This window comes from Macaca fascicularis, chromosome 2, assembly GCF_037993035.2.
Source record: "Macaca fascicularis isolate 582-1 chromosome 2, T2T-MFA8v1.1".
Taxonomy (NCBI): Eukaryota; Metazoa; Chordata; class Mammalia; order Primates; family Cercopithecidae; genus Macaca; species Macaca fascicularis.
In genome coordinates this window covers 33,187,628-33,331,806 of record NC_088376.1, presented here as the reverse complement: position 1 = coordinate 33,331,806, position 144,179 = coordinate 33,187,628, and the positions used below count along the sequence as shown (strand labels likewise).

At 38.9% G+C, this 144,179-nt stretch overlaps 1 protein-coding gene and 1 pseudogene across 2 annotated transcripts; both read right to left on the bottom strand.

Moving 5' to 3' along the window:
• Positions 1-17,398: 17,398 nt before the first annotated feature.
• Positions 17,399-17,822, bottom strand: LOC107128793 (ATP synthase F(0) complex subunit C2, mitochondrial pseudogene; annotated as a pseudogene).
• Positions 17,823-37,345: 19,523 nt separating this feature from the next.
• LOC102137568 (collagen alpha-4(VI) chain-like) lies at positions 37,346-143,575 on the bottom strand. Of its 2 annotated transcripts, XM_005545728.4 has the most exons (38): positions 143,478-143,575; positions 137,901-137,989; positions 133,916-134,518; positions 131,133-131,720; positions 129,834-130,439; positions 126,343-126,972; positions 121,366-121,911; positions 120,252-120,806; positions 115,878-116,212; positions 114,552-114,630; positions 112,392-112,537; positions 112,148-112,240; positions 110,513-110,566; positions 103,225-103,296; positions 101,891-101,917; positions 100,442-100,486; positions 98,128-98,181; positions 95,116-95,178; positions 94,695-94,760; positions 88,304-88,357; positions 88,151-88,186; positions 84,852-84,914; positions 82,848-82,910; positions 81,693-81,755; positions 81,121-81,183; positions 78,617-78,667; positions 74,274-74,309; positions 74,107-74,169; positions 72,764-72,826; positions 71,559-71,594; positions 70,205-70,241; positions 67,908-67,919; positions 67,325-67,818; positions 50,402-50,492; positions 46,938-47,621; positions 44,762-44,858; positions 43,879-44,108; positions 37,346-38,021 (listed from the first exon to the last, which is right to left on the bottom strand). In XM_005545728.4, the coding sequence occupies exons 2-38, from the start codon at positions 137,974-137,976 to the stop codon at positions 37,849-37,851; spliced, it is 7,047 nt and encodes a 2,348-aa protein (XP_005545785.3). In that variant the 5' UTR covers positions 137,977-137,989; positions 143,478-143,575; the 3' UTR covers positions 37,346-37,848. The 2 variants fall into 2 exon arrangements, with proteins under 2 accessions (XP_005545785.3, XP_073887120.1); XM_074031019.1 differs by lacking the exons at positions 37,346-38,021; positions 43,879-44,108; positions 44,762-44,858; ... (4 more) ...; positions 70,205-70,241; positions 143,478-143,575 and adding an exon at positions 143,376-143,432 and having other exon boundaries at positions 70,995-71,594.
• Positions 143,576-144,179: the final 604 nt, after the last annotated feature.

Sequence of the window (144,179 nt, the reverse complement as noted above, 5' to 3'; positions counted from 1 at the left end):
TGAGTACAAATACCAATCCTTGAGGAATATATAGTCTAGTTTGGAAAAGGACGTCAGTCTAGGTCTGCAACTTTCAGTTGGGTGATATGCTCTGGTGACCATACAGCCAATACCCAATAAGACTGAACTCTTGATCCTGCATTTTTGCACCTGCATCTAGGATCTTTTTGTCTCTTCTTGCCTTCCAGTCCACTTCCTGGCTGATTTCTGACTCTGCCTCATCATAGTATTTCTCTCTGGCTATGCACTTATCGCTTGAGGCTGAAACTGAAATCAATCCTCTAGGACTCTGGGAATGACCTCCACTACCTCCTCCACCAGTCCTACTGTGTGTATTTCCCACTGCTCTGAATAGCAACTCTAACTGAGGGAATCTTCTTTCTGCTGATAATGCTTTCTGTTCCACGGAGGGAAATCAAGTACATAGCATACTTATAAATATGCATAAACCAGGCCAGGCTCAGTGGCTCACACCTCTAATCCCAGTTTTTTGGGAGGCCAAGGTGGAAGGATTGCTTGAGACCAGGAGGTTGAGATTACAATAAGCTATGATTACACCACTTCACTCCAGCCTGAGAGTAAGAGACAGAGAGGCACTATTTCAGAAAAAAAAAAAAGGGGGGGCGATAAACCATAATATAAAGTAATGAACTAAGACCTTCATGAAGTTCTTAAAAACAATAAATGCAATAGAAAGGAGGGAGTGGCCCCTGAGAGTCAGAGAAAGCTTTCTAGAAGAAGAAAGACTTGAACTGTTATTTGTTGGAAAATAGGCACTTGGAATAATCTCTAACCCTTCTTTGTTGGAAGGGCCAAGACTAGATAAGCAGAAGGATGGGGTGAGGCATCTCTACCCTCATTCCCAGAGCCATTATTACCACAAATGCTGCCACCACCACTACTGCAACAAACACATACACCCATACCCAGGAACATCCACATACTCAAATTCTGGTTTGTCTTTCCCCTTTTAATTCTTACTTTGAAATAGAACCAAAGCCATTTTTAAACATTTGTGATGTTTTGTTTCCTTTTAGGGAGCTTCAATGATGAGAACAACTTAGCCTGATCCCTGTTGTCACCTTTTACTGCCCAAATATTTTGAAAACCCCTTAACTTCAGCAGATTCTGCAAAAACATCTTCCAAATTTAAAATTTCTCAGTCTCTAAGGAAAATACTGGTCATTATATAATGTCAAGATAATTTTTCTAGCAGCTTCTTAGCATAGGGTTCTTCTGGTCATTTCTATTGCACAGGACATGCCATCTCTCTCTTTTTTTAACTTTTATTTTAGGTTCAGGATTTCATGTACAGGTTTGTTATTTAGTGAATTGCAAGTCACAGGGGTTTGGTGTACAGATTATTTAATCACCCAGATGATAAGCATAGTACCTGATAAGTGGTTTTTCTATCCTCGCCCTCCTCCCACCCTCCACCTTCCAGTAGGCCCTGGTGTCTGTTACTCCCTTCTTTGTGTCCATGTATGATCAATGTTTAGCTCCCACTTGTAAATGAGAAAATGAGGTATTTGGTTTTCTGTTCCTATGTTAGCTTGCTTAGGATAATACCCTCCAGCTGCATCCATGTTGCTGCAAAGGACAAAATCTTATTTTTTATGGCTGCATAGTATTCCATGGTGTATATTTATCACATTTTTTTAATCCAGTTTACTGTTGATGGGCATCTAGTTTGATTCCATGTCTTTGCTATTGTGAATAGTGCTGCAATGAACATACACATGCATGTGTCTTTATGATAGAATGATTTCTATTCCTTTGGGTACATACCTAAAAATGGGAAGCTGGGTTGAATGGTGATCAATCCTCACCCTCCTCCTACCCTCCTTCTCCCCTCCACCTTCCAGTAGGCCCTGGTGTCTGGTGTTCCCTTCTTTGTGTCCATGTATGATCAATGTTTAGCTCCCACTTGTAAATGAGAACATGAAGTATTTCGTTTTCTGTTCTTCGAGAAATCGCCAAACTGCCTCCCACAATGGTTGAACTAATTTACAATCCCACCAGCAGTGTTTAAGTGTTTCTTTTCCTCTGCAACCTTGCCAGCATCTGTAATCTTTTAACTTTTTAATAATAACCATTCTGACTGATGTGAAATTGTTTCTCATTATGGTTTTAATTTGCATTTGTCTAACGATCAGTGAAGTTGAGTTTTCTTGATATGTTTGTTGGCCGCATGTATGTCTTCTTTTGAGAAGTGTCTGTTCATGTTCTTTGCCCACTTTTTAATGGAGTTATTTGTTTTTTGCTTATTAATTTAAGTTCCTTTAGACTCTGGATATTAGACCTTTGTCAGATGCGTAGTTTGCAGACATTTTCTCCCATTCTGTAGACTGTCTCTTTACTCTGTTGATAGTTTTTGTTTTTGCTTTTGCTGTCCAGAAGCTCTTTAGTTTAATGAGCTTGTCGATTTTTGTTTTTGTCACAATTGTTTTTGGCATTTTTGTCATGAAATCTTTGCTAGAGACTAAGGATATACAATCTTTACATTCATTGCTTTATTTGTTGATTCAACAAATATTTCTTAAGTCTCTACTATTCGCCAGGCACAGGGCATGCAAGAGTAAGCAAAAACAGACACAGTCTCTGCTTCATGAAGTATTCAGTGTAGGGGAAGACATGGACATTATATTAGTTATCTATTATTATCTTTTGCTGTAGAGCAAATTATCCCAAAACCTGGTAGCTTAAAACAAGTTATCATTTATTATCTCACAAAGTCTGTAAGTCAGGAATTTAGGAGTGGTTTCATTGGGTGGTTCTAGCTCAAAGATTTTCATAAGCTAACAGTCACAATGTTGGCCAGATGAAGGTTTGACTGCAGAGGAAAGATGTGCCTCTAAAATGGCTCACTCACATGCCTGCTGGCAGGAGGCTTCAGTTATTTACCATGTGAACTCTTCATATGGCTGCTTCAGTGCCTCATGGCATGGCAGCTGACTTTCTCCAGAGTGAGTGACCCGAGAGAGCAAGGCAGAAGTGAGATATCTTTTACGATCTTACTGCAGAAGTCACACATTATCTTTTCCACAATATCCTAAGTTTCATATATGTCAGCCTCATTCAATATGGGAGAGAGCTACACTGAGCACAAATACCAGAAGGTAAGAATCTTGGGCTGGGTGGGGGACAGTTATCTTGGAGGCTACCAGACATTTAAAAAATGATAACACAAATAAATGTAAAATTATAGTTACATTAAATAAGTCTTCACAGACTTTGTGAAGATACATTTTAGTCTTTATTCTAAGAACATTGAGAATTCATTAAAATATTCTAATTAGGGGTAAAAAGTTTATCTTTTAAAAGATCACACTAGGAGTTTTGCCTTGGGCAGTGTATGTGTGTGTATGTTTTATATATAACACCTATTTTATATATAAAAATAATATATATACACAAAACATATATAAATATGTATATATTAGTATATTAGTTTGTTTTCACACTGCTATAAAGAACTGCCCGAGAGTGGGCAACTTATAAAGAAAAGACATTTAATTGACTCACAGTTCTGCATGGCTGGGGAGGCCTCAGGAAACTTACAATCTTGATGATCATGATAGAAGGGGAAGCAGGCACATCTTATATGGTGGCAGGTGAGATTGTGAGAGAGATAATAGGAGGAACTGTCAAACATGCAATAAAACCATCAGATCTCATGAGAACTCACTATTGTGAGAACAGCATGGGAGAAACCACTCCCATGATCCAATCACCTCCCACCAGGTCCCCTCTTCAATATGTGGAGATTATGGGGATTACAATTCGAGATGAGATTTGTGTGGGGATACAGAGCCAAACAATGTTAATTGCATTGCTGGGCACACAAAGAAGTACAAAAAATCCATAAGGGCTACCAAAAATGAAGAGTAAGCAAAAATTACAGAGATAAACAAAGATGGACAGAATGTAGTGCTTCTGGGAGCAAAAATCCATTTTTGGGATCCAGAGTTGAGTGATTAATAGTTGGCTGATTCAGAGAATGGGAGGGTAGCTCTTAGACTACTCAGGAATCTCTTGAAGAGGTTGTTGAGGAAAACACCCATCTGCTTGCAAAGAGAGCCAACATTGGAAGCTATCTGCTCCTTTTCTGGGTTATATCTATATATAAAACAATAGACTTCCTGAGAAATGATATTATAGGCTTGCTGTGATACAAATCTGAGATTCAAATTTATACTACCTCTGCCTAGGTAATCCCCAGAGCTACAAGTTAAACCAAAATGGTTTTGATTTGATAGTACTATCGGATACCCTGCAGAAGCAAATGCAAATTCTTTCTAGAGATAAATATTCTCAGTCCAGAACCATCAAGTAGTCACAGACTCAAGTCATTTAAATGTGAATTAATGAACAAAATATACCAAATAAATGAGTTAAAAGGTGCCATAAGGAGTGGTCAGCATAAATAATTTTTTAAAAAATCCAGACTTTGGATATTAGGATTACCAGTTAGAGAATATGAAATAACTTGTATAAAATATTTAAAGAAATTATAGTTTATTAGGCAGATTTTAAAAAGAACCAAATAGAACTTCTGGGAAGAAAAATGATAATCACCTCAATCAAGGAATTAAAAAGCAGTTTGGACACAATAGAACAAACAGTGAATTGGAAAAGAGAAATTAAGGAATTACCCAGAAGGTAGTGCAGAGAACTAAAGAGTGGTGAAATATACATACATACATATACATATATATATATAAATGTTAAGAGAAATGGAGGATAAAATGTAAAAACATCTAGTATATATTTTCAAAGGATGAAGTAGAAGAAGAAGGGATAATGGCTGAGAGTTTTCCAGAAATGATGAAAGATATACATCCATAGATATGGGAATCATGACATAAACCAAGCAGGAAAAAAGAAAACAAATTCACACCTGGACATGTTGTAATGTAACTGCAGGGTACCAAAGACAAAGAAACTCTTAAAGGCAGTGAGAAAGAAAGAGCCACTAAACAGAACAATAATTTGCTGAAAACAGCTTTCTCATCAACCAAAAAATGGAATCCAAAGACAATGAAATAATATTTTCAAAATGCTGAGAAAAACTATGCACCTAGGATTCTCTATCCAGCAAAATTGTCATTCAAGACAAAGGGTGACATAAAGATTTTTATCATCTAACAAAAACTAAGAGCATTTATCACCAGCAGACCAGAGGAACTTCTCTGAAGGATGTACTTTGGGAAAAAGATAAATTGTTTTGAGATGCAAGAAAAAAGAGTATATAGATATGTTATAGTTAGTGTTTGTGGGTTCAGCAATACATTTATAGTTGTTCCTTAAGCAAAACAGAGAATTTTAAAATGAAGATCATGATAGGTTAATGATGACAGCATATCATGAGTCCAAATTATGATTAATCCAATTTTGTGCACATGAGATTTGAAGTTGGGGTGGAAAAGTCAACAAAAATAATGATAAATACATAGGCAAATCTAAACAACTATAGACTGCATACAGCAATAATAATGTCTTAACTTGTGAATTTAAAAAATAGTATAATAAATCCCAAATTGGATGTAATAGAAAACGATAGCATATAAACCAGGGAGAATGTGATTAGGCTGTTATGTTGTGTTTCTGAAGAAAATAGAAATAATTAATTATAGACTTTACATTAAGTATACATATTCTATTTTAAAGAATAACAATAAAAAATAGAGTGCATAATTTCCAAACAAGTAGAGGGAATAAATGAAATTTTTAAAACTACATTATTATATCATAGAAATAGTAAAATACTGTTTCATAACATATATAGAATAAAATACATTTATTATGTTAACAGTGTTATCTCTGAAGCCACACAACAAGGTGGTTAAGAAGACAGGAACTGGAATCAGACAGCCTGGGTTCAAATCTTACCCTCAGTACTCATTAGCTGTGTGTTCTTGGGCACATTTATGTTTTCTGTTTCTCAGCCTTCTCATTTATAAACTAGAGATTATAACAGTATATATCTTATGGGGTGTTTCACAGTTAATGAGTTAAATGCAAATTCTTAGAACAGAAACTGGTATAGAGTAAGTGCTCACAATATTGCCAAGATTTTTGTAAAAAATGGAAAAAGGTATAACAATTTTTATATGTTTGCTTATATATGATATATCTCTAGAAGATTAACAATTAACTAATGAGTGGTTGTGAGTAGGGGGAGAGAGACCTAACACTGAAATTCCTTTATTCCTTTGGATCCATGTAAATTTATCTATTTAAAAGTTAAGTTAGAAATTTACTAAATATATTTAAATAGATTCTAATTTTTAAAGAGCTCTCTTGTATATTAAAGTAGGCTCAGTGTTGTAACAACTGGACCCAAACTCAATAGAAATGTATAACTGGCTCAGGCATTTCCAGGTACTAGAGCATTCCCTCTTGCTTTTCCTCAACCCTACTTAAACTTTTAAAGATCTTTCCTTTTATTTTATCTCAATAGTTTTTGGAGAACAAGTGGTTTTTGGTTAAACGGATAAGTTTTTTAGTAGTGATTTCTAAGATTTTAATGCACCTGTCACTTAATCAGTGTACACTGTACCCCATATGTAGTCTTTTATTCCTTACCCTCCTCCCATTATTCTCCCTGGTCCCCAAAGTCCATTACATCATTCTTATGGCTTTGCATCCTCATAGCTTAGCTCCCACTTATAAGTGAGAATGTACAATATTTGGTTTTCCATTCCTGAGTTACTTCACTTAGAATAATGGTCTCCAACTCCATTCAAGTTGCTGCAAAAGCCATTATTTCATTCTGTTTTATGGCTGAGTAGATCCCATTGTGTATATATACTACATTTTCTTTATCCACTCATTGATGGATGGGCATTTAGGTTTGCTCCACATTTTTGCAATCGTGAATTGTGTTGCTATAAGCATGCACATGCATGTGTCTTTTTCATATAATAATTTCTTTTCCTTTGGGTAGATACCCAGTAGTGGGATTACTAGATGGAATCATAGTTCTACTTGTAGTTCTTTAAGGAATCTCCATAATGTTTTCCATAGTGGTTGTACTAGTTTACATTCCCACCAACCGTGTAAAAGATTTCCCTATTCACCACATCCATACCAACATCTATTATTTTTTGATTTTTTAATTATGGCCATTCTTGCAAGAGTAAGGTGGTATCTCATTGTGGTTTTAATATGCATTTCTCTGATAATTAGTGATGTTAAACATTTCTATATGTTTTTGGGGTGTTTGTATATCTTTTGAGAATTGTCTATTCCTCTCCTTTGTCCACTTTTTGATGGGATCGTTTGGGTATTTTTTCTTGTTGATTTGTTTGAGTTCCTTGTAGAGACTTTGTATTAAATTATCTTCAAATTATCTGATTTGAATCTGTCATCAAAGACTAAGCAAAGTAAAAATTATCAACTTGGGGGTTATTGATGTGCCCAACAAGATGTGACTTTTTACCATGTCTTTCACACAAGTCTCACCCTGACCATCCATCCTCTGGTGTCTCTGGTGGTTAAAAGGACACACATCACATTTTTTGGCTTAGCTATGATTGATGGCTTTTCCCAGCCCATTTACCCCTAAAAACATAACATTGGGCAATGACTCAGAAATTTTTAAGATTAAAATTGAAGGAGATTAAACTTTTAAAAAAATTTTTGGATACTCTTCCATGGTAATCAAAACAGAAATAAGACTTTTTATTATGTACTTACATATGACATATGCTTTGTCTGTGTGATACATTTTATACTGTTATAATACAAAAGTTTGAAATAAATACATGCATGACTCTTTGAAAAAATTAAGACTGTTGGCACCTTGAAAGAGGTAGGAAACAGTCTCAAGTTTAGTTAGGGAAGACATATCTCTGCAGCAGCTAAGCTCATGGTGCATGTTTATCTATGATTAAATGTTTTAGTGAGGAAAATTAGAAATGCCAATAGTGTAGAGCTAAGTATGAGTTGCCAGAATGAGTTGCCAGAACTCATACTTACCTCTCCAAAATGTGCTTGGAGAGGTAAGCCAGGGCCAATATCATGTAGGCATACTACAGACTATGTTTCAGAGTTTGGGTTTTATGGAACACATTGAGAAATTATTGAAGGGCTGGATTTGGGCGGGAAACTGACATGATTCTATTTGCATTTTAAGAAGAATGCTATGGCTGCTTTGTGATAATTAAATGGAAGCAGAGAAACCAGACTGGAGGTTATTGTAGCAGTCACCATAAGAGGTGATGGTGACTTGGACTGGGGTACTGATTGTGAAAACAGAGGAGAGTAGCCAGAGCCTTACTGTAATTTGAAAATAAAATTACTTTGATTTTGTGATAGCTCTGATGTAGGATAGAAGGGAAGAAAGGTATTAGAGCTGACCCTTAGGTTTCCAACTTGAGTGCCTGGGGGGACAATTTTAGCAAGGACAAAGGACAGACGCTCTTAACAAAATGGGTGGAATGAGAAAAAAGATTGTTTATTCGTCCCAATCCTAGTAGTTTTTAAAGAAAGTGGATGTTTATAATTTGAGGATGTTTCTGTTTTCTCAAACCAAACAAAGTCATCATTGTCAGTATAAAAGTTTTCACATACTTGGAAAATAATATGAATTGACAGATGTGAACATGCAAGATCAAGGTAGCTGAGTCCAAGCTGAATGGCTCTACATATAAATGTGAAAAACGTGAGACTCGGAGGGAGATGAGGACTGCACTGGGAGGAGATTGAGAGACCCTTGGCCTTTGTATAAGCAGTAGCCTCAAACTACCTCATAACCCCTCTGGCTAGTGGAGTGTGAGCTACTCTAACTGGATCCTGCCAAGCTGGGGTGAAGAGAGGAGAGCAAAACGCAGTCCTTATACTGTATGAAGTAGTCCAGGACTGGGGTAAGGAGTCCTAATTCCTATCCTCTTGGTCAAATAGAAATAGATCTTTTAAAAGATTCTTAATTAAGAGAAGGAAATGAGAAAACCTTCCCTGGAAGTGTTGCTTTAAGGGTTCCATGGTGCATTTAAAAATCATCCAATTGCAGCTCCATTCCCATTTGATGCTTGAATACTTTTTTGAAATCATATCACTATTCAGCAGCCCTACTATTGGGAAATTATTCAACTTAATCTCTGAATTACTTTACTTAAACATTGTCTCTATTCTCCTCTTAAGAAAGCTAGAAAATGTCCAGGAGGCATCGCCTTTGAGGAGATAATTTTGAATGAACACTCAAGGACTAATGGAACACAGAGGTCAGATGTCCCCATACAGAATCTCTGTTTTTGCTCTTTACTGTACTTGAACCACCCAAAATTCAATACTAGTTGCATTCCCCAAAGGGAATTCACTCACACTCGAAGCATTAATGAGCAACATAGATTTTGTTGAAAATTTTGCAACAGAATAGACTTTACATCACACACCACAAAGCAAAATGCTCAAAAATTCTCATTTGACAAGTTATCCTAAGTCTCCTCTTCTCTTGCTGTTCTCTCTGGGAATTTGGCCTCTCTCTGGCAGGATGCCCCTCCAAAACCTCAATTCTTCACCATGTTATTGGGCTTTTCTCTTGGAAGTGTAAATCACAACCTACCAGAGTTGTCAACAAATAAAGAGCCCTCAAAAAGTGGAAGATTTTATCCTATTATTTCCTCACAATTTGGTTCACTATTGAAGTTTCTAAGTTTTTCATGGCTTAGCTATAATTAAGTACATATGGCATCACTTCAACTTGGCAACCACAGCTACTATTTTCTTGCTACGTATACTCCTATAATCAGCACCAAGAAGACAGTCAGGTTCCATAAAATGTATGGGTTTTACACACCTGTGCTTCTCAAGGAGGTAGTTCCTAAGGGAGTAATTTGAGGCCAAGCCACAGAGGACCCCATCAGTCTCAAGGAACAAGAGCCAAAGTAATTGGTGATACTTGTGAATTGATGACCAAAGCCAGAGACGGGCTGAATAGAAAGATTGGAAGCAAGAGGCTGGCCAAGAAAAACAAATAAACTGAAAGGACTCAGTTGTATGCAGGGGACACATCAGGTGCCACAGCACAAATACACATGACACAGTTTCTACTATGATCGAGTAGGAAAAAGAGATGAGGAGTATACAAATACCCCTGTCAATGAAATAACATTTTAATGACACAGACCAAAGAGGCTATGTGAGTTCGCAAGGCAAATACAAATTAAGAGTAAAGGGGGGAAAAATCTCCTTAGTACAAAAAGGAGAGAGAATTTCCCCATCCCTTTTCTTATTTACTTAGAAAATTTATAAATTCTTTCTCTGACTCTTTGAGATGGATGTGAATATTTTTAAAAGATAAATAAGCCTCTTGCCAGTTTTACAACCCAGGAATCTTTTTCTCAGGGATGTGGCACCCATATCTTTGAAACATAATCATCAAGGAAGACAGTACCCCCATCTCCCAGTTCCCATGGAAGGATAGGACTCTCTCTTTGGCAGGACACCCGGCTGTAAAGATATCAGAAGTTATAAAAAAAAAAAAAAAAAGAGAGATACGAAAAGTTTATTTTTACTTTGGATAAAGTCTGTTAGCAAACATGAATAACCACCTCAATTACTAGGTGAATTTAGGATAAATTATGTGTGACAAAGGGCACGTCAAAGTCCCCTTACTTGAGATCTAGTTATTCTTATCTTGAGAACATGTGTGTAATGGATTGTATCTGTTTGGTTTTATAAAGGGTGAGCTTTCTTTCTGTCTTTGTGATCTCCTTAGCAGATTGCCTGTGATCCATATCAGAGTCTGGTTTAAACTTTATTCAATAATGAAACTACTTTTTTTCTTTCCTATATTTAGTGGGGAGGATTTTTTATTGTATTTCTCCTGAAGTTCAGGGTAGGAAAATAACCTTTTTAATGAGGTAAATATCAGATAAGAGAAGGTCTCCTGAAGGGAAGGCCTTGAAGATGGAGTAGAATGTTGACTGAAGGAAGAAAGAAGTAGGCATTTCAGGCTTAGCAGATGACCCAGTAAAAGACTTGCCTGTCCCTATTGTTGTAAACTTAAAGGCCACATTTAAGAGTTGTCTCAGAGGGGTTTGAAGTCCCATTGCTGATTTTTGTTGTTTCCTTATAATGTCAGGGGCAGATGGAGCAAAAAATATATACCCAGGAGAGCTTGCCCGTATGGGGAGTCTGGGTCTCTATTAGTATATTTCCTGAGTGCCCCAACCAAACAGCCCTGAAACAGAGTAGGATTTTCATCCTTTCCCTGAATTATTTCTCTAATCTTGTCATAATTGACTGGCTTAACAACACATTCTTTCCTCTGCTTTTTCTGTACAGCACAGCAAGTGGACAATACTCGAAGTCATGACAAGTTAAATTAAAGAATGTGGCCAACTTAACAAACTCCTCTATAAACTTTTCTGGATGTTCTGAAAACTGGTCAAATTTGTACTTGTATAAAGTCAAATCAGATCTAGAAAATGCACACGTACTCTAAGTGTTCCCCCATTTCCATCAGCTACCTCCCACAATGGACACAGGTTTGACTTCAGGGGCTGATAGGGGACCCCACTCCTGGTGGTACTGGTTGGGCAGCAGGGTGTATGTGCTGGGGCAAGTTGGGTAAGGGGGAGGGTTGCCTGATGACCTTGGGGTAGAATCTTTCATTAGAGAACTGGTGGGACCTGAACCCCGCCTCAGAACTAGGGGACTGAAGAGACTCTGGAGAGGGTGTAGGCCTTTTAGGAAGAACAGCTCAGATGGAATCCCTTAAGTGTAGCTACCTGGTATCTGGAAGTAACATGAGCCAGTAAAGGGCCATACAAGCCTATACATAAGAGACCTCCTCCCATTTTCCTTCTTTTTTTATAGGATAAGTCCAATTGTAAAACAGCAGTATAATGTATAGAACCATGTTTAGGCCAAATATCTTGGTTTTCCAATTTATATTAAACCCAAATGGTGTTGCAATAGAAAATGAATTTATTTTTCTTTCAGCTGAATTTGAATTTGCTCCAATAGCCTAAAAGACATCCTAGCAGTGAGTTCTCTGGGATGCTTATCATTGTCTCCATGTCAAACAAGGATTTCTATTGGACACAAAAGTTTTTCTAAGTCTAGCAAGAGGGAAAACAAATGGGTCCTCACTATTTTCCTTTCAGATTTCCACTGCCTGCAGAGAAGATGTAACTGTAGGTAGCAAGGCATTACAAAAGTAGATTATAAGCATTTGCCAGTGAATTAAATATGAAAAGAAGTATTTTTATTAAGCAAAATGTAGAAGGAAAAGTGTAAATAAAGTGACAAAGAAAAGAAAATGCTATTACAGAAAATGATAACTTTAGATTAGAAAACAAGAAAAAGGAAGACCAAGAATTCCCTAGGATGGACCTGTAACTCATAATCCTAGAGCTAATGGCAATGCCAAAAACCCTAGAGCATCTGGGAGGCAGCCAACAATACTGAACGCTGAAAACCCAGAGTACCTAAGTGTTGGCCAATGGGGGGACCCACACCAAATGCTGAAAACCCCAGAGCACCTGAGGGGCAGCCACAGTGAACCCCAAAGGGCTGGTCAGGGCCACAGAACAATGTGACTCTGGCATCCCAGAGTCAGCAAAACGGGGACCTCTCACAACCAAGTGTCTTGCCTTAAACAATTGCCCAAATACAGTTAACAGAAAATCAAAGTTTAAAAAACCTCAAACAAAACATACAATTGAGAATTGAAAATAAAATGACTGGCAGAGCAATAAAATGGAGTCAGAGGAACAGCACCAGGGGAAAGGATGACAAGGACGTGCTTTGGGGTACCCAGATGATGCAGGACTTTAAACTGACCCTCTGGCTAGAGGCTTTACTCCCTGGCTCACTTGATTCAAGAGGAGTGGGGGCTGGGAGGGCAGAGGGACACTCATCCATCCACAGGAGGCAAAATGGCACTGACTGGTCTTCAATGTGGGACTCGGGTGAAAGTCTCTCCAGGTTCCCTCAGCCTGGGTGAGCTTGGCTGCCATGTGGCAGGGGAGGTGGTGGCATGGGGACCAGTGACCTGCCGGCCTGCCAGTCAGAGTAGTGGGTCCCACACAAGGCAGCGGCACTATGGCTACTTGCCTGTCCATTGAGCTCCACTGGCAGGAAAGATGATCTTAAAAGAGCCTTTGACTAGTGTTACAGCTCTGTAATGCTAATTGCCATCTCATCTCGTCATCTCTCGCTGATTGCCGTCTCTCATCTCTCCAATCACCATTTTTGCTGTCTTGCCATCCCACAGATTGCTGATCACTGATTGCCACCTTTTGCCACCTCGCCAGTCTCTATCTTGCCATTTCTCATTGTCTCTTGTCTGAACTCTTTGCTGACTTCCAATTTCCATCGTCTCTATTGTCTCACCACCTCTCCCGTGATTGCCACTGGCTCACCATCTTGCCACTGATCACCACTGTCTCACTGCCATGTCAGTCCCTGCCTCTCATTCACCATCTTTGTCCCTTCATGGTTGCCAGATGATGCAGGACAAGCAAGCCCCTAAACTGGGGATTAGCCCAGGAGGCTTCTTGGCATTGCCCAGGAAAGAATTCCAGGGTGAGCTCATAGCATTAGACAACAATCTTTTATTGAATGACTACTCCTTGCAGAGCAGGGCTAACTCATAGGCAGTGCACCCAGAATCAGTAACATATGGGCTCTTGGCAACTATATTTATACTCACATAAATCTACTTTTAATTATATGCAAATTAAGGGATGGGTCAGTACAAATTAATGAGTGGGTCAATGCAAATTGAGGGGTGAGTTATTTAGAACTTTCTAGGAAAGGGGTGATAACTTCTGAGGTGTTGCCATTGAAAGAAGTGGTAGCTTCTGGATCATTGCCACGGCATTTATAAACTGTCCTGGCACTGATGGGAATGTCTTATGCCAGTGAACAATGAGGGCAGCTAGGGATTGCTTTTGTCACCATCTGCTGGTTCTTGCTGGTTTTTCCACTTTATCCTGTCTGGACCAGATTCTGTTTTGGTGAGCAGGGTTGTGACCAGGAAACAAGTCCTGCTGGTCTCCTACTTCAGAACTGGAATTCTTTCTTAATTTTTTCCACTGGATTGGAAAAACCAAATGAGAATTTTCTTTAAGAAAAGAAGGGCCGGGCGTAGTGACTCAAACCTGTAATCCCAGCACTTTGAGAGGCTGAGGTGGGTGGATAACATGAGGTCAGAAGTTCAAGACCAGCCTGGCTAATATGGTGAAACCCCATCTCTACTAAATATACAAAAATTAGCAGGGTGTGGTGGCAGGTACCTATAATCTCAGCTACTCAGGAGGCTGAGGCAGGAGAATTGCTTGAACCCAGGAGGCAGAGATTGCAGTGAGCCGAGATTGCACCATTGCAGTCCAACCTGGGCAACAAGAGTGAAACTTCATCTCAAAAAAAAGAAAGGAAGAATAATTATTACTGTTCTGAGTTCTTGCATATCTCAGGATGTCTCTTTTTTACTTTTGAACACCTATAACATTTAGGGAAGTATAGAATTGTTGGGTCAATTTGGTCAATGAGTACAAAAACAATACAATTGGATGTTGTCTTGATCTGAGAATTGGAGATTTCCAAATTAAGTTAGATTTTTATAGCTTTTGTTCTGGTGAACTATATTGCATGGAACATTAAACCCCAAGTGATTGCTGCTGCCAGAACTCTTCCTGGCTCTGCAACTAGTTAGTTTCTTCAATGACAAAGAATTCTGGAACACAATGAATCTCTGCTCATCTTCTACCTTTGCCATGTTTGGTGCTAGGAGTATTAATCTCTGAGTGAATATCAAAAAAAAAAAAAGGTGTTAGTAGGCAGGCGTAAGACCGGAGTCTGATTGTTGGTGTGAGGTTCGATGTTTTTCTATCCATGAAGCCCTGTATCCCAGATTTAGGAGAGAGGTCACTTAAAGCCTTTCTCAACTCTTTGAGGGGCTCCAAACTGTGTATTTCAGAGGGTGACAAGGAGATGAAAGATCTAGGATGATGCTCCTTGATCTACTCTAAAATGATATGCTCAGGAAAAATTCCACTCCAACTCTGACATCTCTTACTTTTATTTTACAGTATGCTTTCCAGTTTTTATCTTTTTCTGTTTTTTAAAGCTATTTTAATGAGAAGTCAGGAGGAGAAATATCAGGTCTGGCGGGCTGTTCTGTCACCATAGCAACCCAGAGCCCTCTCTAATTGTCTTTTGAACACACTGCTTATGGGGTATGATTATGTTGATGACTGTCTATGTCATTGGTAAAAATAAAGCTGTCAGTGTGACAATTTTTCTAACTCAAAGAATCTTCTGCCCTGAGGCTGGATAAAAGCTCTGATTCTCTGGAGGAACTGATACCCTGGGGTAGAAGTGTTTCCTGTGAACTATTTGTCATTTGTGAAGAGCTCCTGTCTCCAGGATTTCTACTTTCTTCTCCCCTGATAGATCTGTTGACTCCCTGGAAAGACAGGCAGACAAATTTATTAGTTCTTTGGATGGGGGTCGTTTTTCAGAGAGAACATTGAAAAATTACACCCTAAAGATGGGCCTGAGCTTACATTTTAACACACTATTTTCATTTAGTTAGCCCCTCACCAACACTGCTTCAGTTGATATCTTAATCTAGAACTCTTGTTTGCAGACTATTAAACAAACTTACTAACTCATTTTACTGTCTCCACTCCTTTTTTTCCAATATTTATTATAAAAATGCTGAACTTTATAGTAGGGTTGAAAGAATTTTACAGAGTACTCTCCACCTAGATTCTGCCAGTAACATTTTACTCTACTTGTTATATCACATATTTGTCCATCTGTTTATTCATCCATCCATCCATACATCTTATCTTCTGATGCATTGCAGAGTTGCATATATGAGTACACTTCCCCCTAAACACTTTAGCCAGCATACCATGAACTAAGGTCATTTCTTATTCTTATTTATTTCTTTGAATAATTATGAAGTTGATTTTCTAATGTTTTATTAGTGTCGTACTTTCCCTTTTTGAAAAGTTTATTGCATCCTTCATCCATTTTTCTATTAATATGTTGGTTATTTGAATATTAATTTCTTAGAGGACTTTTACTGAAATTTAATTTTCAATTGTTTCTTTCTGAATAATTTCTTTATTATAAGACATTTATAAAACCTTACAGGAGCACAAAAATATAATATGAGACATCCATCTTTTCCTAACAACTTAACATTTGGTTGAATTTGCCTTGCAATGTTCTTTGTGCTGTTTTCTGAAATGTATGTTTTTTATGTTGTTAAATGTATCAATATTTTTCTGTTTAATTTTCTCTTTGGTGTAATGCTTTTAATTATTCATCTATATTTAAATATATTTATTTTGTTTTATATTTTTATTTTGTTAATGTTGTAAGAACATTTAAATACTAATTCATCTGGAATACTGTGGTGCATGCAAAGTGTTTAGACTGTGGCTTAAAGTTTTCCATATATTTGAACAGTTCACTCAGCATTATTTATTAAAGAATTTAATCTTCCCCATTGACTTGAAACCACAAATTTAACTCCTATAAACTCTTTGGTCTTTCTTGAAAATGTTTTACAATGACTGAATAATCTATTATTTTATTTAACACATATTTGTGGTATATTTTAATACCTAGCATTTCTGTGCTCCACTGGTGGTTCTTCCTTTCAGTATTTTGTTTTCCTTCATGAATTACTTATTCTTCCAGACAAAAGATAAAATTACTTTGCCAAACTCAAAATTTAAAAAAACTCATTGATATTTTATTTGCTATTTTTTTGAATTTATAAATTAGTGTAGTGATAATTGGCATCTTTGCCACTTAGTTCCTCTCATCGAAGAATATAATTTATTTCTCTATTTAGTAGGTACTGCCAAAAAGTTTTCTTAGGTGATTGTACCAATTTATACTTTCATATAGTATGTGAATGTTTCAATCTTTACACATCTTTGCCAACTCTTAGTACTGTTGCCTTTTTCATTTTAACTATTCTAGTGACTGTGACATTGCTTATGGCTTTATCTGCATTTATTTGATGATTAACAAAATTATATGCGTTTTCATGTCCTCATTTGCCATTTGGATGCCCTGATTTTGATCAAGTATTTATTAAAATCTTTCCTCCGCTTTTTTCTATTGTGTTGCTTGCCTTTTTCTTTTTATTTTTTATAAGTTATTTGTACACTCAGGATTTGAGTCCTTTATCAGATGTATGTATTTCAACTGTCATCTCTTACAATGTGGCTTACCTTTTACTTTCTTAAAATTCATAATTGTTTTCACCTTATTAATACAGTATTTATTTGTCTTCCCTCTGTCAAACCCTGAGCCAACCACGTTCCCTGGGCTACCTGGGAATGTATAGGAAAAAAGAACATACAGGGCCAATGAGACATGGGAGAAAGAACTATGGGAGGTGGAGATGGCTCCTTTACATGGCAAAAAGAATGAGAGAGGCTACCATCAGGCAAAACAGCCCCATTACCTCCCAGAGGGCAAAACCCAGAATGGGATAGAATAGTTGTTGCTTCAGAGAAGGGTTCCTGGCATAACCAATGATGAGGCTCCCAAACACAATCCCAACCAATCCCAGCCCCAGAGCCAGCCCCCCGACTGTAGCAGCCCCAACCCCAATAAACTTGGCTGCTGTGTCAATGTCTCTTGAAATTGCACTGGTTTGGAGCTGCAGCCAGGGACAAGTGAGATAAGGGGATGTGAGACTGCCAAGCTGCTGAGGCTCTCATCTATCAGTGTCTCTGTTCATTTCAGCACCACTGCAGATAGTAGACAGCTCAGCAACTGGGAGGTGCTCTTGACCAAGAGTGGGTGGAGACATACTTGGAGCAGGCATACATTTTTAGGGGTAAGGGGCTATGGGAATACAGTTGCTTTCAGTGCAGAGAAGGCCGAGAGCAAAATTCATAATTTTAATGTAGCTAATTTATTAGTTTTTTTCTTTACGGCTAATGCATTTTGTATCTTGTTTTAGAGTTTTTTACCTACCCCAAGGTCATGAGGATATTTTTCATTTTATTATAAAATCTCATTGTTTACTTTTTATAATTGTAACTCTGATCTTGATTTTTGTTTATGAGGTGAGGTAGTGGAAAAAGGTAACTTTTCTATGTGCATTTACAAATGACCCAGTAAATAAATTTTTTAAAGGACAAAATTATAAGAATAAAAAGGAATGTTAAAGCTGCCTGAAGAGCTCTGCGGAGTCACGTCACTCTCTAGCAAAATGACCATAATGAGTGAAAATTACATTTAAAAAGAACAACTATATAGTAATTACATTAAACAAATATATTAATCTTCCAATTAAGAGGCAGAGATTGGTAACATGGACTTTTAAAAATCATTATTTAACTTTATCCTGTCTACAGGAGATTAATTTTAGATTCCAACATACAAATATATGGAAAGTAAAACAATAAGAGAGGATACATCATGCAAAAGCAACCATTAGAAAGTTGAAGTGTCAATCCTAACATAAGATCAACTTTAAAACAAAAACTGTTACTAAAGAGATACATTTGATAATGATGAGTCATTATTTATAGAGTATAATAATTATAAACATATATGCACCTAATAACAGAACCTCCAAATTCATGAAGCAAAAACTGACAGATTCAATAAATAGATAATTCAACAATAATAGTTGGAGATTTCAATACTCCACTTTCTATAATGAATAGAATAACCACACAGAAGGTGAATGAGAAAATAGAAGACTTGAACAACAATGTAAACCAACTATACCTGACATGCAGTTGTACAATAATCCACGAAATAACTGTAGAGTACACATTCTTCTCAAGTCCATAAGGAACTTTCTCCAGAATAGACCATGTTGTTAGGCCATAAAGCAAGCCTCAATAAATTAAAGAGGGTTAAAATCATACAAAGTGCATTCTCTAGCCAAAAAAGAATCAAATTAAAAATCAAAAACATAAAGAAAAAAAATTTTATTCACAAATATATGAAAATTAAACATCAGACGTCTAAATATTCAATGGGTGAAATACAAAATTTAAAATACTTAGAGATGTATTAAAATAAAAACACATTTCAAAACTATGGAATGAAGCTAACATCATGCTTAGAAGGAAATTTATAGCGGTAAAAACCTATCTTTAGAAAGAAGAAATATCTCAAATTTATAACCTAAGCTTATACAAATCACTGGAAAAAAGAATAAACTAAACTCAAACTGATAAAATGAAGGAAATAGTAAAGATTATAATGAAAATTAATGAAGTAGAATACAGAAAAAATATAGAAAACTAATGAAGTTGAACATTGTTCTTTAAAGAGATTAACAAACTTTAAGCTAGACCGACCAAAAAAAAAGAGGCATGACAGATTCCTAAAATAAGATATAAAAGACAGAGGATAATACTGAACTTGCAGAAATAAAAAGGGTTATAAGGGATATGATAAGCAGTAACTATATGCTAACAAATTTGATAACTTAGATGAAATGGGCAAATTCCTAGAAGACACAAACTGCAAACTGACTCAAGAGGAAGTAAAAATCCTGAATAGATTTAACAATAGATTGAATTAGACATTTAAAACTTCCCACAAATAAAAACAGGCCCATATGGCTTCATTTAAATTATACCAAATGCCTAAAGCTAAATTAACACCAATTTTCCACAAATTCTTCCAAAGGAGGGAACACTTTCTGACTCATTCTATGAGCCCAGTATTACCCTAATACCAAAACCAGGCAAACATATTACAAGAAAATAAAAATTTACATCAATAACCCCTAATAGTGCAATGGCAAAAATCCTCAGCAAAGTACTATCATACCAATTCAGCAACATATGAAAAAGATTATACACCATTACTGAGCAAGATCTATACCAGCAATTTAAGGTTGGTTTAACATCCAAGAATCAATGTAATACAGCATATCAATAGAATAAAGGACAAAAACGACATGAGCATCTCAATAAATACAGAAAAAAAAATTGACAAAATTTGACAGTACCTCATGAAGAAAATATGCAATAAATAATAAGTAGAAGATGGGATTTCCTTAACTTGATAAAGGGCATCTTCAAAAGTCTCATAACTAACATACTTCATGGTGAAAGACTGAGAACTTTTCTCCTAAGTTCAGGAATGAGACATGAATGTCCGCTCTCTCTTCAACTTCTATTCAACTTTGTACTGGAGGTTCAAGTCAGGGCAATTAAGAAAGTTTTTTTTTTAAAGTATTCATTTGGAAAAGAAGAAGGAAAACCATATATATTTGCAGATGATATTATGTATAGAAAATCCTAAGGAATCCACTAAAAGATAATCAGATAATAAATTAGTTCAGCAACATTGCAGGATAAAAGATAGATTCATTGTTTCAACAGATTAACATAAAAAATCAGGCCAGGAGTGGTGGCTCATGCCTGTAATCCCAGCACTTTGGGAGGCCGAGGTAGGAGGATCACTTGAGCTCAGGGGTTCGAGACCAGCCTGGGCAATATGGCGAGACCCCATATCTACCAAAAATACACACACACAAATTAGCTAGGCATGGTGGTATGCATCTGTAGTACCAGCTACTTAGGAGGCTGAGCGGGGAAGACGGTTTGAGCCTGGGAGGCAGAGGTGGCAATGAGCCGAGATCACACCATTGTACTCTAGTCTGGGTGACAGAGCCAGACACTGTCTCAAAAAAACAAAAAAGATAAATTGTATGTCTGAGTATTACCAATACATAATAGGAAGAGGTCACATGTTCATCAACTGGATGATCTAATTTTATTAAAATGGAAATACTCCCCAAATTAATCTATAATTTCAGCACAATCCTCATCAAAACTCTAGCTGGCCCCTCTGTAATAATTGATGAGCTGATCCTAAAATATGTATGACAATTCAAGAGACCTAGAATAGCAAAAAACAATTTTGAAAAAGAACAAAGTTGGAGGGCTTATACATCCTGATTTCTAACCTTGTAGTAATCAAGACTGTATGGTACCGGCATCAGCACAGACATATATTAATGGAATAGAATTGAGAGTCCATAAATAAACCCTCTCATTTATGGTAAATTTATTTTTAACAAAAGTGCCAGGACAATTCAGTGGCTAAAGGATAGTCTTTTCAGAAAATAGTGCTAAAACAACTGGATGTCCACATGCAAAATAGTAAAATTGGACCCCTACCTCATACTACTAAATACATGCAAAAATATACTCAAATTGATCAAAGCCATAGACATAAGAGCAAAAGTTATAAAATTCTTAGAAGTTAATATAGGTCTATATTTTTATTAACTTAGAATAGGCTGATTTCTTAGGCATAACACTAAAAGTACAAGCAGCAAAAGAAAAAACTAGACAAATTGGACTTTATAAAAATTTCAGACTTTTGTGCCACAAAAGACATCATCAGAAGAGTGAAAAGACACCCACAGAAGAGGGGGAAATATTTGCAAATCGTATTTATGATAAGGAACTTGTATCTAAAATACACAACACCTCTTACTCTTACAAGTCAACCATGAAAAGAAAGCCCAATTAAAAATGGGCAAAGGATTTGAATAAATATTTCTCCAAAGAAGATATATAAATGGTCAGTAAGTACATGAAAAAATGATCAATGTCATTAGCCATCAACTAAATGCACATTAAAACCACAATGAGATACTACTTTACACTCACTAGGATGCCAAAACGTTAATGACAAGCTATTGAACCCTTGTAAACTACTGGTGGGATTGCCTGGGACAGAGCTGCTTTGGAAAATAGTCTGGCAGTTCCTCAAAAGGCTAAACCTCGATGGAGAGTATTAATTTCTAGGTCTTCCATAACCAAGCACCACACATTGAGTGGTATAAACAACACTCAAATTCTGGAGGCTAGAAGTCTGAGATCAAGGTGTCAGCAGGGTTGGTTTCTTCTGAGACCTCTCTCTTGGGCTTGCAGATGGCTGTCTTCTCCCTATGTCTACACATAACCTTCTCTCTGTATCTATCTGTGTTCTAATCTTCTTTCTTATAAGGGCACCAGTTACATTGGATTAGAACCTATCCTAATTGCTTCATTTATTTTAATTACCTCTTTAAAGATCCAATCTCCAAATACAGTCACATTCTAAGGTGCAAGGCAGTAGGACTCCAATATATAAATTTGGAGAGGACACAACTTAGTACATGACAGAGTTTCTGTATGACCCAGCAATTTCATTCCTAAGCGTCTCAATTTGTTTGATCTGCTATTTAAAAAAATACCATAAACTTGGTGGCTTATAAACAACAGAAATTTATTTCCCACAGTTTGGAAGGCTGGGAAGTCCAAGGTCAAAGTGCCAGCAGATTTTATGTCTGGTGAGGAACCACTTTCTAGTTCATAGGTGAAGCCTTCTTACTACATTCTCAAATGGTGGAGGAGGCAAGGCAGCTGTCTGGTGCCTCTTTTATTAGGGCACTAATCCCATTCATGGGACAATTACCTCCCAAAGGCCACACCTCCTCATACCATCACATTGGTGATTAGGTTTCAACATATGAATTTGGGAGGGACACAAGAAAAATAAACATGTGTTCCATACAAAAACCTTTTCATGAATGTTCATAGCAACATTATTCATAATATCCAAGAAATGGAAATAATCCATATATCCATCAACCGGGAAACTGATAAACAAAATATAATACTCATTCAATGGAATATTCTTCAGCAGTAAAAAGTAATAAAATACTGATACATATTTTAATCAGATGAATCTTGAAAACATTAAGCGAAGAAACCATTCACAAAGCACCATATATACTATCGAGTCAAAGAGTAGATTTATGGTTACCCAAGGTAGGAGGGTGGGGAAGTTGGGATGAAATGGTGAGTGGGCGCTAATGGGTACAGATATTTTTGGTTGGGTGATTGTGATTTAAATATTCAAAAATCGAGTGTGGCGATGGTTGCACAATTCTGTGAAGGTACTGAAAACTGTTGAGTTGTATACTTTAAACAGCTGAATTATATGGCATGTTAGTTATGTCTCAGTAAAGCCATTACTAATAAGATAACACCACTTCCTGGAAATAGAAATGCTATTTTAATAGCTAACACATAAATAAAGCCATTAGATGTTAATATAGTCCCCAAAAATCTGCTGAAGCATGTATTCCATTAAAACACATGAAGAAACTAACAAATAGAAAGCCATGGAATCCAGAAAACAGATCATCAACATAAGACAGAGCCAAAGTATTCCCAGTACGATGGTGAAGGGAGAGAGCTATACAGCAAGAGCAGCTCCAAGTAGAGCAGAAAGTCTTCAGGAGAGATGGAGGAGAGACAAACCTGATAAAATAACTCATGTACCTAATAAAGTGAGAGGAGAGTTACACTTAATACAAAATTTGGCAATGAAATGGCGATGCATGTATAAATGACAGTCAAACAAAACAAAAAATAGAAGTGACTATTACTCCCAAGAAAACAATAAATTGCACACAATATATAAAACATGGCTCTGTTAGGAACAATATTTGCATAGTCATAGTAATATAGACACTAAACATTGATCTTATTTAAATAGACAAAATTATTTGGAGGATGATAAGGGAAATGCAGATGTGGTTAAGACAGCCTGTAAAGAAATTCTATAGAGAATATCTAAAACTAGAAAACAAGAAAGAGATGCATGAGAATATTATACAAAAATGAAAGAGTTGAGCATGGTTGTCTTTAGAGCGCATGAACTGGAGAGGCAAGAGGCAAGACAATTTTATCTTCTGTAGTAACCTTAGTAGAATCAATTGACTTTTTAATCTACATACATGGAAAGCCTTATTAAAAATTAAAGTTAAATTTTAAACAGAGAAAAGAAATACTATGTGGCAGATTTCCATTTCTATCAATATTATGTGCTAGATACACTGAAGGGAAAAATCTGTCACTAAAAAGCATCTAGTAATATTGGGTGAAACTCACTAACAGTCTTTTAATTCTATACCTGAGTTTAAAGGAAGTGAGGGGAATCCACAAAACAAAACCAAAAAGAAACTAAAAACCAGAAGAAACCAGCATAATTTATTAGTGTTTTGTAGTTTTCACTGTAGAGGTCTTTCACCTTTTTGGGGGGTGGCGGGGGAACGAGTCTCGCTCTGTTGCTCAGGCTTGAGTTCAGTGGCACGATCTTGGCTCACCGCAACCTCCGCCTCCCGGGGTCAAGCAATTCTCCTGCCTCAGCCTCCTGAGTAGTGCCGCCACCATGCCCAGCTAATTTTGTAGTTTTAGTAGAGATAGGATTTCATGATGTTGGCCAGGCTGGTCTCGAACTCCTGACCTCAGTGATGCACCACACTTGGCCTCTCAAAGTGCTGGGATTACAGACATGAGCCTGTAAAATTGATTTATTTTAATCAATAAATTGATTAAATTTATTCTTGGGTACTTTGGGTTCTTTGTAGGTATGTAAATGGGATTGCTTTCTTGACTTCTTTTTCAGCTAGTTCATTATTGGTGTATAGAAATGCTAGTGATTTTGTATCCTGCAACTTTACTGAATTCACTTATCAGTCCTAAGGGCTCTTTGTGGCATCTTTAAGTTTTCTGTGTATAAGATTATGTCATCTGCAAAGAAGGATAATTTGACTTTCTCTGTTCTTTACTCTTATTCAAGGATACTAATCAGGTATAAATAAAATCCTTTTTATTTTTCTATTATTTTCTCTGTAATCCTTTTAAATCCTCTTTTGCCTTTCCATTTTATTTTGCTCAGTTTTCTGAAACCTATCAATATTTCTAACTGTATTTTTGGTACTACCGTTTCTCCTTTTATTGCTATTTCTAACATGGCTGTCTTTTATATAATGGCTTCAGTCTCTCCTCTAATTTTTTTCTCCTGGCTCTTCCAACTCATTTTTAAAATCTCTTTCTAGCATTTTTTTGTTATTATCTTATTTGTACACTTGTCTCTATTCTTTGAGCTCTTGATGCAAAGAGATTTATTTTAATGTATCTTATTTTAATTCAAGGAAAGTGTTCAATTTTTTTATGCTTTGTAAAATAATTATTTTGATATTCTTGTTTTAGTGAGTTTCTTCATTTTTATCTTTTAATATTTTTCTCATAGTTTCCCGCTGGTTTTTTAAGTTATTGTTTATCTTTTAATGGGAGCTAGTTTTTCTTGGTCAGCTGCTTGCTGAAGAACAGTGTATGGTAACAGACATCAGTCTAGGTGAGCCAGCCGATCTAGTAAATAAGGTCTAGATCTATTGCCTCAAAATATTCTCCCACCAACTTTCTACTCTGAAGCTCTATCTTTTGGATTTAGACATGGGTCTCCATGAGGCCAGTATCCCAGATTCTTCATGTAGTGATTTTGTGCTTACTCCTCTTCAAATGACCTTGCCCCGTAGCATCTCCTCTACCCTACCACAGCTTGACTCTCATGAGATGGCATGTCTGCTACTCTTTACCTCTGAACTTTCTTACTGCTTTTTAATATTAAATGGGGCTTGGGGATATTCCAGTAAACCATCCGTTCCAAGATCAGAGGTTGACAGTTTGTACCCTCATGGAGAATTCTGTGTACTGGTTGGGTCTGAAGAAGCAACTTCATTTATTCAAAAAAATATTTATTGAGTGGACACCACATTGCAGGTACTGTTCTAAGTCCTTGCTGAATTTACCTTGTTGGGAGCAGGGAGAGGGGGAGAGACAATGAAAAGTAATGTCATAAATTATAAAAATTGATAAATATATTGGGGAGAAGTGCAGAAAGGAGGAATCAGGAGTGGTAGAAGATAAACAATTGCAATGTAGAAGATAATGGTCTAAATTTCACTGCATTTGGCAGCTATTCTTCATTGATTGTGGGTTGAGATTTTCTTTTCATATGGTCTCTGCTCTTTTTGTTGTTTCAGAAGGGAGAATGAAGTTGGCTTATCTTGATTCTGCAATACTTAACTGGAAGGTCTCTACCACCTCCTTTTGGATAAATGTATTTATTTCATAAGTTATGGTGATTTGTAGTGTAACAGTTCTTTCTGTTTTCCTTCTTTGCCATCATTCTCTATGTAGGAAAGATGAAGAAATCTGAGAAATTCTTGAAATTCAACCATTCTTTTTTTTTTTTTATTGTACTTTAAGTTCTAGGGTACTTGTGCACAACGTGTAGGTTTGTTATATATGTACACATGCACCGTGTTGGTGTGCTGCACCCATTCTTTCCCTAACCTGAATCTGATCACATTATGACTTATATAACTCTTGCGAGTCCTCTTGAACTTTAATTCATTTATGACAATTGGTTTGAGTTTTGTGGTTTTCCTTTTAAAGGTACATTCTCACATAATTTGGAACAGGGGCGGTGGGGGTGACACCATGAGAAAATAACCTCCTCTTCTCTTTTCCTCATACCTAAATATATAGTTACATTTGTAGGAATGCTTATATATTTTTAAGATGTGCTCATAATATTTCAAGATTAAAGCTACCCTCTTATAGGTGTAACTGAAGAGCAGAAGTCTTTCTAACAGAAAATCGGGATTGAGGGGGGATTACCAAGGTAGAATCCAGGAGAGAGACTAATTTTGATTGTTCAAAGTGTTAAAGAAGAGATTTCTTAGTGGCAGATTTTGGACGTCATCCACCAGGTGCGGGGACCTGAGAGTGAGAAAGTCCCCAGCCCTCAGACCCTTATTTTCTGGTGGCTTAGCTGGGTAGAAGTGGCCAAGGAACTGTCACAATGGTGGTTCAAGACTCCTAGAGACACCTGGGCTGAAAAACTGAAACTAACCCACAGAGAGAAAAAGAATTAAACATAGAAATATAGAGTTTCGTCAGTATTTGTGTTTCTCGTTCCAGAAGCACAACTGTATACATTTCGTAAGAAGGATGCATGAGCCAACAAATTTTTATTGACCTAACTATTTTGAGTTTCACTTCTGTCACTTCCAAAAGAATCTTGACTAAAGCACAGGGGAGGAAGGGCCTTTCTACACTTGAGCTAGGGATTTAAAGGAGGAGCCTGGAATGCTTATGTATCAGTTAGGGTACTGTTGGGTTGCTGTTTCCAGAAAACTTGATAAACAATGGCCCAAACAAGTAATTTGTTTTACATGACAAGAAGTCTGGGACAGGCAGACCAAGGCAGGTAGACTGAAAGTCTATGCCCTCAAGACTCTAGACTCTTTCCATCTTTCTGCCATCCTAAGTGAAGCTTCCTGGATCTCCAAGCTCATGTCTATATTGTAGGTTAAAAAACAGACAAGAAAGTGGAAATACAGCTCCAGCAGTCTCCCACCTGCTTTTTATTAGTTGTAACTCATTCACAAGGCCCCCTTAGGTACAAGAGAGTCTGGAAAATTCAGCTTTCAGCTTTCTAAAGTTCATAGTGGAGTAGGGTTGGAATGGTTAAAACCCAAGGAGACAAGCTGGTGCCAGTGAGTAAAGGAGGCAGTAAGAAAGGAAGACAAAGCCCAAGAAACAGAGTTTGTTCTTTTGTCAGCCATCCTATAAACTGAAAAATCCTCCTCCCACAACCAATTTTGAAGATTCCTGGGACAGAATGTGGATCAGGGGGAGCTCTTGCTGTTAAGGCAAGTGATAGTTACAAATATAATTCATGAAATGTTATTACTTTAAAGATATATATATGTGTATATATGTGTATATATATAGAGAGAGAGTACTATATGTATATAGAGAGTGCTACAGTATATATTTTATATAATATACACATATGTTAAACCATGTCTAAATACTAATGACAAACTGTACAAAATATCAGTAGCACATATGACAGATAATTTTCTTTATTTGCAAAGAAATCCTGAAATCAGTAAGAAAAAGATAACCAACTCAGTAGAAAATTTGACTTAAAAGATATAAATAGAAAGTTTATAGAAAAAGAACCCAAAATAACACTCCCCAAAGCTTAAAAGATGACGACAGTACTCATAATAAAAGAACTATAATAAAAACGGGCTTGCCAAGGCTTCTTCCTCTTCAGTGCACTTTCTTCTCTTGGCGCTTCCAGGAAGGACATCACAATATCTTGATTTTCCTCCTAGTTCTCTGGTCCCTTTGTTTGGTCTCTTTCCCTGGTTTCTCCTCTTTTCCCTGGCTTCTGCTCTAAATGCTGGAGTGCTCCAGGAATCAGTCCTCTGTCCTCTTCTCTTTTCTCTCTGCACTCATTCACTTGGGAATCTTATCCAGTCTCAGAACTTTAAATAGTATCTATAGTTTAACAACTTTAAAACACATATTTCTAGCCCCAGCCTTTTTCTAAATTCCAGACTCACATATCCAGCTGCTTACTCAACATCCCCAGCTGCGTGTCCAATTGCTGTCTGAAGCTCAACTTTTCCAAAGCTGAACTCTTGGTCTTTAATAACTCATCAAACCTGCTCTACTCACGACTGTCCCGCATTTCAGTTGACTACATCTTCATCCTTTAAGCTGACTATGCTAAAAACCTTTCTGGCATCTTTGACTCTTGTTTTCCTTTCATATCCCACATTCAATCTGTCAATATTGGCTGTAAGTTCAAAATATATCTAAAATATCACCATTTCTTACCCATCATATCCAAGCTATCATTATCCTTTGAATCTTAATTCATCTCCCCACTGCTACCTTTGCAGGCCTATATTCTATTGACAACACTACAGCAGAGTAATACTTTTAAATCATAAATCAAATCATCTCACTCCTCTATCAAAACCCTGCAATAGACTTTACTCAAAATAAAATCTGGAGAACTTTTTAAAAGGTAGTTTTAAAACATATCTGCAAACTTTGGGATACACCTCACACTTCAGGGTGGAGCTGAATCTCCCTCACCTTGGTTAGGGAAAAGCATCAGTGACCAGTGACTCATTTCTAATGACTAGAATGGGATGGAGGTGATGGGGCATGACTTCAGAAGCTGGCTCTGTCTCTCTCTAGAGGCTCATGGAACTCAATTACCATATTGTAAGGAAACCCAGACCACATGGAGGGTTTACATATAGGTGGTCTGGCAGCAGCCCCAGCTGAAGTCCCAACCAACATCAACCACCAGACATGTGAGGAAGCCTTAGGGATGATACTAGCCCCAGCCTTCAAGCCATACTCACGGATGCCGAGTAAAGTAGAGATGTACTTTCCCACTGAGCCCTGCCCAAATCACAGATTAGTGAACAAAGTAAGTGTTTTCATTAAGTTAAGCCATAAAGTTTGGAATAATTTGTTACATAGCAAAGATAACTTAAACATAATCCTTTATAAGGCCATATGCAATGTGATTCTCCTCCTCAATTCCTCTTTAACTTCATTTCTTTGACTTACTTTTTCATACCACTTCATGCATACTGGCATCATCATTGCTGTTCCTCAAACAAACCAGGTACATTTCCACCTTGCAGCCTTTCTTTTTTTTTTTTCTTTTTTTTTGAGATGGAGTCTCACTCTTGCTGCCCAGGCTGGAGTGCAGTGGCTCACTGCAACGTCTGCCTCCCAGGTTCAAGCAATTCTCCTGCCTCAGCCTCCTGAGTAGCTGGGATTACAGGCATCCGCCACCATGCCCGGCTAATTTTTGTACTTTTAGTAAAGGCATGGTTTCACCATGTTGGCCAGGCTGGTCTCAAACTCCTGACCTTGTGATCTGCCCACCTAGGCCTACTAAAGTGCTGGGTTTACAGGCATGAGCCACCGTGCCCGGCCACAGCCTTTCTTTGTGTTAGCTGTTGTCTCTCCCTGGAATGACCTTGTCTCTGATATCTACATAGAATTTCAAGGACAAGCTTTTCCTTTGCCTCCTTCAAATCTTTGCTCAAGTGTCAGCCCCTCATTGACAAACCCTGGCCATCTTTTTAATACTTGCCCAAACCTTCCCGCTGGCACTTCAGGTACCCTTACCTTGTTATACTTTCATTTTTATTTCATAGCGCTTTCACCTTATAACACACTGGATAATTTACTTATTTACTGTGGTACTATCTCTAAGATCCCCAGCCATGCTTTTAATATGTAAACTCCATGAGGGCAGGGTTTTTTATTTATTGCTATTATTCTTCACTGCCATTTCCTGAGCTACTAGAAGAGTTCTTAGCACACAGTAGGTGCTTAGTAAATACGTGTTGACAAAATAGCTATATATCAGCTCTTACATCTACACTTGTAAGTTTCTCTCTAAGCCCCTGTACAGTTCTGAGTCAAAACAAAATTATGTCCAAAGGACCACGGGATTAAAATGAGACCAACATTCTGAGATCACTTTTCAGTTTTCCCTGAGGAAAGTGATTAAGAAGACAAGACCGGGAACCAGTCTGGAATTTTCTTTTCCTGACAGAAGGAATTCTGACACAGGTTCTACATTCTGATTAATGAAAAAAATATGCTTTTAAAATGTGTCCACTCATAGATGCATAATGAAGAGTCCCCTGCCCCTTCCAAAAAAAGCAGATTCACTCAGGCTGACACATATCTTAAAAGAATATGTTTTATTTTCCTGAATCAGGAGTCATATGAGGATGACATCAGCTCACTTGTCCTGGATTTGTGTTTCTGAGGAATTTCTGGATTACTATGATGCATGAAACATAAATCAACAGCATAAAATATAAGTATACACGTTAATGAATACATACAGAGTGAACCCCTGTGAAAATACAACTTCGAGAGAAGAACAGAACATTCTTAGCATTCGTGTTTTCCTTCCTGGTCCTAGCCACCTCCCTCCACAAGAGGATTACAGACTGGAGTCCCCAGAAAACAATCTCTGAAACAGAGATTAGTACATAAGACATTTATATGGGAGTGTCTTTAAAATCAACACTGGTGGAATGAAGAAGAGAGCAAAATTAGGCAACGAGAAAAGTTGGGCTGTGGTGCAGTCCAGTGGAAGGCCTGTGAACCCCATAAGAAGCTCTGGGATGGCCTGCAGAGTTATCCCAAGTTGCTGGGCTGGGATTTTATAACTCAGTGTTGACCAGTCACTGGATGCATCTGCCCATGAAAGGTGAATTTCTCTTCCTCTGAGGAAATCCCCAGTGAGGGCTGACCTCTGAGAGTCACCTTCCAGCAGCACTCACAGCAGCTGAAGAACGAATTTCTTCATTCCTGAAGGGGGATGTAGGCAACACATCACAGCATCTACCGTGTTGCTGTCCTGACTTCAATGGTCACCATATATTTTTTTCTAGTTTTACCACATAAAGGATAACAATATAATTTTAATTTTGCCTTATTTTGGAGCTTAGATAAATGAAATCCTAATGTATGCATACTTCTGTGTTTTTCTCAAATATATGCTTTTAAGATTTAGTCAATGTGGCTTAATCTTAATTCTATTTCATTCATTCATTTTCATTGTTGTACACCTTATTTTAATGTACTACAGCATATTCACACATTTGACTCTCTTTTTTTTCTGTTTTTTGAGACAAGGTCTCACTCTGTCACCAAGGCTGGAATGCAGTGCACAGTCTTGGCTCACTGCAACCTCCACCTCCCAGGTTCAAGTGATTCTCCTGCCTCAGTCTCTCAAGTAGCTGGGATTACATGCACCAGCCTATATGCCCAGCTAATTTTTGTATTTTTAGTAGAGATGGGGTTTCACCATAGTGGCCAGGCTGGTCCAAACTCCTGACCACAAGTGATCCGCCCACTTTGGCCTCCCAAAGTGCTGGGATTACAGGCATGAACCACCACACCTGGCCTACACATTTCACTCTTAATGAACATACGAGTTGTTTACAACTTGGGGGTTTAAAAAAAATACTGCTGTGAACATCATTCATGAATGTGGTTGTATCTTGGTCATCAAGCAAATGAGTTTTCAGGGAATATACTTACAAGTAAAATGGCTGGTTCATAGCATTTAAATTTTTAATTTTACTAGAAAATGCCAAAACATTTTCTAATATTTGCTTCCAAAAGCCATGTTTGAGAGTCCCCATTTCTCTATATCTGTATCTCTGGGGAAAGGCCTGGAAGTGCTTCAGTAACAACCCCCTAATTTTGGTGGATTACAAAAACAAAGGTTTCTTTCTCAATCATGTTTTATGTCCATCATAGTCAGCTGTTGAATGATCATCACAGGCTCCAGGCTGATGGAGAAGACTCTTTCTGTAACATTGCTGTTCTCTTAGGATGTTTTACTTTTCTAGATATATATTCATATTGTGTATGAATAGAAACTATATTACGTCTTCCTTTCCAATTATTCTGCTTCTAAATGCTTTCTCTATTCTAATTGCATTGGTGTTTTAAGTATTTTGAGGCTATATTGTTACATGAATACAAATATACAATTTTTTTAATCATTAGGAATTGACCCTAGGCCAGCCAACTGACCAACAGACTGGTGGCTGACTAGACACATGAGCAAACTCAGCCACAACTTTTTCAAGTAATAATTACCCCAAAACTTAGTGTTTTAAAACAACAGCCATCTATTTAGTTCATTATTCTGTGGGCCATAAATTTGGGTTGGGTTCAGCTGGGTGGTTCTCCTGTCCTTGGCTGGGCTTGCATCTTTTAGCTTCCTAAGAGATTAGCTAAAGAAGGAATGGTTTTGTTTGCAGAATTTAGAGAAAGCATAAAGGAGCAAGTAATGTTTCTCTCCTCTCCAGTCTCCTCAGACAGAAAAGGCCAAAGCCCCCCCAAAAAATAGAGTATCTTCTATGAAGTCACCAGAAAGCCGGGGAGGGAACCAGATGCTGAATTCACATGTCCCAGTCTTGGTATTTCCCTTAACACCATAATCTGGGGATTATGGACCCTTCAGCTGTATTAGAAATATACCTTTGAGATTATTCAAAAGTTAAAGGAAGAATCTACCATAAGATCACAAGAGGAAAGAAATTAAAGGAAGAACCATAAATAGTACACAGTCAGCATGATCTCCACTCAGGAGAGCTCAGGGAAAATCCCCATATGTATTTATACATTCTGATACATGGCTGGGAACCAAGTTCTGAGCCTAGCAATCACAAACCCTCCACTTTTCTAGAGTCAGTGAAATCCACTACATGTTTAAAAGTGCAAAGCAGTCAATTCATATGATTAAAACCCTTAAACTTTGCAAAGCGAACCAAGCAGATGCCAAATCAGTTCAAAACACATTTTAATTCTAATTTTAGGCTACCAGTTGAATCATTGTGTAAGATTTGATGCCACTTGACCTTTCTGGGTCTCAATTCTTTCATCAGATAAATTAATATCCCCAAAGCAGCGCAAGGTTATAATTAATGAAATAACAGATCCAAGGAGGAATTTAAAAACACGTGAACCTTTTTACAATTGACTGATGGAGGCAGATGCCTGGTGTCTGAAACAAATGCAGAACAAAAATAAATGCAGAATTACAAAGCAAAGAGTTGTTCTAGAGCAAGAGATATAGAAGGAAACCAACTGTTAGGATGGCTGTGGGACATTTCTAACAGTCTGAAAACTGGCAGGGAGTTTAAATATCAGAACTAAAGGGAGATGTGTCAGGCCCTGTCCTGGGCCGGGGATTCCAAGGTGAAGAGGCTCATGGCCTAATAAGGAGACTAATTGGCAAATGGTGTGAAATGGAGGGAAAAGGGCAAAAAGATAAGGGTATACAAGGCAGCCTATAGGAGCTACTGATTAATTCTTTCTTGAAAGGGGGCAATGGGAGATGTTTTCCTGAGAGGCAATGAGAGCTGAGCTGGGTTTTGACACAGATAATGGATATGGTACGTAATAGATGCCTATTAAATATTTTTAAATAAATAAAGGCATTTCCCACAGAAGTATCACAGGACAACAGCATAGGTGGATGGAATATGGCAGTTCCAGGAAATGGTATTGCTCAAATGAAAAGTTGGAGGGTCAGAACAACCACCACCATAGGTAAGGCTAGAGATGAATGCAAAGGCTAGATCTCTGAGAACTTGGATGGCACAAAAATGATTTTCACTGTGTCCTGTTGGATTTTGGAAGCTAGGGAAATTTGAAAACAATGCAAAAGGACATTCCAGGTAAAGGGACTATGATGAGTGTGCTTTGTGCTCTGCAGTTCCTGCTTCAAGGAAGAACTTGTTGTCCCACCTGCTAGGAGTGCTGTGAGCAGAAAGCCTTCAGCTGGTCCCGTTTAGAGCCTGCCGCAGTTTCAGAGCTGCCTTGTCCACAGGTATGCCCTTCTGGGTGATGGAAGCAGGGGATACAGACCTAGTCAAGTCAGTCCACACTGGGGCAACTCACACAAGCCCCCTTAGGTCCAGAGATCCCTGTGGGGTTGACTGAAGCTGCCATCACAACTGATCTGCACTGCAGTTCAACTTCTCTTTCAGTCCATTCCTACTTCCACCCAGGCCAGAACCACAGGGGTGGGGTAGGGTGGGATGGGGTGGGGTAGGGTGGGATGGGGTGGGGTGGGGGCAGCAGTGGAAGAGCAGGGAATCTGAGGCAGAGATCAAGCCCATCCTCCTACCCCTGTGGCTCTGACTTTCAGAATTCTTTGGTGGCAGCTAATGGTTTGGAACAAATGCAGTATAGCTCAAGGAGCCCTAGTCTCAGGATAAAAAGGAGTTCAAGGCCAGTTTCTGTAACGGACTTGAACTCCTTTGACTTTGAGTCAAGTCACATCACTTCTGTAAAATAATTTCTTTATCCCAAAAAGGGGAAGAACAATGCCAACATTCCAGATTTAGTGGTGGGGCTGGGCAAATACATGACATAACATGGGAAAGTGCTATATAAACTGTGTATACCAGAGTGGGTATGAATATTAAAACAATAGACAATTGTTTCTGCCCTTGGCTATATTGTTGCTACCATGGAATTTATGGTGTAAGGTTTATGCTGAGTCAGAGGAGCTCCGTGAAGGGTTATACCGCCACCTAGTAAACACAGGGAGAGCTGCAGTTGGATCTTGTGCATGTGTAAACTTGCACATGTGTAAACTTTAAAATCCTAAGCCCCTATCAGCTGAATTGACTCCCTCTTGGCAAAGGGAACCCCAGAAATACCTTAAAACTGAATTCCCAGCCACGACGGGATGGAAAGTCAGACATGCCTCGTTATACCCCCTCCCTTTTAGAGTTTAGACACAACTGACCGGCATTAATGTTAAAATAGGGATAAGACTGACAGAGGAGACTTTTCATGGCAATAAGATACCAAATTATAAACAGGACCTAAGACCATGCCAGGCAAGGGTTAAGTCACACACTCCTGCACTTAAAGAATCAACTATGTTCTAACTGCTAACTACCACAAGGTTTCTCTTTTTCTCTAGCAACTAAACAAACACTGGCCTCCAGATAAACAGCATTAAAACAATTACAACTCATCCAGCTCACAGGTGCTGATTCACTGAACCCCCGTTCCACCAACCAGAAACAGCTTTGACTGGACAAGAGGTTGATTTCAGTAACTTTCTGCTGATGAGAAGACCACCAGCCATGGACTGGTTCTTGCTGGTTTACAGAGACTGCACACCTGTGTGCCTTCATGTCCTGAAAAGATCTTTTGACATATAGGGGATAGATGTAATACATTTCATCTATTCATTTCAAAGTGAACATTGGTCATAAGTTATGTGTATGTTTATCTAATATGCCTGTGTCAGGACCACTTTCTTGAATACTCAGCTCCTCCTGCAACTTGTTGAACGTGTATGTTTAGCCAACCTGTTCAGCATAAAACTCCTACCCCAAGCCCTCCTCCTTCCAAACGCCTATCTCTGGTCTTGGCTAGAGGCAAGTGGGACAACCACCTTGCAGGCTGTCACCTTTTATAAGAATTAAATCCTCCTCTCTCCTAAATTTATAAATTATGTTTTTTCTTCAGTTAACAAATGGGGACAATCAACACACTTGAATGTTTCCTTCCAATGATTCTCTTATTATTGAACCTTAGCCTTGGTGTTCCCAACTCCTGGACATAGGAAGGGAAGAGTGGGAATAAGAAATAGAAAATAAATCACAGTTCAAATCAAATACCGTCTTCAGGAGAGATCACTTTGGCCGCTTTATGCTCAGGCAGCTGAAGCTTTTCCTAAAACAGAGAAATGCATATACCCATTCATATGATGAGTGGCTCTGTGGGAGGATGGAGCATCTGCCATTTAATTCCCATTGAAAATCAGTTACATGGACTGTGTTAAGGAAGAAAAAGAATACAATGAAGATAGTGTATTCATTCATTAGAAAAAGCCTGAATTATATCAAAACGGTTACCTTTGAGAGAAAAGATTATAGGTGATCTTTATTTTTTCCAGGTGCATTTCTGTAACTTACAGATTTGCTACAATGAACACAGTCATCCTTTCATGATCATATTAAAATGATTGTTGTAAAAATAGAATTTAAAATGTGCTTCTTTGAACACTTTGTATAAAGCTGTTTCCATCCCACCTGCTATGTCACCAGACTGTGCGGAGGAACACACGGATTATAGCAATCACACTTACGGAACCAGGAACTTACCAGACAGCAACTCCACCCTGTGTCCCTGGGGGACAACCAGCTGCTTGTGATCAGTTATGGACTGAATGTTTGTATTTCCCCAGAATTCATATGGTCCCCTAATGTGGCTATAGTTGTATTTAGGGCCTTAGGAGGTAATTAAAGTTAAATGAGATCATAAGAATGGTCCCTAGTCCAATAAGAGTGGTGTGCTTCTAAGAAGAGACACCAGAGCCAGGTGCAGTGGCTTATGCCTGTAGTCCTAGCTACCCAGGAGACTGAGGCAGGAGGATCATTTCAGCCCAAGACATTGAGGCTAGCCAAGGCAATATTGATATAGTGAGGTCCTGTCTCAAATGAAAAAAAAAAAAAAAAGACACCAAAGAGCTTGGGTCTTTTCTCTCGTGCTGTCTTTATGAGCATGCACTGAGGAAAGGCCATGTGAGGACCCAACGGGAAGGTAGTCATTTGCCAGCCAGGAAGAGTGCCCTCGGTGCTGCGATCTTGAACTTCTAGCCTCCAGAACTGTGAGAAATAAATTTCTCTGGTTTAAGCCCATGGTATTTTGCTATGTCAGCCCAGCTGATTAATGCATGATCTTACAAAGGCCCCAAGCCATGCATCCTCAATGCCCCACAGATCTCCTCCACGTAGTTCCCAATTCTGTCTGGAAGCTGGGCCCATGGTTAGAGGCCCAGAGAATCAAGCCATGAGGCAGAGGAAGATCTCACCAAAAAACACAATTGTCCTTAATATATTTGCTGCAAAATGTTTCATCCATGGTGAATGTAAACCTTTCATTTCACTTTTCATTAATAATGTCAGCCTTAATTGTTTAGTCACCATGTTTTGAAGGACAGTGATCACTATAATGGATGCCAAAGGGTTGGTCTCATGGAAAAATCACTACTATCTCTTCATCAACCACTGTGTCACAAAGTATAGCCCAGATTGCAGTGAGCAAGAATCACACAGTCTCATGCCAAATGATTTAATAAAGAATGCCTTTATTTATCTGCATTAAGTAGTAAGGATGAAGTTCATTCACATTAGATGTCCCTTTTTCCATGCCCTGTCTTTGACTAATATTTCCCTATTCTCTGGTGGAAAAAAAAAAAAAGTTTCAATTCATTTCTGAATTAGGTTTTTCTCACTCCTTACACTGATTTTTATTTTGCTACATAGCACCCCAAAATTTTTTGAAAATATTATAGGTCAAGTTCAAGCTTCTTTTTCATTCAGTTCTAATTCATTTAAATATCTTTCAGTTACTTTTTTAACTATTAGAGCTCAGTCCTCAAGTCACAAATCATCTGACCCAAGTCCTTGCTGGCAGGAAAACATTCAGGCGTTTAGGAATCTGATGTCCAAGGTGTTGGAACGAGCTGTGTCACTTCTGAGCGGTGAGGTCCCGCCTCAGCCAGGGTCATCTCCATTTCATCAGCATTAAAAGCTCTGCCTTTAGCAGTAACAGGGCTCTGCCTGGACTGTTACTGTATTGGGACGCACTGAGCCTCACATTCTTCCTTGGTTTCAAACCGGTTGGCATTACCCCCACAGCCGCCATACCAGAACTGCTGGCAAACCCGTTCCTCCTTGTTGTAATACCACTTCAGGGTGTGATCCTGGCACTCGCCTTCTATTGGATCCATGGAACAAGGACCTGCAACAAAACAGAGAGCGAGCTGAATTTCCTGCATAAGCATGACAGAAAAAGAGCAATGGTTTGGAGTCACAGGCATGGGAATGAATCTCAGCCTCACCACCAATTCGTTTGGGCAAGTGATTTAACCCCTCAGAGCCTCAATTTCCTCAGCTATAAAAGCAATATTTTAAAAAACTTCTATATCACAAGTATGTCATAAAGTGTCATATAACATATGTGAAAGGTGCAACACAGTTATAGCTATGACTTTGCACAGTACCTAGAAGACATGCACAGATAATCTATAAATGAGTGAATAAAGGAATATTAATAAATCTTTCTGATACTGAGCACTCCTCACTTGCATATTATGCTGCTTTCCCTCCTTTTGCAAACCATCCCAATCCCTTGCCTCCAGTCTTCTAATGACCTAAGCAAATCTTGCTTATTTATTATTTACAGTACCCTGACTCTTGCCTGAGAAATTAAGACATCTATTAAAGGAAAAACATGATGTTCCTGAAAAATTAAAAACAGCATTGAAAATCAACACATTACAACAAAGCAAGATCTGGGACTCCCCAAATTTTACATGAGGCAATGATTTTCCCAGGTATATAACCCTCCCCACCTCAACTTCTAGGGTACATTTCTGTAACTTCCAGGGAGAACAGATTTCCTTGGGTATCCTTTGTATCACGTAGAAGTATTTCTGGCCCAGGTTGGCCGTGAAGCACAGAATGCTGCCATCCTCCCTGTAGTTCCTCCTAGGCCTTCCAAGTACCCTTAAATAAAGAGGAGACTGTCTTCGAAAAGCAAGCCTTAAAATTCATGGTTCATTTCTGTTAAACTATATGCTAACCTCCCAGTAGTATAATCGGCACAGACTAGTTTCTAGACCAGATGTACTGTACCCACAGGGATGAGATATGCTCTTAGTATGCTAAGAAATTGATCATGGAAATCGCCCTATGCTTTGAGTAGTCATATTTGAATTCGCTCACTGCATGACCCCTACTCTGGAGGGTATAAGACAACCAGCAGTACAGGCCCAGGAGAAGTAAGAGAAATACTTATTCAAAAACCTGTCGTTGTCAACAGAAAAACACTCCAATGGTGAGCTCTTTGCTGTACTCTCTAGAGCCAAAAAACACACTCAGGGCTTAGTTATCAGCTGGCACCATCCTCTGCCATTACAACTGATTCTGAACTGACACACCAAGAACTCATTCAAACATATCCATCAGTTTTCCTAGGGACACTCTGTCATCTTTAGAACCTCCACCCTTGCTTTGGGTCTGGGAGACAATCAGACAGGGACAGCTCTTCCTAAATTAGACTTCTAGAGTAGCACTGTCTATAATGGTGAAATGTTTGAAATAATGGAAAATCTGTGCTGTCCAGTACAGTAGCCACTACTCCCATGTGGCTGTTGAGCATTTGAAATGCAGCTAGTGCAATCAAGGAACTGAACTTTTAATGCTATTTAATTTTGAATTATTTACATTTAAATGTAAATAGCCAATGTGGCTAGCAGTTACTATATTGGTCAGTACGGCTATAGGTGAATGAGTCCTTCATGCTTTATGCTAATTATCTCTAAGTTATCTTTGTAGCTTAACACTCAGAATACTACTAGTCTTAATTTTTCTTTTACCAGTATGTTAAGGCATTGAGGGCCAACAAATTTTTACCCAAGCAATTATTACTAGGCCCCAGTCTTATATTTGGCTTTATTTTTTACCATGAATATTAACCTTTGCTTCTTGGAAGAACTATGCAGTGGCAGTAACAATTTTACTCACAGTAGTTCATGGAAACCAGGAGTAAAGAAAGATAAAGGTGAAGAAAAAGAAAAGAGTCGGCAGATACAAAGAGGAGCTACAATGAAATTACAGTTTTGCTCCAGCTTATTCTATTTCCTGACATATATAAGTCTTATAGCCCTACTTGGAGGGGAAAACCAAAAAATTGGTCTGTGTGCTTTGGATATAACACTGAAATTGAAAATGTACCAAGATCAGCCGGGCACCTGTGAAGAGAGATAACTCATTTAATTCTTCACAGGTAGGCACAATGAAAGGTAGCAGGTGCTATGGCAGAATTTGGCTTAAGATTCAGGAGCACCGAGGAGGTTGTGAAAATTTAAAACTACCTGGGGGCATAGAAAAAACTCTAAGGAGTGGTGAAACTTGAGCTGAGTAGTAAAAGATGAGTAGATATAGTCCACGTGGACACTGCGGAGGAAATATAGACAGTCAGGTGAAGGTAAGCAATGGTACGGAGATTTGGAATAAATCGCAGGGCATAAGGGCCACAAAAGGCATATGCAGGGAAGTGGTGGCCAGTAAAGCCCCAGAGGACCAAAGCAGGGGTCTAATTGTAAAGGCCCGTGTGCCTTCCACAGGCACATGAACATTGTCTTATAAACAATGAGGAACCATAGAAGAGAAGTGACACAACCATATTTGTGTTTTAGAAATGTCAATCAGCTGTTTAGAATGGAATTGGAAGGAGGATAAATTGGAAGAAAGGAGATCAGTTAGACAGCGGGAAGCAAGGGAGAAAACGTCAACTAGAGTAATATTGGGCAATCAGGCATTTTTTGAAAGAAGACATCCAAGCAGCCAACAAATGTGAAAAAAATACTCAACATCAATAATCATCAGAGAAATGCAAATTAAAACCACAATGAAGTAGCATTTAGAGTAGTCAGAATGACTATTATTAAAAAGTCAAAAAACAACAGATGTCGGTGAGAATGTGGAGAAAGGGAACGCTACTGGTGGGGATGTAAATTAGTACAATCGTTATGGAAAACAGTATGAAGAGTTCTCAGAGAACTAAAAATAGAACTACTCGTCAATCCAGCATCTCCACTACTGAGTATCTGCCCAAAGGAGAAGAAATTATTCTATCAAAAAGACACCTACACCCATATGCTCATGGGAGCAGTATTCACAATAGCAAAGTCATGGAATCAATCTAAATGCTTATCAACGAATTATTGGATTAAAAACATGGTATATATACCATGGAATACTACTCATGCATAAAAAAGAATGAAATCATGTTTTTTGCAGCAACATGGATAGAACTGGAGGATATTATCCTAAGTGAAATGATACAGAAATAGAAAGTCAAAAACGGCGTGTTCTCACTTATATGTAGGAGATAAACGATTGGTATATGTGAACATACAGAGTGGAGTAAGACATTGGAGACTCCAAATGGTGGGAGGGTAGGGGCGGGGGCAAGGGTGTGTAGGATGAGATACTATCTTTTGGGTACAGTGTACACTATTTGGGTAATGAGTACTCTAAAAACCCATACTTCACAAATATGCAGTATATCCACATGTACTTGCACTCCTAAATCTAATTAATTAATTTTTTTAAAATAATACTGAGTTTTGGCTTTCCATTTGTGGGCTAGTGGTGGTTCATACCAATAAAGATAGTTGGTAAAGGAAGAGAAGGAGATTTGAATGGGAAAGACAATGAGTTGGGATGGTTGAACTAAGTTGGTTTGATGTAACTGCAGGCAAGTCCAGTGGAACGATCTGGAGGGTAATTGAATACACTAGGCTATAGCACAGGAGAAGGTTAAAGTGGAAGATATGGATTTGAGCGTCACCAGCACAGAGGGGATAGTTGATGTTGTGGGTGGAGTGGGGAAGCATGCCTAAGTAGTGTAGTGTGTGCAGAGTGTTTGGAGGACTGAAGAAAGAATCGTGGGGAAGGGTGTGGCAGATTCATTACGATATTAATAAAGCCTAGGCTTCAGAGTAAATCATTTGCATAAGCCTCTTCTAAATGAATATTCACTTTTCACTTAATTTTAATAAATTTTTAATCTTTTTCTTAAAGAGGGCCCCAAAATTGTATAAATTCCACAAAACCTGAATCCCCCTGTGAAGGTGGATCTGGGAAGAGGAGCCCACAAAGACGGACTGGCCAGAATAGAAGAACAAGAGGAAAATGTTGTCTCCAAAGCTGTGAGAGGAGAGGGTTTAATGAGGAAGGTAGTGCCAAATCCCAAGGAGCACAAGTCAACAAGGTCTGGAAGAGCCCTTTGGTCTTTCTTGACAATTCAGAATAAGAGAAGGGCCAGTTCTTTTCTCCAATGGGAGGGCAGGAAGAGAGGCTTGCAGAAATATAGGAAGTTGCAGGACATTGTGCTTAGTCACCTTTATTTCTTTTGAAAAGAATAAAAAAAGAGGGGGCATATCTGCTAGAGGAAGAGGCATGGAGGAAGGACCTTGAGGAGGTGGTGAGGGTTTTGAATGGCCTTGGAATGAAAACAGAAAGGAAACTGGCCAGAGCCACATACCAACAGAGCAGCTGAGTATTGGGGGCCTTCAAACCTCAGTTTTTGTCTGTGAATGGAATTGGATTAGTTGACTGGGAAGCTCTCCCCCATCCTTTCCATCTTGATTTTTATGAGAAAGAATGCCTTAAAGCAGTAGTTCTCACTCTTGGTTGTTCAGGGGAATCACTGGGTAAGTCCCACACCCAGAGATTGACTGATTTGGGCTGAGGGCAATCGTTAAAGATCCCCAGGTGACTCTAATGTACAGTCAAGACAGAAAATCACTACCTTAGTACGATTACCTGAGGATATTCTATACCGAAAACATAAGAACCAACAAGGTAAGTTCTTCTGTGTTTAATATTCTAGCCTAAGGAGGTGGTATTCCTATGTCTGTCTAATTTTGTTATTTATTTTGGACATGTGTTTGCTTTGAAATCTGAAAGGTTGCATGTATCATCAGCATCTTAACAACTAACTTGTGTGGATATATACTATGTGGCAAACACATGAATTATCAAGTTGTATTCTCACCCCTATGAGGTGTAGGGACTCATATAATCCCCACTTTACGGAGCAGAAAACCGAGTCACCAAGACAGTAAATAACTCCCATGGCCACTTAGCTAGTAGCCCCAGATGGAGAATCATCTAGGCACATTCAAAACCTCAGATAAATGATCTCTCCCTTAAAGTCACCAGGACTAACCACACCCCTCACTAGAAACTCTTTCAGCTATCTTGAATCACTTTCCAAAACTTCACAGAGAAGTTTTCCTGTGTCTCTTTCTCATGTGGTTAGTGTTCTGCTTAATTTGTTGATCACATATAAAAAGTAACTTGGTGGCCGAGTGCAGTGGCTCATGCCAGTAATCCCAGCACTTTGGGAGGCTGAGGCGGGAGAATCACCTGAGGTGAGAAGTTCGAGACCAGCCTGGCCAACATGGTGAAACCCCGTCTCTACTAAAAATACAAAACTTAGCCACACTTAGCTGGGCTCTTGTAATCCCAGCTACTCAGGAGGCTGAGGCAGGAGAATTGCTTGAACCCGGGAGGCAGATGTTGCAATGAACCGAGATCATGCCACTGCACTCCAGCCTGGGTGACAGAGTGAGACTCCGCCTCAAAAAAAAAAAGGAACTTGGCATTTGCATTACTGCATGCTGTAATCCAAAACTGAAGCTACAGTTGTTTTAGATGTATCCAAAATGTAGCGCTTTTCTCCAGGTAGGTGCACTTCAAGGTCAGGGGTGTCCTCACCACTTCTGCAACAACTCATTGCTTCTCCGCAAAGGTAGTGCAGACCCTTCATAGAGTGTGCCTTTATAATATGCCCTGAAATAATTTCCATCCAGCTCCAGTTTGACAGCAGGTGAAAGTTAGCCTTTGTTTGCCTTCTTAAGCTATTTTCTTTAGCTGCATACATGAACCTGTGGATTTGTAAGCAAAGTGAATAAAAAAAAAAATTGCATGCTAACACAGTGCACAGGATTTTTTTTAAAGAAAAAGTTAAAAATGAAAAAAATTAATCCAACTTAAGGGCCAAAAAGTAGTTTGGTTTTTACCATAGGTAGTGCCTGCATTTATTTCTTTTCCAGTTTCTTTTTGTTTTGCTGGTGTTTCTTGTTCATTTTCTTCAATGTCATATTTGTTATTTTCATAATTTTCAAGCACTTCTTGCTGAGTTATAGATGTTGTCATGTCTTTTCTCTTCTCTTCTAGAAAAATGCCTGTTGCTTCAAGTGCTTCCAAATCATCAGCCAAGCCAGACATACCAAACTGGTGCCTGGGCAACCTGTATGGAAACAATCCATGTCAAACTGCATGAAAAAATCTCAAGAACTGAGAGGCTCAACTCCCAATTGTTATTTCTGTGATTTGTAAGCCTTATGTGTGGGCATTTCCTAATGACTGTGTTATTGCATTAACTATTTTCTTAGCTTTGTAGACATGTTTGAAAAATCAGACTGATATGTTTAGCATTATTATTTTTACCTCTGGGATATGAAATTCAAGCTTGGGGTGATATGGTAGAATGGAAATTGGTAGAAATTGGTAGAATGCCAAGACCAGCCTTGGCAACATAGTGAAACTATCCCTACAAAAGTACAAAACCAGCAGGGTGTGTTGGCATACGCCTGTAGTCTAAGTGACTTGAGAGGCTAAGGCAGGAGGATTGCTTGAGCCTGGGAGGTCAAGGCTGCAGTGAGCTGAGGTTATGCCACTGCACTCCAGCCTAGGCAACAGAGCAAAACCCTGTCTGAAGAAAAGAAAAGAAAAGAAAAGAAAGACAATCCATATCAGAACTGTCAAACCCAGGAGCACCCCAGGCCCAGTGGTTTAGGTCAAGTTGAGAACTAGCATTGCATGTGACCTTTCTTTAGGGAGAAAGTCTCTTCTGCCTTGGGGCGGAAGTATGGACCAATCTCAACCCTGTCCTCAACCCACCTGTTGACAGTCGTGACTAATTGCAGCAGAGTGTCCCCACGGTGTAGGCCCCCACATTCTTCGGTGAGTTCTGGGGATGGGTACTGGTTTGTCCCACCTAAAAGTAAAATAAAAAATCAAGTCAAATATAAAATAATATACAATTCTAAAATAAAACATAAAATAAAACAAAATATTATTCATAAAGACATCAAATTCAAAATATAAAATCAAATAAAATAAAGTATAAAATATAACAAATAAAACAATGTAATAAAACATAACAATATAAAAATAAAAGCAAATAAAACATTAATTTTTTTAATCCTGGAAGACATAAAATCAAAAAGACATAAAATATATTCACATAAAGCATAAAATAAATATAAATGTAAAAGCAAATAAAACAAAATAAAAACATAAAATGTATCCTATTATGTAAATAATGCAAAGTAAAATCCAACCTAAAAGAATAACAAAATACAAAATACAATCTAACATAATACAACATAAAAAATAAAATTAAATTAAAACAGATTAGAAAAGTGATTCCTTTAGGCTGCTTCTACTTCAAAGAATCTCCAAGCCATCAGCCTTCTGTTACCACTCCCTACACATGTAAGAAACCTAAGGTTTAGAGACATTCATTGACTTTTCCAGGATCACATAGTTCACTAGTGGCAGAGCTAGGACTGGAACCAATTCACTGATCTTTGTACCTCTCAAATTGGAGAGGTACAAATGCTGTGTTCGTACTTCTAAGATGTCCATCAGACTCCTTTATTCTTGTAGTGATGAAGGCACAGATGTCCCTCAGGGCTCCCAATGGGCTATCACAACCACCTATAAACTGAGAAACGAATGTCTCCCAGCAAGGAGGGCAAGGGGGCTTCACATGTTACAGCAAAGCACCCCGCACATAAGTTGAATTATGCACAGGAGGATGAAACCCAAGACAAACTATTAACAATGTGACCAGGATAATACCCTCACCATCCCAATTCTAAATCTCCATTATCATGCTAGGGATACATATTTGGCTGCCCACAAATTTAATTCATCTAGTTCTTTTTTTTTTTTTTTTTTTTTTTTTTTGAGACAGAGTCTTGCTCTGTCGCCCAGGCTGGAGTGCAGTGGCCGGCTCTCAGCTCACTGCAAGCTCAGCCTCCTGGGTTCATGGCATTCTCCTGCCTCAGCCTCCTGAGTAGCTGGGACTACAGGTGCCCGCCACCACGCCTGGCTAGTTTTTTGTATTTTAGTAGAGACGGGGTTTCACCGTGTTAGGCAGGATGGTCTCAATCTCCTGACCTCGTGATCCGCCTGTCTCGGCCTCCCAAAGTGCTGGGATTACAGGCTTGAGCCACTGTAATTCATCTAGTTCTAAGAGAAAAAACAATAACAATTCCACGAGTTCTAATTGGAGGTGAGGATGCTGGAGCAGGGGAATGGGAAAGAATTCCGGCTAGGACCCATTGGCACAGCCCTTGCCCCTTAATCTTCACGGTTGGCTTCATCCACCCAACCTGAGATGGAAGACCCTAGACTTTTGTCCTGTCTCCCTTACTTCCTAGTGAGTCCCTGAAAATCCCTGACTCCACACTGCCATGTGAACCTCTACTTTAAAATAAACATCAAATAAACTAGGATCATTGATATCACTCTCAAGCTTATAAGAAACGCAGACTCTTGTCTCCAATGCAGACCTACCTTATCACAATCTACATTTTAACAAGATCCCCAGGAGATTCACGTACACGTAAAAATAAGAAGCACTGTCAAATACTATTGGAAACTGTAGTAATAAATAGTAATAGCAGTAACTATGCCTTAGATGTGTACAATATTGGTGCTTTCAAAGCCCCTCCCTGAACATATGGCTTCACAATTAGGGAAAAGACTGCAATTCTCATTTTGACAAATGGGAAAATTGAAAAGTTAGGTGGAAGTCTGAGGCTCCCAGCCACCAAATGAGAGGTTCGGGACAAGAAACCATCACTAGGCTTGACACAATGTCAGGGCAATAATCGAGCAGGCTTTTCAGAAAATAGGGTGCTCCCTGGCACTTCCCAGGGATGCTGGGCTACAAACATTAGGCAATAGTGAATGTGCAACAGGCACCTGCATGCCCAAATGCCAGGCTCTGTAAATTCCTCTCCCCACTCCACCCAAGGTGCCCCAGTACCCGGGGACTGCTCACTTTTTAGGAGGGTCAGGAAGGCCCGAGTGAATCCCCGAGCGTAGTTAACCTCTGGCTCCGAGACCCCTTGTAGGCGCAGTAGATGCTGCTCAGACGGGGCACTGACCAGCTCGGCTAACTCGGCTAACTCATGCGTCCCCACACCCGGACCCAAGGCCAGCACAAAGAGAGTGATGCCCTTGCATTTGGCCTCCAGGGACAGAGTCCATAGCTTCTCCCTGTCCCAGCTACTTGTCTCGCTGGCCACGATGGCGAAGAGGACTTGTGCCCTCCGCGGCAGAGGGGCTGCCAGGAGCACATTCTCCAGCGTCCACTCCAGGGCGTGGCCCAGGGCGGGCGTTCCCTGCAAGGGGTGGGCTGCAGCTTCGCGCACAAGTCTCTGCATCTGCTTCCGGTTGCTAAAGGTAGTCAGGCGGAAGCCCTCGAGCACAGGGCGGCGACCCACACCCGGCCAGAAGTTGGGTGTCGTGTGCATCACCAGGGCCACGCGCGCCCCACGGTGGGACGCGCTGGGCTGCTCAGCCACCTCCAGGTCTTCTAGCGTGGCATCCACTAGACTCAAAGACCCGCGGTACACGTCGGCATCCACTCCATAGGAGCTGTCCACCAGGAACACCAAATCCACGTCCATCTCCTGGGGCCCCGGCGCGCCAGCCGGGCATTCTGGATCTGGTCTGCATTTGTCTAGGAAGGAAGTGCAGGGAGAGGCCGGAGTTAAACCACGCATCCCCTTCTTTTCCATGCAAAACACAGTTCCAGACCCTCAATAAGGACAGCTGTCTCTGAGCACTATCTTCCCGGCATTGTGGTGACGTGGCAAGCCACTGGGCACTGTAAATGAGCTCATTTCTCGTAAGAAGAATTGAGATCGATTGCACACTAAATATTTTCAACCACTAGGCCACATGGCTTCCCAGTCTCTGTGTTCACAGACATCACCTCTATTTCCTCCTCCAGAAAATAATTGTAATCTAATAATAGATTATAATCTAACAATAGATAAATCAAGAGTAGTGGGAAACCACATAAAAAAACATTGATTGCTAGAGCTGGAAGAGACCTTAACAACCACATGAAAGTGCCTTTTTTTTAAGGTTAAGAAAAAAAGATCAAACATTGCCAATTTTAAATGAGAAGCTAATAGTGTAGTCTTAGAGCTCTCAAGCTGGTTCAGCATTAAAATGGCATGTAGAATTTTTTTTTCTTTTTTTTACTGTAGATTCCCAGGCTCTAGCCATGCCAAGATGCTGGTTTGGTAGTGCTGGGAGGGAGTTCAGAATCTATCATTGAAGTGTACGCAGGTATTCTGATGAACAATGGTGTTAGGGACCCACTGCTGGGGCAAAATCTTTCATTTAGAACTGGCGGGGGCAGGTGTTCTTAACCTGGGAACCACAGTCCCCCAAGGTGTCCGTGAATGAGGATGGGAAAAAATTACATCTTTATTTTCACTACCTCTATTGAAATGAAATTTAACATTTCTTTTCACTGTGCATAAAGACAACAAGCAACTATAATACTAGTGATTCCGACACCAATAGAAATCACTGATTTCCTTATCAGTGGTTGCAAATGGCTCAATATTATTTGAACTCACTAATACTCTGAAATAATAGTTATTAGACCTGCTAGATCTTATCGTTTAAAATGCTAATAAAGAAGCACATGACAAATGGGTTAAGAATGTGGTATATATACACAACAGAGTACTATTCAGCCTTTTAAAAAAACAGGAAATTCTGTCATTTGTGATGTGGATCACATTTGTGATGTAGAGGACATTATGCTAAGTGAAATAAGCCGGGTACAGGAAGACAAATATTGCATGATCTCACTTGTATGTGGAATGTAAAAAGTTCAAACTCATAGAAATAGAGTGCAGGGAGCGGGGGAGGAAGGTGAATGGGGAAAGGAGGTACATTAGTCAAGGGTACAAAGTTTAAGTTAGACAGAAGGATAGGTTCTGGTGGTCTGTTGCACAGCATGGTATTATAGTCAATAATAATGTATTGTATATTTCAAAATAGCTTTAAAAGGTAGATTTTAAACATATTCACCATACACAAATGATAAGTATTTGAAGCAATTGTTACATTAATTGGCCTGATTTGATCATTCGACAATGTATACATGCATTGAAACATCACTGTGCCCCATAAATTTATATAATTATTATTTGTCAATTAAAAATAAAACTTTTAAAAGTATATATATTACTATATCAAAATTTTTAAGTATCTTGATAATTTCAATGTAATCATTTTCCTTTGTAATCCTGTTTTTTATTTTATGCATTGAAAAACATTATTCTAAGGAGAGCATAGGTTTGACAAGATACAGAAGGGATCTATGATACCAAGAAAGGTTAAAAACTCCTAATTCAGTCATTATCAAAGCACAGGGGTAATAGTCAAGAGTTCAGCAACCTGGCTACCTGGTTCAGTCCGGGTCTATTGCTTTACTCAGCATGTGACCTTGGGTAAATTACTTAGTCTCCCCAGAACCTCAGTTTTCTCATTTGACTCATGGAGGTAATGATGACAATAATAATAGTACTTCCTTTTGAGGTTGTTTATGAAGTTTAAAAGAAAAACTGAGTTCATATATATGTAAGTGTTCAAAACAATGCCCAATGCATAATAAAACCTTGATGAACACTAGCTAGGTTTAGGTTTCTAGAGGACAGGGAACTGAGGCCCGAAAAAGCAATATGTCAGATTAGATGATGGATGTGAAAGCAGTGCATCACTTGTGACACACGCACAAATGGCAGTTACTACACTTGACTTGACCAAGTTGTCATAGCTGGGTATCTTGTGGTAGTACTAGGCTTAGTGTGGATCAAGGAGAGAAAACCATGACATCCCCTCAAGTTCACCCACTCTGATGCTGGGTAAAATGGATGTGGACAGGAGCTCTTCACATGTGGGCATGCATGCATTTCAGCAGAAACTTCTCTCCAGCACAGGTTGGTGTGGGATATAGCAATGGGGCTTGGGAACCAAGACAAACTGGATGACTGGCCAGTATCCCACTGCTGGTCAATGGTGGTTCCAGGCCTAGAACCCATCACTCTTAATTCTTAGTTCAGTGGCCTGCCCATCACAATAAGGTGCACTAAGGCAGGAACCACAAGCCCAGCTGACCCCAGCAGCTAGCAGGACAGATAAATGAGCAGAGCATGCCAGAAGTAAGATAGGGTGGGGTGAGGACTGTGAGACTCCTCACCCCATTAAGAGAGGTCAGGCCCAACTCAGCTCTGCTGACTGTGCCTAATGGGAATGCAGTGTCCGTGACCCTCAAGACAAGTCTGACTTCCTAAGAAAAACCAGAAATCCAGACTTCATAGGAAATTCTCTAGATTTTAAAACCCTGCACATGCCAAGTAAAGACACATCTGCTGAGCAGAGCTAGCCTGTGGCCACCAGTGAATTAATCCTGTTCTAAAGGCTTTCCTGGCTTACCATAGCAGAGAATGCAGCGAGCCACATGCTCCACATCCTGCTGGTGCTCTGTCTCCCAGATGAACAAGTAAAATCTGTTGGTTCCATCCATCTAATCCAAACACACACACACACACAAAAAAATTTATGATTAGCTGGAGTAACTTCAGGCCATCTTTTTCATGTGTCTTCTCGTTCAGATGAGAAAAACATGAATATGATTTAAAGGATATATAATTATATAAATACATGCACAAATAACTCAGCATTATACATTCCAGTTATTTATTGCTATTTAGTTCCCTAGTTCTAACCTGGAGGTTGGCTGTCATTGGTGTGGGCTATGTGTATTGTGGGTCTTCAGGCTCCCAATATGTGTAAAACTCAGCCAACATCATGCATCGGAATGGGAATAAGGAGACAACATTAAATCATTTGTAAACTTCATAAATCTTTATTAATTGTTCACAGGATGCAGTGTGATGGGAGCTATTGACCCAAGTGGCAGACTCTTCAAAGGGGCAGTCATAAATGTCAAACACCATGAGAATGGAAACAGTAGATGCCATGTGGGAATCCCCTCTAGAGAATTCCTGGTGGTCAGAGCTAGACATATCACAACCAGAATGTAAGAGTGAAGAGGGATCAGGGAAGGCTTTATAGAGATACAAATTTATCTCCTTTACTTAGTTTGCATCCTTTACTTAGCCTTTTCAATTATGATCAATTTAACAACTAATAACAATGCTTAAAAGTGAAATATTAACAATAAATCCAACAAAGTCTATGGGTTAACTAGTTAGATGATCAGCAAACCCCTTCCTTCTTCTTCCTAGGGCACAGATGGACTATATTTCCCAACCCCTCTTGCAGTTAGGTGGTGCCTACTGACTGGGGTCTAGCCAATGGGATGCAGGTGGAAGTGACGTATGTCATTTCCAGTGCATGCACTGTACTCCATTACTCCCTCTCCCCTCATCTGCCAGTCAGGTGTAGAGGATCCAGAAAAAGGCTTTGAGGCCCTAGGGTATAATGGGGCCACTGACAGAAGCAGCCCACATCCCAAAACAGTGGCATGCCGCAAAACATGCCTTCTCCCACACAAACATATGCAAGGGTCCATATCCACTTATGACAGGTGGCAGAAATAACCACTTATTATGTTAAGACACTGAGACTTGGAAAAGAATGGTTTCACAGTTAACCTGCCCTGACTTATACAGACAATTTGCAGAATGTCAAACTCATGATGAAACTAGAAATGCTTTCAGAATGCTTCTCTCAGGATTTGAGGTGTGGTTTCCAAAGAGGTGGATGCCTGAGCTTAGTCATGTCCATCTTTGTATCTACTCTCTGCCAAAGCGTGTGGAAAAGAGCCCCACTGAGGGTCAGCTTCTCCTCCTTCATCTGTCTGGGCAGGAGCAAGCAGGCTCTGGGCCGTCCTCCAGGTAGCAACATGCTGAGGATGTGAAGATGTTAGATGCTGAGGATATGAAGATGTTAGGCTAGACCTCAGCAAGATAAATAGTCAAGGGTTAATTTGCAAATAAATTTTCTTAACATTACAGAGCTCTTCACTCTTGCTGTTCAGGAACACCTATCTTTTAAAAACTTTTCTAACAAACGATAATGTGTATCCCAAACATTGTTTTTCAGAGTCAGCTTACTTGAAGAAAAAATCCTAGTGGGAAATGAAATATGAAGAGTTCAATGTTTATGCTAACGTAACACAAAAAACCATGGGAACAGTCGTAAGTCTCCTAAGAATAAAAGCAAAAAGCATCCTCTCTTGTTCCTCATATGGCCAAAGTAACCTTAAATTAGGCTTTTTCCTAACTTAGAAATCCAAATTAATCAAGACTGATGAAACAGATACTACATGAAAGCATTAACAAGCCATTTGGAGATACAAAGATGACATGGCGGCATCTTCAAAGAGATTAAAATCCAAGTAGAAAGATAGATAAATGATTTTCAGACAAGAAAGAGCTCCAATAATATATTTTAGGAGCACAGGAAGAGGAGATTCATTCTGAGGGAAAGGAACAGAGGGAACCTAATGAAAATTATGGCATCTGACACTTCTGAGATAATAAGTCAGATACTTAACTGGCAAAAAGGCAGGGAAATGCATTCTAGTGTGAAGGAACAGCATGTACAAAGGCCCAGAAGCGGACTGTGCTTATCTCTGGAATTCTGCTCAATGTTCTTGCTCCCACAGTTTAGCGTACACCCACCTCCAGCCTGCAGCTGCGTGGCGCACATCTGTGGAACTCCTTGCCACGTGGAGAAAGCTGGCATGGAAAGTGAGTGCCGTGCTGCCAACATTCAACACTCAGATCTACTTCACATGATTATCAGATCTGAGTACTGACCAAGCCAAATGGACCTAATTAATCACTAAGGACTGAGAAAACAGTGTAGGCAGGAATATGACACATTGCTAGCCTACTGGAAATCACACAAGACAATCTGGAAGGCTTCTGAACCCAGAATCCATGGCAATGTGCCAGGAGATATGAAGAGGCTGTGATAACTCTGGGTGCATCAATTTTACTCCAACAGTTGTAGGGAAATGCTAAATTAGTGTACATTATTTTTTAAGCACAGGAAACATGGGTGAAGTATATTATAAAATGCAAAATTTACTTCACATGGGTGAAGTATATTATCAAGTGCAAAATTTCGGTGACTTTTAAAAGTAGTATGAAAGACTTCAAACAAATTTGAACATTCCCCCAAGTCTGTGGAAATTCGTTCTCATTTGTCTTAGAGATGGTTCATAGAGAAACTTCTGTGCAGCACTAACAGATTAGAGGTCAGGAACCTGGGTCCTAGTCCTTCATCTGCCATAATTGGCTATGTAGCCTTGGATAAACCTCTGGCTTCAGTTTCCTCAGCAACAGAGTGTTAGGGAAAGAGTCAATGCCCCTGAGTTCTCTCCCTTTTCCAACACAGCCTGGTCCTAGGTTACTACCTTCTCTATTTGCTTCTTGATCAGGACAATGTGCCAACTTTTCCACTTTGAGCAGCTCAGAACACATAACTCTTCTATCTTTATTCTATTAATATTTGCTGGAAAACTATCAGATTCAACTGAATTTGAACACTTATCTTTTTAAAAACTTTTCTAACTAACAGTAATTTTATGATCATGTTTAAAATTTGTACTGTTCTTGCAAAAACAAAATTGTGGGAACAAAAGCATGATAAAAGTCCACAGGAAAGCTATGATTCAGTATAGATTCATCTGTACCTAGTTGTTATTAATAAACATTTAATTACTTTGACTTTGGACTTGCCAGCATGGTCCTTGTCACTGATAAAATAGACAAGATACTTCCTGAGAAAGTTCGCAGAGAGATAACATGGAGGAGAGGAGAAAACTGTGTATGATTCCTACTACAAAGTCCCATCAACACCAGAGAAGGAAATATCAGTAGAGTATCTTTAACATAAACCAAGAGGTCTGCTTGAGGTTACTATAGTTTGAATCAGCACCTACAGCAATTCTCTCAACCAACTTCATTCCTAAATGTCCAGTTGTGGTTTGTTGGGACTAGTTGTGTACTAAAAAGAGGAGTATGTTGAGGGGAGAGGATATGGCAAAGGGGGTTATATTAACATCCTTTTTTGTTTGATAGACAGAAAGACATTTCTCAAGGAGTACAAGGATGACTCTCAAACTTCAACTCTCAATATTTAAAAAACCTCCCCATGATCCCTGACTCAAACTTAACCCTGTGGGTTAAAGTCAATGCATCAGCTGTTGTACTAAGCTGCCAGAAGCCATGGGATAATGTTGATCTCTGGGACTGAGTTGGGGGAGTCTCTTGGCTTGGAAAGATGGGAATGGAGTGGAAAGAAGCAAGTGCTAGAAAGGAGGATTTGCCTTGGACAGAGGAAGAGCTAACTGGACCCTAAGGAGAGAGAATTAGAAACCATCTGTCATCAAGTTTAAGTAAGGGCTTGAGAAACAAGGACAGCAAACTGGAAAAAGTAGGGGGAAGGAGGCAGAGTGAGAGAGTAGCCAGGTAACCCGTCACTGACCCCAGGAGCTTGAGTCCAGTTTCGGTTCCTTCGAGTTGGCATGATCCCACCAAAGACTGCTATGAAACAGCCAAGTCTTCCTAGATTCCTTGGCAAACATTAGGTGTCAGCATTGGGTTAAGGGTGTAGGTTGCATAGTGAGACTTAGGAACCAGCCATATCTGAATGCAAATTTCAGGACTGTGTAGCCGAGAACAAATAACTTCACCTCTGGCCTTCACATATCTGGGAAATGTACAATTATCATTATTAACCTGTAGCATAGCTATGAGGCTCAGACCAATACTCCTAAAACTTTAACATTTAGGCAAACCATCTGGGGCTCTTGTTATAAATACAGATCCTGGCCGGGCGCGGTGGCTCAAGCCTGTAATCCCAGCACTTTGGGAGGCCGAGATGGGCGGATCACGAGGTCAGGAGATCGAGACCATCCTGGCTAACACAATGAAACCCCGTCTCCACTAAAAATACAAAAAAAATTAGCCGGGCGTGGTGGCGGCGCCTGTAGTCCCAGCTACTCGGGAGGCTGAGGCAGGAGAATGGCGGGAACCCGGGAGGCGGAGCTTGCAGTGAGCTGAGATCCGGCCACTGCACTCCAGCCTGGGCGACAGAGCGAGACTCCGCCTCAAAAAAAAAAAAAAAATACAGATTCTGATTGCTTACATCAGGAGAAAGGCATCACATTCTGGGCGATGCTGCTGCTGCTGGTCCCTGAACCACATTTTGAATAGGGAGGGGTTGGGATGATAAGGCATGGAAAGCATGTGGCATGGTGGCTGGAACTCCATAGGCACTCACTATCAGATTTAATAAATAGTGGGCAAAGGGCATTCCTACAGAACTCAGGAAGATGGTAATAGAGTGACCCAATTGAGTAAACACATAAAGTGTCAGATATCCCTGTGGGTACCACGCCTTATAATTCTCACAACAATCCTGTGAGTTTACGCCCATTTTACAGAGAATAAATTAAGGGGGCCCCATTGCCAAATAACATACCTAGATTACATAAGGGACAAAACCAGGGTTTGAAGCCTCATTGCCTAATTCTTTCCTTTGGTGCGGGTCCTGGCCTTGGGGCATTAACAGTCTAGCGGAGAACAGAGCAGCCATAGGCCTCCTCTGAAAGGGCCTAACTGCATAACCCAAAACCATCTTTCTTCAAAAGAAATGTTTCCAACTTTAGACATGTTGATTACTCTGATTTGATTGTTACATGATGTATATATGTATCAAAATATCACTTTATCCCCTATAATTATATGCAATTATATTTGTCAATTAAAAATAAAATAAATATGTATATTTATTGTCTCCCCAAAATAGAAAAGAATGTCCTACTGAAATTATCTGAATTTTGAAATTATAGAAAAATATACCCCAAAAATTCATTTAGCCTTTCTCTTAATGTTTTCATCTTCTAAAGGTGATTTTTTGTTTTGTTTTGTTTTGTTTTGGCTTCCCATTATAGCTGTAATTCCATTGCTTGGCCTTCTTTTTTAAGAGAAATACACATAAATAGAAATAGGGCCAATTCATAGACCTATATCATTGTGTTATTGTAAAGATAAAATGCATAAATACAGGGAAAGAACTTAAATCTTCTAAAGTCTCTCTTCTTTTCCTGTTTTTGATTTTTGAATTGAAAATCCCATTGCTAATGAGAATTCCAGACCTTGAGCAAGTTATTTAACTTCTCTGTGTCTCAGTTTCATCATCTGAAAAATGGGCTCATCATAATACTTATCTCATTGGACTGCTGTGAGGATTAAATGAATCAATAAGATCTTAGTGCCTAGATCAATAAATGTGAGCTATTAGGCATTGTTTCAAGGGAACATGGGCTAGACTTTTTATAAAGAAAAACAAAATTTGAAACCTGGCCCACAAATTGCAAATTGCATTTTCCTTGTAATCCTCTGCTTTTTAACTTTAAAAACATGGGTCTAATGAAGTCTTGTTTTGAGACATAAGGCAATTAGACATTTCTTAACAAGGGTACGAGGCACAGAAAGTTCAAATGTTATAATGCAGTTTTATTTAGGTCTGAGACAACTCAACAGATGGCTTTATAAACCTTTTCAAAATGCACCACAGCTTCTAAGCATGTTTAAATGGACAGGGAAGTTAGGACATCTGTTTACATAATTGCTTCAAATCGAACAACCATCATTTTTCCAGAAGCAGCATGTGGGTGTTGTTCGGAAAATCAAAATAACATAGAGGTGAAAGACAAAACCCCACACATAATCAAACAAAGCCTTCAGGCAGATAATTCAGAAGAAAAACCACAAGATATTTCCACTCTCCTAACTGAGTTCCCCTAAGGCTGAGGAACAGAGTAGGGGAGGATAAGTGCTGAATTTTCTGCCCAGTTGTGAAGAAATGAGGATTTTCTGAAAGGTCCTGAGAATGCAGTTGTCATTTTTACAGTTTCTCTCCTTACCAGTGTCACCAGAAATGAGGTTACTCATTACAGCTGAGCTGGCAAGTATCATTTAACATCCTTTGTAAACTGGTAAATTTAAAGAACACGAAGTTGTCAGCATCCTGGGGTAAGAATATGTCCAATAAATGAAGAGAAGAGCAGATACGTACACAAATCAATAAATGTAATCCAGCATGTAAACAGAACCAAAGACAGAACCCACATGATTATCTCAATAGATGCAGAAAAGGTCTTGGACAAAATTCAACAGCCCTTCATGATAAAAACTCTCAATAAATTCGGTATTGATGGAACATACCTCAAAATAATAAGAGCTATTTATGACAAACCCACAGCCAATATCATACAGAATGGGCAAAAACTGGAAGCATTGCCCTTGAAAACTGGCACAAGAGAGGGATGCCCTCTCTCACCACTCCTATTCAACATAGTGTTGGAAGTTCTGCCCAGGGCAATCAAGCAAGAGAAAGAAATAAAGGGTATTCAATTAGAAAAAGAGGAAGTCAAATAGTCCCTGTTTGCAGATGACATGATTGTATATTTAGAAAACCCCATCATCTCAGCCCAAAGTCTCCTTAAGCTGATAAGCAACTTCAGCAAAGTATCAGGATACAAAATCAATGTGCAAAAGTCACTAGCATTCTTATACACCAGTAACAGACAAACAGAGAGCCAAATCATGAGTGAACTCCCATTCACAATTGCTTCAAAAAGAATAAAATACCTAGGAATCCAACTTACAAGGGATGTGAAGGACCTCTTCAAGGAGAACTACAAACCACTGCTCAATAAAATAAAAGAGGACACAAACAAATGGAAGAACCTTCCACGCTCATGGATAGGAAGAATCAATATCGTGAAAATGGCCATACTGCCCAAAGTAATTTATAGAGTCAATGCCATCCCCATTAAGCTACCAATGACTGTCTTCACAGAATTGGAAAAAAACTACTTTAAAGTTCATATGGAACCAAAAAGAGCCCACATTGCCAAGACAATCCTAAGCCAAAAGAACAAAGCTGGAGGCATCACGCTACCTGACTTCAAACTATACTACAAGGCTACTGTAACCAAAACAGCATGGTACTAGTACCAAAACAGAGATATAGACCAATGGAACAGAACAGAGCCCTCAGAAATAATACCACACATCTACAACCATCTGATCTTTTACAAACCTGACAAAAACAAGAAACAGGGAAAGGATTCCCTATTTAATAAGTGGTGCTGGGAAAACTGGCTAGCCATATGTAGAAAGCTAAAACTGGATCCCTTCCTTACACCTTGTACAAAAATTAATTCAAGATGGATTAGAGACTTAAATGTTAGACCTAAAACCATAAAAACTCTAGAAGAAAACCTAGGCAATACCATTCAGGACATTGGCATGGGCAAGGACTTCATGTCTAAAACACCAAAAGCAATGGCAACAAAAGCCAAAATTGACGAATGGGATATAATTAAACTAAAGGGCTTCTGCATAGCAAGAGAAACTGCCATCAGAGTGAACAGGCAACCTACAGAATGGGAGAAAATTTTTGCAATCTACTCATCTGACAAAGGGCTAATATCCGGAACCTACAAAGACCACAAACAAATTTATAAAAAAAAAAACAAAACAAAACAAAAAAAAAAACCATCAAAAAGTGGGCAAAGGATATGAACAGACATTTCTCAAAAGAAGACATTTTTGCAGCCAACAGATACACGAAAAAATGCTCATCATCACTGGTCATCAGAGAAATGCAAATCAAAACCACAATGAGATACCATCTCACACCAGTTAGAATGACGATCCTTAAAAAGTCAGGGAACAACAGGTGCTAGAGAGGATGTGGAGAATTAGGAACACTTTTACACTGTTGGTGGGACTGTAAACTAGTTCAACATTGTGGAAGACAGTGTGGCGATTCCTCAAGGTTCTAGAACTAGAAATACCATTTGATCTAGCCATCCCATTACTGGATATATACCCAAAGGATTATAAATCATGCTGCTATAAAGACACATGCACACATATGTTTATTGTGGCACTATTCACAATAGCAAAGACTTGGAACCAACCCAAATGTCCATCAATGACAGACTGGATTAAGAAAATGTGGCACATGGGGCAGAGCAAGATGGCCGAATAGGAGCAGCTCCAGTCTCCAACTCCCATCGCGAGCGACACAGAAGACCGGTGATTTCTGCATTTTCAACTGAGGTACTGGGTTCATCTCACTGGGTAGTGCCGGACAATCGGTGCTGGTCAGCTGCTGCAGCCCGACCAGCGAGAGCTGAAGCAGGGCGAGGCATTGCCTCACCTGGGAAGCGCAAGGGGGAAGGGAGTCCCTTTGCCTAGCCAGGGGAACTGAGACACACAACACCTGGAAAATCGGGTAACTCCCACCCCAATACTGCGCTTTAAGCAAACAGGCACACCAGGAGATCATATCCCACACCTGGCCGGGAGGGTCCCACACCCAGGGAGCCTCCCTCATTGCTAGCGCAGCAGTCTGTGATCTACCGGCAAGGCAGCAGCGAGGCTTGGGGAGGGGCGCCTGCCATTGCTGAGGCTTAAGTAGGTAAACAAAGCTGCTGGGAAGCTCAAACTGGGTGGAGCTCACAGCAGCTCAAGGAAACCTGCCTGTCTCTGTAGACTCCACCTCTGGGGACAAGGCACAGTAAACATAACAAACGCAGCAGACACCTCTGCAGATGCAAACGACTCTGTCTGACAGCTTTGAAGAGAGCAGTGGATCTCCCAACACGGAGGTTGAGATCTGAGAAGGGACAGACTCCCTGCTCAAGTGGGTCCCTGACCCCTGAGTAGCCTAACTGGGAGACATCCCCCACTAGGGGCAGTCTGACACCCCACACCTCACAAGGAGGAGTACACCCCTGAGAGGAAGCTTCCAAAGCAAGAATCAGACAGGCACACTCGCTGTTCAGAAATATTCTATCTTCTGCAGCCTCTGCTGCTGATACCCAGGCAAACAGGGTCTGGAGTGGACCTCAAGCAATCTCCAACAGACCTACAGCTGAGGGTCCTGACTGTTAGAAGGAAAACTATCAAACAGGAAGGACACCCACACCAAAACCCCATCCGTATATCACCATCATCAAAGACCAGAGGCAGATAAAACCACAAAGATGGGGAAAAAGCAGGGCAGAAAAGCTGGAAATTCAAAAAATAAGAGCGCATCTCCCCCGGCAAAGGAGCGCAGCTCATCGCCAGCAACGGATCAAAGCTGGACGGAGAATGACTTTGACGAGATGAGAGAAGAAGGCTTCAGTCCATCAAGTTTCTCAGAGCTAAAGGAGGAATTACGTACCCAGCGCAAAGAAACTAAAAATCTTGAAAAAAAAGTGGAAGAATTGATGGCTAGAGTAATTAATGCAGAGAAGGTCCTAAACGAAATGAAAGAGATGAAAACCATGACACGAGAAATACGTGACAAATGCACAAGCTTCAGTAATCGACTCGATCAACTGGAAGAAAGAGTATCAGCGATTGAGGATCAAATGAATGAAATGAAGCGAGAAGAGAAACCAAAAGAAAAAAGAAGAAAAAGAAATGAACAAAGCCTGCAAGAAGTATGGGATTATGTAAAAAGACCAAATCTACGTCTGATTGGGGTGCCTGAAAGTGAGGGGGAAAATGGAACCAAGTTGGAAAACACTCTTCAGGATATCATCCAGGAGAACTTCCCCAACCTAGTAGGGCAGGCCAACATTCAAATCCAGGAAATACAGAGAACGCCACAAAGATACTCCTCGAGAAGAGCAACTCCAAGACACATAATTGCCAGATTCACCAAAGTTGAAACGAAGGAAAAAATCTTAAGGGCAGCCAGAGAGAAAGGTCGGGTTACCCACAAAGGGAAGCCCATCAGACTAACAGCAGATCTCTCGGCAGAAACTCTACAAGCCAGAAGAGAGTGGGGGCCAATATTCAACATTCTTAAAGGAAAGAATTTTCAACCCAGAATTTTATATCCAGCCAAACTAAGTTTCATAAGTGAAGGAGAAATAAAATCCTTTACAGATAAGCAAATGCTTAGAGATTTTGTCACCACTAGGCCTGCCTTACAAGAGACCCTGAAGGAAGCACTAAACATGGAAAGGAACAACTGGTACCAGCCATTGCAAAAACATGCCAAAATGTAAAGACCATCGAGGCTAGGAAGAAACTGCATCAACTAACAAGCAAAATATCATAATGGCAGGATCAAGTTCACACATAACAATATTAACCTTAAGTGTAAATGGACTAAATGCTCCAATTAAAAGACACAGACTGGCAAACTAGTTAAAGAGTCAAGACCCATCAGTCTGCTGTATTCAGGAGACCCATCTCACACGCAGAGACATACATAGGCTCAAAATAAAGGGATGGAGGAAGATTTACCAAGCAAATGGAGAACAAAAAAAAGCAGGGGTTGCAACACTAGTCTCTGATAAAACAGACTTTAAACCATCAAAGATCAAAAGAGACAAAGAAGGCCATTACATAATGGTAAAGGGATCAATTCAACAGGAAGAGCTAACTATCCTAAATATATATGCACCCAATACAGGAGCACCCAGATTCATAAAGCAAGTCCTTAGAGACTTACAAAGAGACTTAGACTCCCATACAATAATAATGGGAGACTTCAACACTCCACTGTCAACATTAGACAGATCAACGAGACAGAAAGTTAACAAGGATATCCAGGAATTGAACTCATCTCTGCAGCAAACAGACCTAATAGACATCTATAGAACTCTCCACCCCAAATCAACAGAATATACATTCTTCGCAGCACCACATCATACTTACTCCAAAATTGACCACGTAATTGGAAGTAAAGCACTCCTCAGCAAATGTACAAGAACAGAAATTATAACAAACTGTCTCTCAGACCACAGTGCAATCAAACTAGAACTCAGGACTAAGAAACTCAATCAAAACCACTCAACTACATGGAAACTGAACAACCTGCTCCTGAATGACTACTGGGTACATAACAAAATGAAGGCAGAAATAAAGATGTTCTTTGAAACCAATGAGAACAAAGATACAACATACCAGAATCTCTGGGACACATTTAAAGCAGTGTGTAGAGGGAAATTTATAGCACTAAGTGCCCACAAGAGAAAGCAGGAAAGATCTAAAATTGACACTCTAACATTGCAATTAAAAGAACTAGAGAAGCAAGAGCAAACACATTCGAAAGCTAGCAGAAGGCAAGAAATAACTAAGATCAGAGCAGAACTGAAGGAGATAGAGACACAAAAAACCCTCCCAAAAATCAATGAATCCAGGAGTTGGTTTTTTGAAAAGATCAACAAAATTGACAGACCACTAGCAAGACTAATAAAGAAGAAAAGAGAGAAGAATCAAATTGACGCAATTAAAAATGATAAAGGGGATATCACCACCGACCCCACAGAAATACAAACTACCATCAGAGAATACTATAAACACCTCTACGCAAATAAAATGGAAAATCTAGAAGAAATGGATAATTTCCTGGACACTTACACTCTTCCAAGACTAAACCAGGAAGAAGTTGAATCCCTGAATAGACCAATAGCAGGCTCTGAAATTGAGGCAACAATTAATAGCCTACCAACCAAAAAAAGTCCAGGACCAGATGGATTCACAGCTGAATTCTACCAGAGGTACAAGGAGGAGTTGGTACCATTCCTTCTGAAACTATTCCAATCAATAGAAAAAGAGGGAATCCTCCCTAACTCATTTTATGAGGCCAACATCATCCTGATACCAAAGCCTGGCAGAGACACAACAAAAAAAGAGAATTTTAGACCAATATCCCTGATGAACATCGATGCAAAAATCCTCAATAAAATACTGGCAAACCGGATTCAGCAACACATCAAAAAGCTTATCCACCATGATCAAGTGGGCTTCATCCCTGGGATGCACGGCTGGTTCAACATTCGCAAATCAATAAACATAATCCAGCATATAAACAGAACCAAAGACAAGAACCACATGATTATCTCAATAGATGCAGAAAAGGCTTTTGACAAAATTCAACAGCCCTTCATGCTAAAAACGCTCAATAAATTCGGTATTGATGGAACGTACCTCAAAATCATAAGAGCTATTTATGACAAACCCACAGCCAATATCATACTGAATGGGCAAAAACTGGAAAAATTCCCTTTGAAAACTGGCACAAGACAGGGATGCCCTCTCTCACCACTCCTATTCAACATAGTGTTGGAAGTTCTGGCTAGGGCAATCAGGCAAGAGAAAGAAATCAAGGGTATTCAGTTAGGAAAAGAAGAAGTCAAATTGTCCCTGTTTGCAGATGACATGATTGTATATTTAGAAAATCCCATTGTCTCAGCCCAAAATCTCCTTAAGCTGATAAGCAACTTCAGCAAAGTCTCAGGATACAAAATTAATGTACAAAAATCACAAGCATTCTTATACACCAGTAACAGACAAACAGAGAGCCAAATTAGGAATGAACTCCCATTCACAATTGCTTCAAAGAGAATCAAATACCTAGGAATCCAACTTACAAGGGATGTAAAGGACCTCTTCAAGGAGAACTACAAACCACTGCTCAGTGAAATAAAAGAGGACACAAACAAATGGAAGAACATACCATGCTCATGGATAGGAAGAATCAATATCGTGAAAATGGCCATACTGCCCAAGGTTATTTATAGATTCAATGCCATCCCCATCAAGCTACCAATGAGTTTCTTCACAGAATTGGAAAAAGCTGCTTTAAACTTCATATGGAACCAAAAAAGAGCCCGCATCTCCAAGACAATCCTAAGTCAAAAGAACAAAGCTGGAGGCATCACGCTACCTGACTTCAAACTATATTACAAGGCTACTGTAACCAAAACAGCATGGTACTGGTACCAAAACAGAGATATAGACCAATGGAACAGAACAGAGTCCTCAGAAATAATACCACACATCTACAGCCATTTGATCTTTGACAAACCTGAGAGAAACAAGAAATGGGGAAAGGATTCCCTATTTAATAAATGGTGCTGGGAAAATTGGCTAGCCATAAGTAGAAAGCTGAAACTGGATCCTTTCCTTACTCCTTATACGAAAATTAATTCAAGATGGATTAGAGACTTAAATGTTAGACCTAATACCATAAAAATCCTAGAGGAAAACCTAGGTAGTACCATTCAGGACATAGGCATGGGCAAGGACTTCATGTCTAAAACACCAAAAGCAACAGCAGCAAAAGCCAAAATTGACAAATGGGATCTCATTAAACTAAAGAGCTTCTGCACAGCAAAAGAAACTACCATCAGAGTGAACAGGCAACCTACAGAATGGGAGAAAATTTTTGCAATCTACTCATCTGACAAAGGGCTAATATCCAGAACCTACAAAGAACTCAAACAAATTTACAAGAAAAAAACAAACAACCCCATCAAAAAGTGGGCAAAGGATATGAACAGACATTTCTCAAAAGAAGACATTCATACAGCCAACAGACACATGAAAAAATGCTCATCATCACTGGCCATCAGAGAAATGCAAATCAAAACCACAATGAGATACCATCTCACACCAGTTAGAATGGCGATCATTAAAAAGTCAGGAAACAACAGGTGCTGGAGGGGATGTGGAGAAATAGGAACACTTTTACACTGTTGGTGGGATTGTAAACTAGTTCAACCATTATGGAAAACAGTATGGCGATTCCTCAAGGATCTAGAACTAGATGTACCATATGACCCAGCCATCCCATTACTGGGTATATACCCAAAGGATTATAAATTATGCTGCTATAAAGACACATGCACACGTATGTTTATTGCGGCACTATTCACAATAGCAAAGACTTGGAATCAACCCAAATGTCCATCAGTGACAGATTGGATTAAGAAAATGTGGCACATATACACCATGGAATACTATGCAGCCATAAAAAAGGATGAGTTTGTGTCCTTTGTAGGGACTTGGATGCAGCTGGAATCCATCATTCTTAGCAAACTATCACAAGAACAGAAAACCAAACACCGCATGTTCTCACTCATAGTTGGGAACTGAACAATGAGATCACTCGGACTCAGGAAGGGGAACATCACACACCGGGGCCTATCATGGGGAGGGGGGAGGGGGGAGGGATTGCGTTGGGAGTTATACCTGATGTAAATGACGAGTTGATGGGTGCAGCACACCAACATGGCACAAGTATACATATGTAACAAACCTGCACGTTATGCACATGTACCCTACAACTTAAAGTATAATAATAATAAATAAATTAAAAAAAAAAAGAAAGAAAATGTGGCACATATACACTGTGGAATACTATGCAGTCATAAAAAAGGATGAGTTCATGTCCTTTGTAGGGACATGGATGCAGCTGGAAACTGTCATTCTCAGCAAATTATCTGAAGAACAGAAAACCAAACACCATATGCTTCACTCATAGGTGGGAATTGAAAAATGAGAACAGTTGGACACAGGAAGGGGAACGTCACACACTGCGGCCCATTGTGGGGGGGGGGGGAGGGATAGCATTAGGAGATATACCTAATGTAAATGACGAGTTAATGGGTGCAGCACACCAACATGGCACATGTATACATATGTAACAAACCTGCACATTCTGCACATGTACCCTAGAACTTAAAGTACAATAAAAAAGAAAAAAAAAAGAAATGACAGAACTGAGGTTCAAGTACACAAGCTGGCATGTCCTTCTCACATACAGTGATATCCCTGTACTCAGAACCTACGACAACTAAGAGGGCAAGAACATCACAACAAAGGATCATCTGTATGCAAGATCCCAACACTGTCTGCCCAGGATCCCCTCTCAGAGAGCAGCACTGATGAGCATTAGAGGGATGTGATCACACCCCAGGAGTCACTCTCCAAATGTTAAGGAAATCCCTTCCTCCGAAATAAACGCTTTGATAATTACACTTGGAAGGGAGCCTGGATAATAACTAGTTGCAACCCCCTCTCCATTTTTGAGCTGAGTAAAATAAGACCAAGAAAGGTGAAGAGACTTGTCCAAAGGCACCTCATTATTGATGAGAGAACCAAAGACAAAAGCTGCATCTCTAATTTAATTAGTTATTTGTTTATACCATCTTTATAAATCCATTCTAGCAGTTGTTGAGGATGTACCCTACCAACCCACCCTGTACAGACATCACACTAAGCAACAGGGATGTAAGGATGAACAAGGAACTCATCCTCTGCATTTTAGCTTCCTCAACTCAAGATATTTTGTCCATCCTTCCCCACAGTTTGCAAGCTGTCACAACTTTATTGATTCTTAGACGCATATTCAAAGCTGTCGCAACAAAATCTCTCACCTACCACTTCTGCTGCACACTGAACCTTCAGAGAAAATTAAATGGGCTGAATTGATTAGCTATTATGTTGAGCCACATAACATTTCAATTTCTGCAGCTCAAAACTGGTGAAATATTGTCAACGTCCCATAATCCAACCTAACATTCATAAGCAGCCTGGAATCTCTTAAGAAGAAAATCGCCCTTCGTTCTGATAAATCATCCCAGATCTTCCATGAAAGTGTGTTGCATGGGTTTCAATTAGGAAAGTAAAGTCTGGAGAATAGATAAGTAAATAAAGGGTTTTGTATACATACAATGGAATACTGCACAGGAATAATAAAGAACGAACTACCCACACACACAACATGGAGGAACAAGAAGACATGCCATGTCGGCTGGAAGAAGCCAGATACAAACAAGTACATGCTGTATGACCCAATGTATATGATGGTCCAGAACAGGCAAAAAGTACTTGATTGTGATAGAACTCAGAGAAGCAGTTACCATGGGGAGTATATGGTTGCATAAAGAAGTTGAAGAAAACTTACAGGGCACCGAATGCTGAATGTGTTCTATATCTTGAACTACGTATCAGTCACAGGGATTTAAACATACATAAAAATTAATCCATCTGTATATTTAAAATCACTGCACTTTGTCCACTTTGTTACATGAGTGTGTATGTTATACTCTGGTTTTTAAAAAGGAAGAAAATTATATTCTCTGACCCCCAGTGATATAGTTTAGCATAGTGGTTAAGCACAGGCTCTGGAGGCAGACAATATCTGCTGCTAACTAACTATTTGGCCTTTGATGATATATTTAACCTCCATAAGCCTTGGTTTACTTATCCCTGAAATGGAAATAAACAATAACACCTACATTACAGAGTTGTGGGACTCATTAAGTAAAGATAATATTTATGAGGCACATAGCACAGAATAGGTGCTCAAGAATAGCCAGTGGGTACTAGGAGTAGTACCAGTATATGGGCCATACTGAGAGCCCTCACTCCTGGTATACGTATCAATTCCAGGGAAATTCTTTCCCTGAACACCTCTCATTCCTCATGTGGTCCTTGATGGAGAGGTAGAAACCAAGTGTTAGGGCCCCCAGCTCCCTGCCCACTTGTGGTTCCCCCTACATACCAGCAGAGTGTCTGGGAGGTTGTGCCCCTTTGTGAAGGTGATGACCGCGGGGATGATGTCCGCTGCAGCAAGCTCCAGTGTGGCTGTATTGATGGAAGCTGCATCATAGGCCCAGCCCGCCTGGAAGAACACAGCCACCTTCCTCATGAGAAGACCTGAGCGTACACGTTTGAACACGTGTCTCGCCAGAAACCTCATGGTGGCCCCAAGGTTCCTGCGGCCAGATGAGTGCTCCAGGGGGATGTTCCTGACAGCCTCCAGGAGTGCAGCCTTCTCCTTGTAGTCTGAGAAACGAACCAAGTAATTGGTTTTGGCACTGTAGGAAACAATGGCCACACGGGCACCTGTTGGGCAGTTACTGTCACTTATTTCAATCTTCATCAACAGAGACAATAAAATGTTTCTCATCCTCTCAAAATCCAACGGGGAGACATCATTTGACATGTCCAAGGCAAAGGCCACTTCGGTTGGGAACACTGGGCATTTGGAAATACCTTGAGACAACAGATATACAGATTTAAGATGTTCTGTAATGCCTCAGAAAAGGTAAGGATTAAAGTGAGTAAGAAGGAATATTATTTACCTCTTGAACAAGCTGGAAGGGAAATTATTTTGGAGAGAAAAGAAGACATTGTTAGCTTAGGCAGGCAGTGGCACCTTTCCCATGTGTGTGCTTCAATAGGAAAAACCATCCCCTCTGAGAAATTCAAGCATGGCCTTCTCAGGCTCCTGCTGAGTGTGGCAGAGACCTCTACTTGTCCCCCAGAATCCATTCTCCCTTTTTTTCTATAGTCATGGAACCCCCAATTTTGGATTGGCCCTATGGATGACTGGAACAAAGACAACATTTCCCAACTTAGCCATCTTACAAGTTCTAGGTAAGACAATAGGAAAGATGATAGGTAAAACTTTGAAAAAATATTCTTCTCCTTTCCCTTCCTTTCCCTGGTGGCTGAAATATAGATGTGATGACTGAAGCCTGATATATTTTCAGAACATGAAGTGATCTGGGGAATAGAACACCCCATATACACACAATGGCAAAGCAGGAAAATATAAAGGGACTGATCCCTGACCACCACAGGCTCCATATCAACCTGAACTGACTAGTTCCAGCCTATGGTTTCAGAAATAACATTTGTACCACTGTTACTGAGGATTTAGGTCACATTCAACTGAACTGAAACCTAATGAATACATTGAGCTATTCTGAAACTATATTATACACATGTATATAATATATACACATATAAAATTACATATATATTAATTATAAACTATATATATTATATATAAGTGTGTGTATACAAGTAACATATTTTCAAAAAATACTAAAAAAAACAGAATTACGCTTAATTCATCATGTGTATGTATATATATAAATAATAAATATAGAATTATTTCATTTCATCTTATAAAACTTGGAGCTTAAGATATATTTATTCTGAATCTTTATTCACTTAGTATGTAATGATTTTTTCCATCAATAAATTTAGAGCAATATCATCTATTCCACTATATAGATGATCCTTTATGAGGAGCATACTTGTACATGTATCTGTGCACATTTGTCCAATCATAGCCCTATAGAAATCTCTACAAGTATTGATTTTATATGCATGGTCCAGCCAATTGCTCTTCAGAAAAGTTGTATCAATTTATACTCACACCAGCAATGTGTAATCTTATACATTTCTCAATCTGAATAGGGATTTTTCTGGCATTTTTAAAACACTTCCAATCTGAGAAACAAAATGGGTATCTCATTGTTTTAATTTGTATTCTATGACTTCTGGCAAAGTTGAACATTTTTACAGGTTTATTGTACATCTGTATATTTTCTTTTCTGTCTTTTGCTCATTTTCAACTTAAAAGTGGTGTTCGTTTTTTTGTTTTTACATTTAGGTTTAGCCATTATGCAATGTCTGTGTTTGTAGATAAAAATGATTGAGCAGTAGCAATTTTTTGTATTTCAACATGGTATAGTAAGGAAGTGAGTTCCTTTGCCTGTGTCCTTTGCTTATATTGCAAATTATTTTTTCCCACTTTTCTGTTTACTTTTGACTTCATGGCATCCCTCAGTGTAAAAGGGTTTTAACTTTTTATATGGTCAACTCTGACACTCTTTTAATTCATAATCACACTGATGATATTATTCTTTATGATTCTGAGGAAAAAAAATTCCAGAATCTCCCTGAACAGCCACTGGATGGGAACAGAGAGAACATAGAAGGGTTAGGGTAAGAAAGGTGGGATGATTGTAGAGAAAACCCAAACTTCCAAACTAAGCAATTTGCCAAATCAACATTCTCGCCCCGTGGCCATTAAGTAGATAAATGTACACATCCTAGGACACAAATATCCTGGAATGCATTGAACATAGTAAATAAATTCCAACTTGGGGATATGACAAAACATTACTTAAGACTGGATTGTTCATAATTCCATTTTTCAAACACAACTGTAAATAAAATAAGACAGATTTCTTCTCAAAGGGTGACTATTGATCCCTTTTATTTAAAAGGGTTACATAAAAAGAACAAAGCTCCTCTGTTCTGTTTTGTGATAAGAAGCAGCGAGATGTAGGCACACAGGTGTGCAGTTACAACATCTCCTGGGGCACAGCACTGCTCAGTGGAGCTTCTCTTCATTGTTGAGATGGCATGCTCTCAATCCATTTTATTTCTGAGACCACATTGGGAAAGACTACTTACCTAAAGGGGAACTGAGCCCACTGTATGAATTTATAAGAGCCTTTCACAACGAATAAGGCATCTTCCAAACCTCAGCCAAAGCCTCAGGCGACTTATGCCCCTAATCCGTAATCCATCCCCAGCTCATACCACTGGCTCCTTTTAGGCCTTTTCCAAAACAACTTACGGCAGTTTTCACGCGTGAAATCAACAATTTTGCAAGGCTGTTAAAAAGATGTGGGAAAACAGGAAAAAGGAAAAAGTACTTAACTTGAAGCATATTTTTATTCACACTTGTCACTTAGGAATGTCATATGGATGTTATCAGTGCCTATCTGAAGCTTTTTAATCTACAACAGAAAACCCCAAAATTGTCAGAGCAGATAAGACTATTCTACAATTACATTTCTAAATCCAGTCGATATTTTAAAAGATTTAAAAGATGTGTGTGCAATATAGTGCCCATACTTTTGGAGACAAGTAGATAAGGGGTGCCCATTTTTTAAATCTGCCTTACAAAGTAATGGAATAAAACCTGATTTTGAAGAAGTTGAAATCAAAGAATCTCAGCAGAGAATGCAGGGAAATGCCTTCAATTCTTGGCACTCTATATTATAGTAGCAATTCCTATATCACTTCTTTAAAATGACTGCCAAGACAGGCACTCCTACCACCTCACCTAGTCATTACGCTTCTTTCCTTTGATCGCTTCCTCTCTGTTCTGTTCTTCCCTCCATCCCAGACCTCATCACTTCCTCCTCCTCAGTTGCCTCCACACCCCCCACCCCCTGCCTAATAGTATTTTTGTACTTGGGAGATGAAACACTGTGATAACTTTTGAGACTGTTTTCAAGTGTTCCATGAAACACAAAAACCTGTGCTATACAAAAGCCTGTGTGTGGGTTTATAAATACTTTATAAGCAGTTTTTGAGCTTTACAAAAAGTCACATTACAGAAAGGTAGTAGCCTCAAAGTCTTTTCTTTTTTTAACATCAACTAGTGTTGCTCTAAAACATCCCAATTCCCTGCTGGATTTAAAATATCATTCTACTATTTTTATTTGACTTGGTGATAACATTTCAAAGTAAAGTCTATAAACTTAAAGTACTAACAGAATTTGTAAGAGGAAAAAACTAAAGAATCTTTAAGATTAACAGATTTCTATTTTGTGAAAGTGGAAAGCTTTATGTTCTAAGAAGAATAAAATTTTGGCTGGGTGCAGTGGCTCATGCCTGTAAAATCCCAGCACTCTGGGAGGCTGCGGCAAGTGGATTACTTCAGGTCAGGAGTTCAAGACCAGCCTGGCCAACATGGTGAAACCCTGTCTCTACTAAAAATACAAAAATTAGCCAGGCATGGTGGCACATGCCTGTAGTCCCAGTTACTTGGGAGGCTGATGTAGGAGAATCTCTTGAACCCAGGAGGTAGAAATTGCAATAAGCCGAGATTGCATCACTGCACTCCAACCTGGGCGACAGAGCAATATTCTACCTCCAAAAAGAAAAAAAGAATAACATTTGGAATTAAAATCTTCACCTACCGTCATTTCTACCAAACCTTTGGGGCCCTTGATACCCTGGAAAGAATGGAAACTTGAGTTTAAAATGCAAAATTTTGAGATCCAACACATTCTTCTACAGAGTTGGCAAAATAACTCCACCACACTACATAGACCATCTTCTGTCCTTCACTCCCAGCCCCAGAGTTCTGTCTGACTCCTTTAGGAAGTGCCTAAGAGGTGTATCCAAGACCTCTGAGTCCAGAAGGCCTAGACAGAAACACTTCTAGAGGACCAGGTCATTTTGAAACCATAGCTTAGGATCACATTCAGAAAAAGGGCTATCCCAGATCCCAGGACCATTCATCAATAGTTCTAAAGTAGACCCCAGTTCCTCCCTTATCTTCTCTTCAGGCCATCCAGCACCACCCTTTGTCTGCCCTGATACTGAACAAGAAGTCTTCTCTGCAAACCTTCAGATTAGAGCTTCATGGCTCCAGCCTCTGGGAGTCTAGAGATCATTGTTCTTATTTAGAATCTACAAGGTTGTAATTTGTGACCTCAGGCAGGTCACTATAATTATCTCAGCATCTCAGCCTTTGTCTCCTCTTCTGTAGAAATACCATGAATGGTCCTTTTAGCACTAAAATTTTTATTTTCTGACTTTGTCACACCTCTCCAGTAAACCCTAGACTGCAGTGAGACCACCAGGTTCAATCCATGGCTGACCTACTGTGCCATCCCTCGTGGATTGATAGTCTGGCCTCCTAGGACAAGGCATAGAGCAGAAGAATCACAGCCTCAAAGTCTTTCCTTTCATATCAAATGATGTTCCAGGGAATTTTAAAAATATTCATGGACTTGCAACATTGTTAGTTAAGATTATATAAATACTGTATTTTGTTAGACTTTCCTGCTGGTTTTTGCATAAATATTGTTGCTCATCTTGTTTGCAATGATAAACTCACTCTCCGGTGAGTTTTATGAATCATTTTATTTATTTACACAGGTTCGTAAATCTCCAGCCACTCTAATATCTTCCCCATGTTCAAGTAAAAATATATGTTGAATAAATATACTGTATAACGACTTGAAGCTAATATGCTGTAGGAAAATTTGCCCCATTCTCTATGTCAATCCCACTGTATGTCCCAAATGTTCATTTCTTAAGAGATGCCTTTTATCAAATCTTTATTTATTTTTATACAACAGTTGAAAACAAAAGGAAAAAGAAGGGTACATGTTACCATTTGTCCTGGTGGGCCTTGGTAACCTAAAGTTCCAACTAATCCAGGAAAGCCAGCATTACCCTAAAAAAAGACCAAGCCAGAAGAATAAGATTCCTCCTTGATTACAACCATCAGATCCACTTTGATATGTTATTATTCCTAATGCCAATGAGTCTGCTATTGACCAGTTAGTTTACAAACTATATATCTGTGGGATAAGACATGGAGAATAGAAAGAGAGGGAGGTCATTTTATGGGAACCATCCAAATTCCCCCCTGTATGCCCAACCTCAGTCATGCATATGTGTACATACACACACAAATACACACTTCTAGATCGATCCTTAAAAGATGACTCAATACACTCCGTTGAGTCTTGAGGTTATATAATAAAAATAATGCAGGACGTCTACATTAAGGGCCTAACATCAGGAAAAAGGAAAAATTTCCCTACCACCTTCTGATTCTTAGTGTTTCAGAAAAGGCACATGGTGGCCATAGGTTCACTGCTCATCTTCCAAGTATTTGAAATGACACAGTGTTATCTAAATACAGTGAATCCTTTATCTTTTTTTATTTGAAACTAGAAATAAAAGTTAGTTGATTAGAGCAACCATAGCCAGCAGCAAGCCAAGTTAGGCACAGATCAAATATCTCTTTACGTCCTTGCCAATGTATGAAAATACTAATTCTTGAGTACCTAGAAAACATACATTCTCTTTCCTTTCCTCTTTCCTGCAGTAAACACTAGTCCATTTCCTAGAAGACCTTGGTGTCTAACGATGATCAACTAAACATTACCAAGATGTTAGATATCCACAGGCTTACTCCTTTCAAAAAGAGCTGCCAGTGATTGTGGCTGTTCAAGGCTGACTGTTCAGAACATAAAGGAATTGGTTTTTAATCAGAGACTGTATAAAGCACAGTGGACTCAAAGTCCACCAAGATGGCAACTACATTCTCAAGAATCTTTTCTAAAAATAGCAAGAGAAAGTTAAGGCTTTGAAGAATTCTAAAGAAACAGCAATGTTTGCTCAACAGCCAAAACAATATCCTTCCACATGATGTGTAGACTTACCAAAGACAGAGGTGCTCCCAAACTTGGTTTTAAAAAGTTGGTATTGTAAAACCAAAACTCCCAACTTGGATTTTCTGTTGTTATGGCTTGGTAAACTGTATTCATATTCAGGAGATAAATGAGAGTGGGATTAAGTGGGGAGTGGGATAGCCAAAGGAAGGTGTGGAATGAGCATTGACTGAGCAGGAATAGGCTTCCTGCTAAGAAATCCTAACCCAGTGAAAATGTACTTCTGTAATGATATGGGCTTCTATAGATCTTAGGAAGTCTCTTTGATTCTTACCCTCTTCCCTCTTACTCCCTTTGCCCCCTTTTCTCCTTGATGGCCCAGGTCACCATCTTCTCCCTTAATAGAATCAAAAGCAGAATTTTGAGTGTAAAGAAAAACAAGCACAAACAAATGACACATGCTGCCTACCAGTTGCCAGGCCCAGAAATATATCTTCTTACTTGGACACCAGGATAGCCAGGGAATCCACGTTCACCCTAGTGCCAGAAATGAGATAAAGTCTTGTTTAATATCATGTGATTAAGAAATTTCCTTGACATGCCTTGGGGGAAAAGAAGACACTATAATCCAGGTTCACCCCAGTGTCAGAAATGAGATAAGGTCTTGTTTAATGTCATCTGATTAAGAAATTTCCTTCACATGCCTTGGGGAAAAAGAAGATGCTATAATTTTGAGGAAATACACTCAAAACAAGTGCCAGGAAAAACAACTATAGCAACAGTTGTTATCTTGAGCTGCTCTCAAGTGGCCATATTTCATATCTCTAATTCAACATGAAACAACTTATAAATAATTTTTACAAATTTCCCCCCTCTCTAGTATATTGTGTAATGAAACTTCTTCTGTAGGGCATTTTTATCTCTCAGCTTAAATAACCTGAGGTTTAATCCAACAGAAACCAAGTGAGAGGGCACCACATTGAGTGTTGGGAAGCAGGTGCTCATTGTCAGAACCAAAGGCATACTACAAAGCAATCATTCATTCAACAAATATCCATTTGCATGTCCTGTCTTCCAAGCACTTCTCTAGGCACAGGAAATTCAGCAGTGAACAGAACAAAGACCTTGCTCTCATGGAACTTACATACTAGAGGGGAAGAAAATGAACAAAGAAATATATAACCTGTGAGAAACAGATCAATGTTATTCCAGAAAGGGGATTAAGGAATAAAGAATTATGTGTATCAAAGGATGAGGAGGCACTATTTTATATGAGGTAGTCAGGCAAAGCCTTTTTATAAAGGTGGCATTTGGGTGAAGACCAGCATGAAGTGAGAAAACAAGCAGACTTCTGGGAGAAGAGCATTCCAGACAGAGGGAGGAGTATGTGAAAAAAAAAAAAAAAACCCTGAAGTAAGAGGAAGAGTATGTGCTGCTGTGTTTGAGGAACACTGAAGCAGAATGGAGCGAGGAGGGCAGGCAAGAGGAGATGAAGTCAAAGACTTCACAGAGACCACGTTGTATAAATTCTTATAGGCCATGTTAACAAGTGGGTTTTATTCTGAGTGACATGGAGAATGACAGAAGGGCTTTGAATAAAGGAATGACTTGCTCTGACTGTGTTTTTAAAGATGTCTCTAGCTGATGCATGGAGAACTAACTATATGAGGCAAGGGTGGAAGCAGAGAGACCAGTTCAGTGGCTATTGCAATAACACAGATGGAAAATTATGCTGGCTTGGTCCAGAGGGTGGCAGTGCAGTTGTGGGAAATGATAAAATGCTGGTTGTACTTTGAAGATAGACTTTACCACTATTTGTTGATGGATTAAATGTGGGAGTGAGAGAAAAAGATTTATCAATGACAGCTGCAAGTGTCTGTCTTGAGCAACTGGATGGATGAAGTTTCCAGTCCCTGAGATAGGAAAGGCTGGAGGAGGGGCAAGTTGTTAAGGGAAACAGTTTTGGCTGACTGGATATTTGATAATATTAAAGGATTATTATTAATTCTTTGGTGTAAGAATGGTATTGTGGTTACATTTTTAAATAATCTTTTAAAGATGCAACCTGAAATGTCTATGCATGGCATATATGATTATCTTGAAGTAAATCCCATATATTACATGACCTACAGTAGGTGAACATATGTAGAGGTTCTCTCCTCACTCCTATTTTCTTAAAGAAATATGAAGCATGATCATCTGCTTTAAATATGGACGACAAAGCAGATCTTGGAGGTTTGAGGAGGAAGGAAGGGTATGAAATTAGCATGGTGGGAGGATAAGTGAGTGGGAGTATAAATAAAACAAAATTGGCCAGGGGTTGTTCACTGTTTGGATTAGGTGATGGGAACATGGGGTGAGGCAGGAAAGTGTCATTATACTAGTCTCCACTTTTATTTATTTTTGAATTTTTCTGTAATAAAAGGTTAACAAACAAAAAAACAAGAAGAAATGTGTTTGGGGACATGCCGATTTTAAGATGCCTGTTAGATGACCAAGTGGAAATATTTTTAGAGTTTGGGATATCAGTCCAAGTGGGAGAAATAAAGTGGAGATAACAGGATAGATGGTTATTGATGACATGGAACTGGATTTCCCCAAGAAATGCCACGTGAGAGGTGAGTAAAGAAGGAAGAAGGTATGAGAATAGAGCTTTGAGTCTTCCAATACTTAAAGGTCAAGAACATCCAGAAGATCTAGCAAAGCAGGATGAGAAAGAGAAGACAGTGAAAACCAGGAAAATAGAATGTACTGGAAGTTGAGGGAGGGAAAAAATCAGGAATAAACCCATGATCAATCTGTCAAATGCTGCTGAGAGATGGAGCACAATGAGGGCAGAGAAGTGACTGTTGAATTTAGCAACATGGCATTTACCTCAACTAAAGCAGATGTAGTTGAGTGGGGAGGGTCAAGAAGTGAAGGCTCAAGTGTCAGTTTTTCAACCTCAGTGCCACTGATAGTTTGGGCCTGATGGTTCTTTGTTGGGAGGGGCTGTCCTGTGTATTGTAAGATGTTAAACAGCATCTCTACCCAGTAGATGCCAGCACTCTCTCCTTGAGTTCTGACAACCAAAACATCTCCAGACATTGTCAAATGTCCCCTGGAGGGCAAAATCACTCCTGTTGAGAAGCACTGGTATAGACTGCTCCTTCAGTGAGTTTTCCCCAGGGGAAGAAAAATGGACCGAGAGCCTCGGAAGGCAAAAGGGAGTGGAATCCAGTCTAGGAGGCAAGGATTAGTCTTAGATAAGACTGTGGACCCTCGTCCATAGCAGTAAGAGAGAAGGCAGGGTGTATGGGTACAGAGGCAAGTAGGTTGGCCTACTTGGTGGTGAACATTTATAGAGGTTCTTTTCTCACTGCTTCAATTTTGTTCATGAAATAGGAAGCCATGATAACCTCCTTTAAGTATTGAAGACAAAGCAGATCTTGGAAGTTTGAGGAGAGAGGAGAGGGTGTAAAATAGTCAATTTAGAGAGAAGGAGAGTGAACAGATTAAGAAAATGTACTCAACTGGCCAATCAGCAATATGGGACATTGAAAATGAGGCCATTACATCTTGCAAAGAAAAATTCATGCAAATATGGACTGAATCTGTGTTCCATAATGTTAGCTGTATCACAATAAACAAAAATTGCCCTTGTGCTTAGCTCCAAATTGACATGTAGCCCAAACAATGCACATTTGAATTTTACCCAGAATTTGCCTGCTATGCAAACTTGTCTGTAGCAAAGAAAAATTTAGTTTACCTGGATGGGATTTCAAGGGACTAGCTTCCACATTCAGCTCTGCCTCTAACTAGCTGTGCGACCATAGGCAAGTTACTTCACTTCTCTAAGCCTCAATTTTCTGAAATGTAAATTGACAAAGCTAAGCTAGATGATCACTGAGGTTCCCCATAGCCCATCATTCCGTAGTATTTACTGAAAACTTACTATGTTTGAGGCATTTTTCTGCTCAATAAAATGGCAGTGGTGCCATCTTGCAGCCACAGGGAAACAAGAGAATTGCAGAGAAGCCAGCCCAGAATCCTGACATCATTAAGCAACTAAGTATCACTAAACATCCTAGTGATTTCTTATTTTGTGAGGCAATACATGTAACTTGAAGACTAAAGCATCCAGAATAACAGTGGGTATTAAGATTTGATTTGCTCAACAAGTTCCATGTGACCTCCATGCTTTAAGACCTGTCAGTGACCAATTAACTACATATTAAAATACAAGCTTCTTATGAGAGTGGCACTCATTCATTCAAATACACTTATTGAGCACCTACTCTCTGCCAGACTCAGTTCCAGAAAAACAAAAGTGCAATGCTACTGTCAGGTTTACAGCCTGGGGGATACAAGAACAAATTATAATACAACCTTGACAGAAAGGAGCTACTGCAGAAATATGAACATGCTTTAAGAACACAGAGTATAGGACCACAAATTCTGTCTGGGGAAGACCAAGGCTGCTTCCACAAGGAGAAGCTGGTACTTGAGTGGGTCTTAGAAACTGAGTAAAAATTGTCCAAGAGATGGAGATCAGGAAGCACATTCCAAATGAAAACACGAGCATTTGTAAGGGCAAGGAAGTTGAGAAAGGGTCTGGCACTCCCAGAGCTGAGGTGGGAATATCTGACATATATGTGGAAGATGAGGGAAGAAGTTTGACTTTTAAATAAAAGAGCGACAAAATCAATTTCTACTTTTTAGGGAGGGAGCTCTGGTGGCCAAAACATTTTGTAAATATGTACAAACTGTTCCTGGCATACAACTTGGAAAATAACACTTATTTTAACAAAATAAAATAAAAACTATAGCCCTTAGTTCAGAATGTCCTGTAAGGTTACCCTCACCTTTGTTCCTTTTCTTCCTGGATGTCCATATCCATCAGAACCAGGAAGACCCTAAGAAAATGACATATAAGATGAATTGTAGAGTCATGCAGACCAACACTTGGTTGATAATAGTATCTGAACCCTTGGATAAATCAACAATGCAAAGAAGTAGGGATAACAATGGGGCTTGATGGAGACTGGGAGACTACCTTCATAGGACAAATACTCAGATTTGGAGAAATCTTTGAAAGACCACAATAGAAGGAAGTTTTTAGGGTTTTTAAACCCCCATCTGTACATCAGCAAGATGATACCTTGGTTGTAGGAAGCTATACACAACTGTACAAAGTTTCCCTTAGGCTAAACTTGCTTTCCTTGTGAGATAGAGTAAAAATAGAAGCTTTAGAATTGGTAAATCATCAGACAAAAGCACAGACTTTGGAGAAAAAGATTGGAATATAGGCAATATAGTTTAGTGGTTAAATGTACAGACTATAAACCCAGACAGACCCTAATTTTTATTGCAGTTCCAATGTTAGTTGTTTGAGTCACCCTAGGGAAGTTGCAGAACCTCTATAAACTTCAGTTTCCTAATCTGTAAAATAGGGATAATAGTATCATCTACATTGTATACTTGTTGGGAAGATTGAGATTGTGTATGAAAAGTGCTTAGCACAATGTCAGGCACAGAGGCAGTACTTGATAAATGATAATTTGTCTGCTGCTGGTGGTAGCAGTGGTAGTGATGGTGTCGGCAGGTGGGCAGTAATGGTAGTGGTGCTGATGGTAATAATGAAGGTGGTGGTGATGATGGTAGTGATAGTGGTAGCAATGGTGATTGATGATAGTGATGGTTATGGTATTGATGGTGGTGGTGGCAATGGTGATGATGGTGATAGTATGGTGTTGCTGATGATGGTGATGGTAATGATGGTGGTGGTGGCAATGGTGATGATGGTGTTGGTGGTAGTAGTGATGGTGGTGGTAATAATGAGGATGATAGTGATAGTGACGGTGGTGGTGGTAGTGATGATGACAATGGTGATAGTGATAGTGGTAGTAATGATGGTAGTGGCGGTGGTGGTGATGGTGATGGTAGTGATGGTGATAATGGTGATAGTGATGGTGGTGATAGTGATGATGGTAATGGTGGTATTGATGGTGATGGAGGTGATGGTGATAATGGTGATAGTGATGGTGGTGATAGTGATGATGGTAATGGTAATATTGATGGTGATGGTGGTGATGGTGGTGGTGTTGATGATGCTGGTAATTATGATGTTATTGCTGAAGATAATGATGATAGAGGTTGCAGCGGTGGTAATGATGATAATCATGAAAATGATGATACTACCAAGGAGCTTAGCATCTGTATAGACAGACAATGAGATTCCTGTAATAAAGAGTAAATTCAAAACCCTATAGGTGTTTTTTCTGAATGAACAAAGAATTCCCCTAACCCAGGTAGATCAGTTGAGAAGAAAAATTAAAAATTTGAAGACACAAAAAGATTCCTATGGTCTAAACAGGAAAGTCTGAAAGACTAGAAAAGAAAGAAAAATAAGAGAAAGAAGATTGCCAAAAATGAGTTATTTGCAGGGGCTTGTGGGGGTGATAATGAAGTTTATTTGCTGTTACTCCATCTTCTCCTTGCTGAAGGATGTGCAGAAACTCCAGCATCTGCAACCCCCAAGACCCGAACTCTATTTTTGGAGATGTCTCTTGAAAATAGTCATAAAATAGCTAACTTGCTCTCCTGTTCAGGGTGATAACTAAGGTAAAAATGCATAGCCCTGTGTTTGAAAGTGTTGTTTTGTAGAAGGAAGTCTTTTATGATCTTTGGTCTCCAAAGATTATTTCTATGCTCTGAATAATCAAACCCATACTCTTAAAAGTTTGCTGATCTGGCTCTCTTATTTGTTGTCCTGGAAAAAAAAATGTTTCATTGAACATATCTGTATTCCTAAAAGACTCAAATGCTCATAAAATATCATTGTCAAACAGATGAGAGACATTGGCACTTTGCTCTTCAATATGTGAGAAGGCAAAATAAATTCCAAGTCACCTTTGGAGTCTTAATTTATACAAGAAGTCTGAGAAACTGACTATTTCAATTCTTAAGAGCTCTGGTGATCATGTCATATTTGTAACCACGAGTTTAACTCATCAAGAATATTAAAATTTTGTGTTCACAGCAATGATGTTAAAGCCATTTCAATTTATTACATCAAGTTGGTGCCATTTTTGTTTATCAAACCTTTTTTCATAATTTCTTACTGGAATCTACAAGATAGATAAGACACAATGCTGTGGTAGATGACTCCATCAAAATTTGGCTTGGTGCACACTGAGATTTTTTAGACTATATCTACCTGATTTGCCTGATTTCTTGTCTCTGGTACCTATATTCTAAACTAATTAAAAGTGGTTTCATACATTTAAAAAGTTAGAATTTTATGTAAAATAAGAACAAATGGCAAACAAATTTAATCAAGAGTCCAAAACAGAGAAACTGGACTTACAGGTTGCCCTCTTGGTCCTTGTCGACCCTGTGGGCCTCTTTCTCCTACATCACCAAGCTCTCCCTTTTATTATAAAGAGAAAAGATCAAATTAATTTTATTCTATGAGATTAGGCAATTTTGTGTCATTTTCCTCAGAGATTTTACAGTCACTGTTTTCAAGTTTTGGTAGCATACCATACAGCCTAAGATAAATACTTTTCTCTAGGCTTTGTTAAATATGAATAACTAACAGAGATAGTCACAATTTTGGTTCTGAAAATTAGCAACACCAGGTATGTGACATCAATTACAGAATTTTATATTACTATCGCTTTTTCTAAATTTGGATGTGCACATTTATATTTGTGGTTAATCCATATGTATATCTATCTGTTGATACATCTTTGTCTACTTATACATGTGATTCATTTTTCTATATGTTCATCTATATGCCTTGCCTTCAGTCAATAGAATCACCAACCTATCAGAAATGTAAACTGGAAATGATGATATAAGTAAAGATTTGCTTAAGAAAACCCAAGGGGTTCTCCTAAGCTACAATCAAGAAAGAGCGGGTTCTCTGACATTTACCTTCACTCCTCTTGGTCCAGCTTTTCCTTTTGAACCCTTTGGCCCTGGAGGCCCAGGATTCCCCTGAAACAAGATCATGGCCAAAATCACCACTAGGGCCACAAAGTTAACGTCTCTCTCTCTTGTTATTATTGAAATAGTCTGTAACTGGAATATGCTCATGAATCACCTTAGAGATGGAAGCTCAGCCTTTAATATTTAATACAATTAATTAATTCTATCCTCCAACACACAAAATGCATAATATACACACTTACACTATGGGCTGGGGGATTGGGATAGGGGAGCAGGAGGCCACATCTACCACATACTGAGAATTGAAGGAATCATTTCTATGCTACAGGGGGAAACATTATTTGATTAAGAGATCCAGAAAACAAAAACCTAGACTTTCACCTGCTCCAAATTGAGAATATTTTCAGCTGAGATTGACAACAATATAATCAGTTATGAGGCTAGATATTTTTTCCTGATCAAGACAGAAAAGAACAGAGCTATGGCTTTGGCCATCTTCGAGCTGCTATTTTCAGTTTACTGATGGAGACTCATTCCTGACTCTAATCATGCTGCTCATGTTTCTAAGCCATCTCAAATACTCACTTCCTCAGGAAGCCACTCTAATCATCGGTCTCAATCTATCTGAGCATCTTATGAATCATAAGACATTCCCCCAAGATATTAGGTGTGGAGTAGAGCAGGCACTAGAAAGAACCAAGTTGGAGGTCATCAGTTCAGACACTTACTCTCTGGATGACAAGTCATTTAATTCCCCTTAACCTCAGCTTCCTTATCTATAAAATTGGTATAGTAATGCTTCCTTACATATTTGTGAGGAGCAGATTAGTTACTGATACTTTTATATGGTACTATTATTTCATCTTTTACTATAGCTAAATATGAACTTGTATTATATACCCTTGAGGTTTAAACCCATATCTCATTGATCACTATATCCCCACAACTTACCTAGAGTAGAAGGAGACACATAGCAGATGATCAATATCTACTGCATCAAATTAGCTCTTCTGGAAATTCCTGATATCCCCATATCCCAAACAAACAGTGTGGCTTTACGTTATTTATCCAGGAACACTCAGGGGTATGAATCAGCCAGTGTTAATGACTAGCTGCATGGTAGCTGTTTTACAAACCTACCTGAGCGCCCACTAAGCCTTTTTGTCCAGAAGTTCCTGGTGGTCCTTGCCTTCCTCTTGATCCCTGATCCAAAGATGAAATTAAAATTCAACCAATTTTTAAAGAGTCATTTATATTCCATGTAACCACAAAATCATCTTGGATGCCAATGGAAGCACAAATTAAGGTGCCCTGACCCATCACGATCTCATTTATCAAACTTTAATCAGGGAGCATCCGCACTCTGAAGCACCCCAGAACACTCACTTCAAACTCACTCCATCTGAAGCAGAGGGTGTGAGTCCTCAGCGTCTCTATTTTAAGCAATCTCTCCAGGTGAATCTCATGAGTACTAAAGTTTGAGAATATTGCTTTTATATTTGAATTCACTCAACTAATTTTAAATCCTAAAAGGGTGGTGAGAGGGCAGCGAAGCTATTGATCTCCATTGAAGAATGAACCTTTTCCTTGTACACACAAGGGTTAAGGACAAGAGATTGTGTTTTCGATTTGATCAAGAGCCAAGGGTGCATTTAAGTGGCTTAATCTCTCTGACTACACTGCTGGGGATTTGCTCATTTTCTCTCCAATCTATTTTACTTTGCTGATTTTTGACACTTTAATATTTTTCCAGCTTTTCTGAGAAACACTTTCCTATTAGAAGTATTGATTGATCATGGCTTCTACTCTCCTAGGTGAGGTATTGACAATCATCTATTTAAATAGACCATCACTCTCGCATCCCAGCGGGAAGGTGAGAATTAAGGAGAGGTTTTATTGATTATCTTGCTCATGGTTCCCAGCATGACTTGCTTCCCTTCCAACCAGCTGTGTAATGAAGTGGATATAGACAGGAAAGCAGGGACACAACTGTGGTGGGGGGTCCTGAGCTAGTCATCAAAATAAAAGGGAAAAATATACATCTTTTTGTTGCTTTCCCTTCAGTTCAGATACTATTTTCCATCGTAAAATAAGCATAGTCTCTAATTACACGTTGACTACCCATTTTTTTTTCCTTAGTTCCTTTAGCAAGCCTAAGAGCAGCAGATACCTTCTGAAATTATCATCTGACACTCATAGGATTTTTAACTATGGAGAATGATTCGATATGTTAGTAAAATTTATTGTTCCAAAGTTCTTCAATTTGAGTATACTTAAAAACAATTTGACTTTTAAAATAAATACATATAATGTGTTCCAGGAGGGCTATAGAATGACAGGTTTGGGTTATGCTTAGACAACGCCGAAAGAACTGGTTGAAAGTTTAAATTTCCAGTTATCATTTGACAACCTAACAAAACCCCACTGGATGAACTTCTTGAGGGCAGGACCTTTGCCTTAATGGTATGAATGTCCCAGGTCTATTAGCAGAGTGCCCTGTGCATAATAGATACTCTGTAAACACTTTGCTGATTTTTCCTACCAAATTGAATGATGGGGGTCTCACTGTGTTGCCCAGGCTGGAGTACCATGGCACCATCATAGCTCACTGCATCCTTGAACTCCTGGGCTCAAAGTGACCGTCCTGCCTCAGCCTCCCAAGTAGCTGGGACGACAGGTGCACACAACTATGCCAAGATACGAATACAATTTTAGTAAATTAAATAATATTTGAATACACAGCTTCAGAGGCAGTAATCAAGAGCACTGATTTTGTAACTATACTGCCTGAGTTTGAATCTCAGCTTTATCACCCACTAGCTGTGTGACCTTTGCCAATTTACCTAACTTCTCCATTCCCTCTTTATTTTTCTCCTGTAAAATGAGGATAATAACCTCCCTCCCATTGAAGAATTAAATTAGTTAATACAAGTGCTTTAGGCAGTGTCTAGAACATGGAGGTCAATAAATATTAGCTATTGTGGTTTAATCTTTTCAGAAAAGGGGCTGTACAATTTTCTTTGGGAGGCCCTGGAAAGGAGGCATCCAAAGCCATTCTGATTTACATCAAATTATTATCAAACAATGAAGTTAAAATTTCAAACAAATATCCTTCAGCACTAAAACCAAGCTCCCAGATACAACCTGTGAGCCTGGATACCCAAGCTCTCCTTGGTAACCCCGTTCACCGGATTCTCCTGGTACACCCTGTCAAAATGAATAAAACTTATAGTGAGTTCACCAGCTATTTTTAGTGTTCATATTGAAAGTAGCTTTTTCTGCAATATATCACTTGAAACCACAACAGAAAGACTCAAACAGTATTTGACTGGTAGTGATCAATCCTCTTAGGAGATGAAGTTGAAGAGGAAATGTGGGTGTTTACACTTATCTTGGGAAAAGGCAAGACTAGATTCTTAGGGCCTTTCTCAGTATTTACACATCTCCTTTCAATGTCTCAGCTAGTGATGGGAGCAAAAATACTTTGTTTAAATAACCCAAACTCTTATTTTGTGTAATAACTGGTTACTAAACAGTCCTTCCTTTTAAGACATACAGACTAAACGTTCAAGGGCGCTAAGGTCTTTTATTTCATACAAGGAAACTCAGAATGTTGATCACAGCGATAAACATGACACTCTGAGACAAAGGCACACAAAGTGCTTGAGAAAATAACAGAAAACTGCCTTTAAAACCCTACAGACCTTTATGGCAAGAAGCTAGCTCTCTAGGCAAAGGGTGAGTTGTTAAAATGATTCATTCTACCACTGATTTAATTTATCCTGCAAATTAATATTTTCATTTCTGCAGAGAAGATATGTTTTCCATGATTGAGGATAACATCTATTTTGTGAATTGTTTTGCCTTCTTTTTCATGTTGCTCACATGTTGACTAGATTATTAATTATTCATAGCTATGCAAAGAGCAAAAACTTCAAAGTCAGAATTCAATCAATATATGGATCAATTACTTGTGTTCATCAGTTTTTGAAACTATTCAGTACTTCTATTAATCATTCCTGTTATGTTATTCCACTCTTTAAGGTTGATTTCTAGATTTATAAATATGAACCAAATTTTAAAAGGAATACAGCTAGAAATTTTGAACCAGGTTATGAAATGTGGTCTAATTTGCATATCACATTAGTGATATTCATAGTGCAACATTTATAAAAACAATGTGGCTATATATAGCAATGTTCAGACTCCATCATAACTCTATGCTTATACATTTATAGTAAGAAAATAATTTGAGTGGAGCAAAAGTGAAAACAAAACAAAAAACCTATAATACACATCTCTGATGTTCTTCACATCAATTACCATGATACCCAACAAAACAGAAATTACTTAAACGCTCAACATAAGAAAGATTAGTAAATCATGGTACTTCAATAGAGTAAAATATAATGTTCTAAAATGATAATAGGGAGATTTGGAAACAGGAAAAAGCAGAATATAAAATGTTACATACACTGTAATAATCCTCTATTTTTTATACAAGAGAACAGAAAAACATGAAAATACTTGCACAGGGGTGGTGGGTTTATGTACCTTTAAAAAAATTAATAATATTCTCAATTTTATCATCAACAGCAAATTTAAAATCTTGCCTTATTGCCAAAAAATGTATGCATCAATTTGTTTGGCATAAATATAACCTTTTCCATAAATAAACGTTTATTTAGAATTCTACTTTATTATATGTCTTGCAAAGGCCAGCAGATCTAATTGAGCCATATTTTCCCAAAGTCCAAGGAATGCTGTAATTTGGAGTTATGGGCCTATATGACCAGTGCTCCAATGTTGAGTCAACTAGCAAACCACTGACATGTTGGATAAACCCAGTTCATCCTGAAGCCTGCAAATATTTGTAATTATATCTCTTATTTTAAAAATCAACTATACTATAAGGCCATAGTCACCAAAACAGCATGGTACTGGTATAAAAATAGGCAGATAGAGCAATGAAACAGAAATAAATGAAATAAAAAATAGAAATGAAAGCCCTACTCTAAGATATTAGGATATTAGCTTCTTTTCAATCTAAATGAAACTTTATAGCAGAGTGGGGAGGAGGCAGAGAACCACACAAACTTTCCGTTTTGCATGGAAAAAAAAATCGCCATGGAAACTTTCAGTGAACCTCAAGCAACCTCAGACAGCCCAGCCAGCACTCCCCTTGACCTCAGAGAGAACAATTTAAAGCCATAAAAGATAGACAATGGGACTATATTAAATGAAAAGCTTCTGAACCGAAAAACAAAAACAAAACAAACAAACAAACAAAAAAATGAGCAGAGTGAAGAGACAACCTGTTGAATGGGAGGAAATACATGCAAACTATTCACCTGACAAGGGATTAATATCTAGCATATACAAGGAACAAACAATTCAATTGTAAAAAAAGCAATCCCATTAAAAAGTGGGCAAAATATCTGAACTGACATTTCTCAAAAGATATACAAATGGCCAATAGGTATATGAAAAAATGTTTAACATCACTGATGATGAAAACCACAATGAGATATTATCTTATCCCAGTTAGAATAGTTTTTATCAAAAATACAGAAAACGACAAATGCTAGCAAAGATGCAGAGAAAAGGGATACGTATTTTTGGTAAGAATATAAGTTCATACAGTCATTATGGAAAACAATATAGAGATTTCCCAAAAAGTTAAAAATAGAACTACCATATGATCCACAAATCCCACTAATGGGCATTTACCCAAAGAAAAGAAAGTTAGTATATCAAAGGGTTACCTGTACCCCCGTGCTTATTGCAGCACTATTCACAATAGCAAACATGTGGAATCAACCTAAGTTTCCACCAACAGATGAGCAGATAAAGAAAATGCGATACATATACACAGTGAAATAATATTCAGCCACAAAGGAGAATGAAATCCTGTTATTGGCAGCAACATGGATGGAACTAAAAGTCATTATGTTGAGTGGATAAGTCAGGCACAGAAAGACAAATATCACAAATTCTCTCTCACACATGAGAGCTAAAAAAGTTGATCTCATGAGGTAGAGAGTAGAATGATAGTTATCAGAGGCTGAGAAGGGTGTTGGGGGTAGGGAGAATCAAAAGAGGTTGGTTAATGGGTAAAACATACAGTCACATAGAAAGAATAAGTTCTAGTGTGTGATAGTATAGTAGGGTGACCATAGTTAACAACAATACATTGTACATTTCAAAATAGCTAGAAGAGAATATTTGAAATGTTCCCAATATAAAGAAATAATAAATGTTTGAGGTGATAGATGTCCTAAATACCTGGGTGTGATCATTATATGTTCTATGTATGTATCAAAATATCACATGTACCATAATATCACATGTACCCATAAATACATGCAGATATCATGTATCAATAATAAATACAGTAGTCATATGTGTGGAAAAAAGAGCAACTCTTTCCAGAAAGCACTGACCTTTAATCCTGGCAGACCTCGCCTTCCTATTGTCCCCTAAGAAAAATGGAAAGCAGAGACCTTAGAGAAGGATATAAATCAATTTTTACCCCAGCCTACCATCCTCTTCCACAAAGGCAGGGGATATACACCCCTCCGGCTGTTAACACCTACCCAAGGGCCGACATTTCCAGGTTCTCCCTGAGGTCCATCAAAATTAGAACTTCCCTGAAAAGTAAGAAATAAAGGGAAGATCAGAAACAAACAACAGCAAATGCTAGCGAAACTCTTTGTCCAATACAGAAGGCACTAGGTAGACGTACCACTTAAATTTGCACCAAATTAAATTAAAGATGTAGTTTCTTTGTTATGCTGACCACATTCCAAGTGTTCCATAATTCCATATGGCTAGTGACTACCATATTGGACGGCACAGACACGGGATATTTCCATGATCTCAGAATGTTCTGTTGGTCAGTGTTCCTCAAAAAGCAAATGGCATTAAATTCTGATGTTTCAAAATATCCGTGTCATAGGCATCTTTCCCCAGAGACTGCTCCTTTGATGACTCCTTACAGTTCACCACGCTGGGACCACAGTCACACATAGTCTCCAACAAGCCATGCTTAATATTTGAAAATATTGGCACTTCTCTTTCTACCTGTATCACTTAGGGTCCTGAGTGGCAGATAGAAACAGAAGGTAGAAAAGCGTCTCTCTGAAGACATGGGTGATCAATATACACAGATGCTGACAGAGAGAGAGAGAGGTTATATAGTCACAGTGAGGAAAGATTCCAGTGTTCTCACTTCTTCGGGGTCAGAAGTGAAAAAATGAGTATTGTCCAGAGAAAAAAATGAGTCTATCTTTTAAGAAAAATTGAAACCATGTGAGATCCCAAGTAGGGGTACTTCAGATAATTATTTCATAAAGTTACATGCTAACTCAATAAGAATACACAAATAGGGAAAGAATGTGAAATAACAGAAACAAAAACATTTTGTGCAAAGCTGTTCACCCAACTATTATTCATAATGGATTAAATTCTGAAACAATTTAAACATCCCATAATATGAGGGAAGTGTTGATCAAATTATGGTAGAAACACTTATTGAAATAGAATGCAACAATTAAAAACTGTTCTTCAAAAGTTTTTAAAGTACATAAAAGTTTGTGCTATAATGCCAAAAGTATTTAGCCTGAATCTAGTTATGGGGAAACAATCATACAAATCCTAATTGAGGGGTGTTTAGCAAAATAACTGGTGTACACTGTCAGTGCCATGTAAACAAATAACTGAGCAAATGTGATGAAAGGGCACTGACGACACAGGACAGCTAAAGACACCACTTGGTCCTCAGCTGGATCCTGGAACAACAGCAGCAGCCACAGAGGACATTATTGGGGTGTTAAGGACTCAAGGTTTGTGTTCCCCCCAAAATTCGTATGTTGAAATCCTAACCCCCAATGTGATGTTATGAGGAAGTGGGGCCTTTGGAAGGTGATTAGGCCATGAGGGGGGAACCCTCATGGTGGGATTAGTGCCCTTATAAAAGAGGCTTGAAGGAACACTATAGCTCTCCTTCTGCCACATGAGGTTGCAGCCAAGAAGATGGCTATGAACCAGGAAGCAGTCCCTCACCAAACACTGAATCTTCCAGGACCTTGATTTCGGACTTCCCAGCTTCCAGGACTATGAGAAATAAATGTTTGTTATTCAAGCCACCCAATCTATTAACTCTGTTACAATAGCCCAAACTGCCTAAGACATGGGGCAAGTGGGAAATTTTGAATATGGACTGCGTATTAGAAAATAATATTGGCCGGACACTGTGGCTCACACCTGTAATCCCAGCACTTCGGGAGGCTGAGGCAGGCGGATCACTTGAGGTCAGGAGTTCGAGACCAGCCTGGCCAATATGGTGAAACCCCATCTCTACTAAAAATACAAAAATCAGCCAGCATGGTGGTGGGCACCTGCAATCCCAGCTGCTCTCAGCAGGAGAACTGTTGAACCCAGGAGGTGGAGGTTGCAGTGAGCCATTGCACTCTAGCCTGGGCATCACAGTGAGACTCCATCTCAAAAAAAAAAAAGAAGGAAAGAAAGAAAGAAAAGAATATTGTATAAACGCTTAATTTCACGAGGGTGATGATTATATTATGTTTATATAGAAGAATATCTTTTGTCTTACTTGTTGAATATTTAGAGGCAAAGTGTCATGAAGCCTTTAATTAATCCTCAATTAGCTCAGTCACACACACATACCCGTAAGTATTTGTATAGAGAGATATAAAGCAAATATAGCTAAAGGATAAAAATTGGTGTTTAGACTTACAACTACATTTTTCTGTAGATTTGAAATTTTTCAGAATGAAGAGTTAGGATAAAAGGTAACAGGTTAATCATGGACTATTTCAACAACACAGAGAATAAAATTAAGGTAAAGAAACACTAGGGGCTGGCATGTTGCTGCTACAAATGAGTTGGTTTTTCACTCTCCTTTCACTTCCTTTCTTTCTTCCTTCCCTCTCTCCCTCCCCCTCCTTCCTTCCTTCCTTTCTACATTCCTTCTGTCTTACTTCTATTCCTTCCTTTTTATCTCTCTTTCTTTATTCCATACAAGGGAATGGAGACGGGCTAGCAACTGACAGTATCCACAGCCTCACCATAAGTGAGCTGAAGGCAAACCCAGTTCTACTAAATACTGAAAGAAAATGTAACCCACTCCTTCTGAAGGAACTGAGGGTGCTGACGATGGACACTGTGTCCCATGTAAAGCGCACGCGCTCTCAGCCATAAAAGAGAACTAAATTATGTCCTTTGCAGCAACATGGATGCAGCTGGAGGCCATTATCCTAAATGAACTAATGCAAAAATAGAAAACCAAATACCACATGTTCTCACTTATAAGTGGGAGTTAAATCTTGGGTTCACACAGACATAAAGATGGGAACAATAGACACAGAGGACTCTGAAAGGGGAGGGGGGAAGGGGGCAAGGAGTAAAAAACTCCCTATCGGTTACTATGTTTACTACTTGGGTGACGGGATCAATAGAAGCTCAAATGTCAGCACCATACAATATACCCTTTTAACAAACCTGTACATGTATCCCCTGAATCTAAAATAAAAATGGAAATTAATAAAAAAGAAATACATAATTTTGGTGATATAGAAATATTCTACAAATTTGGACTCACGTTAAATATGGGGTTGTAACCTGCTTTTTTCACTTAATATTACATCATGGATGTTTTCCATATCATGAAATCGTCTTCTACATTATGTTTCATGGCCTAGCACTAATCCACTGTGTGGAAGAGCATTGTTTACATAAATAATCCTTTATTATTAGGTATTTAAATATTTTCAATGTTTTACTACCTTAAAAATCACTGCAATGATGATCCTTGGAGCTAAATCTTTGTGTTGCACCATGATTAGCTTCCAGATAAATTTCTAGGACTAGAAAGGGTAGATCAAATGACACACACATCTTTTTTTTTTTTTTTTTTCTTTTTTTTTTTTTTTGGACAGAGTCTTACTGTCACCCAGGCTGGAGTGCAGTGGCACGATCTCGGTTCACTGCCAGCTCTGCCTCCTGGGTTCACGCCATTCTCCTGCCTCAGCCTCCCTAGTGCACGCCATCACGCCCGGCTACTTTTTTGTATTTTTAGTAGAGACAGGGTTTCACAGTGTTAGCCAGGATAGTCTCAATCTCCTGACCTCGTGATCCACCCGCCTTGGCCTCCCAAAGTGCTGGGATTACAGGCGTGAACCACCGCGCCCAGCTGACATACACATCTTAAAGCTCTGACAGACTCAGTTGGTGGCCTATAAAACAGGCCCTCCCTTCCTCTGTGCTAAGAAAATCTCTTCGGTCTTTTCAGTTTTGTTTGCGGCAACAACATACCGGCCTCCAAGGGATGAATTACGACAGGCCTAAGCCAACTGTGATGATCCCATTTCCTTTTGTGGGAGACTTGCTTTCTCTGGATCTCTTGAAATGGGGCAAGGGCTGGTGGGGAGCACAGGGCCTATTTTAGCTAATGAGCAATAGAGAGAATATTGCTGGGAGTAATTTGATGAAAGGAAAGCCCCTTTTCTCCTGGCATTTTATGCAAAGGTGAAGACAAAAACACTTGGAGCTGCTAAACCTGGGGACCGAAGGCTGACATGCTGAGGATGGCAGTATGGGAGGAAAGGCGCCAGGTCCCTGACGACATCACTGAGGCTCAATGGGACCATCAACTGATGTGCCAAAGTTGTCATCACCTATACCTGGGGTTATAAAATACGTGTATTAGCTAAACACTGCTAGTCAGGCTTTCTGTCATTTGTATATTTTAAAACACTAAAAAAAAAACAGTAATCCTAACTAATGACTGATGACTGATGTGCATTGCCTATTGCCTTCCAAAAAGGTTGTATTGATTTTCCTTCTTCCCGGAAGTGTTACTTCCTCACTTCTGACTGGCATGATTGGTTCTCCAAGCTTTCTCCAATATTAGGTATATAATAAAATTATTCTGCTTGGTCAGCGAGACTGCTTCATCAGGAAACCCTCTCCATCCAGACTGCAACATTTAATCCGCTCTTTGGTTCATGTCGGAAAGGAGCGGTTGCCCCCTGAAGAGCTATCTCCCAACAGCACTTAACAGGCTAGAACAGGGGTGTCCAATCTTTTGGCTTCCCTGGGCCACATTGGAAGAAGAAGAATTGTCTTGGGCCACACATAAAATACACTAACACTAATGATAGCTGATGAGCTTGAAAGAAAGAAAGAAAAGAAAGAAAGAAAGAAAGAAAGAAAGAAAGAAAGAAAGAAAGAAAGAAAGAAAGAAAGAAAGAAAGAAGGAAGGAAGGAAGGAAGGAAGGAAGGAAGGAAGGAAGGAAGGAAGGAAGGAAGGAAGGAAAGAAAGAAAAGTAAAAGAGAAGAGCAAAAAATCTCATAATGTTTTAAGAAAGTTTACAAATTGTGTTGGGCTACATTCAAAGCCATCCTGGGCCACGTACTGCCCATGGGCAGTGGGTTGGACAAGCTTGGGCTAGAATGTCAGCATCTACCAGCTGCAGGGTAATACAGCTGGTGGGAGTGATTTCTGTTATCTAAGTCTATTAAAAGACTGTTTAGTTACTACCATTTTTTGGCCCAGCATGGGAGCAGAAACCATAGGGAACACAAATGGAATATGTCACAGCACTGCCCCAGAGGGTTGCAATTTTTGTTTGCATGTACAAGTTAGGGATCTGGTGCTCAAGGTTAACCCTTGGCTAAACTCAGTGATGGAGACCTCAGAAAGCCGTGAACATGCAGCTCTTGCTGTGGCTGCGGTGCTGTGATGTACACAGCGCTGTACAGTTTGTCTAGAGGCTTAGGTTCCTTCCCAGCAGTAAAACCTTGAGCAAATCAGAGAACCAGCCTGAATAGACAGATCATGATCTTTCTTCTCACGACAACCACAACTCATGGAAGTTTTGAAATGGTTTCTCTATCTTCCTTCCCTCCTTCCAGATGGGTAAACTGGGGCCCACATGGGTTAAGGGTTGCTGTCCTGCTGCTCCCTTAGCTCAATTCCATAGCTGATTGAGTGGCTATTCACGGGGCTGTCTGATGTCAACTCACAGGAGAGGGTCTCAACAGGAAACCCTCTCAATGGGGTTTGTCCAAAACAACTGCAATTAACGACAGGATGAGATTCTTGCAGCAAGTCATGCTGGTTTTCTCACAAAGCAACATAATAATGACCTTGTTATAAACTGTATTTAACTCAGGCTCTAGACATATATAAAAGGAATGCAAACTAGCTAGAGAAGAGAGCCTGTGTCCTTTGAGCCTATAGTTTTGTCAAAGGATGAAAAACTGGAGTTCAAAGTCATAGAGGTTCCTCTCCAACTGCAAACATTTTGCTATGCAGACTTCATGCTTGGAAATTAGGAAAGATATGAGGACTGAAGCACTTGGGTTATTTTAGTCATTTTTCAGAATCATACATTTTAACGTCTAGGACATGAAAATCTAAAACTGGCTGCCAAGAAGTTAACATCGATTAAAGTTAACAAGTCTTTTTGCTTCTGTGATGTCTTCTATCACAATGCTTCTAGTCTTCAGAACTAGGCAAGGATTTCACCTTAAAAAATGGCTAATACCCCGTTCACATCAATCAGCACTGCCTGTGACAGAAAGCAAGCCAGCACTGTAATGACCCAGAGTACCTTTTAAATCAATACATCATTATAAAGATAGAGAATTTAGGAACTAGAAATATCTTAGGCATTATTGAGTCTGGTGCTTTCATTTTGGAGATGAGGAAACCAAGGACAAAGGGTGTGATGTTGTAGGAGATAGAATTCGTACAGAAAAAAAAAAAAAACCTATGAACTAAGTATGCAAGGACGAGGATGTCAGTGGAGATTGGCATTCAGAGCTTCTATCTCCATAGACAGTGGATTCCCACAGGCTTGCTCTCTGATTTTTTATGCTGATCCTACCAGAATGCCCAAGTCTTCTGCCCCAGCTAGCATCTGTTCCCATGTAGCCCCCCAAGGAAACAGACCATCTTACCTGATGCCCACGCCTTCCTTTTTCTCCCTTAGGGCCTTGGACATAGCTATTAGTTCCAGGATCCCCCTGAGAAAATAAAGGGTTCATTACCTCAAATGGACAGAAAAGAAAAGAAATTATAGGAAGAATTATTTATAACAAAACAAAACAAAAAAATAAGGTACAACTGAAGTGGACCCTTTTTATTATCTGGACCTGCTCAAAAATCTCAGACATTTAATGCCATTAAAATTCCAACCTTTTTAAGAACTCAACTTTTCTATAAGTTTTTCCCTCAAATCTCTTATTTGTTGCAATACTAAGATAAGGTGAGCAGATGCTTTATTAATGAATAATTAATTGCTCTTTGCCTTTGTGTCATGAGCAAACAGTTCTCCAGTCCCTGGAATTAAAGCAGCAGAAATCCCCCAACATCACTCACAGGATCTCCCCTTAATCCAGGCTCTCCACGCTCTCCAGGTTGTCCTGGCGGTCCCGTCAAGCCCTTAAATCACAAAGAAAAAAAATGTGTCACTTTAAAAAATTACATATTGCCTAGGGAGAAGAGAACATTAAGAGGGAAAATAAGAATCAAATGAAAAGAGCAACTTAGTACCTGAATTTTAAAGCATTCACTGCCAAGGAGGTGAGATTGAAAGGTAAAGAAGGACATACTTTTACTGGCTATCTGCCACATGCTTGGACCTAGATGTGTGTTACCTCATTTAACCCTCACAACTCAGGAATTCACCGATTTGCATTTTGCAGGACCTGAGATTCTAGGAAGTTGGGCCTAGGTCTCCCTACCATCAAATTCTTTGATCTTTCCACCCCTTGGTGATGCTCCACACAGAAACACATGTTGTTGTTGTTGTTGTTGTTGTTGTTGTTGTTGTTGTTGTTGTTTAAAAAGGGGGTGGTGGTGAGCAGGGCTTTCTCCATCATGAGCATGGGCAGCAGCGGTAGAGCAAGATTTCATGCAAAAGAGAAAGGAGAGAACAATGTTTCCAGAGCTCCTGACTACGGCAGATCGGAAACCAGAGAGGTGAAGAAACTTGTCATAGGGCTGTGACTTAATAAGTAAATGATGCTTCCCTTAAACCCTGCCGTGATCAGTGCCATTCCTGTGTAGTAGTGCCTACAGAGCCATGAACTGGGGAGAGGCTCCACCACAGGTGCCTTCCTCAGATGACATCACGTGCCTGGAGCTGGAGTGTGCGCATGATGAACAGATGGGATCACTGTTCTATAGCTTTCAGACACAAAGGAAATAAAATGTTCTCTAGACTCCAAAAGAAGCCACCTCATAATCTTACTTGAGATCTCTCCTTATCTCTTTCCTGGCCTAATATAATGGTAAAAGGGAGCTAGATAACTCTAGGTTCCAATCCTGCTATTTAATTTCCTACATAGGCAAATTTCTTGGACTTCTCCAAGACTTCATTTTCTCATTTGTGAAACAGATATGCCTAACTTACAGAAACAGTGTAGGGATTAAATAGAAGAATAAATTCAAGTGGTTAGGCATATGGTTCCTATTATGATTCACCCTACTTCTAGATCCCCCTTTATCTGACCCAGTCACTGGACTCTCAGAGTAATCTTCCAAACCTACAGCTTCCAACATGCATCTTCCTTGCCTATAAACCTTCGATAGCCCTTGATTACTCAGCAGAAACAAAACTCCCAAACGTAGCATTAAATTGACTCCAAATTGCCCTTTCAGGCTTTCTCCCCACTCTTTATACTTTTTATTTTATCCTCCACGCCTATGAAATTAGGATCCTTATTTTTCCAAACCTATCATGATTTCTTCTAACTCTAACCCTTTCCTTGAGCCTTTTTCTTAAGCTAGAATACCCTGTGTCTCTCTCCCAGTCCCTCTCACAGAGGTCTGAGTGAAAAATGTCTTGATTTCCTGCATTGTCTGGAAAGCTGGAGTCCTCCCCACTCTTGGGCACCTGCTCAAATGCCACAGGGCCTTAGCATAGAAGTTGTTCTCTTGCCTCCCTCTGTCTTCCTTAATTGTTACCTATCTTTTAAATTTCATCCCATCTTCACGTCCTCAATGAAATCTTTCTGACTGCACAGGCTGGGTCAAATCCCCTGTTGTATTCCTCTCCATACCCTTATCTCAGCAGTAATATTTTATCTATTTCCAGGATTATTTCATTCATGTCTATCTTTTCCCATAGAGGCCAATCTTAAGATTCAGAGCCCATGTCTGTTTTGTTCCCCATTCTAGAATCATGTCTTGATTACAATAGATGCTCAATAAATTCTGATGATTAATCAAATGAAGAAAAGGGAGTCTACTTTAGTTTCCTCTCCAAGTCACTGTGCTCCCATTGGTTCTTTATTTGCACCATTGTTACATCCTGTAGCTTATCGTAAACACTTGACAGGTGTTTAATGAATTTAACTAAATGTAGCTGAAACTGAAGGCTCTCCGGTGTTAGGAAAGTATGCCATCTCCCACCTTTCCAAAGTCTGATCCATAAACTTCAAGTTAGAAATTAAACCTCAATAAAGAGCCATGTCTTCTGACTCTCCCTGTTTCACCCATCAGGAATTCAATCCACATCACTAATTGTGCACCCTTGGAGTAAAAGCATTAGTCTAATTTCATGAGGAATACAAAGAAGCATAAGCAAATGAATTACACCCTTTATGTCTAATCCTATCAATCAATAGAAGCTGACTATAGTACTGTGTTGAGATGAATCCTTCAGCCATGTTGGATCCCATAATTGGTTAGTATGTCTGCCATGGGCACAGGAAGGGAAGGTTGTGGGACATATGCTAGGTATCTGCCATCCCTTACATGGAAACAGAATTACCATCAGGAGGAAGTGTGTAATCACTGTCAAACGATAGTATAAATAATTGCAAGGATAAAGAGAAGGCAAAGATCACTACAAACTGACATGCCAAGGAAGCTGTTGTGAGGAAGAGAAAGAGGAACTGGGCGATGAGGAAAAGGTGATATTCAGATTAAGCACTGAATATGGAAGCAAGAAAAAGGCATTCCAGGAAAGGCAGCTGGCATGAGCAAAGACACAGAGGTGCGCATGCATAAGCAACATTTCAGAGACAGTGAGCCTGGGAAGGTATTTCTTGACAGAGATTTGTAAAGAATGTGGTTGAAAGGCCTTGGATGTAACACTAAATCATTGGCGACAGGGAGCCATGAGAAACTTGAGAGATAGGGAGTGACATGATCACTCTTCTCAAGCACAAAATGTTACATTACTCATTCCACCATCAGCAAAGTCAGACCTTAGGTGAAGCTTCCAAACAGCTATCTCATATTAATTGCCCTTTAGCTCTCCATTTAACTCCATAGGATTTAAGCCACTAGATGATTTTTTCCCACAGTTTCCCACAGTTTAAAAATAAACTATCCATATCGGGTTACTCAATAGGAAAGTGAAAGAATATCATCATACTTTACCCGATTTCCCCTATTTCCTTTTTCTCCAGATGACCCTGGGATTCCACGATTACCCTAAAAAAAGAAAAATGAACATACAGACAACCTGTCTTTTATTAGTCCTACTAAAATTTTTCTTTATGTATTTTCACAATTCTAGCCAAGAGTAGAAAGTACCTTTACTACTCTATTTCTGACAATGTGACAGATTAGATGTTTTGAATAACCCTTCCACTGAAAATTTAAAATTCCAGATAAATTAAAATATATTTCGTATACATTAAAAATCTGATTTAAGGCCGAATGCGGTGACTTACGCCTGTAATCCCAGCACTTTGGGAGGCCGAGGCGGGTGGATCACCTGAGGTTGGGAGTTTGAGACCAGCCTGACCAACATGAAGAAACCCTGTCTCTACTAAAAATACAAAATTAGCCAGATGTAGTGGCACATGCCTGTAGTCCCAGCTACTCAAGAGGCTGAGGCAGGAAAATCACTTAAACCCGGGAGGTGGAGGTTGCAGTGAGCCGAGATCACGCCGTTGCACTCCAACCTGGGCAACAAGAGCAAAACTCCATCTCAAACAAAAAAAAATCAGATTTAAAAAAAATCCTTATGGTTCATAATAAGGAGAAAGCAAAAATGCAGGCAAGTAGCTCATGGCAGTCCTAAGAGCTTCTTGTAATTGTGTGTGTGTGTGCGTCTGTGTGTGTGTGTGGTGTGTGCATGTGTGTGTTGCGGGGAGCAGTGTGAAGGGCCTCAAGCTGAATTTATTTTAGGGTGATCCCAGAATGTAGTGCCACTAGGAACACATGACAGAAGCAAACAACCTCAACTCAGGCCCTAATGATGTCTCTCAGACAACGTTCCATCAAAAAATGAGTTTAAATCAAAAGTCACAACACACATGAGGGAGATGCCATGAAGGAGAAGCCAGTGGAAACAACATACAACAAAATCGGACCTGCAGTGACTGCAAATATTGGGATTATAATATACTGAATGTAAAATGCGGATATTTAGTATGTTTAAATAATTAGAAGAGAATGAATAAAATAACCAACTATAAAAGGAGATCAAGTAGATTTCAGAAAGGATCAAATAGAACTACTTGAAGTGAAAAATATAATTAAAATTAAAAATTCAATTGACAAATTAAATATTATATTAAACACAAGTGAGGTGAGAATTAGTTAACTAGAAACTCTACAGAAATTATACAGAATGCAGTACAGAATGACAAAAAAATAGAAATATAAAAGAGCAGTTAAGAGACATTGGGGGCAAAATGAGAAGTTCTCACAAATTTCTAATTAGATTTCTGCAAAGAAATAATACAGAAAAAAGGAAAAACTTATCATTTTGAAATTAAGTCCTGAAGATTTCCAAAATTTGTAAGAAACATAAACACTCAGATTCAAAAAACTGACAAGTCCCAATCAGAATACATAAAAAGTAATCCACACCTGGGCACATCATATTGAAACTGTCAAAAACTAAAATCAAAGAGAACATTTTAAAGCAGCCTTATGCATTTTAAAAAGTTGCTTACAAAAGAACAATTATTTTGACAGATAATTTCTTAATGGCAATAATGAAAGGTAGAAGACAATAGAAGCCAGAAAACTATGAAATTACATTTTCCTTTTTTTTTTTTTTTTACACTCTGAGCAGCAGCATTTACATCTTTTTTCCAAGTCTTTTCTTTTTTTTCTTTTTTATGATACTTTAAGTTCTGGGGTACACGTGCATAATGTGCAGTTTTGTTACATAGGTATACACGTGCCATGGTTGGAATTACATTTTCACGGTGCTGAGAGAAAGTAACCGTCAACCAGAATTGCTTACCACTGAACTATCTTTCAAAGAGATTTTCAGAAAAACAAAAACAAGAAGAGTTTACAACGAACTAACCTTTAGAATTTCATTAAAGGAAATTCTGAAAGTTGTGCCTTAAGCAAAAGAAACATGATTTTTTCATGTTCTTTTGAAGGTATCAGTGACTACAAGGAAGGCATCAGTCAGATGAGTAAACGTAAGGGTAAAGCTAGATGAGTACTGACTATATAAAACAACAATAAGAATGTGTAATTGGCAGAATTTAACAAAAATAAGATGGAAATAAAATACTATACAATAATGTAATACGGGAGGGAGTTGATTAAAGTTTCTAGAGTCCTTGTATTTTGAGGATGAGGAAAAATACATAGATTAACATTAAACATTGTTGAGTATGCATGTTAAAAATTCTAGCTAGTCATGAAAAGCTGTACTCTCCACAGGAGTATAAATGCCAGGTTAATAAAGAGGAAGACATTAAATGAGAAACTTCTGCACCTGTTCTCCATCCAAGCCATCAACTCCTTCCTCACCAGGGTTGCCCTGTGAAGCAGAGGAGAAACAGGTGTATGTGAATATTTCTTTGATGTTAATTTCTTTGCTAATATTTTTTCAATTGATACAGAATCTAGACTCTGTAACACTTATATACTACACCCAGTTACTAAAAAGTAATGATTATTTTCTTCCTGAAATAGTTATTAGGGTTATATGCTGTTTTACCTCATAGCTTCAGTTGCTAAAAATGTATATGTATTTTTTAACCTTAAAATTTGAGTGGATAAGAAAGATTCCCTTTAAACTTTTGCACTTGGAACAAGTAGCTGTTTCACAAGACCAAATGAAACACTGGTTGTCAAATGCTAAAAATGGTCTTTTTGTCATTGACCTTCTTTAAAAAGATGGCAAATAGGCCTGAATTAATTAATTTAATGGAAACCTGGTAGTTCACAGATTAAGGAGGAACTAAATGGGTGTGTGTGCATTTTGGGAGATAAAATTTTTAAAAAAAAGGAAGGAAGTGAAAAACTGAGGTTAATTAGGAGAGAAGGGTAAAACTGGGCAGTAGCATGGTGACATATCGTCAAATATCCCATCACTTTCAAATTGTGGGCCCTTCATTTTGCCAACTATCCCCAAATGACCAATAATATATTCATTACAAAGAATCTTTTAAAGAAAAAGCCAGAGTTTCACAAACAAAATAAAATGCATTTACATGTGTGAAATAGTTGATTTACTCCTACTGTCTACAAAAGAAAATCAAGTTTCAGGCATTTTTTTAACCAAAGCACAGCTGAGTTATACATAAAAATAAGTACACCAAACTCTTGGACTAGAATTACAAGGAAGGCATATTTGCCACAGGCCGCAGGAGGTTAATCGGTGGTACCAGAAAACATGGATATGGAAGCTCCATGAGCCCTTGTCTGTCTTGTTCATCATTTTGTAACCACTCCCTAGGATAATGTGGGGAACAGAGTGGGTACCTAATAAATACTTTTTGAGTGAGTGAATCAGCAAATGGATACTATGGTTCTGAATCTGAGTGTAAATCATTCCCTTCTCCTGCCAACTCCTTTCCTAACAACCTCATCCCAGCACTCCTCTTCCATTTGACACCCATCTTGACCAGACCCAACCCACTACACCCTAGATTCAGGACCAACACTTCTAGACCATCATGTGATGAATACGGTGGCCCAATTTGTATTAGAGTCAGTGAGGCTTGAAAACAATATGTCATTGCCTTAAACCTGAAATACATGTCTTACAAATAGTCACTCATTAGCATGGAAGTTTGACTATTAATATCACCTGACAAATTCTCTTGTCTAAAAGTCTGAAGCCTCACCTCACTCAGGCAAAGAAATGTGATTGAAATAAGTATTGCATTTCCCAAAGAAAGTGCTATCCAGTTTAAGAAGGGTAAAAGAGATAACCTACCTTCTCTCCTGAAAATCCTCTTGCTCCCTAAAGTTAGAGAGAGATCAAAAGAGTTGAGCTTGAATGAGATTTTTAAGCCTTGTTTCATTTAGGAAACCGTATGTTCCCTGGTTTGAAGAAAATACAATTACAATACTAGATCAAAATGAAGATGCCTTGTCTGGCAAGTGTGGTGGGCATTACAGCATCCTGGTTACTACTACCCTCCTTTGCATGGAACCTGGAGAAAATTGCACTTTGCAACTCCTCGCATAGTAGGAATGAAAGGGAATAACCCCTTATTAAATGCCCCTTATTAAAGTGATGATATTTTTCAAACAAAAGTGAGAATACATTGGCTAGCAAGCATGAGAGGGCTTCAAGGAACAACAGGAAAAATTAATTGAAAGAGTATTTTGATAAGTATACAGGACATGGTCATTGTGGTTAGGAAAACTCTCTTTAGGATTCTTAGATTGTAGAATTTTTTTTTTTACTTTATTAAGAAAGATTCTCGAATCCTGGGCAGCTGAGGGATATTTAATGCAACCAGCTGAAAAAGTATACCTGTATCCCTTTAGCCTTTAAAACTTTAGTGTTCTCACATGGACACAGGGAGGGGAACAACACACACTGGGGCCTCTGTCGGGGAATGGGGTGAGGGGAGGGAGAGCATCAGGAAAAATAGTTAATGCATGCTGGGCTCAATACCTAGGTGATGGGTTGATAGGCGCAGAAAATCACCATGGCACATGTTTACCTATGTAACAAACCTGTACCCCAGAACTTAAATTAAAATAAAAACAAAACAAAAAAACCTTTAGTGTTCTCAATCCTACTTCCAACCACCAGCACCTGTCACTCTTTTCTGAGGGTTTTTTCAGGGACCAGGGCCTGCTCTACCCACATGCAAGACAGGCTAAAAGTGCTAGGAACTAATACCCCCTGGAAGCTGCCATTATCTAATTCCTGATGGGATTTAGTGTATAAACACCCCAGCTCCCTCACCCCTTAACTGGGGTACATTGAGATGCTTGTTCAACTCTGGCTGCCAGAGTTCTTCAGTAGGATTAAGCTCCATCTACCCAAAGAGATGATCTGATTGATAATGTACCCTTTTCAGGCCTCCTTTCCTCCTTATCTCACTTCCTTACTTCCCTACTAATGCTTACTAGAATTATCTCCCAGTAAAATACTTGCAATTGACTCTTTTTCTCAGGCTTTACTTCTGGGAAACCTTTAATCTGAGGAGGAGCTAAGACTCCATAGCTATGTTGAAGAATTATGGTTTTCCTCAAACTCAAGGGATGAAGCCAAGAAAGAGAAAGAATCTCACAACTCAAGGTCACACTCACCTTAGGTCCCCTCATACCAGGGCATCCTTCCTCACCTCGGAGTCCAGGAAGACCCTGGGGGCCTCGTTCTCCCTGTGGAAGAAGAAGACATATGAATGCACACAAGCAACTGTCTCTGTCACCACCAGCCAATTCAAGCCAGCAATAAGGACCTTCAAAATGACCAAAAAAAGACTTGGTTCTTACGGTTGCTTTTACAACCTCAAAGACCTGCTCAGGTCACCTCCAAGGCACTCAGATTGTTAATCCGTCAACTGCTCATAGAGATGACTCCAAACCATACAAACTCAAACTATCTGCATTTTTAAATCAATTCAGTTAAGTCATATGGGCAAAAATTCAGAATTCAGATAAAACAGAAGGTCTGTCTGAACATTTTCTTCAGTCAGCTGAAATTGGATGGAGGTTTCGTTGTGGTCCCTCAAGGAATAAACCATTATTTGACCCTTTCTCTTCCAGGTGAATTCCTACCCATTCCTAAGATATAGGTCCTGTGTCACCTCTCCTGAGAAGCTTTGTCTGTTGACCCCACCCAACTGTCCCTTCAGATTCCTTGTAGTATTTGGAGGATACAAATCAGCACATATCATAGTGAAATGTGGTTTTACACATCAGAATCTCCTGCTATATTGTGAGGTTCATGGAGACAAAGACAACGTCTCGTTTCTTTATCGCTGCATTTCTAGCCCCAAACACAGCATCTGTTATCATACAATAGATATTCAACCAGGATTTGAAGACTTACTTACTGAATTATATTAATAAATATAACCTTTTCATCTCGGTATTAGATTAGAAAGGGAATGGTAGATATCTTGCCTTTTGCCAAGTTGATTAAATATTAATTGGAAAGTACTGCACGTCACATGAGCTTTAAACAAAAGACAGTCTACATTTGTAATACCTAACTTTGACTTAATTAGGTTGATAACTACATATGCTCTTCAGGACAGTAAAAAGGCACACAATAAAATGAGAAGAACTACTGATCTAGAATGAAAGGGCATGTATTTAAGTCCTAGTTCTGCTTCCAGCCTGTTGTGTGAGCTTAGACGAAAGCATATGATGTCATGAATCACAATTTTTACCATTTATAAATGTGAATCTAAATAATAGTGACTCTAGTCATCTCATAGGATTGTTCATTGAATGTATGAGATGCTGTATTGGAAATACTTCACAAAGTATATAGATTGAACAAATGAGGTATTTTATACTTAGATAGCAATAGATAATGAGAAAAGCACAGCTTCTGGCATCAGGAAACAGTTTTGGACACATCTCCAACCCTCTCCAACCTTAACAAGGCACTTACTTTCTCTGAGTTTTTACTTTCACATCTATAGAACGAAAGTATTAACACGTACTAGCAGGGTTGTGATGAAGATTAAATGTGATAATAAATATAAAATGCCTAATGCAGGGCTTCACATACAGTAGATGCTAAGTAAATGTCTTTTCCTTCCTTTTTCCTAGTCTATCTGTGTTTTTAGCTTCAATGTGTGGAAAATGTGATCCTAACATATCTACTGTACTACATTGCAATGTATAGTGCTACCAGTTGTGTTTATTAGAAAATAGTTGATATATGCAAAACAAATGTTCTTGATAAAAGCAGAGATATCAAGGAAAAATTTATTTTTAACAAAACTAAAAATAAACCCACTCAGCATGGCTACTATTAAAAAAAAAACAGCATAAAATAACAAGTGTTGACAAGGATGTGGAGAAATTGGAAACTTTGTCCACTGTTGGTGGGAATGTAAAATGGTGTAGCTGCTGTGGAAAACAGTATGGCAGTTCCTCCAAAAATTAAAAATAGAATTATCATATTATCCTGGAATTCTACTTCTGGGTATATATCCAAAAGAATTAAAAGCAAGGTCTGGTAGAGATATTTGTACACCCATGTTTATAGTAGCATTATTCATAAGCAACCCAAGTGTCCATCAACAGATGAATGGATAAACAAAATGTGGTGTGTCTATATAAAAATACAATTGAATATTATGTAGCCTTAAAAAGGAGGGATATTCTGACACATGCTAGAACATGGATGAACCTTGAAGACATTGTGCTAAGTAAAGTAAGCCAGTCACAAAAATACAAATACAGTATGATTCCACTTATCTGAGGTACCTAGAGTAGTCAAATTCACAAAGACAGAAAATAGAATGGTGGTGACAGAGACTGGAGGAAGAGGGAGTGAGTGTCTGATGTATACAGAGTTTTACTTTTACTAAATGAAAAGATTTCTGGAGACGGATGATGGTGATGGTTATACAACCATGTCAATGTACTTAATACCACTAACCTGTACACTTAAAAATTGTTAAGATGGTAAATTTTATGTTATATGTATTTGACCACAAATAATTAAAAAGAACATTGTGAAGAAAAAGAAATGAACCCACTCTTGTGACTTCTATTCCCAGTTTCTAAAATTTCAGTTGCTGTACACACATAATTATGTGTTTACCCAAAATTAGTCCTCAGGAAAAAATATATATATATAGCAGTCTGAAATTACAGTCCCCACAAAGCTGTCACAATTTCTCATATTTCAGAGTACTGTCTCCATTACTTTACTTTGAACAGCATGGTACTGACACACCATCAGTATCAATTTGAAATGTTTATGAAATGCTATGAAGGTCACCCTTCAGGTCAGTTACAAAAAAAACGGAGGTAAAGAAATCTAACAGAAATGTATTTATTATATTTCAGGTTGAGACCTTACAATTGCAAATGTTGAATGCCATGCAAATAGGACTTTTAAAAGTGACTTTTATAGGCAACTGAATTCATGATTATATTGTGGCGACCATAAAGAGAGAGTTCTACAAGCTAAATGAGGCAATGGGTTTTTGGAGCTGTAAATAAAATTTGCAGTGACAGACTTCATAAATAGACTTAAAAGTATTTTATCTTAAACAATTCAGGCAGAAGTAAACACAAAACACTATAGAAAACTGAAATGTTTCCAAAATGTGGCTCTAGTAATAATAAAGAAGTTAATATAGAAACTACATGGGAATATTTTTTAACAAATTGATTTGATAAAGTATGAAAGAGAGAAAAGCAGTTTTTCTAATGTAATATATAATTACACCTAATGAAAGACTTTAAAATGCTTACATATAACTAAATTAAAATATAAATATTTTATTTATATCAAAATAGACATTTGCCTGTTTTACCTATATCCCTAAAGGTTTATACATTCTAATTGAGCAAAAACATTTTTTAGGATGTTCATATGAAGAAATGAGAACTGTATTTTATATATGGGCCTATATGCTAAATGGTTTGGAGAACAAATTTTCAGTTTATTGTATTTCTAATTCAAATACTAAACTCTATAATGTTTAAAAATTGGTCTCTCATCTACTCACAGTATTTGCTTAAAGCTATAAATAGTAGCCATGATTTAATGGAAAGACTAACACCACTTAAAGGTTTTCAAAGGCTTGGCTATTTTATGACAAATGGGAATAATAATAATAACATATATACATATGTGTATATATGTATATATGTTATTATATTTCTATATGTTATATATAACATATAGAAATATATATTTCTATATAGCATATAGATGTTATATATGTATATATAACATAGAAATATCTATTTCTATATAACATATAGAAATATAATAAATATATAATATATAATAAATATCTAATATATTATATAATATATAATATATTTTATATTTTATATATACATAATACATTATATAATATATAATATATTATATATAATGCACTATATAATATATATTATATATAATAATATATAATAAATATATATGATATATATAACATATATATGACATATAGAGAGAGAGAGAGAGAGAAGAAACTAAGAATGTTTAGCCCTGTGTCTGGCATATATAAAACTGTCAACAAATGTTAGATGTTTTTGTTACAACAAAGTTACATAAATATTTTTGTGACCTTAGAAAATCTGACTTTGTTCTATAAATAAGGTTTTGCTGTGTAACCAATGCATAAGTTATTATTTAAACCACCCAATCATAACATATATTTTTTTAAAGCCAGACAACAATCTCTCCCATTCCACATGCTCTCTGACCATGCCTCTCCTCCATGCTGGGGAGCAGTCTAAGTCTCCTCCTCTTGAATAGGGTCTGGACTCAGTGACTGGCTTGCAACCAACAGGATGAGAAAGCCATGTTACAGCCTGACTTCTGAGGCTGGGTCAGAGGCCTTGCAGCTTCAGCCTTGGTCTCTTGGAGCACTCATTCTCAGGACAGACCCTCCCTGCCGGAGTGCTTCCTATCGGTTCCAGCTCCACCTGTCCTTGTGCAGTTCCAGCTAAGATGCCAGAGCAGCAGACTTGTGAGAGAAGGGGCAGTGGGTTCTCCACTCCTGTTTCTAGAGCCCAGACGGTCTAGTCAACCCAGCTGAGACCTCAGGCATGGAGGAAAGAGGCCCCTCTTTTGCTTCTTTTCCAGTGTCCCCACCCACAGAGTCTGTGAACATAATAAAATGATTATTTTACACCACTAAGTTGTGAGGGTTGTGGAGGGCAGTGGGACTGTAAGTTATGGGTAACTGGAACAATGATTTAGTTATTTGTCCTTGTGCGCTTTCAACTTGAACCTACAAATTTATGGGCCCCATTCGGAAACTGGTCTGCATCTGCACAGAGAGGTCTCTGCTGTTGAGTAGACCAATCTGACCAGCTTTTCAAGCCAACAACATTAAAAGCCATTCAGAGGACAACACATTGTGAAGTCACCTTCTCTTGTGAGAAATGCATTAAAAAGAAACTAGAACTACTAGAGTTGTTCTGTCAAATACAGGGGCTATTGAGCACTTGAAATGTGTCTGGTCCAAACTGAGATGTGCCTTCAGGTTAAAGTGATATTTAGAAGACGGTATATAGAGAAAGTCAGGTGTCTCATTAATTTTTATATTAATTACTAATGAAATGATAATATTTTAGATATATTGAGATAAATAAAATATATTATTAAAATTAACTTCACCTGTTTCTTTTTACTTTCTTTAAGATAGCTACTACAAAATTTGAAATTATAAATGTCATTTGCATTATATTTCTAGCCCTGTACTAAAGGGTCTTTACAAAATATCTTGGTTTTATAATGTTGGCACAGTAAAGAAGGGGGACAAAACCATCTTTCACCCTAGAATTTGGTTTATCCTGTTTGTCTGAAATTGGAGTCAATGGTCCTAATGGGTGGGATGGACCTTATGTCATTCTCCTAAAGTTGACTGGGCTCATTGAACCACAGACCAGGCAGAAAAAATAAAATAACACTTAAAGGACATTTTAAAACATAATAAAAATGGGAAGGAATATTTTCATTATTTCTAAATAAAATAGCAAAAATCCATCAATCACGTTCCTGAATGTATTTCTAACACCTAAGACTACGCTTACTTAGGAAAAATAAATAGAAAAATTGAACAATTATCTTGTAAACATAAAGAAATGTGACTCCGTCTCAAAAAAAAAATAAAAATAAATGGATGAGCTTACATGGGTTTCAGCAGCTACATTTTCCTCTGATTTCTGCTTATTTTCCCATACCCTAAATGTTCAGAACAATAAAACAACGTGCCACTCTAAGTGGAGCAATGACAACATAGATACCAGTGGTTCAGAAAGCATGGTCAAAGGGCCCCTTCTGTTTCCAAGATACTTTTGGGAGGGTCACAAAGTCAAAGTTATTTTTCCAATTACACTAAAATATCTTTTTTTTTTCATTCTTATTCTCTGCCAAGTATGTGGTAAAGTTATCAAGAAGCCACATGGCAAGTGGCATCACCACAGACTGAATATAGAGACAGATTGGAAATTCAGCTGCCTCCTAATAAGCTAAATATGCCAAACAATGCTGCTTTCTCACTAATATTTTTTGTTTGGGAAAATACAGTTATTTTTCATAAAGAAATATGTCATTAATGTTAACTTTAGTGAGTTTATTGTTGTTATTTTGTAACAAGAAACAATTTTTAATATTCTTAGTTCTAATTTCTAATATGGTAAATAATAACACACGGAAACCACATAAACAAAAGCTCTTCAAGGTTCCCAATAATCTTTAAGAGTGTAAAGGTTGAGGGGTACAGGAAATGGAGAGATTTTGGTTAAAAGGTATAATCTTTCAGTTACAAGTTAGTAAGTTTGGGGGTTGTAATGTACAAGATGATAATTATAGTTGATAATACTATATAATATACTAGAAATTTGCTAAAAGAGTAGATGTTAAATGTTCTTGCCACATACAAAAAAATGGCAACTATACGAGGTGATGGACATGTTAACTGACTTGATTCTAGTATCATTTCACAATGTATACATATATATCAACTCATTATATTGTACATCTTAAATTATACAATTCTATTTGTCAATTATACCCCAATAAAGTTGGGGTGGGGGGAAGAATATAATGGCATCCTTAGGCCAAAATGTTTGAGAACCAGTGGTATATACATGAATCAACCTTAAAATAGGAACCGGTGGCAAAGTGGTTTTCCATAATTCAAAATTAACTGAAAACCATGGGATTTAAAAATCCTTCCATTTATATTATGTATCCATTTATATTATGTAATAAAGATGGATATTTATAAATAAATATATCCATTTATATTATGTAATAAAGATGGTCCCTATCACATCCCAGTCCCCTAGCTCACAATTCTCTCTATAATATACATTTTCTCCACAGACAATCACATGACTGATAGATAACTTGTGTTTGCCAAGCATATCCCCAGGGGTGTGTCCAGAGTTACATGCAAGCCATCAGTGGCTAACTATAACTCCACCACCTTCTCAGCCACACAGGGAAGCATCTGAGTGACCTGTAGTAAGAATGGTCTTAGATTCTCTCCAATTATTTTGTTAACCATTTACAAATATAGACAGCTTAGTAATAGGAACAAATTATCTGCAATTTAGCTCATGATTAACAACTACTTTGACATCCATGCACACTAGACACAGACCACATTTTCAGTTAGTTCAAATTCACTGATTAAAAAATAAAACAGCCATACTGAATCATTAATGCATTCCAGAAACTATATCTTTAAAAAGCAGATCTGCCTGGAATTTATTATAATAAATGTCTATTTTATATATATATATATTTTTTAGACCCACTGTAAGTGGCATAGATGAGAAAAACTTCCATGACTTAGGTGCAGTTAAATATTGCTAATATTTGATCTGTTTTGCCATGTTCTTTCAAAGTAAAGAAATAACATTCAATACTTACATATCTGCCTTCTTCACCAGGATGACCGGGTAACCCATCAAAACCCTTCTCTCCCTGAAAAGACAAGAAGTCAAAATAAATAACTTGGCCTCTAAATTATTTGTTTCTCAAATCTATGTGAAATAAAAATTGTTACTAATAGATACCTTTGTCTCACAGAGTTGTCATTTTATAGAGAATCTACTAAATATCAGGCACAATGTGCAGAGATGTACAGAAACAAATATTCTTGTCCAGTGTTACAGTGAAAACATGCATACCTGTTTGTCTTAATAGTCAGTAATCAAACTATTCTTATTTTCCAAAATCCCTTCTTAAGTCATTCTGTTGTAAAAATCCAAATCAAGACTAGTTTCTAGTTAAAAGCTTAAGGAAAACTGTTACTCTTAAAGAAGCTTTCAACCTTGTTTACAAAACATCAGTAAGCAAAGGTCTTCCTGCCTATCTTATTCATGAGAAATGGTTGTTTATTTCTGTGTGACTCAACTGTCCAGTTTTGTTTTGTTTTTTACTTCTTCTTACACACCGAAACACACAAACCATTTCCTCTCAAGGAAGTTTGGCTTGCCATGTTATAGTCAGATGTGTCTATTTAGTCTAAAAGTTGGTCAATAAGACCTGGAAGGCATATTTTATTTGTGATCAACAAAGATATAAAAGTCATTATGACCATCTACTGAATTCTTGCAAACAGAAACAGCAGAGAAGTCAAAAAATTAAAATACTCCCATCTTTGGCCTTAGAGGCACAGGCACAAGCTGCAAAGAAACACATCAAGAAGCTCCCCAAACTCGATTTTCTGATTCTCCAATCTGTCCCGGTTAATGAATAACAACATGACAGGGAAAAATCTAATGCTAAGCCATGATTACAATTTATTTTTCAAACAGTAATTATAAACTTTATACTATTCTAAATTTAAAAGATTGATCTGCAAAGCCCTGAAGAGCTCATTCCAACAACCTCATGGAAAATCTTCCAAAGAAAACGTGTAAAAAGATGACACAAAGCCAGCGGGTATAACTTAACCTTACCTGTGTGTTTGTGATTATACCCTCATCATAAAGCTTCAGTCCCTGTGATTATGGAACCTTGCCAGCCCTGAATATCTGAGACCATTTCTAATGAGATACTCTCCCTTAGAAGTGTTAAGTAGTAATTTTCCTCTTGGTTAACCTAGAGTTAACAGAGATGCAACTCTTTTCTCAGAGTTTGATGCTGTAGAAAAGAATGTTAGATGGGAAAGAGGTATTTACTACTGTAAAGAAAGCAGATGTTGGACAAGTGAAAATATGGTAGAAAAGTGAAAACTCCTGTGCAGTGGCAGAATTTGTGACATTATTTGTCAAACGACCACAAGAAGGTAGCATAATATGGTGGAAATCATGTGAGACTTAGAGTCAGGGAGACAAAGGGGCTTAACTCCCAAATGCATCTTCACAATGATGCAATTTTGGGAAAGTGATGTCACCTCTCTGAGCCTCAATTTCACACATGTAAAATAACATCTACCTGAAAGTGTTTGTTAGGGGGGTAAAATTAGAAAATGCTGTTAAATACATAACAGAGTCTGGTATGTAGTGGGTACTAAAATATCGTCTCTCCTTTCCCCATTCACATCTGACAAATTCTTACCTTCCTCCCAGAACTCCCATAATCACCTCTGTACCCATCCTCTCCAAAACATTTTGCATATATATTGCAGCATGTTCTTTCCACAATTGTATCCTGAAAAACAGATCCATATCACATACTACTTTCTCATCTGTGTTAGTCTGTATCACATTACACACTAAGAAGACAAAATTCTCTCAATGTTTTTAAAATTATTGTAATTAATAGAACTTAGCAAAGGATGGCGTTTTTAAAAAGTACTTACAAGTTGCTTCAGTAAGACGCTTGGGAGGGATTGCAGTGTGATGCTCAGAGGTTGCTTATATGCAAACCCTCTGCCAAATTCCAGCTCCTGGAGCTCTTCTAATTTATGGACACCTTCCAGGCCAATGATTAGGAGTCCAGAGAATCCTTCACAATTTCAACAGGTGGGAGATTATGTTCATGTCTTTTGAATGATCTATCTTTGTCTCAGCCCCACATATTCATCCATCATTCCACCATTCCCATAGCCTTCACTTGTCTTGTCTCAAACTGCATTTTGTTACAATTAAAACTAGTTTGTGGCATGCCTTCTTGAAGAATTGGTCTGATACCTTTCAATCCCACCAGCTGAAAGTTAAGCAGAACCACAAAGGACTCTCATAGCTCTCTTATAGCCCCCATTTTGTCATTTCACAGATGGTTTCCAGCCCTCGTTGTATTAAATTACTTCCTTCTAAGCCTATCCCTGAAGTTGACTTTTGGTTTACACTTAGGAATTGTAGCAGTCACTGTGACTGTTCACAAATATGCTGGCTCCCCTTCTTAAGGGCACATGATAGGACTGCACTTCTTCAGTCAGGTTATCAACACTCATTGAACCTCAATTCCTTACCTGTAAAATATTATCTATCTCATGAAAGTTAAAAGTGACCATATGGCTCACTCTAGCTAATTAAATGCGAGCAGAAGTGACATATGTTAATCCCCAGGAGAAATTTTAAGAATAGTACACAATTTGCCCCATTTCCTTTCCCTTGCCACAGCAATTACAAAAACAGCTGTTGGGATATACCCTCCTTCAGCCTGGGTTTTTGAACGGTGAGCAGGAGGCAAAGATGAACCACTTCTTACTACTTTAAGTCACTGAGATTTGGAGGTTGTTATTGCGGTATAATCTAGCCTATCCTACCAATGCAGGCATTAAGAGATCATCTGGATTTGTCCACAAAACAAAAATACAAATGAACAAGGGTATTTTGGAAATTCAACTAGAAATCACCTTGTTCGTCGAATTTCAAAACAAATATTACTGTTAATAGTTTGAACCAAAAAAAATAAATAAATAAATAAATTTAAAAAAATAGTTTGAACAGTAAGTTCTTGGCACATACACACAAATCAGCTTTTTGCTATGGTAAACAAGCTGCTTGAAAATTGTGTGGTTAAAAGTTGTGTACATATTCTTAATTATTCCTTAAAACGAAATTCTTTGAAATGGAATTTCTGATCTAGCATAGCATGTAAGCAAAGGTTAGTCTCCTGTTGCATACTCCCAAATCCCCTCCAGAAAACATGCGACAACTTAAACTTCCAGTGGCAATCTATGCAGTGAATTAAGATGGGAGTAAGTTGTCATAAAAAATATTCTAGCACATGATTAACCAATGGAAAACATCATCCCCAGCAAAATATGTTGAATATACTTGACTGAAGAGGAAAAGGAGTGAAAGGAACTTGAACAAGTTGCTGGTTGTTCATCCTTAGATTGCTTTAGAGACTTTACATGGCACAAAGTGGGAATGGTGAGAGCCATAGTGTACAGTTGGACAAGTTGTGCTGTGCAAGACCACCCATCTGAGAGAGCTAATGCATGGCCAAATCCAGCCAGCATACCCCTCACCACCCAGGAGCCCAATACACTTGCATCCATGCAGTGTATTGGATGTCTTTCTCTGATTGCACAAAGATGCCATATAGACTAGCAGCAGGAACTCTTGGAGATGGAGAAGGAGGAAGAATTAAGAGCAAAGAGAGGGGAACTACAATGCAAAGAGCAGGGCCCAGCTTTAGACTGACTCCAGAGTTTAGGAGAAAACGACATATGGACCCCAGATTGGCCTAAAAGAACAAACAGCCCCTCTCACCATTGAAGTAGGAGGTGTACCTTCAACCTCCCACCCTCAAAAGCTAGTCCTGTCTGAGTCAGAAGACCCCTGGTCAGTGTCAGGGACACTGTTGAAGAAGGCAGAGAGTCTCAGCCCCAAAACATCCTCTGGCCCATACGAAGAAGGAGACGGGGCATCAGCCTCATGAGCACTGAGCCCCACGCACTGGGTGAGCACACAGGAAGCTTCATAGAGTCCAGTGCCATCTGGAGAGCTGAGTGCCTCAGTTCCAGTGGGAGGAGGGAGGCCCACACTGGGCAACCCTATGCACTTACCTCTGCTGTGGAGAAACTCCGATGTTTTTTTCAGTCTCTTTAAATCATCATCCAGTCCATCTGTAAACACTAAAAGAACCTGTTGTTTATGAGAAAGGGGGTTGGCAGAGCCAGACAAGGAGGGAGGAAGAAAAGAGGAGTAGGAAGGAGGGAGGGTAGGGAAGGAAGAGAAAAGGAAGGTAGTAAGACAGTGAGAGCAGGGAGGAAAAGGGAAGGGAGGGAAGAGGAAGGAAGGGAAGGAAGAAAGGGAAGGAGGGAGGAAGAAGGGAGGGAACAGAGGGGAAGGGGAGAAGGAATGCATAAAATGGGTATTATAAATTGTACATTTACTTAAAATGCAAGAGTGAGTTTTTCTGGTTATGCCTAGCCTTTCACCCTGTTCGTTTTTACTTATTCTTTTATTACACATTCATCTTTATTTCAATCTCCCATCCCCCTGAAAAAAAAGAGGATTTGAATCAGCTGAACTTATTTAAAACTACCTTCCAAAAATGCTTACAATATTTATCCTTATCAACCAAAAATACCAAAATATTAACAGAGAGGTGTGTGTGCATGTGTGGTGTATGCAGTGTGGGCGGGGGTGGAGGGGAGGAGGTGTGTGGGCGGGGGTGGAGGGGAGGAGATGTGGGGGTGGTTATTGCTATTTTCTGTTATACTTTGTAATGTATTTTCTACAATTGAAATGTGTTTATTTGCTCATAAGAAATTTTTTATTTAAAACAGGAATAAAAAATAAAACTTGGATGATATTAGTCAAAAAATACATAAGGAAAAGCTAAATGTAAGTTATGAAGTTTGGGGATGTCATTTCCTAATAAACATCACATAAAAGCTTTCCATCTCTGTGGGCTTTTGTGAGTATACAGTTCAGAGAACAGCAGAAGGGAGGGAGAGGCTTGAGGGGTGAGCTGTACTAAATAGCTGTCACTAAAGACAGTTCAAGATGCTGACTGGAAAAATAGCAAGCCTACTCTAAATGGTAATGAGTGACCATAAAAAGCTAAGGAGTCTTAAAACACCATCCAAGTTGTCTTGGAATTTATATTATGGAAGAATATGAATCACTAAACTGTGGGCAATTTGAGAGCAGGGACTTTATTCTTATATTCCTACTAGCATTATTGAGCATAGAATCTCTAGGGCTTAAAAAATATTTTTTGTTGAATGAAAACACATCTCTTATTGGTTCTTATTGGGTAACAGTACGGTTTTCCTCTGTGTAAGATCACCAATTAAGAACAATTTAGTTGGCCTCAGTCACAAAGCCTTGTCCATTCTACCCTACTTGATGGCTCCATATCAAGGGTTCTCAGCATTTATTACCTTTACTTTAGCAGAAGAGAGATGAATAGCATTATCTCCCAAGGACTGCAAAAAGTTCACATCCATATTGTTATTCTTGGCAGCCTGATGAACCAAGAATTTCTGGATGATCTCATAACTGTATTTTTCAAAGCCTGAGTCAAAGATAAGTTTGCCATTTGAGCCAGGAACCAAGTAGCGGAATCTTGGGTTGATCTGATCAGGAATGCCACAGCTGATGTTAGAAAGCAAAGTCAACTGTTGCATCAGCTCTGGCAGTAACCCTTGAAGCTTCTGCTGAACTTGCTTTGAATGAGTTGAGATATCAATTCCTACAGACAAATCCAGGTTGCATCCTTTGAAGGTGAAGAAAATAAAATTAGTCATCTGCAGATGCATAGCTGAGCCTAGAAGATATCAGCCAGTCTAGCCCTAAAAGACAAACCCGCCAACCCACAGTAATATAAGCTAAATAGTGGTAGTTTAAGTTTTGGGATTGTTTGTTACACAGCAAAAGCTAACTGATACAATACATACTGTTTCATAGTTTTATGCCTCTGCAGATCCTATTCCCTTTGCCTAAAGTGTCTTTTCCATCTTCCCACCCCAGTCTGGTCCTTCAAGTAGTAGTTCAAGTGCCTGCCCCACCCCACTCCCCAAGCACTCTCTGGTTCTTGTCCCCACATCCTCATGTTAAGTTATTAAATGCCCCCGCATGTCCATTGTTACTTTACTTGACCTTCTTCCCTACTAAACAAGGATTCCTTGATAGTAAGGACTATGCCATCTAATTTTCCAATTGCCCAGTACAGATGTTCATTAAATGTTTGATAAATCAATGAAGAAAAGCAATGAAGAAAAATCAAAAAAGAAAATATAAACGAGCCTTGAGTCTCTTTCAACAATAACTGGAATTATTTCCTTCTTCCCTGAAAGTGTTTTTCCTCATTCACCACCCATTTCAGCAGCATGGGAGCATATTAGAAAATGTCAGGAAAAAAATCACTCCCAATTTTCTGTATCTTATGTCTAAAAATATTTAAGCCCTCTTGGGAAGGTTTTCTCTGGAATTTGAAGGCCCATTAATATTTCAGGCTGTACCTATACACTTACCAGTATATAATAAAATTATGCACAAAATTCCACTAAAGATCAAAAGTTGATGGTCAGAGACACATCTGAGTTGGAATCCGGTTGGATGAATTAAAATGTAACAACCATAAAAGGGCACCTATTAATTACTTCTGCACAACAAGTATAACTTAGCACTGCCCAGGGCAATCCAGGACATGCAAACATTTTCTCTTTAGATCATCACACACTAGATTACATGATGATGTAAGGATCTGTGTCTGTAACAGAATCTGTATACCTGTATCGGAATCTGCAAGAACAGAACTGCAGATGGGGAGGAACAATTTGAGGGAAAATAAATATGTAGTAGACCATTCACCATGGACACTAGCTTAAAGTTTCCCAAAAACCTGAGATCAGAGCTGAGCCATGAGCATTCAATCCCCTAAATGTCATACTCCACGCTAGCTGGTAAGATATATTTCTGTAATTGCCAAGACAGAAAATGCCTTCCTCTCCTCATTTCACATAAAATATCTTGGTTTGGTTTGGTTTTTTAAATATGTAATTCAAATTTATAAAAATGAGCTTTCACAGATATAAATCCCATTTCTATATTGGACCTAATTTCAGAAAAAAAGGAATTTCCTTTTTGTAGTATGGCGTATTATTCCAACATTTCTAATTCACATTTTCACCAGGAACATTTCCAGCTGGCTCTGTTCTATAATTGACAGATGCAAGAAGCAATTTCCCTTCCTTTTAATGGAGAGGATTAAATCTTGCCAGGTAATCTCTAAGGTCTTTTTCAGGTTTGTGATTCTAGAATTCTATCATTAATGAGAGTCTAGCCCTTATTAAAGTGTATAGCTAATTCCATCAAAAAAGTTAAAGACAAAGTTGAAGATAAACCTAAATCCTAACTTACTATATGGGGCAAAATAAATTGAAAAAAGAAGCTAAATCCTACATCTCTTCTCCCCAGTGTAATATCTGCCCACATATAAACAAAAAATAGGACTTTGATGACAAAAAAAAACTGAACTACTTAATGTAGGACGTACCATAATCCATGCTTCTTTTAAAAATAATTGTCTATGTGCATTCTTTTCAAATGATTTTCAAATTTGGCTAGACTACTGCAAAGTAGTTATATCTTTTAGTCAATATAAGCAAAGATATTAATTTAATGTCCTAGAAAATTGGACTTCAAAGATTTGGTGGAATGCAGGGTTCTCATCTTAGTCCTCCAAAACTGAATCTCTGTTTCCAAAATAAGACCTGGCCCAGGCCAGTCACAGTGGTTCAAACCTATAATCCCAACACTTTGGGAGGACAAAAAGGAAGGATTGTTTGAGTCTAGGAGTTCAACCAGCCTGGATAACACTGGGAGACTCTGTCCCTACATAAAATTTTTTAAAAAAAACGAGCCGATGTCCACTCGCCTGTGGTCCCAGTTAGAGGTGAGAGGATCGCTTGAGCCTGGGAGGTTGAGGCTGCAGTGAGCTGGAATCATACCACTGCACTCCAGCCTGGGCGACAGAGTGAAATCCTGTCTTAAAATTTAAAAACAAAACAAAACAGACAAACAAAAATCTTGGCCCAAGTATGGCCCTAGTTTCTCATAGAGAGGCTTCATAGGCATACATAATGCTTAGTGGTTGGACTTTTGACACCAAACTGCTGGGGAATTCAAACCCTGCCTCTATTATTTCCTGTCTATGTTTTTTAACCTCTCCCTGCTTGTTTTTTCTTAATCTGAAATTGAGTATCATAATGATAGCGCCTGCTTCACATGGGTTTGATGTGCATGTTAGATGAATGTATACCACCTAACACATTAGAAATAGTGCTTTGCATTCAACCTTCAGTTAAAAAAAAAAGGAAAAAAATAGTGCTACATACATAACGGAAAAAAACAAGTAAGAATCTTAATTGTGCCCCACCTGGAGCCTGCCCTGCCTTTAGAGTGCCAGTTAGATGGAATAAAATGTGTCCTTCTTACTTAAGTTGTCTATTACTTGTAGGCAAAAACATCCCACCTGATAAAATTATTTTTCTTAAAATACTGCTTGTTATCTCAGACTTGTGAGAAATCAAGTAAAATAAAGGATGAGAAAGTGCTCTGTAAATGTCAAAAGCCCATATTCTGCCTCCCAGCAGAAGGCTGAAGGTGGCAGGACCTCATCAAGAGGCACACAGTTAAGTAAGAACATAGAGGTGAGTAGCCTCTTCTTTTCAGCCTAAAACTACCAAAAAAATAAAAAAATCTAGATCCAATTAAATGCACATCTATTTAGGGACATAACAACAAAATGATTTCCTTGTACACATGTTCACTTGAAGGAATTTCGAGCTTTATGGGTTCCATTATATATCCTTTGATATAATTCCATACTTTGCTATATTATACAAAGTTATACCATTCTATCACATCCTGGGCTATCCTGTACTATACCATACCATACATACTGTATTTCACTATACTCTGCTTTATTATGCTTCATTATACTATACTATACTATACTATACTATACTATACTATACTATACTATACTATACTGTACTATACTGTACTATACTACTACTCAAAGTGTGATGAGGACCTGCAAAATCTGCATCACCTGGGAGCTTGTTAGAAATGCAGAATGCTGATCTGCTGAATTCAGGATCTGCATTTTAACAAGATCCCTAGATGATTCAAATGTATGTTTAAGTTTGGGAGGCCTTCAATCATCCACTGAAAGGCAAGTCCTGGGGAAGAAAAGCAGACCCAGACTGTCAAAAGGAACAACCCCTGTCTTTGCGCCTTACAGCTTTGGATAAAAACTTGAGGAGATGGAATGGGATTAAGGATGACCTTGGCCATATGGACAAAGTAGACAGACCCCTGTACAGAACCTCATAGAGAAGACACCGTATTCTGTTTCACAAGAGAGACTGTCTAACCGACATTATTCTCTGCTTCAATTTCCCTCTTGACATGGCCAAACCTTCAGCACATTGTGTTTACACATTACAGTCTGATTTTGCCTATGCTATAAGGTACAAAAGGAGGAGCTGTGAGGACTTCCTAGAGACAGAGTTCTAATAAGCTTCAGGCCTTCAGAAGCCAAAGTGATGACAACCATGGGAATGATTAAAAGAATCCCCAGGGGAGGGTGAACAACAGCATCAGGAACTCAGGCCCTACAGGGTGATCTCCTGCTCCCCTCCTTGCCTAGTTAGAAGGATCATAGTTTTACTTTATTAAGAGAACCAATACCATCTCTAACACCTACGATGAGCTTGTGGATCAAATAGCAATTCTCTGTCACTCACCTTGTGGATCACAGACCTTAGAAAGAATTTCCTTCTCCAGGTTCTGCAGGGCCTCAAAATTTACATCATGGTACACTTTGTCCTCATCATTAGTGATCTCCAAAAGCTGTGATTTTTTGGCTTCTCCCACCCCAATGGCAAAAATAATTATGTTTTTGTCCCTGAGGGCTTTGGCTGGTATGATTACATTATCTTGGGCGACCCCATCGGTGATCACAATCAAATATTGTTGAACAGTGGGTCTCCCTCCTTTTGAACTGTCAAAAAAAGGCAGAGTGAAATTCAGAGCTTTCCCAGTGCGGGTGCCATCCCTCATCTGCTGAACATCAAAGATGGCACTGTAAATGTCCACCTTTGAGGAGTATTGGTTGAGCCTGAATTCTTCCTGGGGGATTGAGCTGAACTGCAAAAGGCCAATTTGAATTCCATCAGTACCAATATTAGATTGGTTCACCATGCTCGCCACAAATCTTTTCATCTTTTCAAAGTCTTCTGGGGAGATGGATTCTGAACCATCTATCAGGAAGATAATGTCAGCTTTACTAGTCTTACAGGCTGGGAAAAAAGGAAACAGAACAGAACATTCATTAGGAATCTGAAACAAAAAAAAAAAAAAAAAGAATCTGAAGCCAATTAATTACAAGTCCCCAGGGACAGTCTGGAATGGCATATACAAAACATGAAAATATTTTAGAAGGGAGTAGAAGAGGAGTTCGATGAAACAAATATTCTGCAACCCAGCAAAGTTGCTCTGCAATTCAGAGTAGTCTCAAAATAAGACACAACTGTATGATAAATATATAAAACTTGACCATCTTGCTTCATTCTAGGTTGTGGTCACTTTGAGTGTCCAATACTAAGCTGCCAACCAGTGAATCCATGATTAAAGAATGAAGCTGGCTGGGTGTGGTGGCTCACACCTGTAATCCTAGCACTTTGGGAGGCCAAGGCAGGAGGATTGCTTTGAGCCCAGGAGTTCAAGACCAGCCTGGACAACACAGCGAGATCCTGTCTTGGGTAAAAAAAATTCATAAAAGAATGAAGCTTATTTAAATAGATCAGGTACATATTCTTGGAGAGGTGGGAAAGGAGATTGAAGAAGAAAAAGTCTTACCCTCTGAAGAGCAGATGTCCTGTACCACTTCTTTTTGGATGTCCTTCAGTAAATCAAACTCATACACAAAAAATATCTTGTCTTTAGCTATTTCCTTAAGCTCATCAATGTTAGCTTCTCTTACTCCAATGGCATAAATGATAACTCCATTTTCTCTCAATCCCTCTGCAGCCTCAGCCACCGGGTCTGAAGATTTACCATCAGTGATGACTATAAGATATCGAGCAACATTGATTCGGCCAGTGTCTGCAAAAACCTGAGTCATGTTGTTCAAGGCCTCACCGGTTGCGGTGCCACCTCCCCCCTGCTGGATGTTATCAATGGCTACCTTCAGCTCTGCCACACTGGGATACTGGCTGAGGATAAATTGACTTTGAATTTTGTCTGAGTACTGAATGACTCCAAACTGTACTCTGTTGGGTCCGATCTGGAACATTTTTATCACTTCTTTCATGAACGCCTTCATCTCAAGAAAATCTTGTGGATTGATGCTGCCAGACCCATCAATAAGGAAGTAAATATCTGCCTTTTCGACGTGCACACAACCTAGGCAATAAAAAGAAGCAAGAACCCATCATAACAGAATCTGAGACGATGAAGAACCTGAGCAATTGATCCCAATCTTCCCTCAGTACTCATTGTTCCCTTGGCAGCACCTGTGACTCTGCCTACGGGTACTCTTTGGCCAAGAGCATGATCAGCTGGCACACTAGGAAGACCAGAATGCCTGGGAGTCAGTCTAGAAGCAGCCACCACCCAATAACTCGCAGAGGTTGGTGGATAAAGACCCCAGCTCCCTTGTTCTTTGCATAGAACCACTCTAAGGTAAGTCCTGCATGGTTTCCCTGAGTCTCTAGTTGCCTGTAGCAATAACCTGTAGGTTACTCCTCACCCCGAATTGGTTCTTAAATCTCCACTTTCCTGTCAGCATCCCCTGGGATCACCACCCAGATAAATAATCTGCATCCAAATCGTTGTCTCAGAGTCTGTTTCTGATGAACCCCACTTAAGACATGAAGGAACTATAACTTGACATTTCTCAACTGGGGAAGTTAAGGAAATGAAAGTAAAATCAGAGCACATTTGAAGCTATGAATTGTTTAAGATTCCATTATTCTCTGCCTCCCATCCAAGTTATACTTTTTAAGGACATGGGCAAAAGTGTGTACATCCTAAAATTTAATTTAATTTAACAATTTGACTTAAGTTAATTTAAAACATTCTCTATTAAATGAGTCTGAATTAGGAAACAACAGATGCTGGCAAGGCTGTGGAGAAATAGGAATGCTTTTACACTGCTGGTGGGAATGTAAATAAGTTCAATAATTATGGAAGAGAGTATGGTGATTTCTCAAGGATCTAGAGCCAGAAATACCATTTGACCCAGCAATCCCATTACTGGGCATATACCCAAAGGAATATAAATTATTCTACTATAAAGACACATGCACGCATATGTTTATTGCAGTACTATTGACAATAGCAATGACATGGAACCAACCCAAATGCCCATCAATGATAGACTGGATAAAGAAAATGTGGTACATATACACCATGGAATACTATGCAGCCATAAAAAGGAAAGAGATCATGTCCTTTGTAGGGACATGGATGAGGCTGGAGCCATCATCCTCAGCAAACTAATGCGGGAACAGAAAACCAAGCACCGCATGTTCTCATTCATAAGTGGGAGTTGAACACTGAGAACAGATGGACACTGAGAGGGAAACAGCACACACCAGGGCCTGTTGAGGGGTAGGGGGTTGAGCGGAGGGAACTTACAGGACAGGTCAATAGGTGTAGCAAACCTCCGTGGCACACATACACCTATGTAACAAACCTGCACATTCTGCACATGTATCCCATTTTTTTTAGAAGAAATTGTTTTTAAAGAGAGTCTGAATTAAATGAGTCACCTTGTGTTAAAGCCCAGTCTCCAGGGCAAGTGGCTCTACATTTAATCCTGTCTCCTTGGTTACTAGCATGCTTGGCCCCCTTGCATCTCAGTTTCCTGATCTATCAAATGAGAATATTGACAGCTACTCAATAAGCTTATTGAGAGAAGACAGTAATATCATGTAAACAGAGCAGAGTTCAGTATTAAAGATGTAGAGTTAAGAGTAGCTGGTGTTTTATTTTGTCATCTAGTAGATTCCTTTAAAAAAAAAAATCTTTTCTCCAATCCCTCTCAATAAGGGCAGCCCAGCCTTGAGTTGTTAATCTCTGGATTCCCTTGACCCCAGGAAGGGCCTTTTCATTTTCTTGGCTGAAAGGTAAGTGGTCTGAGGTGAGAATTGGGCTCCCCTGCTCAGGTCTTCATGTGGGAGGACCTGGGTCCATGCAATATGTGGGGCATACTTTAAAAACCCTTGTTGTTTATATGAATGAAATTCAAACGTAATTGAGTGTCCTATATTTTATCTGGTAGTGCTATCCTAGAGGGGCATGCATTGGAAAGAGGTAAATAGAAGCTATGATGATTTTACCAGAATTTTGTCTTGGATGATCACAATAATCATAATATCTACCATTTGTTGGTCATTTGTCATGTGTCAGATACTCTGCTAAGCACTTTATGTGTATGATTGATGTGAATGCTCGGCAACCTCCAGACTGTAAGAAATACTCTCTTTCTCTTTTCCCCCCATCTGCTAAGACTGACAAGAATGCAGGCAATATTTAGGGCCCTCAGCTCCTCTTGACGATCAAAGGGCCCTGGACTATAGTGAAGCCCCCTTGGGCTGCTCCTGTAGGGGCTGGCTGCAGAGATGCCCTTTCCTGCATAGTGGTCCTTTTCTCTGATGCTGGGCAGCCATCTTTGTGTCACCAGTGGATGCTGGGACCCTGCAAAGTTTGGGTTTTTGCCTTATTTTTCCACAATTTCCCCTTACTCTCCAGAATTCAGCAAACACTTACCATGGGGTAAATGACTCCTTTCTCTACCCCCTCTAAGCTACACTCCTTTCCAATGCATGCCCCTCTAGGATAGCACTACCAGATAAACAATCCTTCTAGACTCTGGGCTACTTTTTCTGATTGCGAGTTTCTTTTTAGCTTCTCTGCAGTATCCAAAAAAAACAAAAAAACAACAACAACAACAAAAAAAACAACTCTCAGCTCTTCATAAACTGCTAGTGCTCCTCTTCTGTCCTTCTCATGTACAGAGTATAGGCAGGTAGGCACACGGAAATGAAACTCACATTCAAAAATTTTGTTTCTCATTCCCAGAACGGAGAAAGGAACTAAAAATATAGGTCAAAGAGAAAGATAGAAATTTGCTTAGATGTTTCAAATTTCTAGACCTCAGCACAAGTAATCAAGAAATTACCAGATCACTCAGTGTTTGTTTAACAAGAAAAAAAGCTCAGTGATTTTCCCTTGAAGACATGATTATAGCCTTGAATTTTTACCTCGATTATGTACATTTCAACGATTCTAATTTAAATCTATGATTCTAATTTGAATCTAAGAAATACTAGCATGGGTAAATAAAAATAGATAAGAAGACAGACAGACACAAAGATTTTCATAACGGCCAGTAAGTGCCAAATCTAGGACTTAAAATTTGGGCATTTATATGCCAAAGTACATACGCTTAACCACTATGTTTTTTCTGCTGTGTGTGTTTTTTTGTTTAACTGCATATGTAGTAGGAACTCTCCTGAGCAACCTCCACTTTAGTGACTCACCAGATAAACCAATGTTCTCCCTTTCCTTTGTAAAGCATGAGTGATGCTCCCATAAAACACTGAGTGCCTGAAGTTCTGCTTCACCCAGTGAAAGAACAAGCTTACCAAGATGACTGGGTTTGTCCCCAGCTTGTTTATGGTAGTCTTGTTGTTATAATTACATAATTAATCAAATATCGTGCAAATGAACAGGATTTGAGTGTGAGTAAAAGAGGTTTATTGCATCTATGAAAACCAGTTTAACTGCTTAGAAAAAGACTCAATAAAAGAAAGTTGTTTTTAAAAAAATTGCCAGTGTACTAGACAGCATTACAAAAGATGGCATTTTAAGTTTATAAAAATCAATAGCTATTTCTGTTTCTGTTTTGAATTATTTCAAAAGTCTTTCTCCTTTAAAAGAAACTGAAACTGGAAATTATTGATAACATAATATTGGATAGTTTAAAAAGAAAATACATGAAATCCAATCAGGAGGGCTCATACTCAAAGAAGCCTTGGCCCTATACCAAAAGATTGGCAAATTAGCATTCATTTATATGTATTAAGTTAATTTTTTAAATTTCAAGTATGTGAGAAACAATAGTTTCTGAGAAGAAAATAAAAAAGAAAATAACATTTTAAAAATTCAAGTATGTTTGTATCCTTTTTAAAGTAGTTGCCTGTTTCAATGACTTAAGATTTGATCAGTCCACACTCGGTTTCTTAGGGCTTCTACTGTAAATATACACAGCTCTTCATCAAACTGTTAAAGCAGAAGGGGGCCAGGCATAGTGGCTCACACCTGTAATCCCAGAGTTTTGGGAGGCCAAGATGAAGGATCACTTGAGGTCAGAAATTCGAGACCAGCCTGGGCAACATAATGAGACCCTGTCTCTGCAAAAAAATTATAAAATTAGCTGGGCATGGGGGTGCATGCCTGTAGTCTCAGCTACGTAGGAGGGTGAGGCTGGAGGATCACTTAACTGGAGGAGTTCAAGGTCACAGTGAGCTATGATCGTGCCACTGCACTCCAGTCTAAGTGACAGTGTCAGATCAAAATTTACATATTTTTTTAAAGGGAGGAAGGATAAGATAGGAGGTGCTAGAAATGTTGCCTTTTTACTTCGTTTTCTCCTGCATTGTTTGGCATCAAGATAAACAAAGTTTCCGTTTCTGGTTTTTTAATGAATTGACTTCAAAATCTTTTCTTTGTTGGAGGATAGAGGAGATGGGTACATGGAGCAACTAAAAAAAGACTTAAGAAAAGTTTTTTATTTAAAAATACCAAATTTGGAAAAGACCGTCCTACCTTCTTGTAGGGGATAGCTCATCCCTCTAATGGAAACTTTACTGTCCACCATCTCAGAGCAGAGCTGGTTTATAAGCTTGCTTCGTACTACAGAGAGCTGCAAAAAGGATTCCAGGGGGACTGAATACTTCAAATGAGGATATGATGCTATCTTCTCCAGGTCCTTACTCTCTGAGACATTCTGGGTGCCCACTGCATAGATGGTGATGCCTGCCCTTCGGAGGTGAGAAGCGGGTCTAGATACACTGTCTTGGGAGAAGCCTTCCATGATGACCACAGCTATCTGCTGCACACCGTGGTTGGACCGGCTGCCCTTCTCCTGAATGAAAACCTCGTTTCTCAGGAAATCTAATGCAGCACCAGTCTTCGTCCTTCCTCTTCTTTCCCGGTAGGTTAATTTGTCCAAATGCTCCAAGATTTTGGCTGGATTCTGAAATGTATCCAGTGAAAATTCGAGTCGTGGTTCCTCACTGTAGAAGACCAAGCCAAATCTCACAGTATCAGGATGAATGCTTAAAGAACTGACAATGGTCTTTAGGAAATTGACAACTTGTTGGAAATTGGGTTGCCTAACCCTGCTAAATTCCTCAATGAGGAATACTAAGTCAGCCCGGATAGCAGTTGTGCATGCTGCAAACAAGCAAAATCAGAAAGAAGGGCTTTAGCATAAGAACAGAATAATAAAGACAACATTAATATATAAAAGCTGTATTATGATATATTTTATATGTTACGTAGTATATTTATTATTATAACTATAATAATATATATCATATGAACTTATATTTCTACATTTTAGAATTCAATAGAAGCCTTTATTTGGCATGACGATCAAAGAACATCACAGGGTTCATACCTATTTCAGAAATTCTCACATGGAAGAGTATTCACATCACTTGCAAAATATTTAAAGATATGAATATCAACAGTAAAGTGCTTCAAGATTGCTTTTCAATTTATCTAAGTCCATCACAAGAATCTGAGTTTTGACTAATTTTTCTTCATTTTTCTAGTTTCAAGAGACCCTGGGTCAAATTCTCAGTTATAGGCCTGAAACCTCCTAAAAGATGAAAATTAACTGTGGCTGTTAATTTCTAAAGGTTTCTCTGATCAATGTCATGTCATTTTAACAGAGGCAGCCTGAAATGTTGCAAGTTTCTATGAAAAATCTTTATCCAAATATTAGGCTAGCTGGCTGTTTCATTTTGCTACAGAAGAACCTTCCCTTCCACTTACCTCATATGAAGGAATAAAACATAAACTTGCTGCCAAGAAGAATGCAAACACCACTCTCTCTATTTGAAACAGTGCCTATTGCAGGGAAACCCACTGTGTCCACATAGTGTCAAGGTCCATATCTGCTTTGATCTGTGAAAAAGGAAATCTCCCTAGCAGAGAGCCAAAATCATTCATGCAGAAGCTTGAAACCACTGTGTAAACGACTGAATATTGTAAAACAAGGTTTAGGGGCAATAGAATAACCTTTTAACTTTCTCTTTTGTCTCTTGGTGTCCTGAAATGTCCCCTGTGGTCCTTTTTCATAAAGAATCAAAATTCAATCCTAGATTTTAAAGGAGGATGTTGTCCACAATTTTAGCAAGTCTAAAACACAGACTCTAGAAACTCCAGACATCTTTGACATCTCCCTTCCTTCACCTTCTTATACCAAGGGCTGTTATTCTCCTTTCAAATTGTCTTCAGGATTCCTTCCTTTTCCTCATTATCAGAGCTACCCTTGGGCTGGGCCCAGACATCCTTTCCATGTGGCCAGATGACAGCTCAGCCTTAAAGTCCTTCTGAGTCTGAGGTGCCATTTGGAACCCAGCCTGCCTGCTGAAGGTTTCCTGAAAGACTGCTTTGGTCATGTCATATTTCTTGTTTAAAAGTAATTTCCAATTACTTCTAGTGTCTTTGGGATCCTGTAGTCAGGGTCTATCATACCTAATCCAATCTCATTTCACTAATTCTGTACTCTTCCACTGATCCAAATTGGCTCCATTTTTAAACTTTCTTCCACATTCATCCAGACCATTCCCATTTCCACACCCTTACCAGGACGTAGACCCCTTACATGGTTCTTCCCCTTGCCCAGAGTACCCTCCTTCCTTCTCCTGTGTATTAAAATAACACCTGTTACTGAGGGACCAGCACAATTCCTTCCAGCTCACATCTTCTAGTATGCCCTCCTTTTGTACTATCTATCTCTACTTAATGTAGTACCTCCATAAGGTGTTTCTTAGTTCCTTATTACCACTGTTTGGATTTTCCTCTTCTTGTCGTATATGTGTTTGCCTTTTTTCTGCCCATAAATTTCCAAAGACCCCAAGCTCTAGATGTTGATAGGTCTGGGCAGAGTTCAGAGAAAGGAAAAATTGGCCACTTATAGTTGTAGGGCTCAAAGGATGCTTCATCAAGAGGGTAACTTAAGAACTGAAGGGTAAATTTTGACTGTGGGCATCACAGGCTGATATTATAGTGTATTCAAGAGCAGAGACAGAGGTGGGAAAGCATGATATACATACAGCAAATGATGAGTAGCTCAGCTTGGTTGGTGAATAGAATGTGTACAAAGACTTAGCAGGAGATAAGGCTCAGTGGTTCTCAGCCAAGAGTGGTACCTATCTACAAGGGACATTTTGGAAATGTATGGGGATGTTTTGGATTACCATAATGATTCAGGGATGATGCTGGCAGAAACTAGGGATATTAAACCTCTGACAATGCACAGGACAATTCTGCACTATGAATTGTCCTAACCAAAACGCCATCAGTATCTCCCTTGAGTGTCTTGGATGCCAACATAAAGAAGTACTTTATCTAATCTATGGGGAGAAGCCTGAGTGCTCCTTCTCCTGGAAAAGGTATATGGTAATTTAGATTCTTACTCAGAAATATTATCCCCTTACTCCTTATTCCATGGGAAGACACACTTTTCTACTCTACTCATTTCAACATAGCCATATGACTTGCTTGTGTCGATGAAATGTTAGCAGATGATGGAGCAGAGGTTTGAGAAACGCTTATGCCATTGGTTTTCTCTCTGGTACCTCTGCAATTACCAGGAGAAGAATACGCCCAGACTAGCCTGCTGATCCCAGGAATAAGATAAGAGATATGTGGAGCAGAGCCAAACCTAGATCAACCAACACCCAGACAAATCCCAAATCTGTGAAGAGGCCCAGACAATATCAGCAAAGCCATTTGTTTGGGCCCAGCCAATATCAGCTGTTCCTCAACCATCTGTGAGAATAAATGATTCTTCTCAGTCACTGACTTTTCACCCAGTTTGTTATGCAGCATCATTGTGACCATAGTTAACTAAAACAAAATTGTGTCTGAGCCATCCCATGCTTCCTACTCTTTCCTGTCTGCTAGTGCTAGTGCCCCAGTACCGAGGAATCCAGAATACCCACCTTCTCTGCTCTTTCCCCAGACTTTCCTCTTACACTGAGATCTCCCAGTGACTCACATATCCTCAGACCAAACCTTACCTCCTACAGCCTCCTCGTTGGCTGTAATCCTGTGCTGCTGCTGTCCAGTGCCTTGGATCACCACGTTCATATCTTCTACTATGTGTCTGACTTCATCTTCTCTCTGCATATCATAGACAAGGTCTGGAGACCCCATTCCTTCCAGTTCTCTCCTGTCAAAGTCCTGCACACCCACAGACATAACTTTCACGCCTTTCTCTCTTAGTCTCTGTGCAGCATCCTGGACTTCATCCTTAGATTTGCCTGAGTTAATGACCACTGCATACTGGGGAATGCCCTGGAGATACCGGCTTCCTGCTTCCTCCTGGAAGAATGTCTGAAGAAGGTATTGCAGTGCCTTGCCTGTCCTCCTGGAGCCACCCAGGGGCACAAAACGCTCATGAATGTGAGCTATCATCTCTTTCTGGTTCTTGTAGGTATTGAGCAAAAACTCAGTGTGACCTTGATCACCATACTGAGCCAGCCCAATTTGGTACTTGTCCCTGCCAACCTCCAGCATGCCAACCACTCTGGAGAGGAAATTCTGCATCCTCTGGAAACTGGCCCGTGATGTGTCCTGTGATGTGTCAGCAAGAAAGACCACATCTGCATAGGCTTTGATGAATTCTGGAAGTAAAGGGAAAGGGAGACCAGGGGGCCAGAAAAAGACAAAAGGAGAAAGTGAATCAAATCAAACTTTCACAAAAATTGAATACAAGGATGGTTTTGTGTGCCCAATGTGAGAGGTAGAGGTACTACAACTCTCTGTATATTGTACTTCCCTTCCTCTATGTGGGACTCTATCACAAGGCTTTTACTCTCGTATAGCCTGCTGCCTTATTGTCTGTTTTATTACACTAACGTACCTTTCAATTACTCTTGTTCAAACAACAGAGGAGGCAAGGGAAGTTAACTGAGGACACACTTTATGCTAGAACTTTTTATACACTTTATCTGATTAAATCCTCGTAAACCATTCTTCTAGACTAGTATTATTTTCTTCGTGCAGATAGGAAAATTGAAGTGAAAAAGTGAAGCCACCTGTCCTTGCTCACATAACTAGAAAGTGGAAAAGACAGGATTAAAAAACAGGTCTTCCAACTTTCAAAACCCATGCTGTTTCCTTTGAACAACATGGCAAGATGTTCCTTTCTACCCACAAGAACTCCATCCAACCTTCAATGCCTTCTCCTACGAAGTCTCCCCAGGTTCTCCAGTGATGCCGGGCACTCCTTGCCCTCCCATACACCCAGCGCATTCTGGGTTATATTGTAGTGAGCTGGCATGGTTGGAATCTTGGGTTCTAACACAGCTTCTTACCTTTTATCTTACCCTCCACTGCTGAGCACAGAGTCTGAAGAATACTTCCTGAAAAATCCTGCAGGATATTGAAGTTTTCAGTGTTGAAGAGAAACTTCTCAAATGGTTCACTGGCTATTTTTTGCAACTCTTGGACATCCTGGACATTGACCCCTACCACATACACAACAACTCCATCTTCTTTCAACCGGTCAGCCACCTCCTGTACCTCATCGTTTGACTCCCCATCTGTCACCAGGATAACTATCTGAGGAACTCTGTCCTTGGCCCGACTGCCAGACTCCTCAGTCAAATAGTTGGTCCTGATAAACTCCAGGGCACTCCCTGTGTTTGTGCCTCCTGTGCGGTATGGCAGATTCTGGATCTGCTCCAAGACCGTGCTCTTCAGAGGGTGCTGGTTCAGCTGGAAGGCTGGGTAGATGTTGTCATTATACTGGGCAAGTCCCACTCGGACATGGTCACTGCTGATGTCAAGCCCCAAGACGACGGAGTAAAGGAAGTTCTTGACTTTCTGGAAGTTTTGGGGTCCGATGCTAGTTGAACTGTCTACTAGAAACACAATGTCTGCAAGGGCTGCTTCTCTGCAAGCTACAAGAGAGATGGCAGAAGGGATTAGATTACTGGATCTTCACTCAAAATGCTTTGAACCATTGAACCAATGGTTCAAACTGCTTGGAACCAATGCAGAAAAGAATAATGACAGACAGCCTATACTCAGTGGTCCTCAGACGCTACCCTCACCCCAAATGACAGTGTGCTCAGAGCAATAACATTAACATCCCCCCATACCTTTCCTTCTCTCTGCTCCATCACCTTCTGAGATTTCAGACCTGCTCTACTGATACTTCCAACCTTGAAATCCACTTAGACAATCCCTTAAATTTTATTAAGAAGAAAAGCACTCTGTAAATTAAGCAACATGCTAAGAAAGGGAATGCATTCTTTCCAGTCAGAAAAAGCCATCAGCCTCCTATCTTTTGACAAAGAAACCTCGTATCTAGGAGTGTGCTGGCACCAGCAGGTCAGAAAGCTAGAATATATCCTATGGTCCTTGACACATCTTATTGCAGCTCTATCATTTAATAGCTCTGTGACCTATTTATCACTCACCTCTTTTGGACTTAATTTTCTTCTCTGCAGCACTGAAATATTTACACCAACCCTCATACTCTCCCAAGGTTGTTTTGAGGATAAAAATAAGATAATCTACTATAGCACACAATGTCATGCTCTGCTCAGTCCTTTTGGATTTCTTTTTTACCATTCTATGCACTGCTCTTTGGAAAACTACCCTCCAGCTAATGAAGCTACTTTTCTCACAATATTTAAAAGCCCAGATCCTTGCTTGACCCAGATTCAGGGTCAAGACAACTTTGAGACATAATGTACACCAAGTTCCCCTGCAGGATCAGGCTAAAACCCTTTACAGAATTTTTGCCTGAAATCATACCCTTCCTTACTTTTCTCTACTGCTCTGTCCTGAATACCCCACATCCTTACTGACCATTGCCCCGGGAGCTCTTCCTTAGCAAATCATGTGTACGCAAATTCTTGTTTCAAGCTCTGCTCCCCAGGAATACAACCAAACAGCCCTGCTCTAGTGGAATGGGTCTGCTCTAAAAGATCTGGGATCAAGTCCCTAGTTCTGCAATCCACTTGAGGTACCTTTGGCCTCAGTTTTTCTCATCTAAAAATGCGAACAATAATACTAATTACGCTATGTATCTAACAAACTTGAGATGATCAGTCAGATGAGCAATGTAAATAAGCTTTGAAAACTATGCAGCGCCAGACAAATAGTAGCTATTATTACTCTGAATATAAAACCTCTTTGTAAACCTCGAAGTGCCGTACAAAAGGAAGATATATAATATACCACACACCTGCTGCATCAATGGGTCAAAAGTTTTAGCGCTTCTTCCAATTAACATACCCTATACAGAAATACCAAAATAATGAATAAAACATGAAGAGTCTGTCCTCTTGTGGGTTTTGATGGAACCCACAAGCATTCTTCTCTTTCTCTACTCAAAGTTGTATGCTTTATTATGGAGTTTAGTAATTAATTTGTAAAGAATTTTCACCATTTTATGCCCTATTACCAATAGAAGCACAAGGTTGATGACAGGTATATCATCATCACAGGTTATGACAGGTAATAACAGGAAATGCTTACGAGTCCCTCTGGTTGGCCAGGTATAGTGCCAAGCACTTTACTTGCACAATTTTGTTTAATGCTTTTAACAACTCTCTGAGGCAGGTACTATCATCCTAGGGAGAAAATTTAGATTCAGAGAAGTAAAGTAACTTGTCTAAGATGACCGTTTCTCTACTTTGTAAGATTTGAACACAGATCTTTATTTTCCCTAAATTAATCATCCTAACCAGTATATTAAACCAACAGACTTGCAGTTAAATTAGCAAACATCCTAGGGGAACTACTGCCCCTCTCCCTTCTCGTCCTTCATCCAGGCAACATGTGTAAGTTAACCTAGGAATAATAATGTCATTCTAGAAACAAATGAATCTTCATTCAAAAAAGGAATTATACTACATCAGTATATAGAACCAGCATAAGGCCCACAGGATTTATAAAAAGAGTTGATGAGGCTTTGGTCAGTGATTGAAGAGGAGCATAGGGTTGACTTCATGAAATTTTAATTTTAAAATTAAGACATGCACACATATGAAAAATAAAAAGATAGGCAGAGGGATGAATAAGAGATCAAGCTTTGAGTTTCATGACTTCCAGATCAGAAATAAAAAAGAAAAAGCCTTTGTACCTGGAGAGACGTGGTCAACACGTGGAGCTGCCTTTGCCAACATATCACAGAGCTCCTGCCGCAGCTTCTGGGCGAGATTGCTCAGACCAGAGAAGTAAGGAACAAAGGAGGTAAAATTCTCCTGAGGACTACTGGCAATTTCCCTGAGTTCTGCCCAAACTGCATCTCTGATGCCAATAGCATAAAGCAGGATGCCTGCCCGCCTCAATGCCTCCGCAGGTCCATGGACATGGTCCTCAACTGGCCCACTGCTGATCACCATGGCAATCTGAGGTACCCCTTGGCTTGCCCGGCTCCCTGATGCTTCCTGGAAGTGGTGGTCTAGAATAAACTTCAGGGCCAGGCCCATCTTCTTGCCCCCAGGCTTAAATTTAAGCTGCCGAATGTGTCTCAACACATCAGCTTTGCGGTGGTAGGTGGAAAGCAAGAACTCTGAATGGGGCACATCGCTATACTGGGCCAGACCCACACGGATGGTCTTGCTGCTGACATTGAAACTGTTTACCAGAATGTACAAGAAGTTCCGCACACTGCGTGCATGTTGGGGGTTGATGTTGGCGTCCACCAGAAACACAACATCTCCCAGAGAGGCCTCCCTGCAGACTGGGAAAGAGAATCACTTTCAGATAAAACATCACAAATGACAGTTACTGGATGGAATTCCATTGCTCCAGACTCCGTGCCTTTACTCCCCACAGATCTGCCTGCACAGCATGCAGCCTAGACACATCATCATCTTCCCTTGTCTTCCTATGGCTACCATCTTCTCCTGCTCACCTGTCACTCTCTGTTCCATTCTGATAGACATTTGGCCCTTCAGTTAGATCACCCATCCTGCTTTCCATTCATCTCTTGACCTAAACAAAAGAACCCAATTTTCTACCAGTAGTGGATGCTATTGGTACCCACCTAGATCGCCTTTACTCGTTGGCACACCTATCCCCCAGCTGCTTCAAGTGCTACCTGTGACTTTCTCCAGAGTCCTAACCTTGGCTGAAGGGAGTGACTTCAATTGGAGACATCTGAGAAGTTACACCACTACCACCACCCTGGGTGGCCAATGTCTAATCGACATGGAGATACAAATGCCTGGCCCACTTGCCTTCAGTGAAACAACCCTGCAGTGTTATTTAGACTCCATCACCACCTCTCATGACTCAGGCCAAGGTTTAACTTTACCTATCCTCTTCATCCCCTACTCTAACCCACTTCTCGTACTCCTTTACAGACTTTTTTCCCTAATGAGTACTTTCTCAAAATAATGTGTTCAAATCCCTGTTCCAAACTCTGCTTCCAGGGAACCTGACCTAAGACATCAACTTTCCAGCTTTGACTTCTGTACTCCCTGGCCACCCACCAGCCCCTTTTAGTTTGATCTTTGGCATTCCTGTAGGTATGGTTCACATTTGTCTTTTGGTTCCCTGAACTCAAGCTGCACTATGCAGCTACTTCTCCCCAACCCCAGCTACAAGCCTGGAAACCACCATCTCAACAGTGGCCAGGTCCACTGGTACCCCACCTGGGCCCATCCTGGCCTCCAGCATGGAAGAGATCAGACACTAAGTGGCTCCAGGACTGGAGCAAATCTCTAATCCTCTGTATCTCAAATAGTGTCTCTCTAGACTAAAGAGTTGACCAGATGCCCTGCTGTCTTCCAACTCAAACTTTGCTTTTCTATGATAAGAAGTACGATGTAGATTAAGTACAGTGCATGTGTAGATAAAAAGAAGAGGTGATTATGATCGATCTATTTGTCAACAATCACTATGATTTCTCCCCACTCCTACACCTCCCGCTTTGATTATATATGATGGTGGGAGGAGAACGTAAATTAGTAATGAGAATAAAAACAAAAGCAGAAACCAGCTAAAAATGACATTAGTTCAAAGTAGCTGAGAAGCCAAAAAAAAAAAATGATTTTCCCACATTGGTTAAAAATGTCTTGCACTTGGTTTTGTGCCAGGAGGGCTAAAATACTGAGCTAGGCTGGCCCTGCACTGTCCCTGCAGCCTCATCTCTCTGCCCTCCCCACCCGGCCTCACCCTGCACTGTCCCTGCAGCCTCATCTCTCTGCCCTCCCTACCTGGCCTGGCCCTGCACTGTCTTTGCAGCCTCATCTGTCTCTGCCCTCCCCACCTTGCTATCAGTTCCAGGCTCCCTAGTCCAGTGTCTCCAATTTTCCATGTTCCCACTTGCCACTGCACTTTAATATGCTCCCTTTCCTCCAAGTTTCTCTCTCTCTCTCTTATTTATTTCTTTATTTATTTTTGGTAAATTCTCATAGGATCGTGTTCTTTTATCTTTGTTTGTAATGTGATGTTCATGATTGTGCTTATTTAATTAATGGCAATTTCCCCAACTAGACTGTGAGCTCCATGAGAACAGATAACCATGTATTTTGCTTGTTTGTTCACCACATGAGCATCTAGCATAGATACCCAAAAATATTGAGGAAGGAAAGAATAGAGGAAAAGAGAGAAAGGAAAGATACAGCACTTATAAGGGTGGAAATCTTGAACATTAATGAAAACAAATAATGGAATTAAGATTTTAGTGCTAGAAATAATTATGTGAGACTGTATCTGCTAGACATGTGGCAACTGAGCACTTGAAATGTTGCTAGTATAACGGAAACTGAACTTCATATTTTACTGAATTTTGATTTATTTTAATTTAGAGAGTCACATGCAGCTAGTGGCCACTGTATTAGACCACACAAGTATAAAATAAGGAATCCAATTCAGCTATCTCACAGAGAAGGAAAATGAGACCTGGAAAGGCAAAGTAACTCATGTATATCCATTCAAAGAGCCAGAATTAAGACCCAGGTCTCCTCATATCTAGTCCACACCCTGAACTGCCATGAAGATTAAATTAGAAATCCATACTACAGAAAAGTAAAGACCAAGTGAGGGTCTAGGCAGAGAGGGTCTGGGGAGGTTGGTATAATCCAGGGACACTTAATCCACTTGTCACTTCTGGAGTCCTGTGTCCCACCTCTCAGAAGTTGCATAATGTTGGCCATAAAGCCAAGTGGAACCTGATCATGGGAAAGGCAGACAATAAATGAACTTCAGGTCCTTTAAGCTTTATTTCCCTTCAACCCTCCAAAGTGCAGTCTTACTGGGAGGAGAGAATTCAATGACTGTTCCAGGGATGGCTGACTGGCTTGTCCCCTTAACATCTCTTTCAGGGGTGATCAAATGCAAACCACGAAGTATTCCCCTGATCTTTCAAATCAGAGGAAACCACACAGCTGTAGAATATTTTCCAGGCAAGTAAGTTTCAGTTACATCATATGCAACTTGAGAGGTGTACTATACTTTCATAGATTGTCACTTTCTTAACCCCTCCACTAGTTCTTTGTAGTTTTAGAAGGTGTTTGAAACATGAAAAGACTGTCACAGCTTCTGTTCACAAGTGAAGGGAGCCAGAGCTAAAAGGAAAACTGAGAGAGCTTCATGGGTTTTTTTTTTCCCCAACAAATAACAGCCTGTGTAATTATATTTGAATATTTAAACCTCAATATTGTCTCACTGGGACTTCAGGCTACTCAAACAATCTTCTCCTGATGAGACTTTCATCTTGAAAAGTACCAACAATCTATTAAAATAACTGCAAAAAGTTGTAGCTGTGTCACTAGCACTCAGTAAAGCTATCCATCTTGTGATGATAATTACTCCTCGGAACAGCTCTGCCAAAGAGAAAAGACAGAATGCAGAACAGGCTCCTGTTTACAAAAGCGTTTGAGAACCTGGTAATACGTTTCAGAATATGGAACTTTTTAATATCTATTTTTTTGTCATTTGGGGTTAAGTACTGAAAAAACAAGTGCCCACCATTGACTATAAGCTTTCAGATTCTCACTAAATTCTCCTTCAAGGAATCAGTTTCCTCTTATTAATTACAAAGCTTCTGTAATATTTCCTTTTAAGATGGTCACTACCACTAGATCGTTTTCAGCTTAAAGAAACCCAGGTATTACCAATACTCTGTGACTTGATGAAGCCAAAACCAGTTTCAAGGAGGATGATCCCCCAAAATATCTTCCAAGTCTCCATTCTAGATGTGGACCTAGGGAAAAGAAAAAACCTTGTAATTAAAAAATGTGCCTTCATGCGCTTAAAATGTGTCCATCACATTGACTAAAAATTATACCTCATGAAGTTGATTTTTTTTAAAGCATAAGGATGTCTTTCCCCACATCAACATAAGCTTTATCAAAATAAAGAGGGAAATGTTCCCACATTGTTTCAATTGTGCAAGGAAAATGGTCTTGCTGATCCAACTCAGGAAGAATTTTGTAAACACCCAGAGTATACACCTCAGCCTTCACTATTTAAAGTTGTTCAGATGTGGCTATAAAAGGAGAAAGCATACAGGACATGGCATAGAACTTCCATTTCACACACTGCATTCATTTGGTGGGTCGTAAACATTTCTGAATGATTTCATTTGTATATTTATGCAGGAGTGGAATGACCTGGTAAACAGTTGTGGCATGCTAAAATATTCAGGTATCTCAGGAGCACATCTGCCTGCTCAAATAAGCCTGGTCTGAAAATAACTCATACATTCTCAAAAAAAAAAAAAAAAAGCAGAACATCAGACCTCCCTCCCCAAAGCTTAAATCCATTTCCAAAGGGGTCCATGGAAATTGTCTATTCTCAATTCCATTTCTACTTTTTTTACTCTAAGAAAGTCCATCTGTTTGAAAATAAGAACATGAAATTCCATTGAATGAGAGGTTCCAAGTGGAACAGGAAATACCTCATCTTTATAATCTTGGTCAGCCAACCTCACAGCTGTCTTCTGCAGAATGTATGTGGTTAAAAAGCAAGGACTCTTGGAGATAGACTGCCTGTGTTTGACTCTTTGATCCATTACTTAATAGTGGATCTCAGCCAAATTGCTTCACTTTTCTGTGCCTTGGTTTCCCCATTGGTAAAATAGGGGCAATAATAGCACCTACCTTATAGTGTTATCAGGATTGAGTTCATTATTGTAAAACACTTTACCCATTCCTGACACACAGAAAGCACTCTTTAGGTGTTTGTTAAATAAAGTAAACCTTCTTGGAGCCCCAATATTTTGTAAAAGTTCAAAAGAATTCCTCCATGTCTTTGCTATTGTGAATAGTTAAGGCACATTCTTAAACAAACCAAAGAGTTTAAGCAAGAATCTCTAGCATGTCTAAATCACTTCCTAGTCTTGGGTTCTTTAAATAGAACATTGTTTGGCAGTGATCATCACAACACCCAGGAATAGCAGACACCCAAAAGCTGCGTTTCTCTTTCCAGAAAGTGTTAAGCGCAACCACCCCAACTCCCTAAAAACACATCACTACTGTTCATGCTCAACTTACTCCTTAAGAGGGATTCAAAAATCTGAGATAACCACATTTATTTTATTCACTTTATTATTTACACTAAGAGAAAATACTGGGAGAAGTCTTGACTTTAAAGGAAGACCACAGGCCTTGATTCTGGTTTGGGCTTGGCTATTTTCTCTGCAGACCTGAGCACGCTGTTTCTCCTTTCAGGTTTTATGTGATGAATCTAGAGGGCTTAGCACCGATTTGAGTCAACTACTATACTGAGCACTATATTACAAACATGTCCCTGGGAATTGGTCCAGTGTTTTTCCAGAAAATAGATGTGCTATAATTAGATTTCTCTGTTCCTCAGTTTCTACATAACCTCCCACTAGTGCCTCCTCCCGGAGGTGTATAAGTAATTAAAGGAAAGATACTTTAAGACTTTAGATATCCGATCCTTCAATAAACTTTTACCCAAGGGTAAAAAGAAAAAAAAAATGCATGAAATCTTAAAGAATAGATTGCCCTAGAGAATTAAGAACTGTATGAGGGTAAAGAGCTTGAGAGTCTGAAGGTGTGAAAAATGATCCAAAATAAATTAATGGATCATCGTCATGATCATCATCATCATTGCAACAAAATATTACACTTCCAATTTTGAAACACTTGGATTAATAAAGTTACTGGAAAAATAAAACCTTTAAGTAAATGTTTTATATAATAAAACCTAAATATAGATATTATGTCTACATTTTCATTTTCCATTATGTCCCAATTATTACTATTCATGCAATTAGTCATAAAAGATAAGTATTTTTAGCTAATTGCAAATAAAGCTCTAGAGCTGTTTATGAAACTAGTGGGAAACTCAAAATGATAAACATTTATAAATAGTTGTAAACATTTTACAGCTGTGCATGTCTGTGTTATATCAATGAAGAGTTAAGTGTCTATGTATTAAGGATTTAATATCTACATGATATGTACTATTTCATTAAGATGTTTATATCTTAAGCTGCGGAAGAGATTTTGCATTTGAACACATGGGACTCCTTATGGAGGCAAGAAATAAAGTCATTAAATTAAATGGAATTAGATAGGGATAGCATAGAATACTGATTCTTTCTGGAAATAACTTTAATAGTTTTGCAATAGAAAGGATTTCTCTCAAAAATATACTGCTCAAGTAGTTAACTAAAACAGTCTATTTTTTAAGGTTCATTTATTCAGTTTAAAAATTACTTCACAACTGCCATAGTAACAATTGACTCAGGAAGAATCATCAGAGATTGCTAAAACCATTGGGTAAAAGTTTATTACATAACAGAATATGAATATATTTTCAAAGTATCTTCTGAAAAACTACCTAGAAATTACAAAGGGCAAAAAGTACCATTACAATGGAGAAACCTGATGGACATGACTTAACCAAGTGATCAATTACATCAATAATAACAGGATAAACCAACATCATCTACCTCCTGATGTTATGCATGAGAAAACTTAACACCACTTATATAGTATTTCTCCTTAAAATCCATGACCTAAATCTGATAATGAGAAAACAATCACATAAACCAAAACTTGAAGACAGTCTAAAAAAAAACCAGCCTGTGCATCTCAAAAATATTAATGTCATGAAAGACAAAGCAAAGGAATTGATTCAGATTATAGGAGTCCAAAGAGACATGACATATAAAGGCAATTCATAATCCTGATTTGGGGGAAAAATGCTATAAAGGCCATTGAATGAGACAGTAGACAAAATGTTAATATAGGCAGAATATTATATAATAATATTGTATCAAGGTCATGGTGAAACCCAGTTTCTACAAAAAAAAAACAAAAAATATTAGCTGGGCATGATGGTGCATGCCTGTAGTCCCAGGCATGAGGTGAGAGAACAGCTTGAGCCCAGGAGGCTGAGGTTGCAGTAGTCGCACCACTGCACTCCAGCCTGAGCAACAGAGTGAGGCCCTATCTCAAAAAAATACATATATATACTGTATCAATGTTAAATTTAATAAATTTGATTACCGTGTTGTAGTCATGTAAGAGAATGTCCTTCTTATTTAAAAATACACAGTGATGCGTTGTGGAGCAAAGGGCCATACTATCAGCAACTTACTCTCAAATGCTCAGCAAAATTATAATGATTCATAGAGAGAGGAATAAAGCATTGCAATACGTTTGCAACTTTTTACTGAATGTTTATTGTTTGCCAGACAAAACTTCAGGCACTAGAAACAACAGACTAAAAGAAACCATTATTTTCCTCAGAGAACTAGTGGAAAGAGAGATGGATAAATTGCAATATTGTGGGATAAGCAAATAATATAGAAAGCTATACAAAGTGCTGAGGAATATGGTGGGTGAGCACCTGTGTTCACCTGGGTGAAGAGTTTACAGAGCAGATGATGCCAGAGTGAAGACTTGAAGGATGAGTAGAAATTTGCAAGTGAGAATGTGAAGAAAGGGAGTTCCAGGAAGAAGAACAGTAGGTACATGCAAGGACACTGGAGAGGTACTAGACACTCCAAATACAGCCCGCCCACAGATTCAGGAGCTCAGGTTTAGGAGTGCTGGGGATGTGGTTAGGCCTTCATTAGAGCTCATGACCTACGCTGTCCAAGCTCTTAAGGCTTGATAAGTCTCATGGAGATCTTTGGTTTTCTGAAATGACTGAACTTAAAAGATGGGACAGAAGAGGGGACCTGAGCAGAATTCCTCAGTCTTCACAAATAAACCTTCTTAACTTCATTTAATTAAATTAGCAATGCTTTATATATCAGTCTCCTTCAAGGTTTTTGTTCTTCCTCTGTGGAATGCTCAACTATAAAATATGAAGATTCCATCTCTAACATCCTATGTCAGTGACTCTTAAACTTCAGTATTGCATCAGAGTAACCCAGAGGACCTGTTAAAACCCAATTTGTTGGACCCTACCTCCAGAGTTTCTGATTTAGTGAGTGTAGTGTCAACCCTTAGAATCTGCCTGCTGAGCTGGTCTGAGGAACCATATTTCGAAAACCATTCTTTAGACCAGGCATGGTGGCTCATGACTATTAATCCTAGCACTTTGGGAGACCAAGGCAGGAGGAGTGCCTGAGCCCAGCTGGAAACCAGCCTGGGCAAAATAAGACTCTGTCTCTACAAAAAATAATAATAATAAATAAAAAATAGCCTGGTGTGGTAGTGTGTGCCTGTTGTCCCAGCTTCTCAGGAGGCAAAGGTGGGAGAACTGATTGAGTCCAGAAGTCGAGGCTGCAATTAGCCATGATCATGCCACTGCACTCCAGCCTGGATGACAGAGAGGGAAGGGAAGAGGAAGGGAGAGAAAAAGAAAGAGAGAGAGAGAGAAAGGAAGGAAGGAAGGAAGGAAGGAAGGAAGGAAGGAAGGAAGGAAGGAAGGAAGGAAGGAGGAAAAGAAAGAAGACAAAAGGATATTTGACAATCAAATGTAAACAGAATGGTAGTCAAATTATATGAATCTTGGTAAACTAAACAGAGGAAATCCACTTTTAACTTAGAATTGCCCCCATAGCCTCTGTGACTACTCTGAGAAGGAGAGTCATTTTTTATCTGAGTTTTATATCTCTACTATGCCTGTTTAGTCATTAAATCTTTAATGTTTTCTTCTTCCTTTGGCCTTACCGTTGTAAACTAATCTCCAATTTTAAAGTCTCCCAAGGTTTTGCATCAGTGAAATAACTCAAAACATGCATGAGTCCCCATAACGTAAGTCGAGTTCCCCTTTCCATACAGATGGTAAATGCTGGATGCATTTCCAAGTATTTCATGTCTTCCTGATCAATAAGTGTTCAAAGAGTTGCAAACCCCCTTTATCATAGTTTTCATTTTAGGTATTACTCTTTCTCTTCTATCTAACATATATTCTTTCTTGTTGGGGGAGGTGTGGTTTCTCTGTATCTTTATCCTTATCTCAATTTCTCTCTATCTCTTTGCTATTAATGATGTCTCTTTCAGACTCTCTTTCTCATCTGTCTGTTTATACTTCTGTATGGCTTTGTCTCTTTCAGCATGTGAATGAAAGATAATAAATGCATTTGCAAAAATAAATAGAAATAAACTAAAAAACACCCACCCATAAAACTATTTCTGGGAAAAGGAAATTCCTCTTACCTGTCAAAATCTTTCAGGCTGGTCCTTTCAAGTTCTCTTTCTTGTCGTCATTCCTTACACCCACCCATAAAACTATTCCTGGGAAAAGGAAATTCCTCTTACCTGTCAAAATCTTTCAGGCTGGTCCTTTCAATTTCTCTTTCTTGTCTTCATTCCTTAAGAAGCTATTTTCCCTAGAGCACAGGAAGGCTGAAGGGCACAATGACACTTCAGCTTTTCCAGTGTTTAATACTCTCCCGGGACCATGGAAGGAGAGCAAGGGGAGGAGTAAGGGCTGTGTTTATGGCAACTGACACATTGCTCGCACTCATACATGCTTTATTGCCATTAAAAAAAAATGGTCATTCACTCTGTAAACACTGGTCTTGAAAATGAATGCAAAAACATAAGAGACAACATTGCCCAAAAGAGTAATAATAAAGTAATATAAATGAAATTACCTTTATTCTATTTTAATTAAAATTCCCAATAATTCATCATACTTATTCCTATTTCAATGTTTTAGTTTTCATCTAAAGTCTCTAGACTATAACTTCCCTGAAAGCAGGAACTGGGTGTCATTCATCTTTGTGTCATTCATATTCCCTAGGTATCCCATAGTAAACAGTCTTGCACATATTGAGTCTCAACACACCATATATAATGGATGAATGGATTGATGGATGAATGCATTGATGGATGGAAGAACGAATGAAGAAATAACTTAATGAATTAAACAATGACAAACGTTCCCTGCATTGATAAGCTTTACCTAGGCAGAGAACCTCAAATGTCTGCATAAATATTGGGTACTCTAACCTAGCT

What these genes read in the sequence shown, in the direction of transcription:
- LOC102137568 (XM_005545728.4), bottom strand. Translation starts at nt 137,976, where the DNA reads ATGGAGACTTGGAAGATATTTTGGGGGATCATCCTCCTTGAAACTGGT. An exon ending in CTGGCTATCCTGGTGTCCAA is followed by an intron (nt 74,170 to 74,273) that starts GTAAGAAGATAT and finishes GATTCTATTAAG; the next exon opens with GGAGAAGATGGTGACCTGGG. An exon ending in ACCTCCCAGACACTCTGCTG is followed by an intron (nt 50,493 to 67,324) that starts GTATGTAGGGGG and finishes TGTTTGGATTAG; the next exon opens with ATGGATGGAACCAACAGATT.